The following is a 132896-nucleotide window of genomic DNA, read 5'->3' as shown; positions in this document are numbered from 1 at the left end:
TCAAAGAAAATATTTATAAAATTCTATATCCCTTGCACCTCAACCCGGTGAGACTGAAACAAATTTACCTTCTGACATCGGACCTATATTGGAAAGGTTGCGGACAAGAAGGGGATATGGCCCACATTTGGTAGACTTGCCCAGAGATCGCAAAGTACTGGATTATGATCCAATCCCTTGTCAAATATACCACCGATTTTACAATCCCCATTGACCCGCTCACCTACATCTTAGCTAAGCCCATCCCAGATATTGACCAACCAACAAAGAGGCTAATCTCATTTATATTTACAGCAGCCAGGTGCGCCATAGCAGCCTCCTGGAAAAAAATCTCCCCACCTTCTAAAGACAGTCAAGAGAAGGATAAATGAGGTCATGTTAATGGAAAGGTTGACCGCCTTTCTAAAACAATCGACAGCTAAATTCTATAAAACATAGGAACTATGGTCAGAACATTGATTAAACCCTCACTGCTTGGATAAAGGATCAAATGGAAGCACATAGCCCTCAGCGCCCGCACTTCCCACACCCTCCCCTTTCAGGGTGGTAAAACCGGAGATAACAACGAAGTTAATGCCCAAGAGAAGGGAAGACCCTCCTCACAAATAACATCAATACGGTTTGGAATCCGGGGCTGGGACCGTTTGGGCCCGGTGGCCGGTTGAGGGGAGAGATCCTCGCTTTTCTCCTCCCTTCCCTCCTTCCCCCCCTTTCTTCCTTCCCTGCTCTCTCCCTCCCCTCCTCAATCCCCCCCCTCTCTGATCACTTCCCAGTTCATCCTTCTCTCTTTTCTCAACTCTGTTTCACCTTCTACTATCGGCTGGACACTATCATCCCTGTGGATGGGGGCTGGCCGTTGTTGTTGCTCTTTTTGACGCTCAGCTTAGCCAATGAGGCCTTTCTTCCTTCCCCCCCCCCACTCAGATTACAGAGGTTGGGACTACCCTCCTCAGCCAGCCATTTTCTCCAACCTATCTTTCCTCTATGTTGTTAAAAACATGTTACTGTAATATTAGGTATTGAAGACCACCTGTTTTATTGCCTGTTTCTATTTGTAATTCCTACCTAATAAAAAATGTTTGAAATTTTTTTTTATAATGGCTAACATACATCACATTTCATTTTTCAATTGACAACATTGATACAGTTATATTAGACAGTAATAATTAGGATAAAGTTATTTTCATATATAGACACTTTGTATCTATATCCTATTCATTAAAGGATTAAAAGTTTATTTCAGAGTTTATTTGGCCAAATGCCTAGTATTTTAGATGTTACTTGAACTAATTATCTTTAGGCTGATAAACATATATTTAACCACTTAGGTACCAATATATATTATATAAAGTCTCATATTTATCACTAAAATATTGTGTATAATTTTGTCACTTGAATAACACGTCACTATTTGTATGTGTAGAAGCGCCTAGTATTTTCAATGTTTTGCTTATACTGTACATGCACCAATTTGTCACTACTGTACTTGAATTGGAGAACATGTTATTCTTAGTAACCTTATCTTTACATAACAGGGAGCTCCTGTCCATATCTTTAACTTTGAGTAAAGCCTCATTCAAATTGTCAGCATTATACCGTCTTTCCAGAAATGTATTAAAGAGATCACGAGACTGTTTTTCAAAATCTATTTGAGAGCTGCAATTTCTTCTTATGAGCATGAATTGACCAAGCAGAATGTTGTTGATCCAGGCCTTTTTGTGATTACTCGTAGCGAGTAACAGATTATTAGTACCCACTTGTTTAAAGAAAGTCCTAGTTTGCACGAAATCCCCCGGATGTGCTTCGAGATGCAAATCAATAAAAGCAATAGATGTATGTTGCAGGGTACATGCAACCACCCACGCGGGTTCTCTTGATAAGGCTTCTTTATTGAGCCTTAAAAATATACAGCACACAAAAACAAAATAGCTTCTCTTCAGCAGACAAAATAGCTTCTCTTCAGCATAGAAAACAAGTCAGCTTCTCCTCAGCATGCAGGACACAGACACTTCATCACACATGTACTTTGAAAAACAGACCCTATAGCAGTAATCTCTTCAGTATTTCAGTCCTGTCTCCTGACCAGCTAGCCTGCATGTGTGTACAGCCTGGGGGTTTTAAAACACCTTCATTATGCAGCTGGGGTCAGACTAATTAAGCAGCCCTTCTCAACTGAAATTTAACCTCGTCACTGCTGCACTGCAAGCCTAAACATAGGTTTGCCAGGTATATGGCTGGTGACGTTCATTCACCCTGTCACATTCCTCCCCTGTTAGTGTGTGGCTGGGGCCACGCACGGCTGAAGCCCGACCATCCACCCCTTCTTTAGAAAAGAAGACAACATTTGCATTTTCTTTTCCAGGCCTGTGCTGAATCTCAAATCAAAAGGGTTGGAGGGCCATATACCACCTGGTCAATCTAGCATTGGAGTCCTTCCTACTATTTAACCACTTCAATGGAGCATGGTCCATCACCAGAGTAAAATGGACTCCTGCCAGGTAATGCCTCAAAGCCTCGATTGCCCACTTTACTGCGAGGCACTCCTTCTCAATCACTGAGTGTTTTTCTTTCCTCGGGAACAATTTCCTACTCAAAAAAAGGATCAGATGTTTCACTCCCTCGAACTGTTGTGACAACACTGCCCCTAGCCCTATCTCTGATGCATCGGTTTGCACTACAAAAGGCCTGTTGAAGTCTGGGCTTCTAAGGACGGGACCCTCTGATAGACACCTTTTTATGTCCTCAAAGGCTCTCTGACACTCCCTTGACCATAATGGGGCTGCAACTTCCGAGTAGTTGGGGATGAACCGCCGATAGTACCCTGCTAAACCCAGCAGAGAGCGTACCTGCATTTTTGTTTGGGGGGTCGGAACTTCTTTCAGGGCAACTACCTTGTTGGCTAGTGGCCTTACTTTTCCACCACCCACTGCATACCCTAAGTATTTGGTTTCCGCCTTACCTAAGGCACATTTCTTAGGGTTGGCTGTGAGCCCTGCCTCTCTTAGAGATTTGAGGACCGCTTTCAGCCTATTTAGATGGGCCCGCCAGTGTTTACTATAAATGACAATGTCATCTAGGTAGACTACGGCATAAGCCCTATGGGGTCTCAGCACTTTATCCATGAGTCTCTGAAATGTGGCTGGGGCTCCATGCAATCCAAATGGCATTGTCACAAACTGGTATAAACCCATGGAAGTGGCAAAGGCTGTTTTGCACTTGGACTTTTCCTCTAAAGGTATTTGCCAGTATTCTTTTGTTAAGTCCAGCGTGGATATATATTCCGCGTTACCAAGGGCGTCAATTAACTCGTCCACCCTTGGCATCGGATATGCGTCAAACTTGGATACCGCATTGACCTTTCGGAGGTCCACACAAAATCTTACCTTCCCATCGGGTTTAGGGACCATAACTAGTGGACTACACCACTCACTGCATGATTCCTCAATCACTCCTAAGTGTAACATTTCTTGTACCTCCTTCTCTACCAGGGCCCTAAGACTTTCAGGCAACCTATAAGGACGGGAACGTACTTTTACCCCAGGTGCTGTCTCGATCATATGTGAAATTAAATTAGTTTGCCCTGGGAAATCAGAAAAAACATCATGGAATTGTGTAATTATTTCTAACAAGTCCCCTTTTTGTTCAGAGGACAACTGTCTACCCATTGGGATTTTATCGTCACCCATGATGTTCTCCCGGGGGGGCTGAGGACCCAAGTCCGTTTCCTCCTCCACCAGGTGGATGAATAGAGTTCGCTGCATCTTCCAGGGTTTCAGCAAGTTCACATGGTAAATTTGTTTACCCTTCCTGGACCCTAGTTGAGCGATCTCGTAATCCACATCACCCGTGCGGCGGAGTACTTCGAATGGGCCCTGCCATTTGGCTAGGAGTTTGCTCTCACAACTGGGTAACAACAACATCACCTGATCTCCTGGGTGAAACACTCTCATGCGAGCATTTTTATTGTAATGTCTCTCCTGACTGTCCTGGGTTGATCTAAGATTCTCCCTAGCAAAATGCCCGACCACATCTAGGCGCTTCCTAAGGTCCAATACATATTGCAGGGTGTTCTTAGAAGGGGACCGCTGTTCCTCCCAGGACTCGTTTAGGAGGTCTAGGATACCCCGGTGTTGGCGGCCATACAGCAGTTCAAATGGAGAGAATCCCGTGGAGGCCTGGGGGACTTCCCGCACTGCAAACAGCAGACAAGGGAGAAGTTCATCCCAGGCGCTCTTCTCTGAATCTACAAATTTCCTCAGCAACACTTTTAGAGTTCGGTTAAATCTTTCCACTAATCCGTCAGTCTGTGGATGGTAGACCGATGTCCGAACAGACTTGACCTCTAGTAATTTTAAGACATCCTGCATCAGTTTAGCCATAAAATTTGTACCTTGGTCTGTCAACATAACCTGGGGAAGTCCAACACATGAGAACAGCTCCAACAACTTGTTGGCTACTTGCTTCGCCGTTGCTGTTCTCAGGGGGAACGCCTCAGGATATCTTGTTGCATAGTCAACTATTACAAGAATAAACCTGTGTCCTTTCGCAGAAGATTCTAGAAACCAAGTCTACCCCAATCCTCTCAAAGGGAACAGACACCAAGGGTAGAGGAACCAAAGGGGCTGGTTTTTGTCCCTTCGGACTAGTTAGCTGGCACTTCGGACATGCCGCACATAGCTTAGCAATATCACTATGCATCCCTGGCCAATAGAATCGGGACGAAATACGGTCCAATGTTTTATCCCTGCCAAGGTGACCACCCCAAGGGTCAGTATGGGCTAGAGTGAACACAGATTTAACAAACGCCTTGGGAACCAATATCTGTCTGGTGACCTCCCCTGTTTGTGTCTGCCTATTCACCCTATACAGGATATCATTTGATAATTCAAAATGGAGGAATGCTATCACCCCCAGTGCATTCAATATCTGCTCATAAATTTTTACCACCTTATCATACTGTCTAGCAAGGACTGGATCTTCCCTTTGCCTCTGGCAAAAATCAGGGAGGTATAGGTCTGGTAAATCCCCAGGGCCCATATCCCCCTCCCTCTGGCCATCCCCAGCCATCACTTGTGACTTCTGGCTACTAGAATGGTCACCTTGAGACCCAGATTTCTGAAACCAGTCCTGTTTGTCAGAGCGTCTTTGCTTCCGAGTCTTTGGAACCCGGTGTCTACTGGGAAAAAGGTCTGCCGAGAAGGGGAACAGTTTGCCAGGGTTCTCCTGAGCCATAGAATAAGGCTCCTCGTGAGAGACTGGAGCCATTAGGTCCGAAAAGAAAGGCCAGTCCCGGCCGAGCACAACAGGGGCAGGGAGTCAAGGAGCGACTCCTACTTCGAGGTAGGCCTCCTGACCTTTTACCTGTAGCCGGATTTTGGCCGTCGGATACCGTTTTACATCACCATGTATACATTCTATACTCTATGGAGAGTCAAAAGAACACACATTAGGTGGTAACAGTTCCTGGAAGACCAGAGTTTTCCCAGAGCCCGAATCTACAAAGGCCTGGACGTTTTTTCCCCCAACCTGGGCTGGAAGTAGCCAGGGCTTGTAATTTTCTCCTGTGAAGGCCGAGGCGACGGTCCTGCTGAAGGAACAATCCATGTGTGGACAGTCCACATGCCGGTGGCCTTGTTCTCCGCAGGCGGAACATGGAGAGGTTTCCCTCGCAGGAGGGGGCCATGGATAGCGCTCTGTTGTACCGGATAGTGGAGACCAGGCATCTGGTGGGTCCTGTGGGCGACGTCCTCGGAAGTTCCTCTCATTAGGCGACAAACCGATATCAGGAAGGGGATGAGGGTCTCGGCGACCCGGTGTTTTGACTTCTTCCTTGTTGGAAGGACTGCTCCTTTCGTGGCACTTGGCGGTTGCGCATGGAGGGGCCGTAGTTTCCCCGTTGTTCCAATCTCCCTCTTTGGGTCTCCGCAAGTGCTGGTGAAGTTGGATCCGTCGGCCCCAAGGAAGTTCTCAACGAGTCGGACCGCCAGAGCGAGGGTTTCAGCAGCATGGCGTTTTACCCACGAGCGTGCGGAAGGGGGTATTATCTGTAGGAATTGTTCCAACACCACTTGCTCAAGAATTGCCTCCTTAGTGCACTTCTCGGGTTGTATCCAGCGAGTACACAAGTCCAATAACCGCTGAGCGAGGACCCGGGGTCTCATCTTAGCGGTGTACTTCAGGTTCCGGAACTGCTGCCGGTAGGTCTCTGGGGTCAGACCTAAGCGATCCAGTATGGCGGCTTTTACTTAAGTAATAATCCCCAAAGAACAGGGCATTACTGGCCAATAATGCCCTGGCTGGAAGAGTTGAAGGCCCGAGGCGAAGCCGAGGGACTTTAACCCAGCCAGGGCATTATTGGCCAGTAATGCCCTGTTCTGAGGGGATTATTACTATTATAGGCTAAATGTAGGCTTATTTCATGAATAATAGACACTTTTGTATAGTTAAATAGATTTTTTTATTAAAATAAAATGGTAAATACATGAAACCACCTCTATATACGCTTACACTGCAGATATCTATATCACACACTACCGTCCCTCTGTGTACACACACACACACACACACACAACAGCAGCTCACACAACACAGTGCCTCTACACACACAGCACCTCTACACACACAAGCACACCACACACACGAGCTCTAGACACACAACACAGCACCTCCTCTACACTCACAATACAGCAGCTCTACACACACAACACAGCAGCTCTACACACACAGCAGCTCTACACACACAGCAGCTCTACACACACACACAAACTCCGCTGCTACACACACATGCTACACCAATAAACACTGCTACTGACACACACACACACACACACACGAGATCTATACACACACACACACACACACACACACACACACACACACACACACACACACACACACACACACACACACACACACACACACAGTAGCTCTATACACACAAACACACACACACACACACACACACACACACACACACACACACACACACACACACACACACACACACACACACACACACACACATCAGCTCTACACTCACACAAGCTGCTGCTACACATACAACAGCACAACACACACACACTGCAGCCACAATAAAAAATGCAGCCACTTACTAAACTTTGCACTCCCCCCCCACCTCTACACACAACACAGCACCTCTACACACAACACAGCACCTCTACACCCCCCACACACAGCACCTCTACACCCCCCCACACACAACACACTTACTTATTTGCAGTCTCCCCCCCCCCCCCAATTCAACTGAATCTGCTCAGAAAATCTCAGTCAGCTCGGGAGGGGGAGGAGTCAAACTGTGACTGTTTTGACCAATCCCCTGCCATCTCTCAGAGCTGCTACTTAATTCAAACCAATCCCCTCCCCTGTCTCAGCTGTTCTGAAAGCTGATTGGCTAGAAATAAACAGATTGAAAACTGCACTTTGCAAACTGTTTTTTTCAGGGCATTACTGTGGATAAAGCCCGGAATTTTAACCAATCAGAGAGCAGGGTTTTCAATAATGCCCTGAATTTTACTGCTTTAGCCTATAATTGTTGGTAGTCCATTGTCTGATCTGTTGGGAGGCCCTGATATGAGGCCTGGGCTTCTCCTATAAGGAGCGGGGCCCAAGCAGTTGCCTAGCGATCTGCAGCCCAGCCCTAAGCTTTGGCAACCCTTTCAAATGTCAGTAGAAAAGCCTCTGGATCCTCGTTCGGAGCCATTTTCCTCAGGAGGACCAGGGGTTTGTTCGCAAGTTCTGGACTGGCAGACCCCTGGAATTGGGTCAGCAGCTTGGCCATCCGCTCATCCTGTGCTGCCTGCTGCTGGGTTAGGAGCTGGGTTTGCTGCTGCAATAGTAATTGGGCCTGCTTCTGCATTAACAGTCCCTGCTGTCTGGTCTGCTCGAACAGAAACTCTTTTAAAAATTCTTCAATTTTTCTCATTTTTGTGTGTGTGTGGCCCTTCAACTGCAGGGGCCTCTCAAAATCCCGGCACTTCTGACACCATATGTTGCAGGGTACATGCAACCACACACGCGGGTTCTCTTGATAAGGCTTCTTTATTGAGCCTTAAAAATATACAGCACACAAAAACAAAATAGCTTCTCTTCAGCATAGAAAAACAAAATAGCTTCTCTTCAGCAGACAAAAACAAAATAGCTTCTCTTCAGCATAGAAAACAAGGCAGCTTTTCCTCAGCATGCAGGACACAGAAAGTTCATCATACATGTACTTTGTAAAACAGACCTTATAGCAGTAATCTCTTCAGTATTTCAGTCCTGTCTCCTGACCAGCTAGTCTGCATGTGTGTACAGCCTGGGGGTTTTAAAAAACTTTCATTATGCAGCTGGGGTCAGACTAATTAAGCAGCCCTTCTCAACTGAAACTTAACCTCGTCACTGCTGCACTGCAAGCCTAAACATAGGTTTGCCAGGTATATGGCTGGTGACGTTCTTTCACCCTGTCACAATGTACTATTGCTAGTGGAAGTAAACTTCAAATTCATACTGTTGTCGTTTAAATAAATCAAGAAATTGTCTAAAGAGTTGGTGTCACTCTCCCACATAAATATTACATCATCTATGTAGCGTCGTCACAATTTGATGTTGTTGGCAAATGGATCATTAGACCAGATATGATGATATGTTTTTCCCAGGTACCCAAATACAGGTTTGCGTAGCTAGAGGCAACCCCATAGCTGTACTGCAGACATGCAGGTAAAACTGTGAGATTAAAAGAAAATAATTGTGGGTGAGGTTGAATTCTATGGCACTGATTATAAATTGACATTTCAATACATGTAGTTTAGGGTCTCCAGATAAAAATCCCTTTACCGACTCTATTCCCTGGTCGTGGAGAATGTGAGTGTACAAGGCCTGCATGTTTCAGGTCACCCACCTATAACTGTCCTTCCACTGAAAGTTGTTAAAAGACTCTACGGCTGTCCTAAACCTGTTTAAGTACGAGGGTAGAGTACTGACAATTCTCTGAAGGAAAAAATCCACGTATTGGGAGAGATTAGATGCTAGCGATTGTATCCCCGATATAATGTGTCTCCAGGGGGGGGGGGGGGGTGAGGGAGGGGCAGGAATGGATTTATGTACCTTGGGGAGAGGATAAAATATCGGGATCCTTGGATTTTTAACAAGGAGGAAGGCAAATTTCATTTTCGGAAGTATGGATACAGATAATGCATTATTAGGAAGCTATAGACCAATTGTGAAATACTGGTGAACAACAGACTCGAGAAGGGCCAGTAGACCAGTAAGGTCTCCTGTATAACAGCACTCAATCCCACTATATGGTATGATAGTACTGTATAACCAAAACAAGAATGGCAGGGCTCAGGACATCCAAACAGTGTGATAATGTGATGTAAGTAATATAAAAACAATTTTTAATGATATAGATAAAATGAAGGGTATTAAAAAAAACTGAGTTAGGGTGAGGTAAGGTGCTCAAAAGTGTCCTATACACAGGAAAGAGGGGAGTACAATCTGGATATTGATTATTATCAATTCATGCATTTGAGTATTCAAAAGTTGGGGCACCAGATACCCTGAAGGTGGGGGTAGGTAGTCCAGAGACAGCCTCCTCCACCTCATTTGGTTGGCCCTGAGTACTCACTGTACCACTGCTTTCACCAGAGTCTCCCCTCCATCGCGTGCTGCTGTAGAGAGTGTAGTCCAGCAAAGTAGAGAGTAATGCAGCGCACCGCGATCCAAAGGAAGAACAGGTCTGGCCAAAAATATCTGATCTTTATTGAAGTGTCATAAAATCAAGGGATGCAACCCTTCTACGCGTTTCGTGCATAGCACTTTATCAAGTGATATGCACGAAACGCGTAGAAGGGTTGCATCCCTTGATTTTATGACACTTCAATAAAGATCAGATATTTTTGGCCAGACCTGTTCTTCCTTTGGATCGCGGTGCGCTGCATTACTCTATTAAAAAAAACTCCCTGGCGCAAACATGGGGCTTCAAAAATGGAAGCTCAAATACAGTACTAATGTAACTGTCCCCTCCAATACAGTAGGGTAGTGACAAGGCTCGCCAGTTTGGCAAAAATAGAAGGTTGAGCCTACTAAGAGTAAGCAAACTCCCCCTCCCACAACCACTCTACAAGTGGTACTATAGTAAAGGATATTTATACAAAGAACAAACATGCTATACATATTGTTTCTATTGATGACTGTAAATAGATTGCAGATAGGCAACTCCTAATGGTACAGTATGCCTGTAGTTAGTTGAATACTGGGGTAGCACAGTCGTAGATAACTAAACAGATAGAACCAACTTAGAGGAAAAAAACAACAGAAGGAGCTAAAAGGTAAAACTCCCCCTCCCCCTTTGCCACATGTAAAACCAGAGGTATCATATCAGATATTATACCCTGTATTGGAACATATGAAAGGGTGCAGTCTCTGTGGCTACATGAGTGTGTAAAAAAAGTGACACTCGAAGGGTCAGCTGTACTGATTCAGATAATGCATTATTAGGACGCTACCTAAGTTCCTCAATAAATTGATTTGTAGGATCAGACTTAAATTTCATATAGAAGGTGAGATCAAGAATCAGCCTGTGAGCTGATTGTCCATCCTGTTTTGGAGGACTACTCCACCTCCTTTATTGGCTTGCCTTATTATAAAGTCTTTATTATCTCGTAATACTTTTAAAGCCAAAGTCTCATTTCTACTTATATTTTGTTTCATTGTACCCAATTTCTGATGTTCAATTAAGTCATTGAATTCATTATTTACTAAGTTGAAAAAAGTGTCAATATAGTTCCCTTTTGAATGTGCCTGATAGAATTTCGATTGAGGCTTAAAAGTTGTGTGTTGGCAAAGTTGTGTGTTGGCCTATAGTGTAGAAGAAACATTTATATTGACTGCATTCCCATTTATTCTCTAATAATTAGTATCTGTTTTTATAAAATGACGTTTTAGAGTTAGGTTACGTGTGAATTTGTTTAGATCTGTAAAGAGTTGAAATCCATTTGGACCACATAATTTAGAGAACACACCCTTCCCCAAGATGAATTTCTGACGCTCTATAAATTTTACTGTTGATAAATTAAAAATCCCTTTAACAGAGGAGTTACTTAATCCAAACATTTTTCTTTGCGTTTTGGTAGTGCCCCCCCCCCCCCTCTCGCACCTCTTCTAGTGGGAACAGTCTTTTTAACCCTTGCAGGGTCTCTGGGGTGGCTTCCCCTGTATCCCAGTCTGAATCTTTTTCCTGGGGATTTTTGTATCTCACTTTTAGTGTTTCTAAAAAATGTGAGGGATCTGATGAATTTTGATCTGACATATGTCTTTGAGGAAGAGAGGGTTTGTTTGAATATTTGGAATCAAACCCTCGAGTTTTGGTTAGGTTTTCTCTTTCTTTGTCATGTCTCCATTGTGGGTAGTCTTTCTTATAATTTTCATATTTATTAGAGTTCTTGAAGGAGTGGCTCAGTGAGTTAAGACACTGACTGGCACAGAGTTTGAAGCAGGGGAACCTTGTGACCTTGGGCAAGTCACTTTATCTCCCTGTGTCTCAGGCACCAAAAAATAGATTGTATGCTCTATGGGGCAGGGACCTGTGCCTGCAAAATGTCTCTGTAAAGCGCTATGTAAAACTAGCAGCGCTATACAAGTACATGCTATTATTATATCCTTTATATGTAGTTTCTTGTTTATTATGTCTATCATCCCCTCCTGAGTCAGTCATAAAGCCTTGATTTAATATAGGTAAATCTATGTGTACTTAATGTTCTTAATGAACTATTATCTGTAACATACCTTGTCCAATAACCATAAAGTATCTGGATTGGTCTACACACAAATACTGTTTTACTCTGACCAATTGAGTTTGATTAAGGTGTGTAAATACCGACATAAGCTCAGAACATTTTATTCCCTGATGAAATAGATGCATTTCTACGAAACGTGTTCGATGTGGGCTAGAACTGGAAGTTCTCGATTCAACAATAGCAATCCAGCTATTAAAAAACTCCTTTGCTGTAACATTCGGGGCTCTGTCTACAAATCCACCGTCTTGTTGCTTTTGCAATGCAGCGGTGACGTCACAAGCCACCGCTTACTGCTAAACAGGACAGCTGTTTTTTTTCTTGTCGGAGTGCAGCAGACACGCTGGTGCTTGCTCCGGTGCTCCAGACACCTTGGACGCCTTTATGGCGTTGGTACCTGTAGAGCAGGGGTGCGCAAAGTGCGGGTGCGGCTGTTACATAGGCCCCGCGCTTCCCCAAAGGCATTTTAAATAAATGCCGGGGATCGCGCTAGGCCTGTAACTTTTAACATATCTTGAGTTCTAGTGATGCGTTTCCATGGCAAACTGCGTCATTTGACGCCCGAGCCATGTAAGAAGAAACAGGTGGGGCTCATGCGGGAAACTTTGCACACCCCTTCTGTAGAGGAAAGAATATCTACCGAGGTTACCTTCTGCATACCTACCGGGATAGGAGGCCGCTCCTAAGAAGTTCCGTGGCTATCGGATCCAGCAGCCGATGATGCTCCTTCCTCATGATAGAAGTGGATCAGCCGTGGTAAACCCATGCCGATTGTTGCATGACATGCTTTAAAGAACAGAATTTCTGTACGTGTAATACTCACCCTTTGATACCTTCACCCAATATAAATTTATACTACCGTATGAGTCCTGCGCGTATCCCCTTTTTTCCTTTCCTATACATACAGCTTAGTAGGACTCATGGCACCTTTTTAATGGTTTGTTTATGTATATATATAAAATGTTGGATCTTTTTCATTTGTGTATTTTTGATACCTTGATAACTTGATACTGTGACACCTACATGAGGACTTCAATCTGGGGTGCTTTCTTTGAATCGAACCCAATATCAACAATTAATCTATGTAGCGCACTTTCCCCCACCCCCTGGGAGATAGGGTGGCTTCGGTGTGTATGGTGCTTTACCTGTGGCTCACAGGAGGCCTGAACCTCCGCCGCTTGGAGCCTGGGGTGTACCTGATTCGATGGTGACAGCGCCTCCACCTGCGCGGGATCCTAACTATGTGGGATAGCCCCGTGCAGGACCATATATGAACAACACACACTGATGTAATAAAACAATAGCACTTTACTGTAGATATATGAACAATCATAAACAATGACACTACTACTGTAACACTAGGCCTCGCAGGGCCGCAACCCCTCACAGTGCCTTCCCAACACTGTGTCAACACCCCTGCGGTGTTACCCCAATGTACTCAGGTGCTCCGGGCACCATACCATCCCAGTGTCAACAGAACCAACCACCCACCCAAGTGTGTGACAGCGCAGCCGTGTATAGTTGGTGCACTTTGGTGAGATGAGGTACCTGCCGGGTGCTCCAGCACCCGGGCGCGCCGACAGCAAGGAAGACAGGATCCACTGATCCAGCGATGGCGTCGTCCGCGATGAGCAAACATGTAAATCAGCAAACAAAATCCGCTCCACTCTGGAGTATATATACACTTGTGATCCAGTTCTCTTTAACTGAGTAGTTAGCCCAGCGATTCACCAGCCCAAATCAGAGACATTTATATACATAGATAGACATAGAAAATAGTCATAAGAAAAGTCTCATCTGTTAGCTGGGTTGCTGTAGGGGAAGCTTCTCTGCTCTCTTGGATCCGCACCCTTGTGTACTCAGGCAATGTCAGGCTCCAAGTTTAGAATCTTGTCCCCTTTGTCTTGTTGTCAGCTTGCCGCTCAAGACATCTGTCCTTCCTTGGTTCAGCCCAGTTGTGGACTAAGGAATCTCTCTTCCTGTCTCAGAGGCAGGCTTTTTCTAAGACCTGTAATCAGCCAGGTGGTGTTAGTTTATTGCCTAACAGCAGTTAACCACCACACTGCTGGATTAGAGGCACATTTGTGAACAGGGATAAGTCCCCTGTTACAAGGGGGTGTCTGGCCTAGTGCAGGTGCCACAAACACCTGCACATACAACCTACCCCTTCCTTGTCCCAGCTCCGACTGCCTGTGACCTAGCGTTTGTTGAGCAAGTTGCTGCCACCTCACTCAAAGACTGCTACCATCTGCAGTCCTGTCACTTCCGCCTCCTTCCTTCCCCCTTACTTGGAACCAGGGACATCTGGTTTGTGTTCCCCGGGGGAGGAATTTGAGAAACCACTGGTGCCGAGGGTTACTGCTGGACAGAGACTCACGAGGACCACACTGGTCTGCGGAGCAGCTGAGCAGAGGAGAAGCTTCTTGCTGACAAATCGGAGCATGAGTATTTTTCTCATAGATGCTTTTTTATCTTCATTGTTTGTGAGTTTAACCATTGAGTTTTTTGGAACATTAAATCCATTTTTTTATACAGTAATGCACTAGGATTGGGCGCTTTTTTTCTTTTCTTTTTCTATACAGGTTGAGTGGGGGGGTCGTTGGGCCCTATCAGAAGGCTGCCTGTTTCCTGTTTCAGTGTTTTTGATTTGCTGTATTGGACTTCATTTTTTGGACTCACAAGGATATTGTTTTAAGTATTGTCATTTTTTTGTTTATATATATTTTTCATTAGTATTTAATACATTTTTTTGGGTTAAATAGGCATCCACAGCACTATTTTTAATTAGTTTATATTATTTAATTTGGCTACTCATGCTGGGACATACACGTGTGATATTTAGTGGAATATATATGGTTCATTAACACATTGGTGTAGATCCACTTAGATTTTATTGTTCATTACTGACTGGGTGTTGCCAGCAGCAGTCACCCAAGCGCAGTCTTTTTTGTATATCTATATATATACATATATATATATACAGTGGTTGACAAATCACCAAAAAATCTACTCGCCACACAAAAAAATCTACTCGCCACCTAGTACCAAACGTGTGCTGCTTGGGCCAATATTTACTCGCCCGGGGGTTAAATCCACTCGCCCGGGGCGAGCAAATGTATAGGTTTGTCGAACACTGTGAATATATATATATATATATATATATTTATTTCTGAGAAATTTTATAATATCACACTAGAAGTCAATTTTTAAAAGGTGCCAAAAAAGCTAATTAGTGTCACCAGAAGCATAATGCTGTTGGCAGCATTGAAAGTGACTTTATTAAAGCAGTGCTTGATTTAAAAATAAATACATACATTAAATATTGTGACAAAGCGCCTTAGATTGTATAGAAAGATGTAAGCAATCTGTGCTGTAAAATAGTGAGGGGGCGTTTTAAAATGCATCTTTTTAAAAACAAAGTGTCACTTACATTTAGTACTTAGAAAAAGTAGTAGACGCTGGGTGTGAAAATAAAGTAGTTGTATTCTGTAACCTCTAGTACAGTAATTGTGAACATGGGGCAGAAGTGCTGATGTCGGTACTCAGTGGCCACTAAGTTGGTACACCAGCTGTTTGATCTCCTCTTCCTTCCTCCCTTTATATGGATTCTCACATGGTCCCACCTGCCTCCCAGAGCTCAGCGAGGTGTGTGGAGTGCGGAGATCACTGTGCACCATAGATTGACAGCAAAATGGTGAGACGTGTAAACAATTCTTAGCAGGGACTTGTGGGAAGGTATTTGAAATAAGCAGAGGTTCCCAATTTCAATCCTCAAGGACCACTAATAATGCAGGTTTTAAGGCTATCCTCATTAGCACAGGTGGCCCAATATTTTGACAGAACCCCCTGTGCTCAAGACCGGGTATCCTTAAACCCGGCACCGTTAGTTGAGTTGGGAATCTCTGAAATGGAGGGTAAGGGGAGGGAGGAGAAGGACGGAGCTTAGAGGGCGAGTTTGAGGCAAAAAAAAAAAACCTATGAGGTGATGAGGGACAGAGGGTGCTGAGAGGAGGAATGAGGGCTAACAGGGAGACACATGAGGAGCTTAGTGTCCCAGGGAGTGTAGGGGAGATTAGAGTGCTGCAATTACCTCAATGAGAAAACTAGGTTCAGCACATGTTCTTCATTAAACTACATACAGTATGTACCCAGGACCAAGAAAGTATAGTAGCATAAAATGCCAAGAGGGCCAACACGACTTCTTAGTGCAGAAGTAGAACGTGAGATTAACGTTGGACATACATCATTCAAAAGACTCCCCGTCACTCTTCAGCCACTGGCTATAGGGAAAATAAGTATTTGCCCAGATAATAGAATACATTTATTTAATTTTAATAGCACTACCAAAAAAATATTTCCAACATTAAACCAGCAGGTTAAAACATAACAACATAACAACAATAGTACTTCCCGGGTCCAAACATTGTGTCCTGTTTTATACTATTTGCTGTTTGTTCCATCTTGATAAGTCACTTTATATACAGAAATGTTTGATATGCTGAAAAAGTTGCGATGTGCATCCGCAAATAAGTGCATCAGATTTGTGTGTTAAAAGAAAAGCAATAATGATGAAATATTTCTCACATAGAGCTTACTGCTATATTGCGGTTTATGCTGTACATTTGGACAAGCCCAACATATCACTGTCTTGTATATTGTAAGCTCAAGATTGTGAAGCACAAGGGCCTATTTTGTTGAACTACGCATTTGTAGGTGACAATTGAAGGGGGCATTGGCAACACTCAGGGCTAGGGAGGGAAAGGTGCAGGCTTATCAAAATGATCTAATGCATGACAGCAATATGCCAAAAGGGTAAACACAACATCATTGATTAATAATAAAAACACACATTATACATATTTATAAAGAGTGGGAAATGTTTGTTATTTAGATTTTATTACAGCCTAACCTGTTAATATTTGTAAAAATGATAACTTCAACTTTATGATTAGTAAAGCCATTTTCATTTGAAAAATATTCCAATATACATTCTTTTAAATCAGCCATTAAGCTAGCGTTAACCTATTACACACATCGCTGACATTTGTTTAATGTGTTTAGATTTAACGACACCTTTAACACCTTCTGTGTAATATTCTGAATTAGGTTTGCAGAATATAGGCAAACTATCAGACTCACCAGCCTGACGTAGGTGAGAAACATTTCCTCTCTGGCACTTTTTTAAATTGCTTAAGAATTAATTTGGGAAGATGTGCTCATTTTCATACCGAATGTGCATATTGTGTGCAACTGAAAAGCCAAAATGATATCACTACAAAAAGGGCATTCGCCTCTACCACACAATAGCATTTTAGATCAGTAATCCTGATTGATGTAGAAATTACTGACAAGGACTTCCCTTCTGATTTATACTGTGCACCTAGAGTAGATATATCAGCCTGATCAATTTACCAGGATTTCTTTTGGTTTCCATATTTGGTTTTCTAGAAGCTTTAATGAGAGTGAAAAGCAGGGAGGAGGACGGATGGATGTACTATTGATCCTTTCACCATTTTATGCATTATTTGTTCAGGTTTTTGCCCTATAAATATTTGTTCAGGTTTTTGCCCTATAAATAACCCATAACGTATTGGAAACTTCCAACAGATATTATAAACCAAATGGCCTCGCATACTGAAGAGTATTTCTTGTGTTAAGTTTCTCTCTGGTCTAGGATCACTTACCACAGCCAACTTTTCGCCACGGAGGGCAGCTCGCCGTCTCACTGCGGAGGTAGCCCCTTAACCTTATTCCCTACCCCAAAAGCCTCCCAATGTTAACCAGTTACCCTAAAAATCTGAACTATAACCGCATAATCGGAGCCCTTACCCTATAATCCCTAAAATTAACCCTTAATTTACCTTAGCGGCGGTGAGTTGGCTGCGGAGAGACGGCTGGCGGTGTGTTGGCTGCGGCAAACTGCCCCATTTGGGTCTCTCTTGAGAGAAAGGGTAGTGCAGTACTACTAGGCACACCAATGCAGTTTGGCGAGTAACCATATGTCACATTAACATCCTGCACAGGGATATCACAATCATCCCTAAAATATATTGTGGATTTAAATAAAATCACGTTTGAACTAGATCAAGGTCTTTTTAGACAGGGGTTAAAAAGGCCAATGTAATTGTTGTACATTAACAAGTGATCATTATTCCACACATCGTATACGTTTCTTCACTTTCCTAATCTTGATCATAAGCATGTCCTTAAGCTCAATACATAAACTAGTCTAGTTCAACGTAGCCAAAAATGATAGCAACACATTTGTTAGGTGCCGAGTACAACAATTTTGTGAGAATGTGAGTAACATAAATCTTAACTTGTTTAACTACCAGATCAATCTGTGCTAAAAGCTATTATCAAACCATGTTATTTAATACAGCTGTTGAAAGATAATCTGACGTTGTCACCTATCGACAGACAATTCAAAACATTTTTAATTAGACTGATACTGCTCATATTTTTATGTTCTTGTTGATAATAACAATCCTTCAGTACTGTGATCAAATATAGCATTAAGCCATCTTTGAGAACAGCCCACTTGGTCTACTAATCTTGGTCTTCAGCATCATGGTTGCATTGTGGACAAGGAAGCATATTTTCTTTATCTTCTCTGGCGATATATATGTGCCCTGCAGAGCATTTGTGCCAGTGATCTTGTCTCAGCATTGCTGTATCGACAATACTTTTCTTATCGTTTATCAAAGTGATGAGCTTCATTGATTCTGGAAACTTTCTTAATTTAGCATGCACTTCCTCCAGAGTTATTGTTTTTTTCCCGAAGTTCATTTGCTTGATCAGATCTCTAGCATCTTGAACAAACTGATCAGATAGATGTTTTTCGAGATACGCGATCTCTACTTCAAGAGACAACACGAACAATTTGTAGTGCTCTTCTAAAATGTCTATTTTACGTTTAGCCTCTACAATCTTGTCAGAAAGAATAGTAATATATTCAACTGCATAGTGTTGCAGTTGAGGCACCTCTTCTACCTTGTTTTTTATTGCTCCAAGTTTCAGCCAGAATTGTAATTTCTCACTAACTAGCATCAGCGTACGAAGGGTGATTTTTCTGTCTTGTTGCATTGCCTGACTAGCCGCAGGAAAGTGCCTTAGTACAGCTTCATTTTCATTGAGGAACACTTCTAACTGATTCAGCCAGTTGCACACTATCCTCTCCTTCACAGTTTCGATATCAGAGAGGGTTTGTTTGATTAAATCGCCATATCTCAAACTTTGCCTGATGGCTTTTGAACATTTGGGACAGGATTTTAATTTGATCACTTGGTCTTCTTCCTTTTGATTCATCCACTTGGAGAATTCGGTCACCTCAAAGATATGAGGACAGTTCATCAGCTGGACAAAGCGGGCCTCTGGGTCAGCTTCTTTGCCAAAGAACAATTCGGTCACCTCATCGGCATTGCATTGTCTGCATTTCGTGGGGCAGGGCTCCCCACACAGGCCAATGCATGGGTGACCACACTTCAATGTTTTCTTGCAGGGTTTGTCGCAGGGTTTTCTGTTGCAAGACTCCCAGCAAAGTTTGGTGCACTTCTCATGCATGCATCGCCACCCACATAGCTTTGTGCAAGGGGCACATGGATCATTGCACTTATGAGAACATTTGCCATGGAAACATTTTCTCTCACAGACGCGTAAACAGCAAATGCAATCTTTTGAACATTTTTCTTCACAGCGATGAGAGCACAAGAGTACAATGTCGCACTGTTTTGCACAGTCCATATGAGGTCCATCTTTCAAGCAGATGCTGCAGTTTCCAGGGCAAGGGTGACCACATGACAGGCCTTCTTGGCATGACACATTACAGATCAACTTACAACCATTCATCTCTGCTTCAGACTTTAAATGGCATAATGTTTTAATTGTGTGACCACATTCCAGTTCCACTGTTACCTTTTCAGGGCATTTTCGGGTGCAGATCTCACCACACGATCTGAAACACTGGTGACCACATTCTAAGGTTTTAGTACATGGCTCTTTGCATATGAATTTGTCTGGCGACCTTGAACACTGAACATCCTGAATGTGTCCACATGTGGGGATCTTCTTTGGCACCAGCACTTCACACTTCCCACATGGCTCGCTGCACTTCTTCTTGCACTTGTGCCCATTTTCACAAATGACTTTAGGACACGGCTTATTGCAAATGAACTTTTTATGCTCTGGGTCATAGGGGTGACAAAGCAATGTACAAACGTGACCACAGTTCAGCCGATATTCACAAGGAATTGTGCACCCACCTTCTGGGACGTTCTTGAAGTCTTCTGATGTGGACACATAGGATAACGTGTTGGGATGATTTTCACATTGCAGTTTCAGCTCTCTCCCTATTTGTCCATTTGCTTTTAGCACATCATTGATTTTGCTCCACAGGGGAACATTGGAGAGCATCTGCATGTTGCCAATACAAAATAATCCTTTCTTGGCCCTCGATAAGGCAACACAGACTCGGTTTGGTATTTTAAGAAAGCCCACTTGGCCCTCTAAATTGCTTCTCACTAATGAGAGGATTATTATTTCATTTTCCTCCCCTTGATATTTATCAACCACACAAAGTCGGACACCCTCAAACTTGGACTTGGGCATCATTTTCTGTAAACAGTGGAGTTGCCCAGTGTAAGTTGTTAAGACGGTGATCTGGGATGGATCGTAGCCCTGATGTATAAAGTAGAGACAGAGGCATCTCACAAAAGCAGCTTCATGAATGTTCTGACGGCTTTTGCCTTCATGGATCTGTTCTTCAAGGTGATTATGGTCCACAAAAAAGAGGTTACCACCAACTCCCTGATAAACATAAATAAATAGGTGTGTGAACATATATATGCATATTTATATTTTGCAACATCATGCACTCTAGAGGAGCCGCAACACAGATCCATTATGAACAGGGAGAGCAATACCCATCATTTTCCACACTGATTGTTTTTCTAATGCTTGTTATATAGATTAGAAAGCACTTTGGGCAGCTTTTATGGGTAAGTATCTAAATTTACAGAAAAATATTGAAAATCACAGCCACTTGCATCTTTACCAGCGACTGCATGGAACATTAAAATCCTTACAACTGCATCAGAGTGGTCCATATGTTGTATAAATACAAAACATTATAATAATGAAGTTCGTATTAACTTAGATGCATATCATGTATCTAAGCACACATGGCCCTTCAGTGAAGATTTGTAATCTTATTGTACTTTACCTTAATGCTGTCATATTCATACACTGAACTGTCGTTCTCCAGTTTGTCATAGATATGCGGTGTTAATAACTGAGCAATTTCTGGTCTCATCCGATGCTATAAGAGAAAAGTTGATGGATTTAATTGGATACAAAGCTATAAATGGCAAGAGTGGTGTGCTGATTTTAATATACTTAATATCACAGAAGCAGTTACACATTTGAAAAAGAAATAACCTTTAGTGGTACACACATAAGGACATACTTGCCAAGAGGTGCCAAGTCACTCATTTGAATAGGCCGTAAGGTGCCTGACAAAAAATAGCAACACTTCGTAACTATGGCCCAGTGATTGGTACAGTACTGGCTTTGGAGTAGAGGAACCCTACCTTCTAGTTATTTAAAAGAATAGGTTTAAATCTGTGTTAAAATTTAGCATACAGTTTAGTAAATATTGTCTTCTAGCATCCTGTGCATCGACATTATATTGTAAGGTTCTGCTAAATTGTGGCATTAGGTTTGTTTTGTAAATCATGGAGTATGTTGCCTATGCTATATAAAGAACCTTCTGTTCTATGATACTCATGTTACATCTGCTCAAATAGTTAGACGCAATAACTTTTTTTTTTGAAACTTGAATTTTTATTATTTTTCAAGCAGAGATATACAGAGATAAAACGTTTAAGGGGGGTGGATACAAAATATTAAAAAGGGGGGGTTAGTGGGGAAGGGGAAGCAACAATGTGGAGGAATAACATTTCTTGCCGGGAAGTACAAAGATAATTTTTTTTAGGGAAAATGATGCAGGGGGGGTTGGGGGGGGGAAGGAAGGGACGGAAAGGTAGGAGGGAGAAAAAGAGATGGAGGGAACCACACTTTATCGAATCCACAGATATTTTGCTAAACTCTGCTTCGATTTAAATATGGGGTCAACATAAAACCTTCTAAATCTGCTGTAGAGACCATCTCTGGAGAATTTGGTTAATACCAAAAATCTGTTTTTAATCTGCCTCCCTGACAACCACTGCCCTCGCTTTCTATTGGCTAACCTGGGTTAAAGAACCGGGGGAAAAAAACAAAAGCGGGGGGAGGGTGCTGAAAATGTAAAAAACAAAACAAAAAAAGAGTGAGTATGGATACGTCTTCGGAGACACAATACTGATACTCACCTGCCCTTGGGAGAAAAAATCCAGGGTGTGGGAAAAAAAACAAAAAAACAAGGGCAACTGTGTCTATAGTGACACAGAAATAGTTGGGGGTTGGCGGCCAGGACTCCAGGAAACCGACAATCCAGGCAACTTTGAACAAATTGTTTAAATATAACTAGGCTATGGTCCTACAAAAATCAACGACTACACTGGTGAACCATAAGTGAACCAACATAGGGTTGAACCTAAGAAGATATACAATACAATAATTACTCAGGTCCGGAATATAGATCTGGAACTCGGCTTAAGTTTTGGTCCCAGCTGCGGATGACTGTTTCACCGGAATGTTCGGGTGGGAGAATCTTCTCGTGGGAATCATAGGCCAAGATGGCTCCAGGATAAGAGGGTTCTCACTACAGCTCGGCTTAGGGTTTGGACCCAGCTTCAGGTAGCTGTTTCGTCGAAGAGCTCGTTTGAGGGGATCTTCTCACAGGAATCGTGGACCAGGATGGATCTAGAGTCTGGGGCTCTGCCCCCCGGTGCACGTCTGGAAAGGGGGGAGCCCAAGCCCAAATATCCAAGGAAAGCTTCACCTTCGTCCGGGTTCCTGAGAGTCAGAGGTATCCCATTTTTTACTACTTGAAGACCAAAGGGAAATGTCCATCTATACTTGGTATTGTGGTCTCTTAGCTTCGCCGTCACCTCTCTGAGATCTCTTCTTTTGGCAAGTGTAGAGGATGCAAGATCTGCATATACCTGTAAGGGAACATTTTGAAACTTGAGGTCTCTGGAGCCTTTCATCACCATGTTGAAAGCTTTCCTTGTTTTGAAGTAGTGGAATCTCAGCACCACATCCCTTGGTCTATCTCCTGGTTGAGGCCTCGATCTTAAAGCTCTGTGGCATCTGTCCAGGGTAAAAGACTCTTTTGTAGAATTCGGAAGGGCTGATGTAAGCCAATTGCTCATGAATCCCTCAATGTCTGTTATAGACACTGGGATCCCCCGGATCCGAAGATTATTACGGCGGTCTCTATTCTCCGCATCCTCCTGATTATCCTTGATGACTAGAAGTTGGGCCTTCATTTCCTTGAGCTCAACATCCATCAGAGATTGCCGGGTGATTGTGGCGCCGACCTTGGATTCCAAGGAGCTAGTGCGTTCCCCCAAGGAAGATATCTCCTCTTTAAGGTCTTTCACTGCTGCTTGCATTAGAGATTCGATTTTATTATAGAAAAAAAGTAAATCATTCTTTGTGGACAGGTTTTCAATGTCCACCCCTGGTTCAGGTTCTGGGTGTTCCACAGAGGGGGCCGCTTCCAACTCCCCCTGTTGCAGTACTGGCCGGCCCTGGCTTCTAAAGTATTCACGGACCTCATTCTGGATCTTCTTCTTCTTGATGGTTCTAACTGCTTTCGACGCCATGGTAAATAAAACTTGGACAAGATCAGATTTATAATTGCGCTTTCTCCCCCCCAAGATAGTTAGATGGAGCCAATCCATTTTCCTAAGCTTAAATTGAAGTTCGGAGTAATTATGGAGCTTGGGTCTCAGGGCGTCTTCTTAACCAGCTATGTTTACTCTTCTGCCCTCTTTTGTTCTTGTATCCACAGAAACGGGGGAGTGTAGTTGATCCCCAGTGGGAGATTGATATTGGGCTGTTGGCTAAACCTTATAGACTTTGTTTGGGTTTGAATAAACGTGGGCGAGGACGAGCCTTTTGGGGGGGGGGGGGTCGGGGGGGCACTTACTTAAGTTTTCTGATGCTTTTTAGAGGGCCTCAGTTCTGTCTTGGGTCTGGGTTGTTCTGGGCCCTGCACTTTTTAGTAGGGTGTTGGTTGTTTACCCTGACGGCCGCGTTAAGGGTTGCTGGAACAAGGTGGCTGCTCCTCCACTCCCCTGGAGCCTCCCAGCTACCGCAATGCCTGCAGCTGACAGCCAGGAGCCCACCGCAGTGTTGGAGCGGAGAGTCCGATTAGGTAGCCCCCCTCTGCTTCACGCTCTGTCTCCAGTGCGCTCTGTCCCTTCCGATTCTTCTGGCTTGCCGCCAGCCGCTGCTCCGGTTCACGGCTCTCCTCCTCCCGCTCGCCCTCCTCGATCAGTTGTGACGGCACCGGAGCTGTGGCCGCAACAGAGCACGTCCGCTCCCAGTCGGTGATCTCCCCCTGCTTGGCGGTTATGCGGCGCTTACTTCATGCTGACCTCGCGCAGCCAGTGGCCATCTTGGGGGCCTCAGAGGATCTCGGCAAAGGCAGTTTCTTCTGTGCCTTGCCGATCAGGGATCTGGGTGCCGGGGAGCTCAAGATTCGAGCTGCAGGTCTGGGGTTGAGTCCTCTCCCTGGGTCTCTGCGATCGTGGTTCTTAGGGGGTATATTTTCTAGTCATTTATGCCCAAATTAATCTGAGGAGCTGAGTTTAGAGTCCTGGCCACGCCCCTTTTTTTTTACACTTTTAATTCGTGCACAAGGTTAGTAGTAAAAAAAGGGCAGCGCACTGCCAGAGAAAAACAGGAGGAGGCTCACAAGTAAAATGAATGATTTATTCCTTAAATGGATCCAAAATAACCCCTGGACAGCTCAAAAAACACCACACCTACGCGTTTCGGGCCGTGTGTCCTTTATCAAGGTGTATCTTTAAAAAAAAGGCAATTCACACATATATTCGGGTAGCAGGATTAAACTACAGCACAGTCGCTCTCACCACCTCTTCACAGCCTGGTGTCTGTATCACTCGGTTAGTTCTCGGTGGAGGTTGCTTCCCTGCTCTGTCGCATCCGTCCGGATCGTGACGTCACGTCCGCTCTGCTTCCCGCGGCTCGAGGACTGTTCAGCGTGAGTTCCTGCGTTGCTCGCTGAAAAGTCTTTGAGCCGCGGGAAGCAGAGCGGACGTGACGTCACGATCCGGACGCGATGGAACAGGGAAGCAACCTCCACCGAGAACTAACCCAGTGATACAGACACCAGACTGTGAAGAGGCGGTGAGAGCGACTGTGCTGTGGTTTAATCCGGCTACCCGAATATGTGTGAATTGCCTTGTTTTTAAAGCACTATTGTAAGTGCGTCCTTTATATTTTACATAAAGATTTTCATCTAATTTAATTGATCTGTGCTATGTAGTTTCTCCTCATCTCTCTTTTTAATGGTAACATCTCTCGGGAGTTACTGGATGGGAACACAGATTGCCATATCTCCCCAGAGTTACCTGCCGCTGATCCATTTTCAAAGTGCCTTTTATCTACTTGTATCCTGTGAGTAGGCTGCGCATAGAGCCAAGTTACAATCAATACCCTCTATAGTTTACAGTACTATACACCTGCGCTTAGATTGTTTTGTCTTCTCTTTCCACATGCTCCCCCTGGACTGTATGAACAAATTATAATGTAGCAAGCCTTTTTTACTTCTATAGCAACCATTGACAAAGTCACAGATACTTAGTCAATACTCCTCTGCATCCATTTAGTGAAACCCCGAACCGAAGCTTCACCGATTGATCAAGGGAGAACGGATCGATCAGCATCTTAGCCAATTACTTTTCATTGTGTGGATTGTATTGATGCACATATTACAGGAAAAATAAATAATAATAAAAACGCAGCCTGGACTGCTGCTTTTAGAGTTACGTAAACGCTACCTCTCCTTTAACTGATAAGATATCAATGAGGGCTGATCTAGGGTGTTACTGTAATTTCAAGGATATAGTGCAGGGTTTGGCAACTTGCGGCTCCCAAACCACATGCAGCTCATTCAGCCACTACTGGCGGCTCAGCTCAGCCTGCTGGCACTTCCCTACTCTGCTATGCCTCTCTGCATGCACAGAGCTTCTAGGTGCCTCATTTAAAGGCCAGCCTCCAGTCATCAAGTGACTAGGGAGGCTGAGTGTGGACCTGTGGTCATCATGGTGACCAGCCTAGCGGCAGAGTCTGTGCTGCCTCAAGCTGATACTCGCAAACTGTGAGGGAGAAGCAGAGCCCCTCAGTGGTATATATACTTAAAATGAAACAGTATGTTTGAGGGGAGACGAGACAGAATTGAGTTTGTGGGGGGAGTGGAGACAGAGAGAGGAATGCGGGGACAGAGAGGCATGGGGGGACAGAGAGAGAAGCATCGGGGGACTGAGAGAGGCATGGGGGGGAGGGACTGAGAGGCGTGGGGGGGACTGAGTGAGAGGGATGGGGGGGACTGAGTGAGAGGGATGGGGGGGACTGAGTGAGAGGGATGGGGGGGACTGAGTGAGAGGGATGGGGGGACTGAGTGAGAGGGATGGGGGGGATTGAGTGAGAGGGATGGGGGGGGACTGAGTGAGAGGGATGGGGGGACTGAGTGAGAGGGATGGGGGGGATTGAGTGAGAGGGATAGGGGGAGGACTGAGTGAGAGGGATGGGAGGACTGAGTGAGGGGGGTGGAGGGGGGAGGATTGAGTGAGAGGGATGGGGGAGAACTGAGTGAGAGAGATTGGGGGGGGGGTTGAGTGAGAGGGATGGGGGAGGACTGAGTGAGAGGGATGGGGGGATTGAGTGAGAGGGATGCGGGCGAGGACTGAGTGAGAGGGATGGGGGGAGGACTGAGTGAGAGGGATGGGGGGATTGAGTGAGAGGGATGGGGGGAGGACTGAGTGAGAGGGATGGGGGGGATTGAGTGAGAGGGATGGAGGGAGGACTGAGTGAGGGGGATGGGGGAGACTGAGTGACAGGGATTGGTGGGCTGAGTGACAGGGATGGGTGGGACTGAGTGACATGGATGGAGGGCAGGACTGAGTGAGAGGGATGGGGGGGACTGAGTGAGAGGGATGGGGGGGCTGAGTGAGAGGGATGGGGGGGACTGAGTAAGAGGGGTTGGGGGTGTGAGGATTGAGTGAGAGGGATGGGGGGGACTGAGTGAGAGGGATTGGGGGGGACAGAGAGATGGTTAGAGGGGTGAGAGGAAAAATGGGCGGGCGTGGGGTGGAGCGAAGGGGAAGTTAATACACAGGACCAAGCATATTTTGATGTATTTTACGTTTTTCACCCTAGGGTGGAGTGTACAGTATATGTATGTATCATGTATATGTTTGTGGGGGTATAATCATCATGCATGTGCTGCGGCTCTCAACATATTTTGGTCACATTTTGTTTAAAATAAAGGCTCTTCTTTCTTGAAAGATTGCAGGCCCCTGCTATGGTGTACAGTATATTCATTTTTCATGTAAGGACTTACTTGATAGTCCAGGCGGACATATGGGATGTTCATCCTGATCAGTCTCTCAAACATTGACACCTCCAAGTTGAAATTCCTTGCCAGTTCATAAACGGCTGCGCTTGGGCGGAGCTGCAACAGAGAACCACAGAGATACAGCACCACTGTGTTTTGCAATTCAGGTTGTGCAGAGGGAGCAGGATTCAGGAGGATTAGTACTGAAACCCAATGCATTGCAGCCTCTCTGTGGTCAAACAGCACAAATTAAAGCTACATACTTAAATCTACATACTATAGCTGCCCCATACGCCTTTGTTATAAAGAATTAAAGGCTGGTGACTCCCTACAGTGCCAGGGTTCATGATTACTGGGGAACATAAACCTGACAATTGATTTTGGACAGGAACAGAAACAATAACAGGTTTTTTAAAGTAAACTATTTATTTATTTACGGTGCTGCTACCTCCTATAGACATTCAGAGGGTTATCCATTAAGCTGCGACAATGCCAACTGATATACAGGCATACCCCGGTTTAAGTACACTCACTTTAAGTACACTCGCGAGTAAGTACATCTCGCTCAATAGGCAAACGGCAGCTCACGCATGCGCCAGTCAGCATGTACTGAACAGCAATACCGGCTCCCTACCTGTACCGAAGCTGTGCGCAAGTGGGGAGACTATAGAGCTGTTACAAATGCCTTATTTACATCAGTTCTGCACGTATATGACGATTGCAGTACAGTACATGCATCGATAAGTGGAAAAAAGGTAGTGCTTCACTTTAAGTACATTTTCGCTTTACATACATGCTCCGGTCCCATTGCATACATTAATGTGGGGTATGCCTGTACTGCATTGTATCCACTATCTTCACCTAAACTCTTCATAAGAGCTTTATTAAATGGACAGCATGGTTTTGGCTTATACAGACTATTTTCCTTTAAAAATATACCTGCTGATGATCTCCAATCAAAATGAGATGCTGGCAACCTGAACTCAATGTTGTAATGATGTGGGCCTCCAATACTTCAGCTGCTTCTTCTACCACAACAATTTTGGGCCGAATGTCCTGGAGTATCTTTCTGTACTTGGCTGCACCTGTAGTGATAACGAGTGTAGCAATAATACACATTTGATAGATTTAAGCAGTGAAATCCCCTACGGTTAAACATTACATCTTAGTTACAGTACATTTCTAATATGTCACCAGACTATTTCTGTAACTAAACTGGATCTTTAGTTACAGATCCCTTTTGGCGTTCTCTGAATGTTTTAAGGGTCGGCCCACCACTGAATTTATGTTCAGGGAACATCATGGCATTTTAACTTGTTTTCTAGGGGAAATCGCATTCCCCATTTGCCAGGAGAGGTAAACTTGAACTGATGGAAGGAAGAGGACCCTCCTGTTCCCCGATGCATCTTGACCACATGATTATTACTGATTACAGTAGATTTTGAATATCACAATTGTATAATAGTGAATCTGTAGGATTACCTGTTGTTGTCATGCCAATAATATCTGCCCCTTGTAATATTAAAACATCCTCCTGGTTTCTCAGTTCAATCAGCCTCTTTACTACGACCTGGTATAGGTTCTCTAAATCAAAGATTTGGAGGCGAATATCAGTGAGATATTTGGATCTCCACGACCTAAAATAAAAATATAGTTAGATTCTTTACATTTAGATCTTACAGATTAGCATTGTAATGGACGTGTGGGGTACATCCACTGGATATAGTTCACGTGTAAGTAAAGATTGTTTGTTTTGAATGCCGAATAACATAGGAGGAATTGACTAGGTATTTGCTGGGGGAGCGGGAACTGAAATAGTAGATTGTGGTTGGGGACTGTTGTATGCTTCAGAAATGTAGCGACTGTCATGGATGGAGCTGCCACCACATCTGTACTCTTAGATGTCCAGCACCAGCTTATTCATCGGGCAAGCCTAAACACTGGAAAAAAACAAAGGAGCAGACAAATGCCACTTTCTTGGTGCGGTACCTTTCAACTCAAAACATGAAAAAACACATACTAACAGCTGACATCCCCGGTGGAAGTGAGCGAATACGCAAAGAAACGCATAGGGTATATTACGATTTCAGTGTGTCAGTGTGACACCAACGTGAAGAGAAGTGGAAGAAATGGCTCAGGAGAGGGTTTGATTGCAGCAGGGACCCACTTGCATGTTCCACTTGATGTGGAAACTTACAGCACCTTATGTGTAAGAACTTGAATTGTGAGTGCATAGATTTTTTTTATTTTTATGTTTTGAGTTGATTAAAGATATTGCACCAATGAAGTGGTGTTTGTCTATACCTCTTCCTTTTTTTAGTTTCTATGACACTACAAGCAGTTGGGAATATTTCTTGGAAAGAGAGCACCCACCTCAAACAGTTTACCTATTGACTTTTCCATACTGATGGCTTAAAATAATGGATATAAGCAATTGACCTGAGTGCATTAGTGACATACACATCCTTAATGCTGGACCGAAAGATTTATCCAAGGGAGGCTAGAAGGGTGAGCTCTCCCATGGCTGGCCATCTGCTGACCTTGCAATTACTGATTCCACAAACTTCCAAGGACTTATTACTAGTTACACCCCAGGTTTATTCCATGCTGTTCCAGAGTCCTGCTCGAGTTGCCATTGTATTGGCTGATGTTAGCAGCCCAGTCTATGCAAACTGTTTTTGTGTCCTGAGTTAATGAAAAGCTCATATTTTTATATAAAAAGTGGTCCTTGTGTGTCCCTGGAAGTACTAGCAGAAGATTTAGAGAAAAGGGTGAATGTATTGAATCTGTTGCATTAAGATGACAGCAATGACAAAGAACACAAATAAGAACATCCGCGTCTCAAGACAGGTCCCCAAACCGCTTTACACACTAATCACGAATCATACAGTACTTTCACTGCAGCCGGGGATTCTGGGTAATGTAGCTAATGAACCGCATTAATTTCAGCTCCGGGGGACCACCCCCTGCTTCTCGAGATACATACCTCCGTAGGTGGTGCCGGTAGCAGCTCTGGCTGGACTAGCTAGGGTGCGCTTAATGACGGCCGTCAAATGTCGTGTCTTGCAGGCCAATAGGAACCTGTGACGTCATTCAGTGCGGCTTTCTATTGGTCCACGTGACGAGGGACCTTTAAACAGCACTGACAAACTAGCACCCCCTATGGAGCCAAGTATCTCAGGAAGCAGGGGGTCCCTGAGGCTGAAATTAATGTGGTTCAGCACTGGAGACCACAGTTGATATTAAGAACGTGGATACATAATAATATCAGTCCTTCAACAGTAGATCATAAGCTTTGATGTGGAGCCTGACCCCCTGCTTCAATCCTCCTTTAAGAGCTTGATAAAAGGTCCCATTATACGCTATTGGAACTAACATACAGTAGTGTTATTACACACACAAATGTATTGAACCTGTATAAATCCCAACGCTTCAGCATTGGAAGTTGCCAAAGGTCATGAATCTGCTCGACTTCTTCAGTCATGTGACATGTCATCTGCAGCTCATGCTTTATCTGTTTCTTCAGCTTTTTTTTCATGTCTTTAGTGATCTGTAAAAGTAATAGTTGTTTTTACCTTTTTATTACAAATATGGAGACTCCTGGGGAACATTAAAATAGATTGAGCATTACAGTAGCTCTAAGTAAACATTACTTTCTAGCAGTGGTTCTCAACCTCTGTTTCAGGGAACCCTGGGGTTTAGCGAGAGGTTACTAGGAGTTTAGACCACATTTATTAATGGCTGACATTTTAGTCTTCAATACACAACAAGTGTTTTTTAATGTAATTATTCCAAACGGTAGCTAAAAGTTATATTATACTATAAATTAAATATAACATAGAAAGCTGTTTATTTAGAAAATACTGTATAATAGTATGCAGTATAAAGTAGTCAGGGTTCCGCTCAATACATTAACGGATTCCACGAAGTCACCATACATTTGTTAAATGTTCAACAGATCTTAAAATGTTAAAAATTAAAGTTACAAAAACCTCTATAAATTTCACAAGGTGGCTTGATCCTTACATTTTACCAAAATTAGTATTTCTAGGAACCTAGCAAATGTTAATTGGCTACGGAAATTACAATATGTAAACCTCTGGGACAACACAGATTAGTTTGGAAATCTAGTAACATGTGTGCTAGGTGCTACGATAAATAGACCACTGCACTCAGAACAATAGCTATTAAAAGAAGCAGTCCAAACAAGATAGTGGGTCAAAAAATATTTACTTAAATGTTTCATCAGTGTATTTGCAATTCAATCACCCTTGGGGTAAAATGTTTTACCTAAATGTATGTTTTGCATTTCTCAGTGAACACTGATTTCACGCGTGCATATGTTTATCTGTTTGACTAATGATGATGTTACCACTACTTTGCAAATGAAGAACAGAACTATTTACAGTACCTGTGTCTTTTAGGACTGGAAAACCTATTACTAGGAGATGTTACGTAAAGAATGTAAAAAACAAACAAAGCTTTTGTTTATCATGGAAATGCTAAAAGTTTGAAAGAATATGAAAAAACAAACAAAAAAACCCCACATACATATACTTGTTCCATTCCCCCCCCCCCCCCCATTACAAATGTGTCAATCTGTTACATTTAAAACGATTAAATATGCCACTGTCCTTAGTTTAATCCTAGGAAGGACTGCCACTTTAATGGAAGCGAAAACATTGTCTACCAATAAACACGCGCAGAGAATAATGGTCATGAAAAGAATTAGAATGAACCTGTGTCGTTAAAACAACCCTGAGGAAGGCCTGGGGTCAGACTGAAAAGTTGATGTAGTGTATGTATTATTTAGCAATGTGCTTATGCTTTTCTTCTCCTAGTACTCACTGCTACCATGGTATTCTGCATGTGCATGGTCATTAAACTGGCCGAACATCTTGAGAGGCATGCCTTATTATATTATCTAGTGCTTATTAACAAAAACAGATAGATCCAATGAAATTATTTTTGCGAGCAGACAATTTTATCAGTGTTTATATTGTAGTGCTTTTTACGTATTTTTAAAGTTCTTTTCAAACATTTCCAACAAGATATACAGGTGCGCCGCCGAGTATTCTAAAACTTACCTTGGAAAATCTGGGGCAATCACCAACAAGACCCAGGTACATGCTGCAACATTTCAGTGACATTTCTGCAGACAGACTAATGGCCCATCAGATTAACACAGTGGGGGGTCCCTGGCAGTCCCACTCAAACTGAATGGGACTGCCAGGGACCCCTGCTCTGTTAATTCGATGGGCCATTAGTCTTTCTGCAGAAATGTCACTGAAATGTTGCAGCATGTACCCAGGTCTTGTTGGTGATAGCCCAGATTTTCCAAGCTAAGTTTTAGAATACTCGTCGGCGCACCTGTAGGCCGCCTTAAGGGCTTCAAATGCATTGCAATAAGCAATCAAAAACCTGTAAAAGTTGAACAGATATCTTCAGCCGCAAGACGCGAATTAGCGGCAGTATGGAAACAAACAATTATTCCCTCAATTTCCAAAGTTAAAAATAAAGTCTGGCAGATTTGCAACATGGAAAAAATGGTTAGTCTTAATAACGACACCTACACAGATTTTCAGAAGGTGTGGTTACGTTGGATTCTGAGTGAAAATCAACCAGAAATTAATACCCACTTAATTTTGTTGTAACAAAAAAAAAGGGGGGGGGAAAAAAAGAAAAAAGGATATTTATATTAACTGTGTGATAGAATATTTTAAGATATCTTGTTAGGTAAAATTGTAAATGAATGTGAACTTTCTCCCATCTCTATTTTCTGTACCCTCCCCCCCATTTTTTATTTTCTTCATTCCACCCCTCTCCCTAAATTTTTTTTAATAAAAATTAAGTTTAAATTAAAAAAAAAAAAAAAGTTGAACAGAAGTGGTCTGCAGAATTGATTCATGGTGGGTTTATGGAAATCGGGTTCATAGCTACCGAATAACATGATCAGTATAGAAGATGTATTTTCCTTCCTGTTACTGTGTTAATACAGAAGAATTCTCCTAGGACAAGATGTACAACATGACACAATGAAAATGAAGTCTATTAGACGCTCCTATTCATACCAGACTATTTAGTCATTACCTATGTATTAATAATAGATTCTCCAGGTGTTTACCTGCCAGCCACCCTCATCTGTATCATTGTCCTGATCATCATCGTCTTGTTCGTCAGGTAAAAAGGCTAGAATCCCTCTCCCTCTTCTAGCTGCCCGTTCCCGTGCTATCCTGATCTGCTTTTTGATATCGTCTTCTTCTTCAAACTTCCGCTCAGCTTCAGCTTGCTCGGCTTCTTCACTAACTTTAATAAAATCTTCATCTGCTTCTTCCTCCTGAGCTGTGAACTCATCTAAGCTATCTGAAAAAATAATACAAGTGCTACAATCAGCTATTAAAGCTATTCAGAACATCCCAATCACATTTACAATAGCCATGTGAAATATACTTTGTTTATCGGACCAGTAAAAGAAGTATAGGTAGGACAGTGTTGCAGGGTACATGCAACCACACGCGGGTTCTCTTGATAAGGCTTATTTATTGAGTCTTTAAAAATACAGCACACAAAAACAAAACAGCTTCTCTTCAGCATACAAAAACAAAACAGTTTCTTTTCAGCATGCAAGAAAACAGACAGTTCAACAAACATGTACTTAGAAGACAGACCTTTGAGTAGTAATCTTACAGTACTTCAGCATTTCAGTACTCCCTCTTGATCAGACAGCCTCATGTGTGTGGTGCAAGGAAAGTAAGCGCAAGCCTTACATTTACATATATATATAAATAGAAACAAATAAATATCACCAAGAGGAGATGCAGCTGGTGTGAGAGATTTCGCAATCTCTCAAAGTAACTTCTGGGGGGAGGACACAAAGCGCAAAAACTTCCTCTCCAAGGTGGAAATAACACAAGGAATCTCAAATGGGCAGCATACAGTATGTAAAAAAAAAAAAAAAAAATAGTGCAACACAATTTAATTATAACATATAAGCGAGCAAGGAGGCTCCAACACACTCACATGCTCCAAGGTAAATAAAAGCAATTCAACCACTCTGGGTTCAGACGCTGTGTACAAGACTCCAAACAGCTGTTCCTCGCTCTCCACTTCCGCATTCGATCGGCGTCTGACGTCACGAACCGGCTCCCTCAATCTCCAACAGCAAGGGGAGGACCATCTGGCTCCGTGAAGATCAGCACAGCGGAAGATATCCAAGCAGGAGAGCGCTGAGGTAAGGTAGCTGGTATCACAGCAAAGAGTCCGTCAGAGGCACTGACTGCTAACACAAGGTCCAAGCGCATATAGAAAACCCTACGCGTTTCATCCAAGGTATGGACTTCTTCAGGGGTGTATGCGCTTGGACCTTGTGTTAGCAGTCAGTGCATGTGAGTGTGTTGGAGCCTCCTTGCTCGCTTATATGTTATAATTAAATTGTGTTGCACTATTTCTTTTTTTTTTTTTTTTTTACATATGCTGCCCATTTGAGATTCGTTGTGTTATTTCCACCTTGGAGAGGAAGTTTTTGCGCTTTGTGTCCTCCCCCCAGAAGCCTCCTGTGTGTACAGCCTGGGGTTTTAAAACACCTTGATTATGCAGCTGGGACCACTCTAATTGTCAGGAGCTTCCCAGCTGAAAGTTAACCTTGTCACTGCTGCACTGCATACCTACACATACATCTGCCAGGCATAGAGCTGGTGACGTTCATTCACCCTGTCACAGAGAGCCTTACCAATTCACAATTGCAAATGAATTGCTAGCAGTAATAGTTTCTCTTATGCAAGAGATTAATTAAGGGCCCAACCTAGCTCAGTCATCTGAGCAGGGGTGAGTACACTTTCCCTGCTGCGCCCCCGACTCCTCTCCCTCCCTGCACGCGCCCTCCTCCTTAACATGCATGGCGACGCATCGACGAAGACAAGGTAAGGCCGTGCCTATAGTGCCGTCGATGGCGATAGCGACGGGTGATATCTCCTTAACATGCATGGCGTCGGCGTCGCGTGTTTCCGTCAATTTGATTGGTTCAAGGGCCGTCACGTGACGCGACAGCCCTTGAAAAATCAAATTTTGCCGGCTACCAGTTTTCGGGACGGCAACCCGTCGCGCGCACTATAAGCGCATGCAGCGGCGGCTGCAATGCACTCGTTTTCGGGCGACGTCGCGTCGCCGGCACTATAAGCACGGCCTAAGGGAAGTGGCAGAGGCTTCACACGGCCCCCCGGCATTTAATTTAAATGCCTTGAGGAAGAGGCTTAGTCAAAGACAGAGCCTCTCATTTAGCCAACTGTACTGAAGCTGAGATAGCCTGAAAACCTGACCTGTTGGGGGGCCTAGAGGACTGGAGTTGAGCTCCCCTGATCTAGAGCCGCCAGCAGGCCAGGGGGTTATTTATCAAAGTCTTACGGCTGCAAAACTGGAGCAAACAAAATGGCACCAGATTTAGAGAGGTAAAATATTCCCATTTAAACCTATTGGATATTGCCCTTTAATAAATCTGTTGCAGTATTCTCACCAATTTTGATATAGATGTATCAGTATTAGATATAATTGCATATGCACCCGGTTTTAATCAAGAAGACTGCAGGATTTCTCGACCAATGCAGGTTAATTAGATATAGACTTAATATACAGTTCCAATGCACAGCTTTTAAAAGTGTAATTCAATTTTGTCATATATATCAGCATTGTGCAAACTGGGGGGCGCGAGATTGTCTGTGGGGGACGTGGGGTTCACAGAGGCCCCGAGCGCTTCCTGAAGGCACTTAAATTAAGTGCCGGGGAAGCGGCGAAGGCCTCTGTAAACCACACTTACCTTGGCTCCTGCGACTTCTGAAGACGCGTCGCCATGGCAACGTGACGTCAAATGACGCTGCGAGGTCATGTGACATCACATTGCCCTGACAACATGACGTAATGACAGGGGCGCCAACAAGCGTGCGCAGTGCTGACAAATTCGACCTTCCAGTCGCCCCTGGCAACCAGGTTGTACCCGCTGACGATCCCTACAATTCCCTGCCGGAAACATCCCCCAACCTGATTGGCTGGCGCTTTGCCAGGATTTGTTTTTTTGGCTCGCAGCCAGACTCTGAGCTGTGAAGCCGCCATTTCTTCTATCCAGCACAGAGCAGTAAGCAATGTCCCATGTCCTCCCATGCCTCTCCCCTGGTCTCCTCTGGCCCCCTCACTGGTCTCCTCTGGTCCCCCCACGGCCTCCCTTGGTCCCCCCCCACAGCCTCCAGGTAGTCCCCCCCACGGCCTCCCCTGGTCCCCCCATGGCCTCCAGAGGTCCCCCTCACGGCCTCCAGAGGTCCCCCTCACGGCCTCCCCATGTCCCCCTACGGCCTCCCCTGGTCCCCCCACGACCTCCCGATCCCCCCGCAACCTCCCCTGGACCTCTTCCCATGTCTCCCCCGTCTCCAGTCAGTCACCAACCCACCCACCCTGTCTCCCTCTCTCTGTCACGCTGTCTCCCTCTCTCTGTCAGCCTGTCTCCCTCTCTATGTCACCCTGTCTCCCTGTCACCGTCACCCTGTCTCCCTGTCACCGTCACCCTCTCTCTGTCACCCTGTCTCCTTCTCTCTGTCACCCTGTCTCCCTCTCTCTGTCACCCTATCTCCCTCTCTCCGTCACCCTGTATCCCTCTCTCCGTCTCCCTCTCTCCGTCACCCTGTCTCCCTGTCACGTCTCCCTCTCTCCGTCACCCTGTCTCCCTCTCTCCGTCACCCTGTCTCCCTCTCTCCGTCACCCTGTCTCCCTCTCTCCATCACCCTATCTCCCTCTCTCTGTCACCCTGCCTCCCTCTCTCTGTCTCACACTCTGGATCTGGATATCTTATTTACCCTATATATCTTAACTGTCCTATACCTACACCGAAATAACCTATACTGCTTTCTTCCAGATCTGACTCTCAAGCTTCACACGGGTGACAGCGGAATCCCCCCTAACCCAGAAGACAGGTAGGGAACACCTCCCCTCCAGTATATATCATGAGGGTACCTGGACATTGAGGGACTGCGGATCAGGAAAGATCCCAGGCGGGATTGCTGCCTTTGAAAAATGTGCATCGGGGGCATCTAGACACTGGTTAAGAGGTTCAGGAAATTACACACACACAGTCAAGCACTGCCCATGCGCATGAGCAGAGGTCTCGGCGCGTTTGCGCAGGGTGTCCGACCTGCAGGTGTGAGATGAGTGGCGTCCAACGTGTTACGGAGAAGAAGCGACGTGGTGAGCACGCGCCCGCCATCCCAGCTCCCAATGCGCCAGCCTCCTGCCCCGGCCTCAGTCGTTAAGGTAAACTGTTATCTTCTTGTAGTGAAGGGTTTGACAAATGTTATTCATTATCTTATTGATGTGTGGGGTTGAGGGTCTATTTTTATATGTATTGTGGGGGTGTAATAAACAGATTGCATTGTAATGTTTTTTTATCCGTATTACAATAAGAAGAAAACAGTTAAGTAAAAGTTGCACGCTAAAAATTTTTTATTTCATGGTAGGTGCGCTATGGGTTGTGGGGGGGGGGGAGGGGGCCCTGCTCCTTTCATTTGTCCTGGGCCCCATGATTTCTGTTGGTGGCCCTGCGTAATGATGCCGACAGAGGAGCAGAGGCAAAAGAGGGGGGTGGCGCGGAGAGAGGGGAACAGCCGGCCGGTGCACTAATTACATTAGTGATAATTATAACAAGGTTACTTGTTGGTGAGAAAAATTGCAACAATGGATGGTTATTAATTAAATAGTAACTTTACAAATAACTAAAATTGGAAAATATGAAAATAAATATTTACAGGTTCTTACCATTTTCATCCATGACACTTTCAACTTCCCAAAGTTGTAACTCTATTTGAAGAAAAACAAAATAAAATATATACATTATGGATCGGTGTTCAGTTTACAAAAACATACTGTATAAACATTCACATAATTTATATTGATAAATCAATCTAGGGTTTTAAATTAAGACTATATAAAACATTTTAAAGCTGCAGTCCAAGCAATATCATACATGTTTTTTTTTTAAATAAATCAGTTCTATACTATAAGAAAATACTTTTTAATGTATTATAATGTAACATTGTTTTTGTTTCTATAGCAACCATTTACAAGGTCACATCCCCTTCCTCTTCTGAAACATGCTCTGGCACACCACTTTTTGAGCCCTGCCCTCTCTCTAGCAGTGCACTAGTTGTATCCAGTGACTGCCTGGTCACATGATCTTCCCCACAGAACTTTGCATCTTTGGTCCTCTTCTGCTGTACTTAATTTAGTGAACCCGAGCCACATCCTCGCCGATCGATCACAGGAGAATGAATCGATCTGCAATTTAGCTAATTACTTATCATTGTGTGGATTGGATTGATGCACAAATTAAAGGGGGGAGGGTTGGCAGCTTTTATGGTAGAATAAAAATGACTGCAGAACTCTCGATCAACGACCCACACCCTTGAGAGTGGTGTGTGTAAAGCCGAAACCGGTCGGGTTTTAGGGTACTATGCGGCTTTTATTCTTTTGTTTTTGTCTTCCTTTTTAATCTTCAGAGCAGTCTATGGGTCATTGACCGAGAATTCTGCAGTCCTTTTCATTCTATACAACACAAGACAGGGGAGCGCAATGCTACATCCAATTGACAAAACATACATGGTAATAAGTATAAAGTTAAATACTTCAATAATAATATTTTCTTGGTCATTTAGTTAAACCCTTTGGCCAAAGCGTCATAAGCATGCATGCCAACGCCAAGGTATAACCAAATTTGCAGGTCCTAACACTACACTAAAATTTAATAAATGTAGATTTGTTTCTGGTAAATCTGGCACATTAGTACAACATTTGAAGCCACTTTACCCTTGTGGTCCATTCTATATTCAAACCAAAATAAGTTTAATATTGTAGATCAGTGTTTTTCAACCAGGGTTCCATGGGTATCCGTAAAGGGTTCCCTGCCATTCTCAGGTAATTTAAAAATTGTACCAAATACAGAAGAATTTACAATGCATCAAATCTCAGAGACACTATTAGAAAGGGTTGAGGTTCCTTACAATGCATCTGATCTCAGACGCGCTATTAGAGAGGGTTGGGATTCCTTACAATGAATCTGATCTCAGACACGCTATTATAGAGGGTTGGGGTTCCTTACAATACATCTGATCTCAGACGCACTATTAGAGAGGGTTGGGGTTCCTTACAATGAATCTGATCTCAGACAAGCTATTAGAGGGGGTTGGGGTTCTGCAGAATTTCCCAATATAGTGATAGGGTTCCTTAAACAAAGAAAGGTTGAACCCACTGTTCTAAATAAAAAGTGAACAGAAAGCATTCATGTTTGCTACAGCTGCCAGACTTAATTTGGTCAACATGGGGCAGGAAATAAGCTTCATTCCAACAACCTGAATTGAGTGTGTAACATGACTCATCAGGCAGTATGGTAATTAATTCATGTAGAGTCCCACTGAGGATTACAAGTGCTTCTTATAATTGAGAAGGCTAGTTCATGGAATGGAATCCAATCGTGTCACCTCTATATATTCTGATACTATATCTATTTACATTGGAATAAGCAATTTAACCTTTAAAACAGGAGATTATATTACCTCTCTGTGTATGATAGCAGTTTCGTCTTTCTTGTGCAGATTGATAGACTACTGAAACTCCCAGCCACTCTACAATGAAACTTGAAATCCTTGAGGATGAACCTGGGTTCTCCATATATTCCTACAAGATTGGACAAGGTTAATAAAAAGCACTGTAAAGTAAAACTAAAGTGTAAAGGGCAACATACAGATGTACCCAGACTCGACCCCAAGGTTGGTTTTCCCTGGCAATTCATGGCAGTGGGGAACAGAAGAATGGTTACATCTATATGTATATCCATCAAAAAACAAATAGGCTTTCTGCACTTTATGCTGAGAAAATCCTTGTTTTGACCCCACCTACAGCAGTTTTGTGATTGAAATAAATTGGATAGAATTAAGTATTAAGAGTCATGTTTACCAAGTATTGCATTTTTATAAGATACCTTTCTGGAGCTGAAAGGTGTCTAACAGAGTAGCACTTAGTAAATATTGCCCTAAAAAAAAGTCTCTGCTTTAAATAAAATGTCTGATTGACTGTTTCCTCTGACAAATCTCTCATCAGGTCACTGGGTCAGATTACAGTATTTCTATTTAGCTGGACTAGGCTAGGTGTAAACGTATTCTTTACAAGCTATATGCAAAATATTTATAAACAAGACAATGAAGAAAAAAAGTTAATAAATGTCTCAATTTTGTGCAAAACATGTTTTATTGAACTAGTGATGTGAAATATAGTTATGGTAAATATTATATTACAATATTAAAAGTTAAGTTTTTATAGAAAAAATAAATACATTGTGTATATATATATATATAAATATATATAAATATATATAAATATATATCAATGATTTATTAAGCACTTGATTTTTATAATTTAATTAATGTTAACACGTGTGATAAAACTGGTATATTCAGCTATCTTCAAATCAAGAATATATATATATATATATATATATATATAATATAATACTGTACATTACCTTTTGTGAGATAAGACATGTGAAATGACGAGGAAGAATATACTTTTCCAAGGTATTCTCATGAAGAATTCCTCTAACGGCATTTTGCAGACCACTTGCCTTCTCGTTTAACATTTCCTCCACATTTTTCTTTTCGCCATACAGCTGGAAAAGATGAACTAAAAGTGAAGTTTCAATGTTTTCAGTTTATTTTCATTCTGGGTCTAGTTATTTGCCATAGGGTTGAGTGGAGTGGCTTTGTGTCTTGGGCACTGTTCTCTGTAGACAAAATCTGAGCCCATATTTACTAAGCAGACTCCTTCAAGTATTGCAAGACACATTACAGCACATTGACTTGAGTAGGCGGTGAAGTGTCTTCCCGCGCCAGGACTTATGGCAGAAAACTGTGTAAATATGGCCCGTTTTCATCCCTGTATCTCAGCAACCACAACTTTGATTACAAGCTCTTGATGGCATAATGTTTGTATCTCTTCTATGGAGAGAGCACCAATCCCAAAGTACAGTAAATGTATTTATTTATTTATAAAATGTTTTACCAGAAAGTAATACATTGAGTTACCTCTCGTTTTCAAGCTGCCCATCCTATTCCAGCTAGACCAGTGGGTGGCCCTTCAGCCCCTATGTGCTGAACTCTCTCTACCTGTGTGTGCCGATTGCTCTCCCCTCCCCCTCTCATGCTGATCTCTCCCCCCCTCACGCTCATCTCTCCCCGTCACTGCCCTCTCACTGTCCCCCTCCCCCACCTCACCACTCTGCCAGTAGCTTCGCCCGTGTGCTCCCGCAACAGGTTGGAAGGGAGGAAGGAACCGGGGAGAGAAGAGGTTGGGGGGCTGCAAGGGAAGTCACCGCGAGCCACATTATCCCATTGGCCCATTATCTCTCAGTACCTCTTGCAAACAACTAGTAGATTGTAAGCATTTGGGACACACAGTAATTGAGCCTGTATTATTCTATTGTGTTACTGCTGTGGCCCCTTTTAACCTCCAACATCCCCGAGTTGTTCTCCAATGTTTCTCCGTATGCCATGCACTTTCACATGTTCATCCGCATTCAGCGCTGAACGGCTAGACGTGCTAATAGCGCTAAACAATGACAAAACAATGAAAAACGCCTGCGGCGCCTAAAACGGCCGGAACACGGCCCGGAACATGCCACATCTGCCCGCAAGTTTGAATTTCGCGCCGAAACTGCCGCAGGAGGCTAAAGGCGGCCGCCACTGTATGTTATCTTTCTCGAACATGGAAGAATACAAATCGGGAGACAAGAAGATGAAAGGAAACTGCTGTACAAGGCTTGTTTAGAAGACGTATCAGTGACAAAATGTCAAAACCCTGTTCTGGTCTCTAAAATATCCCATGGCAATTACACGTCAGATATTCATATTGTAACACGAACATGCAACACAATGCCTCAAGCGTTACACTGCTTGTACAGCCAAGGAGAGTGGCTGGCTGCTGAAACGATGAATTCAGTTGTGATTACTTACCTCAGCATTCATAGCTCGCATGTAACCCGGCAGATTAACATGGCTTCTGTTGCTCCGAATCTTGGTCAGGGAAAACTCCTGCAGAATTTCACTGCTGCTCCTTGATCCCACTCTCACCATGCTACACGTTGAATATTTAAGTATTCCTGAAGTGTAACACAGAGATAAGGGAAAGATGGTAATATTGTAGTTTTTCAACCTTTTTGTTATGCAGAACTTCATGCTTGGCATACTCTGAAAATTAATGTGTTACCACATAAAGCAAGAAACTGATGAAGGGCTTGATTCAGAGTTTTCGTCCTCTCCGCATTGCTCGTAATACTGTAAGTGGATTGGAGATAATTGAAATGACTGTGCTGTGTTGATACAGCCAAAATTGTAGAAATGAAGCCTGCACATTCAACACAGTGAAATTGTTGCTGTTTTTACTGGTTGTACGTACTGTATGAGTGCTTATACAGTAAGCTCCTTGGGAAATGGATTATTTTTCCTATCATGAGTTTCTATTTTTTTTTTTTTTTATAACTCAAATTGTATTGTTTTTTTATTTCTTTTTTGAATACTTATCATGTTCGAACAACACATTTTCTGGTATACATCAAATTAAACCCTTCCAATCCATATCAACATTGTGAATGACAATACACGGAACTAATAGACAAACTGACATACAGTATACATATACACACACAATACAAGGGAAAAAACAAAAGGGGGTGGGGAGGAAAGGCATGGAGGGGGTGTATGCGAGTTATCCCTAAGTGTTCCTTTGGCCGAACTTTCTGTAGTCTAGATCAGGGGTGAGCAAACTTTTTATGCCGAGCCCCCCCATTTCATCCATAAAATTTCTTGCCTCCACCTGCCTGATGTAATCAAAATCACATGAAAAAAAAAACCTCTATTAAACGGTATACAATGTAAATACAAATATGTCTAAATACTTACATATTTCAACAGCTCGCGCTTGCAAAATTAGGCTGCGTCCAAGCTGCTGCTGAGAGTGGTGACATCACCAACTCTCCAAGCATGAGCACAGGGTGTCCTGCATAATTTAGCGAGCACGAGCGGGGGCGTGGATCGCGGCTATTTTTGTGTGTGTGTGTGTGTGCGCTTTGACTGCTGCTGAGAGAGCTTCAAAGTCAATTTTGTTTGTCTCCCCAAGCGCCAAGCTTGGGAGAGCGCATATGCACAAAGGTGTTAGGAATGTGAGCACACAGCGCCACAGGAGGAGCTCACGGCTCTCTCATTACACTGCTCAGACCCTTCCGCTACAACCACGCAAGCCCCCTTCAGCTGTACCACTTACCCCTCGGCATGGTAGGACACTCCACGAGGTACTTCCTCCACGCCGCAGCCGTCGGCGTGGAATCGCTGCTCCGCGCGCAGCCCACGTTGCTTCCTCTCATGCGCACGTTGGACTTACAACTCCCACACACAACAGCCCCTGAACTTATCCCCGCTCAGGCTCCGCCCCCAAACACCGCACGGTTACAATCTGGCTCTTGCTGAGTGTCACCTGAGCTCTAAGAACAGCAGCCAATGTGCTGAAGCTCCCTGGGCTCCTCCAGGCACGCCCCCTCTCCTGGTTGGCTGTTCCAGCTTTATATACCCTCTCTGTCCTGTGCTTCCTCGCTCGTCATAGTTTTTGTATGGGTGATTCACAGTGCTTGTTCTTTGATTCTCTCGGTTTTGACGCGGCTTGGCAGGCTTCCCCCTTTGGCTTTGGACTTCGGATTGTTCCCGTTTACGTACCTTTTGGCTCCTTTCGACCACGGCTCTCACCTCGATCCTTCCATACACTCCTACCCCTGATCTCGGCAACGACCATTCTTCTGGAAAAACCGGTACCGGCAAGTATTCAAGCAATACTCCCATCTGGCCTGGCACCATCTAATACCACAACCCGGACACGTCCCTCGCTCTGTCGGTGTGTGTATTCATACACTACCGGCACACTTTATTAAAGTGTGGCCGGTACCGCAAGCCGGGATATTTCCCGGCTTGCTTGTGGCTGCCCCTCGGCGTGCCGCGCGTCATAGACGCGTGGTCACGCGTCTTCGGGAGCCTGCGCCCCCTGCACGCGCGTCCAGGGCTCCCCGAGGGAGCCCTGGTGTCCCGCGATTTTCGGGACGGCGGCAGGGGGTTCCGGGGGACCCGGCGGACCCGGTAGCGGTAGGGAGAGCGCCCCGATCGGAGGGCGCTCTTCCGCTGCTTCGGCGCGCGCCCGTCACACTCGGGTGCGCGCCAGGCTACTGCTGCGGCCAAGAACGGGCAAATGCTCGAATAAACTTGGCCGCAGCAGTACCTGCCACGTAAGTTCTAGGGACAGGTCTGGTCTGCAGGCTACTCCGGCGTAACATTATGACGAACCCACAAGACGCAGACCAGGCCGAACGGAGGCAAGCAATCTCTACGCTGATACAGCAAAACCAGGCCATGGCCGATCAGATTGTGGCTCTAACACGCCAAATGGCCAAACTTTCGGTTCAGGTACCGGAAGCACCTGTACCTCTTTCTCCTCCACAGGCTGCGGAACCAGTCAGACCCAGCACTCTGGACGTGAAGATACCGCGTCCCAAGCCGTACGCTGGCAACCCGCAGGAGTGCAGAGGTTTCCTTAACCAGTGCGAGGTTCAATTTGAAATGGTACCCCTTCAGTACGACTCCGGCCGGAAGAAGGTAGCCTACGTGTACAACCTACTGACAGGCAGCGTGCTGCTGGCATGGGCCTCGCCAGTCTGGGAGTTGCGCCCGGACCTGACACAAGATTACCTAGCCTTCAAGGGTGAGTTCCAACAAGTCTTTGATTCCCCTGTGCGCCGGGAGATGGCGTCTGTTTCCCTCCTCCAGATAACTCTGGGGCAAAGATCGGTGACACAGTATGCGGTGGAATTTCGCACGCTCGCCGCCGAGATGAACTGGGGCCAAGAGCCGCTCGTCTCCATCTTCTGGCAAGGTCTCTCGGAGTCCATCAAGGACGAGCTTGCTCGGCAACCCAGGCCAGACCAATTGGAGGCGCTCATCGACTTGGCCGTACGCATTGATCAACGCATCCAGATACGATGCTCGTAGCGTCAGCATTCTCGGCCACTAACCTTCCAAGCATTTTCACTTGCAGAGGATCACAGCGAAGCAGGTTGCCAGTGGAGGAGAGCAGGAACACAGCGCTATTGCAGGGCAGACACCGGAGGTGGGGCGTTTAACATCACAGCGCTGGGGCATGCTCCTCCCGTAACCTCCGAAGCCCCCGCACGTGCGCACACACACCCTCATGTGGCCGCCACCTGCACTATCCTGTTCGGCCGGCCACACACATCTTCTTGGTCGCCCATGCACATCTTCTTGGCAGCCCATGCACAGCTATTTCGCCCTCCCGCACACAGTGTGTGCCGGCCCGCGCACACCAGATTTTGCTGCACGCCGCATGCGCCCCGCTAAATAATCTTGCGCCCTCCAGTTTGTGCACCGCTGCATTCAATCACAAAACACACACTCAATCACAACAAAGACACAGCACACATACTCAATCACAACACACATTCATATCTCCAGGGCTCGACAAATCCGGTCGCCGGGGCAACTGGATTTGCCTCCATGGCGACAACGGCCACGTAGCGCATGCGGTTCTGTGAATTGTAAAAAAAAAAAAAAAATTACATCTAGCAACCTGATTGGCTTGACGGGACTTGGCGGGCTGCCAAATTTTTTTCCAGCCAGGCTCTATATAAGGCCATGCAGGCGAATCAGCCTTCCTTTCCTTCCAGCTTCAACTGGTAAGTACTCCATTGCCTAATTGCAACCCCTGCGCTCCCGCTGCCCCCATGCGGACCCCTGTATAAATGAATGGGTGAAGGGTGGGTATCGGGCCAGGGTGGCTTAACCCCTTAATTACCTTTGCGGTTATTATCCGATAAGGTGATTAAGGGGTTAATTGATCTCAGAATGTAATTGCAATGTATTGGCTATGTATTGGCTATGTATTTTGTTGGCAACGGAGGACAAGGATATTGCTGCCGATGGGGGCTTCTTATTGATGAGGTCAGTAGAACTTTAGTTATTTTATTATGTACTTAATGTGTTTAATAATGGGCAGATAATCTATTACCCCTATCTGGATAATAGTTATTTTGCACATTATTGTACTGTATGTGTTGTGGGTGGGGGGGGGATTGGTGTACCTGCGGGTAAGAACCGGTGGCCCCACATCTGTGGGGGCACCGCAAACCCGTAGGGACCACCCGTGGGTCCCCAGACCCCTGTGGGAACCACCCGAGGCCCCTCAGACACCTGTGGGTCTGACCCGGGGCCCCCAGACAAACGCGGGCCTACCGTGGGGACCCAATTGTGGCCCACGGTGACCCGCGGAGACCACCTGGCGGGCCATGGCGCCTGGCGGGACCCACCAACAGGCCTCCAGACCTTGTGTGAAACCTGATGCTGGTAACCTGTAGGTCTGTGAGGTGACCCGTCAGGCCCACCGGGGACTCACGTGGGCTTGGGGTATGAACCCTGTATGTAAAAGAATAAATCATGTATTTATGGGGGGGGCACAGGGGGTGGGTTATGTATTTAATAAATATAATGATGATTATTGTGGGGCAGTGTATTGTTTTTATTGTGGGTACTGGGGGTAGGGGGAGGGGTATTGGCCCCAAGGGTATGTGGGTAGGCCTCCCGACTGGGTATTGGGTGAGGGTGGTTAGGCCTCACAGGGTGGGGGGGTAGTGGGGGAGGGTATGTAGGCCTCCCGAGTGGTGGGTGAGGGTGGGTTAACCCCTTAATGACTGTAGCGGTTAATAACTGCTATGGTGATTAAGGGGTTTGGGGATATTACATTGGCTGTTTTCATTCTTGTTCATGTTTTGCAGCATCGGTAGGGGCATGGACGGTGATGAAGATCAGGATGGCCTTCATCGTGTCAGCCGGACATGGGTGAGTGCTATATGTATTTATTGTTCTTTATGTATTTTAAATGGGCAAATTCACTATTATCCATATGTGGATAATAGTAATTTTGCACATTACTATACTGTATCTGTTAAGGGTGGTGTATTTATGTGTTGTAATTTTTTTGGGGTGCACTGAATTGGTACTGCAGGCCTGCGGGGAACACCCGAGGGCCCCCGCCGGCCTATAGTATCATTGATGTGCATATACGTGTATGTTAGGGGGGTATAGGGGTTGTTGTTGTAATACATGTATAAATGGTTAAAAGCACACTCCATAGCATCTCCCACTCTCAGGGGAACTTGCTTGTTTGCAGTGTGGATGTGCACTGAGCTCTGTCTGTGTTTTATGTTATGTCTCTGGTTTTAAATATATATATTGCCATGCTCAGTAGCACTCTGTGAAACTTATATGCTTATATACAGTGTTCGACAAACCTATACATTTGCTCGCCCTGGGCGAGTGGATTTAACCCCCGGGCGAGTAAATATTGGCCCAAGCAGCACACGTTTGGTACTAGGTGGCGAGTAGATTTTTTGGTGATTTGTCAACCACTGCTTACATATATGTTGTGGTTATTTTGGGGGTTCAATATGAGCTTGTAGGTGTCCTGTATGTTTTACAATTCTTGTTCAGCTCACTCCCTCCCACATTTAAATGGTTAAAAGCTCACTCTATAGCATCTCCCACTCTCAGGGGAACTTGCTTGCTTGCAGTGTGATTGTGACAAATCTAATACAGAGTGCTTTTCCTGGTAATGCACAGGTTAATAAAAGCTTCAATCAGACCTAGAACTTTGCATCTAATTTTGACAGATTTATTATAAATCATTCTTCCTGGTAATGCACAGGTTATTAAGAATTTATATTAGTGTTAGGGACCCTTGAGATGTGGTCTGCCGTGCAGTGGCTCAGGGGCTTACAACAATTTTGGCCAAAATGTTAAACTAAAAGACCATTTTATTTAATAATTATCTATACATGTATATTTAGGCACTGTACCGTGTATAAGTTTTACTGGATGTGCACTGAGCGCTGTCTGTGTTTTATGTTATGTCTCCGGTTTTAAATATGTGTATATATATATACCGTATATATATATATATAAATATATATATATATACGGTATATATATATATATATATTTATTTATTTATATATTTATTTAGTGTGGGGCTGTTTTGTGTGTATTTTTTTTATTGTGGGTAGCGGGGGTGGGTGAAGGGGGTATTAGCCCCAACGGTGGTTGTTTAGGGCTTGCGGGGGGGGGGTGGTAGCGGGAGGGCTTAACCCCTTCATGACCTAAGGTAATTAAGGGGTTAAGTCCACCCGCAACCCCCCCGCAAGCCCTAAACAAGCAACAAGGGCCAAATACCCCCTTCACCCACCCCCGCTACCCCCAATAAACCTGGCACGGCTGGTTAACCCCTTCATTACCTTAGCGGTTAGCCGCTAAGGTAATGAAGTGGCCTTTAAATGCATTTTTCCTGCCTCGGATGCATGCCGAGGGGGCTCCGGTGCTGGTATTAATGGTATCAGCTCAAAAGAATTCCGGCATCAATCCGAGGCTGGAAAAAGGCCTGATTTTTTCTAAGTGCCTTTCCGCCGCTTACCACATGAATCCCCGTAATATTGAATATACTGTATGCGGTATGAACGCGGCATGAACGGGGTGAAGTGTGGTGAAGTGCGTGGCATTCGGAAAAAATCACCGAAAAAAATCGGAGATGTTGGAGAATAAAAGGGGCCGCGGCTGTAACTTAACTCAAATCATTAACGTTTTGTTATTAACTAATGGATGTTATTTTCCTTGAGGTTAACACAAATCCACAAAGCTAATTTTATGCAAAAACAATGTCCATGGGATCTCTAATTAGCATAGGACATGTTAAATTAGCACTACCTCGCGTTAGCTTGAATAAGTCGTCATTTAAATATACTTTGTACATGCAAATTAGAATATACCCCAGGTATGCTGTCCTCATCACACATAGCACTGTGAGACTATATAGATAGGTAAACTCCTCTTCAACGTCTTGGATAAAGAAAGGGTGTTCTGAATGCCAAAACATTTATTAGAGCAGCGTTTCCCAAATGGGGTTCCGTGGAACCCTGGGGTTCCATGGAGCAGTCCCAAGGGTTCAACCATGGCTCTCCTCCAAACCCCCACTCTCCCCACAGCAGCTTTGGAGAGGGCGAGCAGCCACAGAGAGACAGACTGTTCCCTTCACCGAGGTTCGTGTTTTTAAACTCAGTGCTTGAGTAATAAAAACGGCTGTGTGCTAACTTCTGCTAGGAAGCTCCCAGCGCGCTGAAACTTGCTGTGCGCATAGTTCAGGGAGAACCATGAAAAGTTTGTATAAAAATTGATGAATGAAAGTCCCCCTCAAATAGTGTATCAATCATGTTAGGCATATTTGGTCTTTCATTCAAACCACCGGGGACTGGGAATTACTAATTTATTGTAGCCCCCACTTAGTATGCGTCTAGTGACTCACTAAAGCAGATAAGAATGTGCAGCTCGGGACTTCTAAGACATCCCGCTGGCTTGGTGCCCTGATGTCTGTAAAAGCCTAGAGTTGAAAGAACTCAGTGTCCCCAAGGTGTTAGTTGGGGAGGGGATCCTCAAGTACCCCCATCCTAGTGTAAAGTCTGGGCAGTTTGGCAAAAGGTGGCCAGCCCAGATTTAGTGTCGCCACGGAGAGGGGCTGGGTCTCATATGCTAAGAAACAAACGTGCTAAGTTAACGCATGCTCTTAGCAGAATAAGAAGTCCCCTCTGCCAGGTTTCCAAAGTATTGGCAACTCCAGGATAGGTGGGAAAACTTATTCCCATGGAGGGATTGGTTAGAGATAGGGATTTAAATTCTATAAGAATTCATGCAGCCCATCGGGAATCAGATTCTAAAGGTTCATCCAAGATTAACAAGATTCATTCATGCAAGAACCCTCTAAGATTTTGTAAGGGTTAAAGACTCCAAGTGCCATTACAGCGGAGACCGAACAAAAGAAGCACACAGCAGTTGCCGGTAGCGCTGCTAACCACGGACCATTTCAAACCATTTTGCAAGCAACTCCCGCTCCTGGGAAATTGCTCCTAGAGACTCTGGTTTTCCAGATTTTGTTCTGGGAACATTTTATTTTGTTTGGCCCCATTCCAGTAAGTGTATTTAGAGTGTAATTGTGTAACATTGTATTTATGTCCATTCGTGAAATAAATTACAATTTATTTTATCTCCTTGCTTTGCTCAATCATATGATCCCGGGTATAAATGTGTTACAAGTACTGGTCTCCCGTGACAGCGACCCCCTCCTCCTCTGTGCATTACCTCCTTTTCCCCTGGGGACTTATTTTTGAACTGTTATTCTGGAGCTGTTTGTGTCGGCGTTTTGCCCAGACATTTATTCTATAATCTCAGAAGAACATCTCATATATATTTGTATGTGGATCCATTAACTATTTTCCACCCGTGACCCTACGTCAGGACTTTTTTTAAAATCCAACACTGCATACATTATGAAAACACTTGGCGAGGTTCACTCTCTTGATTCTGGTTTCTACTTTGTTGCACTAGTGTGGAACGTTTGCGTTTCAATCTATCTATAAGAAACTTGGGTCTGTAAATAAGAGACTAGTTAAAAACAAAATGTACTGTATGTCACAGTGATGCAGTACTTTCACCTCTGTATTAGACAAAGAACATGATACATAAAAAATAAATGTTACCTTCCAGAAACTGATCCAGAGCGTGGTTTGTGTAGCAAACAATCAATATTGGGCTGTGTCCTTGCTTCCAGATCTGTGAGTTAGCCAGAAGAGAATGAACAATTTTCAGCCCAACATACGTTTTACCTGTAGTGAGAAATAGGTAGACTTGATAATGAAATACTAGTAATGCAACTCCCTCTTATTGATCTAGTGAAAGTCAACTTAACCCATTTGCTGTCAGTGTGGAGGGGGGGGTTATATTTTATTTAGCTTTGGAACATTTCTAAAATGTTAGATGTTGTACTCAGGTTGTAAATGCATGGCTGTGAGTCTTCACTAAAGTAGAGCTTTACAGAGATGTTGCAGGTAAAAGATACTGGGACAAGAATATTAAGGGCCATCTTTACTCAGCAGTACTACACCTTCCAACATGGCTTAGTAAATATGGCCCATGGAAGGTGTTTTATGGAGTGACACGGTTTTGTAAATATGGCCCTCAAATGGGATTGTATGGTGACTTTCAGCATGTATGATGTATTAGGGAGTAGCACTTCGTAAGTGTGACCCTAAATATTTACAGGAATATTAAATAAGCCGTAGAAGTAAGAATTAAATGGCCATGCTCTTGCATGGTACTAATAACTGTCAAAGAAAATAATGATTGTGACGGCGCTTACTTATTAGTGCATAGTGTCCAAAATAATGATAAAAAAACTTCTATAAAAATATAATAAAGTGACTTAAAATATATTTGCGTGAACTGTGATCAATTAGTGAATATATGGTGACTTTTGAGCCTACAATAAATCCTTTACACCACCCAGTGTATAGTGCTAATTGAAAAGCTGCTCAGAACCCTCTAAAAGACTGTTCTTTAGTCTGTTGGATCCCAATTTTCTTCATAAATTCAGGGGAGCGCCAGTGTTCACATCAACGTCATGAAAGAAACAATAGAAACAACATAGTAGTGTAGTACAATTTCAACCAGGTTGATTGCTGTTTAAGTGAATAGTAATTCCACTCACACTTTTCTCCTTTTCAATAAAGCAGTACAGAGATACTTCTCTCTCTGACTAGAGCAATGGATCAGGAACTTCACATGTAAACAGCCCTTTTGTTAGTGACTTCTTCCCATCCGTAGCTGGTGTACCAAGGAAAAAAATTAAAGATACTAATTGCGCAGTATATCTCAGATTGTATTAAAATAGAACAATAAAAGCATATAGATGTGCACTCACATTTAGTAGATAATGGCAATTCGTGGTACGAAATCCCGACTGTTGTGTAACAAATTCACCGGTACACACGCTATGAAGCTCACTTCCGCATCTCGGCTCTCATCTACGTCACTTCCGGCTGAATGAAGTTGAGGGCGGAAGGGCTGTGTAGAGGGAACTCCGGTTGCCAGGACTTCGCGTCACGGACATGCACTGAATGAACACTGATTCAACGCGTTTCATCGGTACGACTTCTTCAGGAATCCTTCAGAGATTCCTGAAGAAGTCGTACCGACGAAACACGTTGAATCAGTGAATCAGTGTTCATTCAGTACATGTCCGTGACGCGAAGTCCTGGCAACCGGAGATCCCTCTACACAGCCCTTCCACTTTATTGAAAAGGAGAAAAGTGTGAGTGGAATTACTGTTCACTTAAACAACATTCAACCTGGTTGAAATTGTATTACACTATGTTGTTTCTATTGTTTCTTTCATGACGTTGATGTGAACACTGGCGCTCCCCTGAACCTATGAAGAACAATGATACTAACAACCTCTGATGTATGTTTGAATCACAGTATCAGCTCCTTGTGACCTTTGGACCAGGGACCAAAGTTTTGCCTGAAATTGTCTATGTACACTACACAGAATAATCTACATAAGAAATTAATTATGGTAATTTGCTATTCTACGGCCATGTCCAGGGTGGCGCTGAGTGGGCAGGCTCACTTTGGCCGCGGTTAAACACATTGCGTGAGCGAGCGTCTGAGCATGCGCGGCGCTTAGCTGCTTGCCAAGCAAGCAAGCAAATTTGAATTTGCCGCTTGCTTGCGCCGCCGCACATGAGTGCCTGCACGCTCAGCGTCACCCTGGCCGAGGCGTAATGGGTAATGTGTAGTTGCCATTATTGTAAAGCAGTGCTGCTGTACTTAACCAGCACACCAAATATGCTCAATGTGTTGGTCTATTCTGACTTCAGCTAAGATAAAACCTTAAATCCATATTTGTTTTTTGTAGTAAAAGTCTACGTCTTCCACCAAATTGAGTGAAAAATAGAACCATGTTACAAAGGAGTTCTGCTTATGCATATGTTTTTTTTATTGTGATGCCTAAATCATGAGCAACAACAGTACAATATGCAGGAAAGTGCTAAAATAGCACAATAAAGCACAACAAAGTGCTTAAAATAAGTATTGAATCACAAAACAATTAGGAAATAACTGAAACATTTTAAAATAATACTAAAAGATTTGTCGAGAAACACCCCAAATTTGAAACTTTACTGTAGAGATGGGCATTTGACCTACTTTAAAATAATTTGGGGGTTTCGTTTATAATGTATGGTGCTGGTGGGTTCTGATTTTACTCACCCAGATATGCCCATCTCTAAAAAAGCACCATTGCGAAAAAGTAGGAATATTAAGAGGAAAAACAAAGGATGTTTGTTATTAATATATTATATTAGCCTCGTTCTAGTATCCTGCATCATGTTTACTTTACATTGTGGTATTAGACCGATTTAACTACCGTCACTTTTTATGTGTCCTTTTGGTAAATAAATGATACTGTACGTACAAAGTGTTTACCTGTTCCTGGAGGACCTTGTACAATAGAAAGCTCACTTGTTAAAGCCATCTGAAATGCTTCAAACTGGGACCTATCCAATTCCAGTTCTTCTTTAGTTGGCCAAGTCATAAAATCAAGCACATCAAATTGAGCTACTTGTTTGTTGCTGTAACGATTTCTCAGTAAAGTCAACATTGTTTCAGAAGACGTTTTGATGCCACGACTGCAGATCTTCTCCCGTGTAGGACTCTTTTTAATGAGTTTTTCCAGGCTATAACCTGATCGATCTTGTCCCAAATAAACAGGTGCAGACATTGTTGTATCACAATGAACAATGTAATTCTGAAATGGAATCTCACTGTCCACCATCTCTTTCAGCCCCTCCAGAACATGGCGATATGCTTCAAAATATGCCATTGTTTCGACCATAAGAAAAGTGTCATCTATGGTATGCTCCGCTAGCTTCTGTCGGCTTTCTTCAGTAAACATCAAAGTTATGATTCCCTTTTGAAGATCAGTAACACTTCTGTCGGCCACTGTAGCAAACAACATGTTCTCAAAGTTGTCCTTGGAAAGGCAGACAAGAGCTCCATACAGCAGACGTCGTGAGATCTCCCAGGTGACTTGTTTTAAGTTTCTCATGCTAAATTGCACCTGGTGAACTATTCCAGCCCGGGTGCAGACTGGAGACAAAATCTGTGTGTTAAAGTAGATTCGGATATCATCAAGTTTTGCCTTAGCTAGTTCTTTGCTTTGCAAGGTCAGAAGCTGAGAAATACCATCTCTCAGTGGACGAATGAAGTCTTCTCTCAGTAGACGGAAGTGGGTATCCAGGTATGATTTAGCATCAGGATAAGATCCATTAATTATATTGGGGCGCATGCAAGGGTTTTGGTCCAAATAAATGTCTTTGCGTGTTGGAAAGATTGATATACTCTGAAAATCATCATCTTCTATATTTGCCTGGTTTCCGATCTTATAAACATAGTTATCAGACCTCAGTGTGCCTTCCTGCTTTTTTTCTTGCAAGTGCTGGAGAAAAGTATGGAGAGTCATCAGCTTTTTTTGAATTTCTTCTGGAACAATCTTCCCACTTGTTTGCATCTCATGAATTGCCTTTTGCAGAAGGGTTTCACCTATGGTTACTTCTGTAAAAGAACTAAATGGGAAAATGCTTACTACCTCAGTGAGTAGGACAAGGATATGGTCAATAAATTCTATATTTTGATGAGTGGCAGTTCTCTCAGAAGCTAAAATGTGGAGGGGCAGAACTTGTTTCAGGAAAACGGAACCTTGGACATGACTAAGGAGGTGAATAAGATTCTGACGGTTTGTTTTGCATCCAATTGCTTTATTTAAGACTTTCAGGAGACTTTCTAATAATTGAAAGTCAATACTGCTTTCATTCAGAAGTTCCTTCAGACCATTTCCTGGAGCAGCAAGCTTCATTACAATCTCTGAGGGCTCCAACATGGACAGATTGGTGATCATAAGGTTATTCAATTTCTTCACAATGTGAGACCCTTTTCCTTTGTTGCTTGCAGTGGTTCCTCTAAAACCATGGCTGTTGCTCCTCTCCGATCCATTGTAATCGGTGGATACATCAAGAAGATTCTGCAAACTTTGTGTTCTATTTCCAAAGGTATTCTTTTTTTGTTGGAAAACACTTAAATGATCCATCCCTGTGCAGGGGGAAAAATGTAATCTTTTGTTCTACAACTTTGAAAAGGCTTACTTTATTAGAAAACCATATATTAAAAAAACAAAACAACAAGTAATAGCACTATTAAAAGGTATAATTGCTCCCATTAAGTAAAAAAAAGACGACAATACAATACGTTCAAGAGTACAGTTACCTCCAATTGAGAAAATAGCAGTTTTCCTTTGTCCAAAAATTAAAAACTTTTAAACAGATGAGTTTAACCTAGGAGTGCTACAATACACACACACACACACACACACACACACACACACACACACACACACACACACACACACACACACACACACACACACACACACACACACACACACCACTTTCCTCTTGAGGCACAATATGGAAGCGTCCCTTGATTGTTTTGTTTCTTCAAAAAGCACTCCATCCCATCTTCATACTTCTACTGATTTAATTCTAAATGTTCCCTTCCATTAATATCTGCTGGCAAGGTAGGCATACAGTACCTTTTTACTTCTAGTTCTATTACATTTCTTTGATCTTTGTTGAGTTGACATTTGTTAATCACCCTAGTCTTGCCGAGAGTCAAATTGAGGCCCACCTTTTAATTGGCTTCGGCGAGTTAGTCGATTTGTTGCTGGTGATCTTCTGATCTTGGGGCAAAAAGTAATAATGTCTGGAAATCATAAGTAGCTCAAGTTCTCACCATTGATTTTGATTAATTTTTCTTCCCATTTCAATGTCTTGGACAATTATTCTAATGTTGCTATGAAAAGCTCTGGTGACATGGTGTCACCTTGTTGCACACCCTTGACAATCCTTATTTTACATGTGTGTCTTCATGTCATCTAATGGTTGATGTGGCACTTACATGCGCGTTATAAGATCAATGTACACTTCAGCATTTTGTCTTCTAAATGCATTTAGTAACGGCTTAGGTGTACACAGAATCAAATGACTTTACCCAACTTATGTATCCTAAGCGGAGTAGTAGATCATATTCATTACTTCGGGAAATAATTTTTTGCACAACTTAATTGTGGTCTATCAAACATTAGGGTTTGGAGATTAAGAAAAAGCATTTCATGGTTTACACCTCAGCCATTTTAAATGCATTAAGAAGTAATGGAAAAAAAGTCGTGTGTGCTGAGCACACACATTTTAAGTGAAACTTCTTTGTCTTTGGTCACTGTTTTGTCACAGATATTGTATTTGTGTTGGTGATATTTTTAATTAAAATTCAAAACAATGTCAGTGGCAAAACCCAAAGACGTTTGACTTAGAACGCGCGTGCTCGGCACACACCTCTATTTTAGCTATTTGCACTTATATAATTATACTAACTGTCTCTGTGTGTGTGTGCGTACGTTTATGTGCGCGTGTGTGTCTCTGTGTATGTCGGTCTCTGGTGCCTCTGGGTGTGCCTGCCTCTGTGTGTGTGTGCCTGCCTCTGTGTGTGTGTGCCTGCCTGTGTGTGCCTCTGTCTCCCAAGTGCCGGGCTTGCCCGCCACTGCGCATGTGCAGCGAGACCCGGCATAGTGGGTTTTCTTGCGCATACGTGACGGCGACGCACACGAATGCGGCAACGCGCGACGGTGCGTGTCTATTAGTACTGTGACGTCACTCGCTTTATGGTTTTTCGTTACAAAGCAAGAATTTTTCCTCATGAAAAGCCTGTAGGCGCCAGCAAAGAAGTTTTGCTTCAAAAGTGTACTGTAGCAGGGTAGATACTCTGACACTCCTGAGAAACATGTATGTAGCTGCGGAGTCCAGCAGAGCACTAATTAACATAGCAAGCCAAGTTAATTAGAGCAGGTCACAGCTGTATCATTAGGGCTTTAAAAAGAACAGCCTAGCTCACTATGTGCTGTCTGCCCTGCGACTGAAGGTTCTGTCTGAACAAGGGAGACATGCTGGAGCTCTGTAGGAAGAGAAACCTGAAATCAAGGTTGGTTTAAATTGTAACTCTTGTGCATACTAGACTTGAACTGCCCTTGCTGGGAAAAGGGCAAAGTCCTTATCAAGGGCTAATGTTTTGTTAACCGTTTATATGCTAAAGATAAGCTCTGTTTTGTTCTACGTTTTTTGAGGCCAAATAAAAAGCCTATATTCAAACCAACCCACGTGTCGTTGTGTTGTTCCTGCAACATGTACATTGATACTATAAATAATATTTAAAAAAAACACCACATCAACCATTATATTAAATAAAGATATAAGCAGGATAAATTGTGCGACAAGGTATCTACCATGTCACCAAAACTTTTCACAGCAACACTTGAAGTTTAAAACATGGAATTGGGAAGAAAAAGGAATCAAAATCAACAGTCATTACTTGAGTCACCTACAATTTGTAGACAACATTGTTATTTTTGCTACAAGTTCAGAAGACCTCTAGTAACAAACCAAATTAATTGCCACAGCAAGTAAGAAGGTGGGCATCCATAATAATCTCAGCAAGGCCAAAGTGATGTTCAAATAATATGGAATAGAACTAGAAAAAGTCTAAGTCTACAATATTTGGTGAGCAAATAATGGATTGGAAAATTTCAAATAAAATAACTAGGAGAATGACTTGGAAGAATACAATATTTGCACTTCACTGGGGAATTTACTGAAAACGGCCTGATCGGCTGCTTTGGCATAAATATAATCAGTCCCTAATACTCACAAGCATGTCTTCATTAGATCCTCCTCTCGTCTCCTTTGTTCGCTATATAAGGGCTGGGACCCGCTGCGCCCGATGGCGCAGGCCGCGGCGTGAGCGCAACTCACCATTGCGGTTTAACCTCACGATCCGGTCCCAGTCCCTCCTCACTGCCAACTGACGACGTACGGTGACGCGTCAGCCAGCACGGGATACAAGAGAATGGCGTTCCCGTGCGGCAACGCGTCACATGGTACGCGAAGGGGCCAATCATAGACTGGCTCCCATCAACCAATGGCAAGCCAGCTAGTGCTGTGAGCCCTGCTTTGTTTTGGCCCCGCCCCCCACATCATGGCCGCGCCCCCCTGACCCGTGTGGCCACGCCCCCCCGCTCCGAAAAGTTTCCTGCAGACCGCGGTAGTGAGTTGCACGCGCCGCCGGCAAGCAAGACAGCCGTGCGGACGCGTGCAACGGGGCCTTAGCCTAAGAGTCCTCAGTCAAGCTTTCTGCTGCGAGAACAACAAGGTTTTCTGAAATGTTCCTACTACCAGTTATTTCCCACCCTTCTGCTGAATTTGGACAACTGCTTGTTAGACTATACTTACTCTTTGGTACTTTGCTTGGCCATGTCTGCTGACTACTCTGACCTCAGCTCAACTGACTTCTCCTCTGCTACATCCCTCTGATACTACTCTGTTGGTCTCATACCGGTTTTGCTCTGTCTAGGAGTCTATCTTCACACCCGGACTTCCCCCACACCTTGGTATACTTGGGTAGAAGCCTGCATGCTCCCCCTGCTCTGGAAAAGATTAGAGATAAAAAATTATCTCATGGAATTTACTTAGGGCCTTACATGTATATTTTTCCTATGATGTTTTGAGACTACTGCCGTCTCTAAATAAATTAGCATTCCGTTGCTATTTGAGTGTTGCCAGGTGCAGTGTTTTTTTTTACTCCCAAACATATACAGTCTAATACAGGGTGGACAAACTTTAATGTCCCGACCTGTTGAAACAAAGAAAATTTAGTTTTTTCTTTTTTATTCCATCACATGGCCCATTAAAGTCAGTCCACCCTGGTGTAACAGTGCACGGCACGTGTGTGTGTGTGTGCGTGGAAGTGGAGCGGACATTACGTCATCATGCAGGAGTCTGTTGCTGGTCGGAGCAGATTCGGAGCACTTGTGAAGACCAAAGGATTTCCTTTACAGCAGTTGTATACAGCACTAAGGCCAGGGCCATGGTCAAAAAGACCGTGGTGAGGCGCGCTGAGGGGAAACATTATCCCTACCAGCACGGCTTTAGTTGGCGCATCCGCACGCTTCCGCAGGCTTGCGGAGGCGTGTGGAATTGCAGGCCGACAGGGAAATTTAAGTTTTCCCGCTGCCAAAAGCCAATGGCAGTCCGTGACGTCGGCGCCGTGGCGCGCTAGCCCCGCCTCTCATCCCGCCACAGCCCCGCCTCCCATCCCGCCACCGCCCCGCCTCCCGCACGGCTCGCACCCGGTACAAAAGCACGCACGCTGACGCTCATGCAGGGACAGAAAAAAACTCCTGCTTGAGCAGGAGAGCATGAACGTCAGCGCTGCTGAGCGCTGTCAATGCTACCATGTCCGAGGCCCTAGATGCATCGCGCCAACACCAGAGTGTACATCATATAGACTGGATTCTCCTGCTCAAGCTGTGAGCTTGTCATCTGAGGCAGTCTGATCCCGGAGCAGTCACACTGGTGGTGATACTTTATTCACACATGCTGTTTTTATTGCTTACTTTTGTAAGTGTGTCTGTTTCCCCCCCCCCCCCTTGTCTATCCCCCTTGTTTTAATTAAATACACATTTATGCGCTATGGAGCGTGTGCATTTTGTTTTCTTTTCTTTTTAGGTCCTTGTGACTGGATGTGGTTCATCGCAAAAAGCAGCCTGAACTTCTTTGATTTGAATCTACCTTGATTTGCATATTGGACATTCATTTGGAAGAGGGGTTTCTATAAATGTTTTATGTGTTATTCGTTTGGTTTTGTTTAGTCTATTATCATATTGTTTGATATTCACTTCACTATTAGTGTTAACCATTAGAAAGGTTTAATTATCAATCACCAGTTACCACTTGTTATTAGATATTTTCCAGTTACCATTTTCACTATCTAGTATCACCAATTAGCGCTACTATATCTTCCATTTTGATTGATATATAGATAGATAGATATTAATATATAGCACTACTATATCTTCTATTTTGCTTGATATATATATATATAGATAGAAATATATATATATATATATATTAATATATATTAATATATATATAAAAAATACAATACATTAAGGAAAAATACGATATCCTTAAATTAAGAAACATACAACAGGTGAAACTTATGAATTTTGGAGATGAACACAATTTTAATAACTTCTTTAACAATTAAAAACAAAATACATTTAAATAATTAAATTACAATAAAATGTAAGTTATTCCCCATTTTTGTTTTGTGAGCGTTTTCGGCAATGAACTTTGTTAAAAAAAATACGTACAGATCTGTATTGACAGACGCTCATGTAGCTAGTCTGCGTCTGTTACCAACCTCAAAAATCAATCCCAATATTGACAACTGTTAACTGAAATGCAAGTTAAGAAATCACAGACATTTTAAATTCAGATTTTTATTATAAAAAAAAAAGTGCTTTTTTTCTCTTCTCAATAAAACATGTTTATAATATTTTAATGTTTTTATGATCCTAGGTCACTGTTGGTGTTATTTTATTTTAGCTTTTAATTTAAAACGGATGCAGAGGGCAGTAGAAACATTTGTGACCATTTATTGGCATGCCTGATAAAAAAAAAACGGTTGCCCCCCATCCACTACCCCTGCTCTAATAGATATCACATTTTTTATTTTAATATCAGGTGTATGTTTTTGAAACTCCAGCTGCACTTTAATTTTTTTTAGGGTAAGCCCATTCATTTTAATTTGGATTAAAAAAAAGATACACGAGTAAGGCATGGTTATGCATGCAATTACTTACCTCTTGTTTTATTGCCAGAAGCTGCAATCATGTTTTGACTCGCATATCTCCCAGGACTTTTGTGACGCTGTGATAGTCCCCTTGAGCCACTAGATTGGTCACGCGAGGCTCTTGCCTGAGATTGTGTATAACTGCCTCTTTTACCACGAGAGTCATCCCTTTCTCTTGTCTTTGCTCTGGCATCTCCATGACCTCTATCTGCAAAGCAAGAGCTACAGATGTACACCTATGCATTTGGGCACAACGATACCACAACATTTCACAGATACGTTTCTCAAGTGAAATCTACTGAAATTTGTTTGACATCTTTCTGGAAGACTTTTCATGCTTATGTATTTAAATATTTTTTTCCATTCATGTTATATAGTGCTGAAAACACAAACTACATTTGTTAGACAACAAGGCAATGTCAAGTGTAGAAATGTGAAATATTGTCCCAGTTCGATTTTCAAATCTTCATGTGAAAGTTCTAAGAAAGTTTCTCAAAAGGTTTATGCAATTTAAAAAAAAATATATTTGTGCTTCCAAAAATGCGTTTTCCATATTTTTTTTAACATAAACCAACATTCCCTGCATTAGCACATCTTACTTTAGACTAAAATATTGCAAAGTTTGTCCAATTCAGCAGTCTCCAAACTATCCTCGGGTGATGGCGAGATTTGAGTCCTCATTAAGATACTGTATTGGTGTTTGGCATTGTACAAAAACAGTTTTTGAATGGTAACTGTCCAAAATATTGCTTCTCTCCAAGCATTGTTGCTTCGAACGGTTAACTACGCAAATATTTTCCACTTTAATTAAAGTGCTTTCACAATACTGTCATTGCAGTATAGTCAGTAGCAGGGATCGAATTTGATTCATGTTTGGAACAACCCAACACCCCACTGCTGCAATTGCACAGCTGACATTTTTATGCCCCAAATAACTTATAATATAATATTTGATGCTTCAGGCACAGAAAGATAAAGAGCATATTACCAAAGTGCTGCAAAGCATAAAAGGCATTTTACAACCCATTCAAGTGGATTAAGTGCCTCACAGTTTAGCACACCTTAGTCAATATGGACGGAGGTAATTTGCACAGGGTCAAAAGGAGCAAACATTTGAATTGAACCTTCTGCACCTGCTTCAATGACTCCATCACCCATATTCCGTCAGTGACATACATTTACTCTTTGTTAATATGTTGCTATTGTTAACTCCGTGTTAGTAGTAAACATGGTTTCTTGCTTTCTTTTTTAACTAAGAAAGAAATAGAAGGAACGGCTCTTTGAAACGCGTCAGAGTGACCTTTTTGCTGTTTTTAATGTGCCTACAATAAATTTTTGCACCTAGATCTTTGCAGTTTGCAGTTTTGGTTTACAATTTATCTTCAGCAGCAGCAGATGCACCGCCGTTCCTTCAATTTCTTTCTGCAGATACTCCTGAGTAGGAGCACACCGACAGGACCAGGAAATCCCACAAGGTCAGCAGTGAGTAACTTACCTTTGTTACTTCATTCATGTGATCAGTCCTGCACTTAATACCCAGATTACCACACACGGTATACCTATCACAGGCTAGTGGTATGTGTATGGGTTGTGTTTTTATTATATTGGACATTTGGAATCCTGGGTCTTACAAACTGTCTTTTGCAATGAAGATGATGATGAATTATATCAAGGCATAGTCTGCTCCCGGCAAGCATCACAAGGGGGGGCCCCCTCCTCTTTTTCCTTTTTTAACTAAGAGTATAGGGGTGGTTCCTGTTGACTACATAACGGTACCAGCCGCCAGCAGTCTAATTTCTTTCAAAACTAAAGCGGTCTCACATTTTAATCTGGTCTGCAATTGTTACATACGCCTATAACATATATTATCTCTTACTGTGCATGCAATGTCTTGTATATAATGTATAACCCTGCTCAGGGCAGCCATCAGAAACATGGCCCAGGACAAATGAAAGGAGCAGCCCCCCACCCAATCCATTGCGCACCTACTACAGAAAAAAAATTTTTTAGCGCGCAACTTTTACTTAACTGTTTTCTTGCTATTGTTGATACAGGAAAAAACATTACAATGTAATCTGTTTATTTTAATATTTTGAACAAAAGACAAAGATACCAAATGCTACATCCAATGTGACAAAAGGTGTGGGGGGATTCCGAATGGGCCTGGGGGAGGGGGGGTTAAATATGGGCTGGGGTTAAATATGGGCCGGGTGGGTTAAATATAGGCCTGGGGGCTACATATATGTATAAGTATATGTGTATATATATATATATCATATAAAATACATATATATATATATATATAAAACAATACATATTTTTAAAAAGCAATACATATAAAACCCGCCCAAATACATTTAAAAAATACCCCAATGCATTTAAAAAAGACCCCAAATGCATCTAAAAGACCCCTATGCATTTAAAAAAGACCCTACATCTACAAAAGAGAATACATATAAAAAAACAACCCTCCCCAATACATATAAAAAATACCCCAAAACATATACAAATTCCCCCAAGCCACCAATACAAAAAAGGTTGGACATCTTTTTAGAAAGGAAAGGTATACAGGGATATACCAAATAAGTATACATGAGAAGGATGTTGATCCAGGGAGTAATCCGATTGCCAATTCTTGGAGTCAGGAAGGAAATTATTTTTCCCCTTAATGGGTTTTTTTGTTTGCCTTCCTCTGGATCAATAAGTAAGTATAGTATAGGATAAAGTATCTGTTGTCTAAATTTAGCATAGGTTGAACTTGATGGATGTACGTCTTTTTTTCAACCTCATCTACTATGCAACTATGTAATACATATAAAAATACCCCCAAGCCCCCCAATACAAATAAGAATGAGACTTGCCTTGTGGATGGTCTCAGGTCAGGCCCGGTGGCTGCGGTGGGACTGGTGGCTGCGGGATGGGCCGGTGGCTGCGGGATGGGCCGGTGGCTGCGGGGGAGCAGCGGCTGTGGGATGGGCGGTGCGCCAGTGGCTGCAAAGGGGGGGTATTGCTACGGAGGGGACCGCTGCTGCGGGGGGGCTGGTGGCTGCGAAGGGGGAGCGTTGTTGCGGGGGGGGGGTTAGGCGGTCTGCGGGATGGCTGGGAGGGAGGAGGGCGGGTAGCAGGTCACAGCGGTTGCCGCCGGCCCCAGTTCTCCCTCACTGTCTGTCCCACGAGGTGTCTGATGCTGACGCGTGCCGAAAGCTTAGCCCAGCTGACTTCCGGAGCTGACGTCAGAGAATCCTGCCACCGGGTGCCCGCAGCCACACTGGCAACACTACCTGAGGCAGCTGAGAGCCGGGGCCCGGCTGCGACCGGCAGCAGGGTCTGGTCAGAGGTCGGTGGAAATTTGCAGTGCCGGCCGGGCCCCCCCAAGCCAGCGGGCCCAGGACAGCAGCCCCGGCAGACCCCCCTTGTTGGCGTCCCTGTCCCTGCTCACTTAATGTAACCATGTATTTGTCATCATAACTCTGTGTCCAGGACATACTTGAAAATGAGAGGTAACTCTCAATGTATTGGTTAAAACATTTTATAAATACATTATGAAGTTCAGCTTCTGAGACCAATAGGTCTCTCCCAAATCCAAAATCACAGTATCTTGTATAGTAAGCTTGGGAGAGGACACACTGCCCATATTAGTTCGCTCTGCTTACACTCCTGGTTTAAGCCTTTTACCCATGAGGCTAAGTTTTTCTACATGTAATGTGGGTTCGGCACTATTGCTTAGTAGAATTAAACTTATTAAACTAATGAGTCACTCCAAACATTCCTTTGTGTTTGGCTTCATCTACTTAATAAAGTCTGTTTCTTGTTTGCTCAGTAGTCCTTATTGTAAAACCCACCATCTAGACAAAAAGTTAGTTCCATTTATTTAAGATGGACTATTTTTAAGTTGCTAGATTCTATATAATACTGGTGTGATGTAAAAAGGCAAATGTGGAGCAAAACTGATGCAAATTGTATCATTTTCATCATGTATCAATGTATCAAGGTCTTTGCTCCAAGTTTTCTACTGTTTGTGTCACATTGCGATTTGGGGCATGAGAATAGGAGGATTTAGGGAGTTTCACAGCACACAGATTAGAATGATGATTTAACCCCTCTTATGTCTAGACCCCTGACTGAAACCTGTTCTTGAGGTGGGGGCCCGAGTCCTTTATTTCTGAATGATATGCCACAAGTGGCGTGAGCTCAGACAACGGGAAACTACAATGGCGTTTGTGATATAACCAATTTTATATAGCAAATATAGATACTTGGCAAAATTGTGATCCTTAAGAAAGGATCACTACATTCATATTACAGCACATCAATAAAACATTACCCATAAATAAAACATTACACATAAATGCTGTGCAAGTGTATGTCAGTGTCATGAAGGATGTGGACACCCAATCCTAAGTATCTAGGACTATATGATGTGCCGGCACACTGTTGGAGCTCTTTAATGCAGGGTAGCAGGCTGGTACTTTGCAAAATACTTCAGTACCATTTTTAGCTGCGACTGTTGAGGATCCCCTCCGACGGTGCTCACTCCTCCGTATGTCTTCCCAGTGGAGATCTGCTGGGCCTCCCTGCACAAAGTGAGGTTCTCCCTTCAGTCAACATCTACTCTCACTGAGGGGCATAGACTGGCCCCGGGTCAGAATCAAGCAAGCCTGGAGTCATCCAGGCTTGTGCAGATCTTCCTCACATGTGCCCTGCCAACCTCTCTTAAAGGCTCCTCTCTCCTTAGTCCCATCTCTTCCACTTGCTTATTGGCTTATTCTATGTCCATCATAAGTCACATGTCCATAGCACACTGGAGAGGTACCTGGCACGGGGCAGTGAGAGTGTGTTGCTTGCATCACACAGGGGGTTACAATTATATGTAGCAAACCCTGCGTCTGTGTGTCACTTTTGTATCTAGTATTTGCATCACAAAAATCTGCCTGCTCTGCGGTGGCGTAAACTTTTCTGGCCAACAATTGGCATCAGATGTAAGAAACACTTTCTTACATTTGATGCACACACAAGCAGAAAATTGAGTAATGCATCAAAACCAACTTCTACTGTATGTTCACTTTTAGTTTGATGCATCTCCCTCTGTGTCCAAGACATAATTAAAGTGGTGTTGTTGAAATAATAATGTTGGAATGGACATATTATTGAAATGGACTGGGGGGGTCTATGGAGAGGAAATTGTTAGCAGTGTTCGGAATTCATTTTATCTTTATATGTGTTACTGTATATGTCAGTATGCGTGTTGTTGCAAGAATTAACTTTGCTCCAGAGGGGGGGATATGCACTGAGCCTTGTTGCTCAAACACTCAAATGTTGTGGTCAGCTAAAAGAACCAGTTTAGGTTAGATGAATTGATCTTTGGAGCCAGTCTGGGATAGATAAGATGACTGTAACTTGATTGGTTTAGAAGAGGATTATCCCCTCGTGTACAGGGAATGCATTATGTGATGTCATTATATTCTGCCTAGTAACCTATGTTAAACAAAGGAATCTAAAATGTATATAAAGCCTGCTTGGGCCCTCCCCTGGCAGAGCGTCTCATGGACTATTGTGTGTATGATCATACTCTGTGCTGTACAGGCAATAAACTACTCATTATCCAAGAACCCGAGTTTGCTCTTATATATTTGAGTTTGTAAATGACGATAGTTTTGGCGACGAGGATGGGATTCCAAAATCTCAGACACATGGACCATAGGAGACAGACATCTCTCACTGGAACACTCAACTCTATGATCATTTGATTGATAATTTGATTGATTTACAAATTACCTTTTGAAATGCCTTTAGTGAAAAATGTTGAGTGTTTCATGAGGCCATGATGTCTCTTTGAAGTCTAGTCTGGGTGACGGAAGTCCGATAATGAGTAGGTTATTGTAAGAATCAATTGATATAATCTGTGTGGTTTTAGTGGGTCTTGGTGAGGCAACGTTAATCTATAGTTGTTATAATCTGTGTGGTTCTGTGTGAGGTAACATACAATTTGCAGTATTTATAATCTGTGTGGTGGTAAAAATGGGTCCAAGGAATTCTGTTGAGGAACAAGAGGGTACCGAAAAAGGAACTCCAAATTATATTATAGTCCTCGTTTTCCCCCTAAAAGGTGTTAAAACTGCTGCATTTACTTTAATAATTGACGGACAAAAATAAAAACAAAATAAAATAAGGAAGAAACAGCAAGTGAACTTGACGATTATTGAAAATGATCAAGGTATATGGAGGTATTGAGGAAGTAGACTAACACAAGACCACTTATAGTGGCGGTTTTTGTGAAAGGTTTTCATGCAGAAATTGGGACGCAAAAACAGACTGTGTGTATTGACTGGGAGCATAAAAGATTGTCAGAAATTGCTACTGTGGCAGAATATATGCAACACAGTAAGGAAGACAAGGTGGGGAAAAAAAGTGTTAAATTGGTGCAAGTGCAGTCAGAGTTTTATTTACAAGATAAAGATGAGGAGCCTGTATTTGATTCTCAGAATAGATCACAGGATAGGGATCAAGGAAGGTACAGAATGTGTTATAATTGTAGAAAGTAAGGACATTTTGTCAGAAATTGTAGAGCTCCTAAAAGAGATACATTAGCTGAAAAAGTGTATAAAGTAAATAAGCAGAAAAAACAATGTTGCCAATATAAAGTTAAGACATGCAACCCAAATGACTAATGCCAGATTCAAAAAGTATGAGTGCATACTGAGTGGCACTGACAATGTCACAGTCTATCGGTGCCCCTCATTATTCTCAACAGATTGTTTTTGCCTAAAAAGAATCCGGGATAGTCTGAAATCTGAATTCCCAAGAGGGGTCTTCCCCACCTGGATTGAGAATCTCAGGTTTTCTCAAGTATTATGAATTTAAGTGGGGAACACGCCCTAAGTATAGGTTGAAGGTAAGGAAAATATATTTTTTTCCCCAAATCGTTTTGTTAAGATTGTCAAGTATAACTATGTTACAAGGATTGTTTTCTCGAGTAATCCCTGTGTCTGTGATAGTAAAATCTTGCAAGTTCTTACAAAAATAATATAATTAATTGCACGCTATAAAATTAAATTTTTTAAAAGGTGTACACCCACTACAACATGAACTAATCAACACTGGACAAAAGGAGAGTTTGAGTGTCTGTGGAGAGAGAGGAGGACAAGGAAAAGGGCATAAGTGGAAAGATAATTTGATCTTTGCCATTTTTTGTAATTAGCCCGGTCACTATAAATAAGTGTCCCTTTCATTCTGGCCAGACGAAGGGCTTCTTAAACCAGAAATGCATTATTTTCCCTCTGCTCTATTTCCCCCTCCAGAGAGGAGAGAGACAGTATTAATTTAGCCCAGCTGACGTGATCCCCTCTCCCTCTAACTGAACAAAGATCAGAGATAGCATTCTAGGCACGAAAGTTAATTCAATGCTCCATAGCTTCAAATTAGTTTTAAAAGAAGGTCAGTTATGATAATAAGAAAAAAGAAGGACATTTTTGGTGAATCTTCTTTAGCGGCGTGAATGCAGTTGATTGGAGACAGAAGCCAGTGGTGACGGAAGTGAAATCACTCCTGGGGGCATCTGAATCATCATGCGTGCAGCACAGCCAGTACCTCCCACATGTTCACTGGGAATATGCTCTGTGTCCCGTGCTCTGGCCTCCTCTCCACATACTGCTGCTGCCCGGTCCGCCCCCCCACCAATTAATGTGCCGCCCACCACCTCCCCCCCTTCAACTGGGACCTCCGCCGGGGAGTGGTGGGCCAGGGGGGCATCTGAATCATCACTATGACCTGTGTTTCCAGTGTCCCGTGCTATAGCCTTCTCTGTCCCCGCTCTGCACACTGCTGCTGCCCGGGCCCTCCCCCCGTGATGTGCCGACCACCACCTCCCCCCCTTCGTCTGGGACCTCCGCTGGGGAGAGGGGGGCATCTGAATCATCATGCGTTCAGGTAGAATGGGAGCTGCTCCGGGCCAGGGGACCTTAGACCCCCCGTGTCTCTGCAGGTGGAGGGGAGGAAGACTACGGGCTGCACAGGGCCGGGGGACTTAGACCCCCCTTGTCTTCATTGGGGAGGGAGAGTGAGGGCTGCACACAGAGAGACACACACACACTGACTGACACACACACACTGACTTGACACACACACACCGACTCACACACACACACACACTGACTGACAAACAAACACACTTACTGACACACACACACAAGGAATTCACAGTTACTATAAATATAGAAGTGCAAATAACTAAAACACGCGTTCAAAACAGGGACAAAAGACAAAGAAGTTTCACTTAAAATGCACGTGCTCGGCACACAAACACTTTTTTTTAAATTAATTTCGTTTGCAGGATTAAACTTTTGTTTAGTTATTGTAAGGGAGGTGAGGAATACGTGCTTTGTTTTTTTATTAAATTACTTGGCTGGGTATAAAAGAAGTGGAAATTATGTGTTTGTGTCTGTAGGCTGTGGTTTCAAACGTTTTAAGGAAAATCTCCTTGTGTGTTTTCTGTTTGTGTGTAACCAGAAAATACATTTCAATTTTATTTGTTCTGGTGAGGATATGTTTTGGAATTTTTTAAGATGCTGCTAAAAGCTAACAAGCACATTATTTAAAATTATATGTTAAGGGTGTCTTGCCCCTTGACAATGTCCTGGGGTTTTTATTTTTTTAGGTTGCCATTGAAAATTTAGCCTGCATTGGGCTGTGGGAAAAGCTCCATTTTAATCTCTGAGCTGCTCAGTGTTTCAAGTGTTTTTCTGTTCTGAGCAAAGAATCAAATTGAAATGTTAAAGATAGAGGCATTGTATATTGTGGAGTGAAATGTATGACATGTCACTCAAAGGTATAAAATGCTTATTGGTATATAATGTTTAGGATTGCAATGTAGTATAAGAGCCTAACGCACAAATGTCAGGAGATATCATATTAAATCAATTATTTTACTTTGCTGCTATAAACCAGCAATTATTATTTGGAATACTGAAAAGTGTTTATCTGTCTTGCCCAAGGACATTTGGCAGAACGCCCAGACAAATGACTATGTCCAGAACTGTGCCACAGGTTCTGATACTATTTTAGTAATTAAAAATAAAAGTTTGTTAGTGTAATGTTTTAAAAGACATTTTTAAATATGGCAGTTGTAAAAAGATTTTATTGCATACTGACTCCCAGTATTGATTTGTATTTATATATAGTAATTCCATCGCTCATTAAAGATTGAGCCAGTAGTGGAAGGAAGTTTTACAGATTTTTTACCCAGGCTCACTTGAATCACAGAATTGAGATTTTTTTTTTTAATTTTTCTTAATTTTGTTAATTTTTCCAGGGAATTTATAAAAACTTTTCCAGAAAAACTAGACCTATCTCTATTCTTATAAAGTGAAAAAGAATCTAAGTACAAACAAGGTAGAATTAAATGCTGTTAACTGGGGTATACAGAATGTTAATGTAAGGTATGAGAATAGTGACGAGTTGTAGGCAGAGAAAGGTTGTGAAAAAGAGAAGGAATTAGAAATAAATAGTGATTAAAACAATAAGAGTTTTTTTGTTTTAAACGAAAGATTTCAGAGATGGTTTTGTTTTTTTAGATATCAAGGTTTCTCTGTTCAAACTTATAATAGGAAACTCACTGTTTGTTTTCTTAAATGAACTGGTCCTGTCTGATTTTTTGAACAGCAGTACAGCAGGGCCCCGCTCATACGGCGGGTTCCGTTCCAGGCCACCGCCGTAAAGCGGAAATCTCCGTAAAGCGTACTGTATTGTACCTTTGAAAACACTAAAACTGTTGTTTAGTGACAGCTGGATACTTTGCTGCTGTGCACGTCTTGCCGAAAATTGGCGGAAAAACGGAACAAGCTCCGAACCTAATGAATATGGGTATGCATTGGGAAACGCTGTAAGAGCGGAACGCTGTAAAGCGGGACCCTACTGTAATTGAAAAGAGTGAAGGTTAAAAGCAGCTCATACAAATAATAAACACCCAATTTCTATTGGCAATTCTAAAGTAGATCAAGCTGTGAAACACCCTGCAGCCCAATGTCTGTCTGTAACAGCTCTCTATGTTGCTCACCCTGTCGCAAATAGCACAAACATCATTACTTTACCTATGGTCCTGCAGCATTTTTTATGATAATTTGCTTCACCATGAAAGTGACTGTGTCTTGCGAGGCCACATAGCTGGAAGGCAATAAGTGGATTGGCTCCAGTGGCCTCCTGGCTTTGCCTTCTTCGCTATTATTTTATATTGTTCGCATGGCACATGGGATGTTCCATGCGAGATAAAAAAGAGGGGATTATACAATTTATCAGCAGAGATTGGTGGACGCCTGGCTTGTCAAAAAGAGCGGCATATTTTTGCCAGCTACTGTGTGTGCTATTGCAGTCAACATAACGTAGGAAAGGCTATAAAACCTACACGGCGCAATCATCCGTCTTGTCCATGGGACCCTTTTGTAAATTTGCAGATAGATTTTATTGAACTCTCTAGAAGTTTGCATTATCAGTATGTGTTGGTAATGATTTGTACTTTCTCAGGTTGGGTGGAAGCCTACCCGTGTATACTGTTGCGGCCCCTTTTATCCTCCTACATCCCCGGATGTTTTCCGTTTGTCACGGACTTTGCCGCGCGTCAGCCGCATTGACCAGACAGCGCTAATGGCGCTTAACATTGAAAGCGCCCGCGGCGCCAAAAACGGCCGAAAACATGCCGCATCTGCCCGCGATTTGAAAAATCGTAGGGAAACGGCCGCAAGAGGTTAAAGGCGGCCGCCACTGTACATGCAGATGCTAAAACAGTAGAAAAAAAGAGCTACTGCAAGGTATGGATCAACTTACACATTCCTCGAGTGGAGACTTCTAATTTGACAGAGGATTGATCTGAGGGCTTTCCTATTTTTGTATTATAGCAGGATAAGCTCTAGTTACTGGGATAGACAGGATATTACATATTACATAGATTTCGGCTGATAATATTATTTCTCATTACCTTTTTCAGTTGAGTTGGTTTGATCTTGTCTTGAATAGCTCCCGGAACTACGGTGCGGTTCTGAAGAAGTATAATGCACATCTGGCCTAAGCACTGTTCTTGCCCTGTTTTCAGACCGTGCTCTGATGTCATGATTTCCATGCACTGTAGATCTGGGGTTTCTTGAGAAAGTACCGCCACCTCTCCCTCCAAGAAAAGAATGTAGATCATCTATAAAAATGAATGAAAGAAGCAAGGAGTTTGTCAGTGTAGTGGTTGTTGGAGAAGTAATATTTTATATAGGAAGAGTTGATGAAGAGTCACATTTGACTCTTTTGACCCTGTCCAAATTTGATGCAATAGGTGACTGGCTGAACCTTTGCACAAAAAAATGTAGAGCTACATGGCAGACCCAAAGACTTTATTAAGTTTCTAAATGGCTATTGAAGACACCGTCCTAAACTCCACCTTTTTTGTTTCTTCATTATAAATACAGTATTATGCATTTCAATAACATCTAACTGCATCATAATATTGGTGTGAAAGTCCATGAAGGATGCATGTCTGAGGCATTTGAGAGACACTTGATAACACTCCTGATTGGTTAGTACATGGTGTTCTATACTTACAAGCATGATCGTATACGCTTTATGAACCGCTTTGTTAAATGGGTTCTTCACTGCTGCAGATTCGTGATTTGGGGACTTTTTATATTATTATACGAACCAACGTGCCTTTGTTGTTAAGTTACGGAAGATTTGAACAACACTCAAGTTTAAATTCACTGATGGAGACCTGTAAAGTATTTCTGAGCGATTTGTTGAGGTTCCTTCAGTACCAAAGTTATGAATGTACAAAGAGTGTATTCTCCACTTACTGTTCAGTTCACCGGAAGGCTGTTGGGAATTATTCATATCTCTGTTGCCTCTTGTAGGATTGTACATACTACATTCTTCAGATCGTCCTCTGTCTCGGCTGCTGTGGTTTCCTACAATGGAATAGAATTCTGAAGTTGTGATTTAACAAGTGGCAGAGCCATAAAGATGGCTGCATGAGCCTTGACTCACTTAGGTACCATTAGACCCAACAAAATCAAGAGTACATCTTCTCCTGTACCTCCTGTGAGGAGTATGATAAAGTACTTCTCTACTTGGAAAGATTCTTTGGGGGATTTCAATTAACTTGTCAATCTATTATATTCAACAGTGCAATAAAGGAAGTAAAATATATATAATATTTTTGTGTTTATTTACCTCCTTTATTGCAATTAACTTTATTGAATTACACTAATAACCTTTGGTGCAGGTTAAAACTATACTGGAGCATAAATCTACTGCAATGAAAAGATTACAATCTCCCATCTCATCTCGCGTAGCCTTTTCAGAAGCAATGTTTAAAATGTAACATTATTGTAGGTAATATTTAGTTTCCAGACAATATTTCTTACTTGTAGTTCCGAAGTTACCACTCTGTTTAGCATGACTCTTTTGGAAATTATGCATATTTCTGCTGTCTCTTGTGGGATTGTACTTATATTCTTCAGATCTTCCTCAGTCTTCACTGCTATGGTTTCCTACAAATAAATGAAATCACAAATTACATTGTGTATAGAACAGCATCGGCAATAACCCACTTAGTTACCCTTTACACCATGTCCCCAAACAATAAAGGCCACATCTACCCCTGAATCTCCTGTAAGGCGTATGCAGAGTGTGTACATAGACCTTCACTCAATGTAATGGCAGCCCAAGTGAAGGGTGGATTGTAGCGGGTTGTATTAAGAACGTAACTTGCTACCTGCATGAAGCACGTATTGGGTGCTGCACCACTAGATCCAAGAACACTTAAAAGACTATAAGTAAAAGAAAATAGAAAGAGGCACATAGGGCTCGTGTTGTCCTTGACTGTGACTTGACCCTTAAACATCAGGTGTCACTCGTGATCACATCACTTTACCTGGGTCTTTAAGAAACAGAGCTGCGCCTCCTGCGGCTGGTGCAGAATGCTGCGACCAGATTGCCACACCAGTTCTTCAACAACACCTGTTCTCTGCACTGGTTCCCTGTAAAATGGCGAATTTATTTTAAGATTGGCTTGTTGACATTCAAAGCACTACATCAGGGGTGCACAAACTGGGGGACGCGGCGCTTATCTTATCATTTTGATATGACTTAAACGCACCCAATAGCAGAAAACATTTGAACTCAGAAAGATAAGGCTCTTTGACACCAGAACAAGAGGACTTAATGCGGATATGGAGTTTCTCACACACTATCAGAATTGTTTGTAATTATCCTGCCTGCCTCTCTGCCGATGTTCTTATCCACACCTTCCCCCCAAACAGCATCCACTTCCCCCTCCATGCTGTTCCTTGTCAGTTTTATCCCTTCCAATGTCTTAAAACACCACTTTCTCACCCCACCTTATCTACAGTACACCTGTTTTTTTTTTCCTGCTCTCCCAACCCCTGCTTTAGGCTAAGGCCCCGCTCCCTCAGTCAGCGCGCCCGCACTGCAGACAGGCGGCGCGCTGACAGGCAATTGACCGTTACCTGTGGTCTGCAGGGAGCGGGAGCGGCGGCCGGGGGGGCGTTGTTTGAGCGGAGGGACCTGCTACTCTCCCCCTCCCTCCACATGCCCTCTGCTGCTCCCGTAAATCCCCCCCCCCCTCTGCGGATGGCTGCAGCGGAGCTCAGATTCAGGGAGCGGGAGATACAAATTTTCTGCCTCTAGCTGGGCGCACCTCCCTCCTCCCGAGCCGGCCGAAAGTTAACCACAAAAAACCCAAGACACACATAGCTTCTCTCACTGCTCCACTCACACACACACAGGCACTCACACACAGGCAAATACACACACCAGGGGGGGGGGTGAATTGGAACGGGGATCGGAGCAGAGGGGGAACACGGATTGGCTCCCTTGCGTGTCACGTGACGTGTCACTCTCCGAAACTACAAGCTCCTTGTAGCTCCGGCTGGCTGACGCGTCACAGCATGCAGTCAGCCACGCCGGAAGGAGCCAGTGGGGACCTCCAAAACGGAGGCAAGCAGCTGGTGGCCCACGGCCGCGCGCACCGCCGGCTGCAGCGGGACCAAGGCCTTAGCCAGATTCCTTTGTTAATCAGCTTTAGCCTTTATCCTTTGTTAATCAGTATTATTGACCTGAGGAAGAGAGGAGAACTCTCGAAAGCTTGTCCTTTGACATAAATTGTTAGTCCAAATAAAAAAGGTATCACCTAATACTGAAGAACTCATTTATTCTGCAGTATCGCAACTGGTCTAACTTTTCCGATATAGTGAAAAGAAAAAAGAGAACCAGCGCTCAATTGAATATATAGAAATAATAAAAACGTGATAAAGTGTCCAATCAAATAAGTAAAAACAAAAATATGTAGTGATCAAGGGGGGAGGGGGGCATGGCATGTACTAAATAGGGATGCTGCTCTGATGAGATTAAACCTAATCCATATGTGAACAAAAAATAAAAAAAGAGCGCAAACCTCTTATAGTAAATGTCAATATGGGCAAGTTTAATAAAAAACATGGAAAGCAAAGTCCCTATAACATTGAAATGACAAATATGACATAAGAGGCAATGAACATATAATAAAATACAATGTATAAAAATGCATATAAAGAAAATATGACATGTTTGATCAATTGCTGAAACAATGCTAGCTGTATCCTGGCTGAGAGTATTGATAGAAAAGTGTCAGTATGTAACCAGTCCCATGGTAGTGAACGAAATCATTTGTAGGGAGAAATGGATATAGGAACAATCTCACCAATCTCACAGCAAAGGTAGATGATCCTGGATGGTGTACACATTAACCTGTCAGCTAAACCCCTCAGATGCACAGCAGGGAGGCCAGAAGGAGCTGATTCTGGAAAAGCAGTGTATTCTTTGTCTTCGTTCACCAACCGGAAGGTAAAGGAGCCCAACGATATTAGTAGGGGCTACTAACCCATAAGCATATAACCAGACCTCACAGTTATTCTCCCCGCAATACAACTCTCAATTTTACCGCCAGTAGAAATGAAACAGCATGCTTCTTTCTGCCTCCAAACAGCCCCAGCCAAAGGAATCCTCTCACAGCTGATCGGTGATCACGTGATGACGCAAGCCCAACTTTGTCAGTTGATGCGCTGACTTCATCATGATGAAGTTATGATGCCATTCCTACAATTCCTCCGTCGCTGCTGGTGGGGGTTATTCCCGTTGATGCCGATGTTAAACGGGGTCTTCCGAGTGACACTCCTGCTCCGGTGAGTGTTTCCGTAATACAAACTCTGGTGTTGCCGTGCTGGGAGCAGGACCAATTACTGGTTAAGGCCAGTACTGCGGCTTTGGTCCCTGAGCCTCGGGGCCTGAAAGGCCCAGATCAGGACTCTACGATGTCCAAAGCAGCTTGGGGGCGTGGACAATTGAATGCCCTTCTCTGTGCCCGCTACTCAGGGGTTGATCCTGAAGAGACTTTATTGGAACTGTGGATCCCTGGTGGGAGAATGGCAGGTACACTCCAGAGCAGGAGGTGGAGATAATGAGGGAGCGTAGAAAGCACATGGATTCAGGGTTATTTGCATCCCCAGACCAGGAGGAGGATTTCTATACTTCCCCCTGGAATGGACCACTATTCTGGGTGTTGCCAGGCAGGGCAGGTGGGCAGAACCTGAGGAAAAGTAGCTGCGCAGAGAGAATACTAGTCCAGAGGTATAGGCGCTCTCATCGGTATGTCTACCCTTATCTCCCTGATGCACACGAGAACAGCAGAGGCTCATAAGGATGAGTGGGTAAGGGCGGCAGTAGTGGAATTTATGGCCCCTAAATATAATACTGTGGCTGCATTTAGGGAAGGTCGTGCAGATTACCTGGTTAAGGTCTGGCAGGTGGGAAGAAATATTAACCTGGATAGGGTGGAATATGTTAGTGAGTATGGCAAGATGAGGTGCTACTCAGTAACAGTGCCTGATAAGGAGGGTAAGCTTGTATAGAAGCCAGACCCTAACACTATTATTGATTCCTAATAAGCACTAATAACAATATTCGTTTTTGATCATTAGAAATGTAATACAATAAATAATCTATATTAAGTGTATACTTCATGATTCTTTACTGACAACCCGATTATGCTTGAGACCTGTAATAGATATCAGATCCTGCCAAAACGGAGTTGTTGCATTTGTACCACTAATTGGGGTTACTAACTGATCCCTGGTTTAAGCAAACGATTCAGCCTGTGCTAATTTAAATACCATGATGCTTTTGAAGGACCAAAAGACTACAATATCTACACAGATACCATTTATATTAGGGAAAAAGCCTCAATACTGAACACTGGATGAGGCTGCCTTCATTATTAGGAAAAAAATATATAGATAATATAGATAAAAGTGAGCAGTTAACAAGCCTTTGACAGCAACCATATTTGGTATGGGAATGTCCCCTATAACTTAACAAAAGGGGGGTGGGGTCGAACGGGACTCAAGCTACTATCTATTCTTCCATGAAAAATGTCCCTTTAACATCCCCCGCCCCTTAACGCAATGCCACTGTTGGGAAGATTATTTCCTACAGATCATTCTACAGCACAAAAGAGCACCTGGTACCTAAGGTATTGTGTATTGTGGAATCTAAAGTAGATTCCTGATAAAGTGTAAAAATAGTGATAACTGTAATTCAGATCCCTAAACCCAAAATCAATAAATTAAGTGTGAAAATAACACCCTTAGGCTGCACTTATAGTGCCCGCGACGGCGATGCGACGTCGCTCCAAAACAAAATGTGTGGTTATGACCAAAAATTTGGAAGCCGGGTATATTTGATTTTTCAGAGACTGTCGCCACATGCAAATGTCTCTGAACCAATCAATGAACCCGTCGCTGAAAGTTAAATTATAACTTTCGTGGGTGGTGACGGCGACGTCATCGGTCGCATCACCGTCGCCAGCACTATAAGTGCGGTCTTAACAATATAGTAGTGACAAATACATAACCTTAGGCTGCGCTTATAGTGCCAGCTACGGCTACGGATGATGTCACCCGTCTCCGTAGCCCTTGCGAAAGTTGTTATTTGAGTTTTGGAGACTGTCTCTTGCTACAAGGGGAGTGACGTCAGGCCAGGGGGAAGGCAGAGGGGCGGAGACAAGAGCAAGGGGGAAGGCTGAAATGGAGAAGAGTTGTCATTTCTGTTTGTATGCTGAATGTACTTTACATTTACTTTAAATTCCGGTAGAATTTACTATTTTAAAGTTGTTAATATAGTGTGTTTCACTTGACAGACACACAATCACACACAGGGCCGCCAACAGAAATCATGGGGCACAGGACAAATTAAACAAGCAGCCCCCCCGAACTCATAGCGCACCTACCACGAAAAAATATTTTTTAACGCACAACTTTTACTTAACTGTTTTCTTCTTATTGTAATACGGAAAAAAAAACATTACAATGCAATGTGTTTATTTTTATATTTTCAACAGAACAAAATTCTTATTTACCTGTATAATTACAGGAAGAATGATCAGTTCATTCCAAGTTGGCAGGTAAGTTTCATTTTGCTGGGTTACAACAGATCCAATTCTGATAATTCTTTTTGTAATTATACAGGTAAATAAGAATTTTAACTCAGGTAGTGTTAGGACCTGCTAACGGTCATGCCTTGAAGTGGCAGCAGGCTTAAGACTTTTTGGCCAAAGGGTTAAACTAAATGACCCCTTTTCAAGAGAATATATAGGTATTGCACTGTGTATTTTTGTCACATTGGAAGTAGTTTTGGGCATCTGTGTTTGTTTTTTCTTGTATGTATATACAGGCATACCCCGGTTTAAGGACACACACTTTAAGTACACTCGCGAGTAAGGACATACCGTCGAAGAGGCAAACGGCAGCTCGTGCATGCGCCTGTCAGCTCGCCCTGAACAGCAATACCGGCTCCCTACCTGTACCGAAGCTGTGCGCAAGCGGGGAGACTATAGAGCCTGTTACAAATGCATTATTTACATCAGTTATGCACGCATATGACGATTGCAGTACAGTACATGCATCAATATGTGGGGAAAAGGTAGTGCTTCACTTTAACTACATTTTCGCTTTACATACATGCTCTGGACCCATTGCGTACGTTAATGCGGGTATGCCTGTATATTATATATATATATATATATATACACACACACAAAAGCTGATGCTGGGTGCACACAAACAGAGAACTATACTCATAAAAAAGTAATACAGTATATACTTATCAGAAATCCAGGTGCCAGCAGATAGACAGGGAACACCAACCGGTCTGTTAGATATACAAAAAGATAGAATCCGCAGCACACTCAAAATGAAAAGTTATTTAATCTTTAGAAATACATCAGGCAATCACAGGAACTCCACAGCAACGTACGTTTCTCAAGCTCTGAGAAAAGACCTTGTGGTCAGAAACGTACGTTGCTCTGGCGTTCCTGTGATTGCCTGATGTATTTCTAAAGATTAAATAACTTTTCATTTTGAGTGTGCTGCGGATTCTATCTTTTTGTATATATGTATATGTATATATATATATATATATATGTATATATATATGTATATGTATATATATATATATATATATATATATATATATATATATGTATATATATATATATATATATATATATATATATATATATATATATATATATATATATATATATACATACACACGATGTGACCTCCTGAGAAAGTGTGGATAACAATAGAGGCAAGCAGGATAATTACAAACAATTGTGTGTGAGAGAACCCATGTCCGCATTAAGTCCTTTGGTTTTGATGTCAAAGAGTGTTATCATTCTGAGTTCAAATGTTTTCCGTTCTTGGGTGCGTTTAAACATTCCATTGAGGATTTTGATTTTTAAATCATTAATGGAATGATCTGGTTGTGAGAAGTGATGTCCCACAGGTGAGCAGAATCGTCCTTCTTCGTGATGTGTGTCTGTGCATATTCATTCTTCCTTGTAGTTTTTGGCTGGTTTCCCCAATGTAGCAACCTTGGTCACATTTGTTGCACTGAATCATATACACTATATTCCTGGATGTGCAGCTGTGTATGTATGTATGTATGTATGTATGTATGTATGTGTATGTATATATACATACATACACACACACACATACCTACATACATATACAAGCACACGCACACACACTCCAGGCCTGTATGTTTATAGCTATCTAAATCGATAGATGGATATCTCTATCGATCTAGATAGCTATATACACACAGGCCTGGAGTGTGTGTGTGTATGTGTATGGATGTGTATGTATATATATACACACACACAAATAATAATCATTAGTATTATTAAAATGTACAGATTTTTTAAAGCAGTTTTTTAAAGAATCATAACGATAACATAAATACTACATAATATTTTTACATGGAGGGAGGGCGGGAGACAACCATCGATTAACGTTAATACTAAATAAAAAAATACATGTATAAACTGCAACACTATACTGCCCAATGCAATCAATCAGGAGTTTCTTCCCTATGCCCGGATATTACCCTATCATCAACACAGGCAATACCTGACATAACCAAGCAAATCCCTCTACCCAAGTACCATGCTAGAAAGGGAAGTGATGGGGGCGTCCCCATGGCAACCTCCCCCGCCCCCCTCACTTCTGGCAGTCCTGCCTTGTGGTTGTGATGAGGAGGGCCTGACTAGACCGGGGGGTTAAGGGCGTTGTGGGTGGGAAAGAAATAATGATATCAACAATAGCACTGATCCTTTTCCAGTATACTGTAGCTTTACATTTCCCTCCCTCTCTTGTTCTGCTCTACAAAGCTTCTCTGATCCTCCTCAGCTAGTTAGTTCCCTTTTATCTGTCCTCACCCCGCATGTCCCCTCCCAGTGACTGCTGCGCTGCTTCCTCTTGCTGACACGTACCAGCTGGCTCTCCCGGCTGTGCCCGCTGCTCCCGGCTGCGCCCGCTGCTCCCGGCAGTGCCCGCTGCTCCCGCCTATGCCCGCTGCTCCCGGCTGTGCCCGCTTCTCCCGGCTGTGCCCGCTGCTCCCGGCTGTGCCCGCTGCTCCCGGCTGTGCCCGCTGCTCCCGGCTGTGCCCGCTGCTCCCGGCTGTGCCCGCTTCTCCCGGCTGTGCCCGCTGCTCCCGGCAGTGCCCGCTGCTCCCGTCTGTGCCCGCTGCTCCCGGCTGTGCCCGCTGCTCCCGGCTGTGCCCGCTGCTCCCGGCTGTGCCCGCTGCTCCCGGCTGCGCCCGCCTATGCCCGCTGCTCCCGGCAGTGCCCGCTGCTCCCGTCTGTGCCCGCTGCTCCCGGCTGTGCCCGCTGCTCCCGGCTGTGCCCGCTGCTCCCGGCTGTGCCCGCTGCTCCCGGCTGTGCCCGCTGCTGCCGGCTGTGCCCGCTGCTCCCGGCTGTGCCCGCTGCTCCCGGCTGCGCCCGCTGCTCCCGGCTGCGCCCGCCTATGCCCGCTGCTCCCGGCTGTGCCCGCTGCTCCCGGCTGTGCCCGCTGCTCCCGGCTGCGCCCGCTGCTCCCGGCTGCGCCCGCCTATGCCCGCTGCTGCCGGCTGTGCCCGCTGCTCCCGGCTGTGCCCGCTGCTCCCGGCTGTGCCCGCTGCTCCCGGCTGTGCCCGCTGCTCCCGGCTGCGCCCGCCTATGCCCGCTGCTCCCGGCTGTGCCCGCTGCTCCCGGCTGCGCCCGCCTATGCCCGCTGCTCCCGGCTGTGCCCGCTGCTCCCGGCTGCGCCCGCCTATGCCCGCTGCTCCCGGCTATGCCCGCTGCTCCCGGCTGTGCCCGCTGCTCCCGGCTGCGCCCGCCTATGCCCGCTGCTCCCGGCTGTGCCCGCTGCTCCCGGCTGTGCCCGCTTCTCCCGGCTGTGCCCGCTTCTCCCGGCTGTGCCCGCTGCTGCCGGCTGTGCCCGCTTCTCCCGGCTGTGCCCGCCTCTGTGTGTGTGTGTGTGTGTGTGTGCCACTGCTCCTCTCACGCAGCACTGAGGCTCCCAGCCTCTGAGGCTCGCTCTGTCATGCCTGCCCTACAGTTTCGTTTCTCTTCCTTTACAGCTCAGGCTCCTCCTTGCCAGTTTCATTTACTGCAAAGAGACTGAAGTATAAATAGGTGTGGCTGTCAAGGAATAGATACAATGTGCTTACATGATGGTTACAGGAGTCTCCCTCCCCTGAAACGAACATGCTGCAATGTAAAGCAATATTGAGTACTAGGACTTACATCCAGTCATTATTTGACGATTAGCTTTGAAATGGTACATCCCCTTTCTTCTTTTTTTTCCAACACAAATAGGAAAGCAACATTTTTAAATGGTTCCAAAGAGCTTTGTCATTGTGTTTAACAGGTTTAGGATATTCCGGGATAGTGTTTCCTGAAATTAGACACACAACTATTTGTTTTTGTTTCTCTATTCTTTTTTTTTTTTTACATAGTTTTTATTAGTTTTCCACATAGTACAAGTAATAAACTTAATATATCCAACAATATGACCGTATGAACATTATCATACTGTATGCTGGACAGTAATATTATTAAGTAGACATTCAAAACATTCATAGATAATCACTTCTACTCTGGTTATACTTAAGTTGCAGATAATTTAGACCTTAGATCCATCTTATTTCAGTCCATGTTGAGGGATCAGCTCTTACTGGGTAATATATATATACACTATGATGGGGGGGTGAAAGAAACAGAGAAAGAGAATGTCGACAAATAGTGACGAGAGGACGACAAATAGGTACTGTACAGATACTGCATAGGTACAATAGGGGGAAGAAGAGGGAGGGAGAGGTGGAGGACTATTTAATCTGGTAGTTCTGATTGGGGGAACGGGGGGGGGGAGTCCCCCTCCCCCCACGACCGTATTCTTTAAAAAAAAAAAAACATTTCTAGGGACATTACCTCCTAGATTTTAATACCGCTTCTCAAGTCAGAAGAAGGGTGTAGATTCTCAAGTCAAAATGTCCTAAAACTTCTCTTTAAAGAACAGAGCCCAAACAAACGGTCAAAAAAAAGGATAAATGAGGTCAGGTTGATATCCAAGGAACCATTATACAAAGGTACTAACGTCTAAGCATTCGTTTAGTCCCCCAGGATTGAGAGTGCCCAATTGGTGAATCCAAAAGGTTTCCCGCCTGCAAGGGGTCTTGAACCGATCGCCTCCTAAAACACACGGAGAAATGGTCTCTATTCCCATAATTTGCATAGTCTTGGGGTTTTGCTGATGAAATAATTTAAAGTGTCGAGAGACACTATGATTATTGGGACCCTTAATTACATTTCTCCTGTGTTCTAGGAAGCGCGTTCCCAGTGTTCTTGTGGTGCGTCCAACATATTTTATTTGCAGGCGGGAAACCTTTTGGATTCACCAATTGGGCACTCTCAATCCTGGGGGACTAAACGAATGCTTAGACGTTAGTACCTTTGTATAATGGTTCCTTGGACGCCTCTCCCTGTCCTCTTCCTCTGCTTTTCAGTGCCATCCTTTGTCTGGATCTCCTCCTGAGGTCTCTCTCCCACCTCCCCTTTCCCCCTCCCCCCCCCCTCCTCTCTCCTTGTTCCCGTCTGGGATTTGGGGTATATCACCTATTCACATAAAATATTTATTAAAATATTTATTCACATAATTATAATTATCATATCACATAATATATATTAATTTGGGTAAATGGGTAGCCACACGGTATTAGTTTGAAATCACTTCACAAATTATAAATCACATCATTAAGTACACCTTCAGTCACTAATAAAAACAATAATAATAAGTTTATACCACATAATAAGGCATTCACTATTAATATGGTCATTTGAAGGCTGTGTTAGCTTAGAGAATTATTTATAATTGAAATTATGGACATGAGCTATTCAGCTCTCATCACATATATACATATTTTTAACACCAAATTTATTAATAAATTGCACTTGTCCACTACACTACCATATCAGGTCCTTCCGGGCCCTTGCTCTGTTCGTGGCATGGAGACTCCAGATATTAATATTCTCCTCAATGTTCTCCTGATTTGAGAAATCCCAATATATAGGATAATATGATCCACTGTTTATTTTATTTTATTTTAATCATCCGAAAGGGTACATTATTCACATCCTAATTGTTTATGATTATTGTATATGTGTGTATATGTATACTGCATCTATATTAATCCTTAGACATTGTTTCATGTATTTTTGTTTATTTAGAGCAATGATGTATTTGTAATGTTAACTCTGTATGAGCCTCTATGGGAATTGCGCCACCATGTATATGGGTGGCATCTGAGAAATATATAACTTCTTGCATCCATATGGATGTATAACAATATATCTCATGTAAATATATATATATATTCCTTATTTTAAAATCTTATGCTTTAAGTGAATCCGGTAGCCCATGTGGTGTGCAATTCACATACGGGTTCAGTATTGACAATGTCTGGTTTATCCTTTTAATCCATCTGCTTTGCGGTCATGGACATTGAAGGGTGTTATATTGACTCATTGATATATCAATTAGCTGCCATTATATGAACAGAATTATTAATATATATATATATTACCATGTGTAAATGACCCAAGTACAGCTGGGACTATGTTTAGTTTTATGGACATGATTCTTACATATTCTCTCACAAACGATCTCCTCCAATTCTTTCAAGTTACTATATATAATTATATGTACTATATATATATATAGGTTAATTATGTGTATTAGCACAAAGCACTTTTCAGCTGAGTGGGGGCGTTCCAAATACTTAACATCATTAGGTTGTGTATATATAATACCGGACCTCCCCCTCTCAAGACATCCCTTTGAAAAAGTTGGCCGTGACTGACGAAACGCGTCAGGGAGCGTCATTACGTCAGACGCACTGACATTGAAGTCAATACCAAGCGCTGGAGCGGACCTATCCATGCGCAGTGCTACAGAGACCGACACCATACGGAACTACTTTCTTGGACTTTCAAACAGCACACCAGCCCTGGAAATCTGCGGGGACGTCGATCCTTTACCAACGGAGCCTGGGATTGCCCCAAGAGCTTGTAGTCTCAACCGGATGCTTGATTTTATTGTACTTTTGTAAGTGCGTTTTTTACCCCCCCCTCCCCCTCATTAAATCTACAATTTTACGCTATGGGCGTGCGCTCTCTCCTCTTTTTTTCCTCTTAGATACCTTGTGGACGCGGTTTGTCCACATTGAGAGCTGCCGGAGACCCTGCATACCAGCACCCATATATTTTTACTGGAACCATTTGAGGACTGGTTTTTCTTTTTCTTTGCTTTTTTCTATATATGTTGTTTTATAATTGGTATGGGCCCACTATATGATCTTTAGGTTTTTGTATAAATTGCTCATGTCATCTAGGGATACACCCACAATAGTTCACATTTTATTTAGATTTATTTGAGCAATTACATCCACACTGGTTCACTTCAATCAGAGGCGCAGCTTTTTTCTTTTTCATTTTGGTCATATATATATATATATATATATATATACATACACATCCTATATACGGCCATCGCAAAATTAGTGAAGATACAAATGATTAACTTAATGCATGTATATTAAATTCTAAACAGTAACTTAATGCACTTAAGTTACTAAATGACATCAATACTATTTATATAACATATTCAGACAGTTTAATTTCATATTTACTTACTTCCACAGGACATTATTTCTCCAATCTCGCTCCACAATTTCTTGGTCAGGAAACGGTCATGATATGTGTTGGCCTTCTGGTTCCAAAGAGGATCGCGTTTGTATATCTCAGATATGAGCTGCTCTATGCTGGAGCTATCCATGTTCATAATTAAATAAATATAAATAAATAAAAAATAACGATATTGAAGAGATATAATAAATAAATATAATAAATTATAATAAATAGCTATAATAAATAACTATACAGATTACAAATAAATAATAAATAAACAACTGTAATATAATATCTAACTATAATAAATATTAAATTAAATAAATAAAGCTAGCAGAAAACTACAAGCAACCTACAAGGTGAATGGCTTGAAAGCAATGTTTTCAAACACAAGTTTTCCCTCTTCCGTGTTTGAAATACTTTGCTCCCATTGGCTAGCAATAGCTGGCTTGCCATTGGTTGAAGGGAGCCAGTCTATGATTGGCCCCTTCGCGTACCATGTGACGCGTTGCCGCAAGAGAACACCATTCTCTCGTGTCTCCTGCTGGCTGCCGCGTCACAGTATGTCGCAAGTTGCAAGTGAGGAGGGACTGGAACCCGATCGTGAGTTCAAACCGCAAAGGTAAGTTGCGCTCACGCCGCCGCCCGCGCCAACGGGCGCAGCGGGTCCCAGCCCTAATGACGACATGCAAATGAGATCTCAAAGTGAGTCACTCTTTGCTTCTTATCACGGACTCATCTAAGCTTATGCCTGCCATATTACACAGCTTTTTTTAGCACAGCCTAGGTTAAAGAAGTGTATAGCCAATGTGACCCGGTCCCCCCTGGGTCCCCCTTCATCCGCTTACCTTCATCCGGCAGCGGAGGATGGGGAGAGTGCGGGGAGGGCTGCGGGCAGTTGGAGCAGTGATTGGATCGCCGGAGGCTCCCGGTGGCTTCCTTAGCAGGGCGCCGCCATCTTGTGCGTGGTCACGCATTTGCAACGCTTCGCGCATGCACAGAAAGGTAGTGGAGTTGCGGTGGCCATATTGGTGCTCTTTGCGCATGCGCAGTGCGAATGCAGGCGGCCGACCATTAGTGGAAAAACTCAGCAAGGGAACTACAGCCCCTAGAGGGCCATGGGGCTGCAGGATCAGCTGGCACTCATCAGCCAATCGTGCGGCCGGATTCTCCTGCTTCCCAACATTGGTACATTGCGCGCGCTGCGAGTCACGCCAGTCGGAGCTAGGACATCAGAGGGTAAGGGTGTAGGTGCAGGGTGTCAGTAGGCCCCTGCACTATGCCAGAGACCCCCATTAGGCCGCAGCAAGGCCCCAACTCACAGTAGCTTGTGGTTGCTTCAAGAAAAGCCCCTTAGATAGGGACGCTTCCCCAATTACTGTCTAGTGTTAGGGACACAGTGAAGACGCTGCACGGTGATTGCGGCCAGACTACCTCCCTGTGAGAGACTGACAGGTGATATTACCCATGCCGGAATTCACCCAACGCGGAGGCGGATGCCATCGTGGATGACAATGTCAGATCAGACGGATCATCTATGTTAATCTGCATCACCCGGGTGCTGGAGCTCCCTGGCAGGTACCCAACTAAGTGCACCAACACTTCACAGGATAGCGCTACCTTCTACACTTTGGGTGGGCCTTGACATTGGGAAAAGGGACATCAGGGTATTGGTACCTGGCACCCAATGTAGTTTGGGGACACTCACTGGTGGTATCAGGTTGTGTGGTACAGGGTACCGATATTATTGTGTTCAGTAAAGGTTGTTAGTATATACTTGAGTGTGTGTATTATTTGTATTGTTCCTGTAAGGGGCTTATCCCACCCCGTTGGGATCCCTTGCAGGTGTGGACGCTGTCACCAGATGAATAAGTACACCTCAGGCTCCCAGCGGCGGAGGTTCAGGCCTCCTATGAGCCACAGGTAACGCACCACACACACACCGTAGCCGCCATATCTCCCGTAGGGTGGGGTAAAGGCGCACATTTGGAGGCGCTGCTGAGATCTCAGACCTGGGGTGCCCTACTCAGCAGTAAAAAATTAGTCAAGACCAGAGCAACATGTTTGTACCATCCAAACGAGAGGTCCGTGACTGGGCTTGGGGCTTCACGAGTGTCCCTGCCACTTGCTCGCCGTGGGAGAAATTCCCGCAAATACGCCCCCGGACAAGATTTGACAGCATCTCAACCCCGGGATAGCCAATGCACGGATCGTAGGTAACAAGTATGACGCTACACACCGGTGGAGTATAGTCCTAGTGGCCGCCAGTCATGACCTATGTGAAGAAGGCGGCCCGAGGGCACTGTATTTACCGGAGGCCCTGGCCACGGGCTGTCCAGTGATCTACCCCACCCTACCCGAGACATTTACCCCAGGACTCCCTATGGGCGCACCCTACCGGGCTGATCTATTACGTACCCCTTGCCCCCTCTGGAGGAGCAGCACTTCGGTTGTAATTTCACCCATACCACGGGTGGCCTTTACTTCCAGTACACCCTGTAGGGCCGAAACTCTCTGGCTGCCAGCTACCCCCAGTCGGGGTGAGAGAAGTCTTGCGCAGGCCCTTAGCCCGAGACCCGAATATCCCAGTAGCCTGTCAACTGATGGCTCCACCGGGAGTGTAAATCTACCTCAACTAGTAGAAGCCATCACACAATCCGCTCACAGTCACCAGTACCGCCGACTAAAAATCTTCTCCGGGGTGCGACCCACACCACTGGGCGAAGAAACGTTCGACGAATGGCGTGACAACGCAGAACAAGTATTCCCTGGGTGGATGTGCTCTGACGCAATAAAAAGGCGACGGATTGTCGAGTGCCTGCGGTCCCTGGCTGCCAACATTGTGCGATTGTATCGCGAATGCTACGCAGACACAGAGGCCCAAGATCTGATTCGGGCCTTGACCGGGACCTATGGCAAGAAGGACAACCCAATAGCTCTATTGGCCCATATCCATGCCCTCAAACAGAGAGAATGAGGAATTGTCGGAGTACCTCCAGCGGTTACATCTAGCCCTGTGAACCCTGCTCCACAAAGGGGTCATCCGAATGCCTAATATGGACGACTACAGGACCAAACAATTCCAGCTGGGAGCTTCCCTCAATTATCCCCTAGTGGCCTGCATCTGCTGTAACCTCTCTACGGAGAATCCTCCACCCAGTTATGAGGACCTCATGGCCCGAATGAAACCTCCCCATCGGACGCTTACCGTCGCGTAGGACCGGCCGCCCTCGTACATGTTGTCGGCCTTGCTGGACACTGGATCTCAAGTAACCATTGTGTACCGGCCGTTCTATGACCAGCATCTTAAACATCTGCTCTTGCAGTCGGCTGACAAGATGAAGCTGTGGGGTCTCAGCAATGAGGATTACCCCATTGACGGCGTGGTGTAGGTTCTCCTGGAAATACTCCAGTTGAACACCAGCAAGTTCCACACCATGGAGGTGGAGGCTCTAATATGCCCCGAGCCACGGGAATACAAAAAAGTTTCTGGGAACACCCAGTTACTTAATACAAAATGTCGAACCTGGAGGTATTTAAACAGTTTGGATTTCTCCAGGGAATATTTATCACAGAATCCCTCAAATGTCAATAACTTATCTCTAAATAACCTGTTTCAGGTGTGTAACCAAATAATACCTTCTGATATCTGGGACTGCCAGACCCCCTCTTTCTCTAGGGGTTAGTAAGAGTGATCTCTCTATTCAAGGTTTTTTGTTATTCCAGATAAATTGCATTATCCTATTTTGTATTCTTTCATATATTTTAGTGGTATAGCAATCAGGAGTGTTTGGAAGTGGTATAGCCATCTCGGGAGGATATTGATTTTCATTAATCTTATACAGCTCAACCATAAGATATATTGCAAACAATTCAAACTGGAGGCGGGTTAAAAAAGCAAAAAAACTTTATTTAGGCATAACACCTAAGAAAAAACACTATCAGCACAATCCTCTGACGTGTTTTGTTCCTCTGTCAGAGGCATTTTTAGGCATATAGGTGTTTATCACTGCACCACTATTTATTGACTGCACATACAGCGTGTATGTTGTTATACACCACACTCTTTTATACTTACTCTATTATACTTACCTCTGCTGCGGCTGCAGCTTACGATATACCACATGTGTATTCAGTTTGTAGGGTATATACCTCAGCAGGGTTATATTAGTAATTACCGCACCACCTTATATATGGAATGATTTGTAGTGAGGCTCAGATTAATACAATACAGCTACTAAGCCGATTGATTTCACTACTAACTTCCCACCTGATACACCTCCCCTCAGGGGATCATTTTTATTCCTTTTTTAACTCACCTGCACATACTTACACTTGTTTCGGCGTGACTATTTGTCAACATTAAAGTTTTGTTATTTTCTGTTTTTGTACAGACCGTCTGTCTGTTATTGTTGATATACCCTCATTGGGGTAGTGGGAAATTTGGTTGAAATTAATGGATATGTATCCTTGTTAATTATACTTGTGCATCATGTGTGTGTGCCAATAGGGACCTGAGTGATTCTGTTCGCCATTTGTGTTTTTGCTTTATCTCCTCCCTACGCACCTGGAGCCGTATACTTGATTGTTTGTTCTTGGTACTGAGCGATAACTGTATTTTTGTGTGTTCTATTTGCCTTCTATCAAGATCAGTTGAGTACATTCCATTTTATGATTGCTGACATGTGGCTAGTGCTTCTCAGGACATTGTGCGGTTTAGAGGATCTATAGGAGGAGGGTAAGGGATTGTGAAGTGCTAGGGGAGTGCATTATACCAGCATTGTTACTGTACCCCTTATTGGTTCCCCCCTCCTCCATCCCCCATGTATACTGCCACCTGACTGAATTAGCATCATTCTGGGGCCACTATACAGCTTTATATGGAATATTATCTATCCGTTTAATTTTCGTCTGAATTCATTATACCCACGCTGATTACACCACACGGAGGAGTTTTGGTAACACCCCAGGGGATTTTATCCCCATTATCTCCATAAGATATATTGGCTGTTCCAAATTTGTAGATCCTTTTTTATTTTGTGAATATCTCTGAACAGTTATATGTAACCCTGTTTCCCCCACCCAATCTCATCTCGGGCCTATCTTGGGGAAAGCTGCTCTGGTTACTCATTATGGTGTGGTGCAGGAGAGTTATATTTAGGGCCTAGGACTTGGCATTGTTGATTTTGTATCCTGATAGGGATCCAAACTCAACTAGTAGGGCCTCCAAGTTTGGGATGTCATTGGGTTGGCAATGGTTAAAATAATGTCAGCCGTGAAGAGAGAAAGTTTATATATTTCCTCCCCAATCTGTATGCCCAGTATATCTCGCATCTACTGATAGCAGCCAGTAATGGTTCTATCGTGAAAGCAAAATGCAAGGGAGAGAGAGAGTAACCATGTCCGGTACCATTCCAAATTATAATTTGGTTCATATTGCCTCTTGATATTTTTAATGATGCTGTTGGGGTCTTATATAAAGCCTGAACTCCTTTCAGATAAGGGCCCATGAATCCAAATACTTTCAAAGACCTATTTAGGAAGTCCCATTTCATCCTTTCAAATGCCTTTTCTGCATCCAGGCTCAGTAAAACAGCTTTGGGTCAGGAGTCCTTGATATAATCACTTACATTTATAATTTTGAGTGTTATCCGAAGTATGGCGTTCAATAATAAATCGAACCTGGTCATTATGGATTAAAAGTGGAAGAGCTCAGATTTTATCTGTTTGCCGAATTTTGCTATAGATCTTTAAATCAGAGTTCAATAGGGATATTGGCCTATAGCTTGTACAGCTCAATACGTCCTTATCAGGCCTGCCACCTTCTATTGAAGGCTAACCTAGAGACTTTTTTCAATGAAACTGAATTTTTTAAATTTAATTATATATTTACTTCTCTTACCTTTTCCGGTGGCGGAATGTCACGGCATCTCCTCCTGCAAAGTCCTGTAAAATGGCGCTACATTGCTATGACAACATGACGTCGCGGAGCTATGCGGTGTCAAGTTGCCATGACAACAGGACGGCCTGTGGTGTTGCATTGCCATGATAATGAGACAGCCTGCGGTGTTGCGTTGCCATAACAACCTGACACCACATGGCTCCATGATTTCCCATTGTCATGACAACATGACGCGGCAAAACGTCCCTTTGTCATGGTAATGCAACGCCATATGACGTCGTGAAGCCATGTTGACAGGACTCTGCGGGGGGAGATGCATAATAAAGTGATAAAGTGCAACGTACACGAAATGCGTAGGAGGTTTGCTACACCTCCGTTTTTTAAGCTGGACTCATTAAAGGTATACCTTTTATTACTTTTTGACCCATTCTTTGGCTGTGCGCCATTTTTCCCATTTTTGCTCATTTTAACTTCATTATTGGCAGCACGCCTAAGTAGAGGTACAGGACAGAGGTACATTAAATGTGAGTATATTTATCTATATAATTAATTCCAGAGGATCGTGTGTTTTAATAGCATGTTCTGGGACTATCCCAATGAGGTTTTGAGGTGTGGGTTCAAACCCACTGACTCATCCTTCAGGATTACTTTGTCTCTTTTAAGAACTTCATAACCCCTGAGAATCACACTGGTAATTTTCAAATTGTATATACCACTAGCTTCAATACCTGCGCCTCTGCCTATGCGTAATATTCAATATATGTATACGTTATGGATCCAGCGCTAGAGCGCCTATACTTCCAAACCCCCTTTTTGCAGGGGGAGATGCAGCTTGATGATGCCGCCTCTGCCGGAGAAAGTAAGAGCCAAGGCCCCGCCCAAAAATTTCACAGATAAACCCGTAGATAAACCCGTAGCCTGGAGATACGTGGCCGAAAACCGTAGTCATTTAGAGATAATGGCATAATTACACTCTGCTCTCATGATATGTATGGGTTAAGGTTGGCACGCCCACTAAGCATGCATATACTATCTACATGCTCATCAGGGAACGCGTCACCACCAATCAGGACACTGTTTACCTTATATATATTGGTAGCACTACCAGTGCCTACCCCAGCCTTGACAAAGCAGTACTAGCGAAATGTACGTCGGCGATTGATGACGTCATCGCGTCAGAAGGGCGGGACATGCGCTTGCGGTCGGAGCGCTTCCTATCCCCAGCAGGCTCCGAAATGGAGCTCTGCCACTAAAATATTCTGTTAATAGCTAACTAAACCATGAGCGCACCCCTGGCTGTTACATTTGGGCACCCGGTCTCCAGCTGACGGTGCACGGCCATGTTATTAGAGGTATGCTCGTGTACACAGGATGAATGAATCCCGTGATTCCTCCATGGTTCATGTTAACAGGCACTACTTGTGTACTGTAGTAGCACTATCAACCTTGCTCTCTACACTGTATTGATGCACACATGACTATACGATTCATGTTTACAGGCACGACTAGTGCACTGTAGTAGCAGCTACTGATTCTACACCTCATGCAAACACACATGACTATACGATTCATGTTAACAGGCACGACTTGTGCACTGTTCAGCAGCTACTGATTCTGCATTCCATACTGCCTCCATACAGGCAGGGCAATTTACGGTCCCTATGCATGTGAACTGGCACTGTATGTGCAATCATGGAGTCATTATTGATACATCTATGACCTATTGATCACTGGGCCGTACAGATACTCACCTTGATACTTACCTGTGTGGATATCTGCATATGTCCCTGCTGTAGATCACCATCACACCATTTACTGTGGTGGCAATAACTAGGACCTAGGAGCCTGGACCCTATATTACCACCTACACACGGTACCCCATTATTGGGAATCAAACATGTTAACAGACACTACTAGTGTACTGTTTAGATAACTACTAATACGCACTGCTTATTCGCTACTAGGCTTATAGCTATTCACTGTGACTATCTACCTCAGCACGTATTTGGCCTTATCCTTACTATAGGACATCAGTGTCATCCCCTACCACATACTATGGTGGGACCTACACTGACATAGGCAGTTGTCTACATCAGTAGTGGTTAATATAGGAGTTTAGATAGCACATGGACTGTTACGCTGGTCCATTCGTCCAATTTTAATTCGCTGTATACTGGCTCATAATAGTATCTCACTTGACCCACAGCGTTTTCCCTATTTTATCGCTCTGAGTTACGACTCAAATAAAGATTTATATTTTTACAGTTCACTCACTCCTCCCCATCACCACATGGTCTTTGGTACACCTGATTATATACACTAGTGTGTGAGTGCTCTCCTTGGGGTTCTTGCTCTTTTGTTGTTACCCTATCTGTTTATCCCCTGATAGTAGCACCTCCACTCCACATACATCCAGCCAGCAGTAGCGAGGGTTCCCTCCCCCCCCCTCTCCCTCTAGTTCGGTTATCATATAGAGTGTCTCTTGCTCTTACTGACCCTCAGCACGCTAACATACTATGGCAGGCTTTCTATCTAGAAAGCCTAACCTGGATGACTGGCAGACTGAAGCGCAAGCTTTCTTCTCCAATACAAGCCAAACAGGTGTATCAGAACCACCCCCAATAGCTAAGATTCAAGATTTCTTTAAAGATCTTGAAGGTAACTATAAGAAGTACATTAAGCTATGGTGGGAGGTGTTTAGTATTGAAACCTACCAAAAAGACAAACTGATTCCACGAGGTCTAAGGAGTAATCTGGCCCCAGCCCACAATATAACTGACGAAGGGTTTATCACAGCTTGGGTAAATATCATTAGCCAGTGCTCTAAAGACCTTATGCAACTACTGGTTGACCACCAAGGTACTCTTTTGAAAACACAGGGTACCAAAGTAGACCAACTTCTCCTTGAGGTTGAGAAGTGGAATAAGGAAACTGAATTCAAAGACCTTGAGAACCGCATGCAAATAAATATTGATAAGTTCACCAAAGAACTTAAAGAGCGGAAACATCGCAAATACCAAAGGGACAAGACTGATTTCGAGGAAGGGAAGATATACAAATTCCAATTCAAGAAATCAGTAGCCCCAGTAGAGGTCACAGAATCCTCTACCGATTGGTCGAATTCAGATGTAGAGGAGGAGAACACTTCCACGCACAAAAGACATCATATGCAAACTAGACACCAGGGACCCTCTCCTTTTTTAGAGGATCCAAGGGCAGTGACCAACCCAACAGGCAGAGAAAAACGAGAAGGGGGAAGAGGGGGCAGGGGAAGGGGAAGAGGTACTGGAGATTACAGGAGACAGAGAGGGAACAGATACCGCTAGTTCACAACCAAATATCAGAATTGTCAGACACCAATGCCGACACAGATCAGGGTCTCATAATCAATCTATCTGACCGCCAACTCACTACACATCATCTAAGTGTACTGCAAAAAGGTTTGTCCTTCTCACCAACTTCTAGAATGGACACCTTCGAGTGGGTAAAAGATCTGAACCTGTTCGCAAGGAAGCTACTACTACACAAACTGTTTAAAAGGAGGGACCTTGCTATAACTATGAACTTAGGGATAGATCCCCTCAATGAAGCAGATACTGAAAACCTAAGACTGCTCACAGACTTGGCGGCAGAATCAGAGAGAACAGAGGGCGAGGGACCATTTACCCAACTTAGATCTAAATCTAAGTTTATGCCACCGCTAGATATTAACTCAAACATAGCGGTGTTTGTGGACCTCGTTACACAAGATATTGAGGACCGTAGGCATACTCCAGACAATTCTAAACATAACCTCACTCCATTGGAAGTCACAGCCCTAGCAGAGCTAGAACAGGACAAAGATATCGTTATCAAACCCTCTGATAAAGGGGGAAACCTCGTTATCCTAAATAGCAAGGACTACGCAGGTGAGAATGTCAGGCTACTTGCCGATAGAAAGTGCTATGAAGTACTCTCTAACGACCCGACACTTGAATATCAGAAGGAGCTTTTTAACATCCTATCGGAAGGCCTCCAAGCGAATCTCATCTCACAGAGTGAATTAGACTTTATCTTTGTCAAGCAACCTAGGGTTGCGACTTTCTATTCCCTTCCCAAAAGAAATAAGAAAAGAACTCCCCCCCGCGGACGACCAATAGTGTCTGGTATAGACAACCTCACCGAACATGCCAGTCACTATGTAGACCTCATGCTTAGGCCATTCGTTACAGCCCTCCCGTCCTACTTGAGGGACACGAAGGACATCCTAAACAAATTAGACAATATCACAGTCTCAGAGGAGACAGTCCTAGTCTCACTTGATGTGGAGGGATTGTACACCTCTATACCCCATCAAAAGGGAATAGATGCCGTGTCATATTTCCTTAAAACCAGGGGATCATCACATAAGGCACTCAATACCTTTGTGCTGCAGCTATTATCCTTTGTACTCACCAAAAACTACTTCCTTTTTGATAAGAAACTCTACCATCAGACCCAGGGTACAGCTATGGGGACCAAATGCGCCCCGTCGTATGCCAACCTGTACCTGGGCTGGTGGGAGGCTGAAGTAGTTTTTGGTGACGAGAATGAGATGTTTCTGGACCACATAGAACTTTGGTATAGATTCATCGATGATGTGCTCCTGCTTTGGAGGGGACCACTTGACCTCCTCAGAACATTAATTGGTGGATTAAATACAAATACCAATAATCTTAAACTCACATATGAGATAGGCCCAAACATCATCACTTTCCTGGATTTGACCATAGAAATAGAACCATCAGGTGCTATCAGCACCAACATCTTCCGTAAGAGCACGGCAACAAACAGCATCTTACGGGCCAATAGCCACCATCCGCCGAATTTGATCAGAGGCATCCCAGTAGGACAGTTCCTGAGACTTAAAAGGAACTGTTCCAATGATAGGGACTTTGAGGATCAGGCTATCAAAATGAAAAAGAGGTTCTTAGCAAGAGGATATAGCAACAACATGATACGGAGGGCATACAAAAGAGCCAGAAATACACCTAGGAATGACCTACTGAAAGACAAAATAGACACTGAGCAGGGCCGTACCATCAGATTCATTGGTACCTACAATCAGGACTGGGATCGTGCCAAGAAAGCTTTTCAAAAGCATTGGCACATGCTTTGGCTGATGCTGATCTGGAAGAAATCCTCAAACCGTAACCCGAAATGACATGCCGGAGGTCTAGGAACCTCCGTGACAGTCTGGTGCAAAGCCACTATGTGGCGAGTGTTAGCCAAACATGGCTCCCCACTAAACCTCCTGGCAGCTTCAGCTGCTATAACTGTAAAGCATGCCAGGTTATTAAGAACACTAAAACATTCAAGAATTGGGACGACACACGCACCTTCACCATCAGAAAATTTATTAATTGCAGAACACCTGGGGTTATATACATGGCTGAATGTATATGCGGAAAAAAGTATATTGGTAAAACCAAGCGCCCATTCAGGATTAGAGTGCTGAAACATCTGGGCAGCATCAGAAATGGGTTGGATACCCCCGTGGCAAGACATGTTAACGAACACCATCAAGGGGATATGTTGGCACTTACCTTTAAGGGGATTGATCAGCTCAGTATGGGCATCAGGAAGGGCAACTGGGACCAGGCACTATTAAAAATGGAATCACGCTGGATATACACTCTCAGCACCCTGGCACCACGGGGGTTAAATGAGGGGTTTGTATTCAGCCCCTTCATTTGATTTAGTGGCCCTTACCAAGCTTGCATTCACAATTGCCCCACTGACTCTATCAGCATACCATGTATATACATCTAATGGCATAATTACACTCTGCTCTCATAATGTGTATGGGTTAAGGTTGGCACGCCCACTAAGCATGCATATACTATCTACATGCTCATCAGGGAACGCGTCACCACCAATCAGGACACTGTTTACCTTATATATATTGGTAGCACTACCAGTGCCTACCCCCAGCCTTGACAAAGCAGTACTAGCGAAATGTACGTCGGCGATTGATGACGTCATCGCGTCAGAGGGGCGGGCCATGTTATTAGAGGTATGCTCGTGTACACAGGACGCATGAATCCCGTGATTCCTCCATGGTTCATGTTAACAGGCACTACTTGTGTACTGTAGTAGCACTATCAACCTTGCTCTCTACACTGTATGGATGCACACATGACTATACGATTCATGTTTACAGGCACGACTAGTGCACTGTTCAGCAGCTACTGATTCTGCATTCTATACTGCCTCTATACAGGCAGGGCAATTTACGGTCCCTATGCATGTGAACTGGCACTGTATGTGCAATCATGGAGTCATTATTGATACATCTATGACCTATTGATCACTGGGCCGTACAGATACTCACCTTGATACTTACCTGTGTGGATATCTGCATATGTCCCTGCTGTAGATCACCATCACACCATTTACTGTGGTGGCAATAACTAGGACCTAGGAGCCTGGACCCTATATTACCACCTACACACGGTACCCCATTATTGGGAATCAAACATGTTAACAGACACTACTAGTGTACTGTTTAGATAACTACTAATACGCACTGCTTATTCGCTACTAGGCTTATAGCTATTCACTGTGACTATCTACCTCAGCACGTATTTGGCCTTATCCTTACTATAGGACATCAGTGTCATCCCCTACCACATACTATGGTGGGACCTACACTGACATAGGCAGTTGTCTACATCAGTAGTGGTTAATATAGGAGTTTAGATAGCACATGGACTGTTACTCTGGTCCATTCGTCCCATTTTAAATCGCTGTATACTGGCTCATAATAGTATCTCACTTGACCCACAGCGTTTTCCCTATTTTATCGCTCTGAGTTACGACTCAAATAAAGATTTATATTTTTACAGTTCACTCACTCCTCCCCATCACCACATGGTCTTTGGTACACCTGATTATATACACTAGTGTGTGAGTGCTCTCCTTGGGGTTCTTGCTCTTTTGTTGTTACCCTATCTGTTTATCCCCTGATAGTAGCACCTCCACTCCACATACATCCAGCCAGCAGTAGCGAGGGTTCCCTCCCCCCCCCTCTCCCTCTAGTTCGTATATTTATCTATATAATTAATTCCAGTGGATCGTGTGTTTTAATAGCATGTTCTGGGACTATCCCAATGAGGTTTGAGTTGTGGGTTCAAACCCACTGGCTCATCCTTCAGGATTACTTTGTCTCTTTAAAGAACTTCATAACCCCTGGGAATCACACTGTTAATTTTCAAATTGTATATACCACTAGCCTCAATACCTGTGCCTCTGCCTATGCGTAATATTCAATATATGTATACGTTATGGATCCAGCGCTAGAGCGCCTATACTTCCAAACCCCCTTTTTGTAGGGGGTGATGCAGCTTGATGATGCCGCCTCTGCCGGAGAAAGTTAGAGCCAAGGCCCTGCCCAAAAATTTCACAGATAAACCCGTAGCCTGGAGATACTGTACGTGGCTGAAAACCGTAGTCATTTAGAGATATTAGTTTTATTGGTCAAACCTGGAGTGGTGGCAACCATGGTCCTTACATTTGTCGTTGTCATCTGCATTGGAATCTGCTTGGCTCTCAAAGAACTGTTAAATAGAGTCTTAATAACCTCCCATAGTTCCTTAGCAGTTATTTTTATATTTACTGTAAGTTCTTCAAATCATCAGTTGTTACTTTTGGGATGTTACATTTCTTCCAATATTCATCTATTTGGTTTAGACTACCCCTTTTTGGGGAGGGATCTGACACTAGACTATATAATTTAGTGTAACCTACCTTCCGGCCGTTATCTATTTCCCTGGGCCCTACCAGTGTAAGTCCTGTTAGGTACAGGCAGTGGATGGGTTAATTCCTCCAGAAGGCATGCCTAGTGTGCTATTTCAGCCGGGGATACCCTTAATGTGTATCCAAGGGCAGGCCTAGCAACAACTAGATAGTGTCAGCCTGGGGAGGTACTGGCTGGGTGACATGTGCAGATTTGACACCTGTCAGTATCAGACCTGACCTGTTAAGGGGCAGGGTTACAAGCCCAACCCCAGGGTATATAAACTGCCTCTCTCCCAAAAGTGGGTGTGTCTCTTTCCTCCCCCTGTGGAGTGAGCAACAGTTACCCTATGTTCCATAAGGGGATACAGGAGGAGCAACAGAAGGAAACTTTAATGGGCCTCAAGCCTTAAAGTAACCTTCCAGGAGAAGGCAAGAAAGGAATGCACTGCTGTAAGAACTAACCAATGCTATAAATAAGATGGAACCATATGCAAGTGTGATTCACTGTCTTGGGATATGGAAAGGTGTCAGCATGGACCATCCTACTACCATAAGATCCTCGCTGACAGGGGGCGCTGCCCATGAATAAGGTACCCTGTAAACCTGTCCTGATAATCCCCACATCATCGCTGAAGTACTCAGCCCTCCTGTTACCTCACAGGTATGCACCACATCACACGAAAGACATTAGTAGCAGACCAGATCTCACTTAGGCTGGGGGTAAAGTGGCTACAAATGGGGGCGCTGCTGAGATTCATTCTCACAGGACTGGTTTACCAGCAGAAGAAACCATAGAAAGAAAGTGCATTTTCAGTTCCAGTGCTAAAGGTCGAGAGGGGGACAGGTGTGGTGTCAAGGGGATTTTCATCTAGCAAGAACTGCAGCCTTCACTGCCCTAAAGGATGTTGTGGTTGGAAGAATAAGCTACACGGTCCTGTTCTAAGTCACTCTGTGGGCTGGCACATACTGTAGGGCGTCTGGAGGGGTGTCCATTTGCCGCGGGCCAGGAGCCCCTGAAGGAGACTAAGGTGTCAGGGTTCAGACGGGGTGGCGTAAGAGTATTGATAGGTATCGTCTGAGGGAGGGGGGACCTTGATTGTAGTTTGAAGAGTTACCACCTACTAGTAGCAAGTTTCAAGTACAAAATATCGCAGAGAACTGGACTGTTTGTCAGCAAGTGTAATGTGCTAAACTGAGGTTTTGCCTGCCAGGGGAATGCTTCCTTACAGAGAAAATACCTACAGCAGTGTGTGATTTTAAAATGGCGGTTCCAGAGAACTGGGAGCCGCATGGCAATGGACTGTACTACACAAAATGGCGGTTCCCGCAGAGACCAGGGAAGCCGCATGGTTATTTGCAAAAGGTTGCATGCAGTTGCAGAATCGGCGGAAACTGCCGAAACCGCACCCTCTTTTTGCTCCAGGATTGGACGATCGCATTCACCAGGGGGAGTAGCTTGGTGTGCCCAAACAGAGCAAACAGGATGTGAGGAGCCAGACACACGTGTACTTCAACAGCTACAGACGTGTGTGACAAGCTGCTCTTACTACCTAATCATGGAAGAAATTGACCAAGTTTATGAGCTTACTGGAGGAGTCCTAGTGATCAAGGACAAAGACGGAAACTCTCCTGATGGGAGTTTGCCCTCTATGCAGAGCTCGAGGAGATGGGTAGTTGCCTAATCTGCCGTGTGCCTGCCTGCAGCCCAAACCCGAAGAGATTTATAGGCCTAATCCCAATATCAGCACTGAGAAGCTGCGTATGTTGTACACCTTGGTGCGTAAGCTGTCAGTACTGGCTCAGGGATCTGCTGGTGATGCCACCAACCATTATCTATCAATGGTTTATGAACTGTTTTATCCTGAACTACAAATGGTATAGGATTACCCAGAGACAACTTTACCATAGAGCTACACTCGGTGCGCCATGTGGGGTGGAAAGAAGGTTCCCTTCTGGGCTCTACAGCCTTGGTGAGTGCCTTCCGGAACATGTCCGCTGTCACCCTGCCACCGAAGCTGTGCTCTACCATGTCCGCCGTGACACCAGTACCAAGCAGTCAACCGTCAGAGCTCTGCAGAGAAGCACCACCTGGGTACTGCAAAGTGCGTTCTGCTGCCACTCTGGTAAGCTCCTCTGAGAGGGAGAATCTTGTGGAGGTGACTGCCATTGGTGAATTGGAGTACGAGACTGATGACATCTATGAGGTACCTGCTGAGACTTTCTCCGTGCATGCTGAGACTTCCCACATACCCAAGTCGAATGTCGATCTGCTGGTTACGGTGGTCGTTACGAATGACCTGCGGGAGATCCAGGATGGCTATCCGCACTGGGACCAAGCGCAGGAAGCTGCCGACCTGTACCTACGCTGCTGGAAGGAGATGCGTGAGGCCCGCGCTAGAGCTGCCACCTTGTGGAAGTCTCTGAGAGGCATTACAACGCGCTGTGGCTGCTGGAGAAATTCCCCAGGGAAGTGTCTGCCGACACCACCCCAGAACGCCACACTGATGACAGCTCCACTACCGGGAGAAGAGAAGACCGTAAAGCCGTCCTGCCGTTCGGGCTTACCAGCTGCTGCTACCTCTCCGGTGAGTGACTGGCCCGCTGTGGACCCCTTCTTCCTTCATTGCAGGGAGCGGAAGGAAGCGAAGGACTCTCTCGATGCTGCAGCCATGACAGAGGTAAGATTTCTAAAGGCTAGAGGAAGTGGTGAACTATGCCTAGCCGGGAGACTCCCAAAAGTTTGCTCTTCAGAGACGTTAGAATGGCCGCTTTGCCCGCTGTGCCCCAATCTGCCCCAATCTGCCCCGACCGCCCATACAGACCCCAGTCGTAGCCATAAACCCTTGACCCCTTAGCCCTTGTCCCTGGTGAGTCCTGTGGCCCCAAGTAGTAATGTGAAATGTAATAACATGCCTGTACTATCTGTGGGGAAGGCCTTGCCTTGGGGGATCAAGTGAAACAGTGTGATGTGTCTCTGTTAGATCCAGTATCTGTAGGGACAGATAAGAATAGCAGTCAGGGTCAGTGCTCTGTACATCTCTAGTTAAGGAAGAGAGTATACAAACACCTTTATGGGAAGGGTCGCTATTTTGGGTGTTACCCAGCACAGCCAGAGAGAAGGATCTCATGAAATTCAGCAGGGCTGAGAGAGTTCTAGTACAAAGGTTACACAAGATGGGGTATGAGTATCCATATCTCCCAGAGAACCTCATGAGGAGTGCAGAAGAACACAGGATGGAGTGGGTGAAGGAAGCTATACTAGAGCACTTAGTTAACACTACCAGAGGCTCAAGTCTTGTGAATTTGATAGGGCAAAACACCTACTCAAGCTGTGGGCCGTGGGCCCCAACATCCACCCAGACAGTAGAATATATCTATGAGTCTGGGAGAAAGTGGTGTTATTCCGAAAGAGTACCTGATAGTCAGGGCAATATGGTCAAGAAGCCCGATCCGGCCCACTACTACTGAGGTAGCACAAGTACCACTCATATTAGATCCAGGTTCCAACTGGGGATGGATATGGTGCCCTGGTTATGTGCGCGGTTCAGCCAATGAGGGTGAACCGCTCACGTGACATCACGGGCACGCCCCCTGCAAGCCCTCGCCATGCTCCCCCATCGCACAACCCTGCAGGCCACGGATCTCTACAAGTACAGGCGCACATGACATTGCGACCGTGCGCACCCCTACTTTGGACTTAGCCTTATTGCCCGCTGTGCTCTGTCATGGCTCCTTGGAGACCTTGCGGCTACTCTGTCCTGAAAAATGTGGTCGTACTGGGAAAGGGGTGGGGAATTTTTAACAACGGATCTTTAGCTTAACAAGACTGTTGGGCATAGGGCCCTACTGAGGGGGCACGGGACCCATGGAACTCTGTGTCTTCCGTACTCCTGGACTCTGCCTTGACTTATTCATCAAAACATTTTTTTTCCCAGTTATTCAACGCTGATGGACTTTGGTATATATGCCCAACTGTTAAAAAATATTTACACTATCTAATACACAGTTTTACTCCTATATTTTGCATCCATAATTAAACAATATCAATCACTTCTCAGGCAGGTTTCGCTTGGCTCCTCTAATAGATTATAGGGCCTTAACCTAAAATGAAAGGTATAAACCCATGCTTAGTATTAAGGTGGGAAGGCTAACCTCTTGTGGTCTCTTCTAGTGTACTATCAGAGAGTCCCCCTTGGCACCCTGTGAAGTGCTCACGTTTCCCTGCATACTATACCGCCTCCACAGGTGCATAGGCTGAAATCTGATGGGATCTCTCGGCCTTCCCAGATGATACTCAAAGTTCGTTCATGTTCGTTCGTTCGCTGGGACATCTCTTTTCAGGCAGATTTGGTCTCTGGCACTTTTACCTGATGCAGGGGTTAATCGGATCTCCTTCTTGGGTGGGATCAGTGGGGGACCCCCAATGGTACCAGAGAAAACTAGAAATCCCTAAAGGGAAGAAATAACAAAAAACAAACTCTGCCTTTTTCTTTGCTGGGAGTGGGCAAATAGCCCTTCTGCTGGGCTTATGTTCCTGCTCATCCTGCCCATTCGCGATTAATGGAACTTGCAGAATAACTTGTGTGTCCAGGTGGGTCGTAGGCCGTGACTAGATTGAGGGTCGGGAAAAGTCCTTTTCCGGCCTCCTCAATCTCCTGCTGGGTAAAAGATATGCAAACTTGCCTTCGTGAGTTCGTCAGGTCTCTGGGGAGTCAATGGTCTCGTGGTCTCAGTCTCTCTGCACTGACTCTCCCAGTTGCTGTCATCTTGAGGGGACATCTGGAGACCTTGCACTCTTTCGGATCATCTGTGGCTTCAGCGTTTCCCCTGATCTTTTTGGTGGGCCTAAACTTATTGCCTCAAGAAAGGCTTCGGCCTCCTCAGGGAATCTCAGTGAGAATTGTTTTCCTTCTTTGCTAGTATACGTTACACTAACGATAAGGTGGAATGGAAATGCCCATCTATAGCCCATTTCATGTTCTCTGAGAATCATGGTCACTGGGCATAGGCCTCTACGTCTCGAGATAGTGAGCCTTGAAAGATACTGCTGCGACACACTTTATTCGAGCAAATACCCAGTATGTACCTGGCAGATACCTGGAATGCGCCGCTCCTCACCTCTGACAAGCCCCGTTGCATTTGCCTTCCCAGCCTGGGTTCATGCCTGGCTGACGGGCGGCTGATCTGTTAAATGATAATGATTAGGATTTAATAGGCTGCAATGCTTCGCGTGTCTACCAGATGGCATAAATTCATGAATTGTAATGCAGTATATATATATATACTGTGCAGTATTGCAGCCAGCGGGAATAAAATGCTTCAATCCCTGCATGGAAAATACCTCAATGCACTCAGGCAGAAAACAGTCACAAACCTCAATACACCCGGGTATACCCGAATTCGTGGGACTAGCCGAGCTCGAATAAAGTGTGTCGCCAGTGTATGTATGGAGGCGTTCTCAAACTCTATTGATCTTTCGCTTCTGCATCCACTTATTAAACTATCTTTGGTAGTGTAGTGATGTAATGTCACTACTATATCCCTGCTTCTTTTGAATTGCCAAATCTTGGGCCTAGCACACAGTGTGCTTGGTCCATCTGCATGGTATTCTTGTGCAGCGAGCGATCAATATGTTGGAACAGTCTTTTTAGATATGGCTGAAGTTCCTTCGGGGTGATTGCTTCTTGCACATTCCTCACTTATGTTTTGTCTCCTCTCCAAATTATTTTTCTTGGCTCTGACGACATCATTGTCTAAAGAACTCATTGTCTGTATTACCTTGACTCTGACGTGATTCCTCCATCTTGTTTTCCAGCTGCGTTGTCCTTTCAAGCAGCGTTGATATCTTAGTATTAAGTTCAGCCACTGCCTTGTCCAAGGCTACCTGAAAACATCCTGCATTTCTCTAAATAGCTCTTACAGGCCCTTTTTTGATACTTTGCGAGCTCTCCTCTCTCTTTAGATCTGAATCTGAACGCGGTGAGTGAAACCTCCAAAGAGCAAGATGCGCCCTATCCAATAGCAAGGAGAAACCGAAACAGGAAGTGACGTTCGGACAAACTTGGAGGATGCCAGTGAGACACAAGAAGCCAGTGAGAGCAGATGGGCTGCTTCCGGTGGAGGCGGTGAGACCGTGGTTCGTTTGTGGCGTTCGGTGCTAAGCTCCATATATGTTTTTAAATGCTTGTAAAGAATGTGCACAGGAGTACATCTCTTGAAGTTTTTATTAGATAAAGTACCATTTTAGACTGATCTGCACAATGGTATCCGGTATCCTTTTTGTTGAGGTTACCTGTGGACAAGACAGCTACATCCCCAAAGAAAAAGCCACAGTTTGGATATGCAAGTTTTTATTATCACATTGTGAGTAGATAATCTATAAGAGCCAAGATTCTTTTCACAACAAAGCCATCAGTTTTAAATGGTATTGCAATATTATGTGTTTTCTTTTTCCATGGGGACTTCCCTTGCTCCCCCTGGATTTTGTAAAAACTAATACAACAAGGAACTACTGGAGACGGTACTCCAGTCCAGTATTTTTGTGTCTTTTTTAACTTTCATTATAAACTTTTTGTCACATAAATTAGTCACTGTATAACATTATTTTTTTTTATCACTATCTCTGCGATTGGCATATATATTACATTTGTTTTTACACTTAAATGCATTTATATCACTAATTTACTATCACTCACCACTTTGAGATGCTGAACGTGGAATCTGTGGGAGCGCCGATCCTCTTTTTGGGGAGATACTAAAATGGTTTGAATCCCTGTAGCTCTCACACCACCACACGAAAGGGAGATCTTTCGCAAACACCCTCAATATCACTCCCCTAATGTGTAATTGTTGCCGGATTCCCATGGTCATACCATGATTCTTATATTCTGCGCCAGTCTTCAGTCTTTGCTGATTTATAAGAGGATACTGTTACAGGTGGATGACTTGTAGGTAAGCCTAGTTAATATCCTTTTACATTCACAGGGACAAGCAACACATTTAGTAACAAATATTTGCTGACCCTTGTTGAAAATAAATAGTGTATAACAAGAACTATTATAATTTGTAATTAATTGCAGATTTTGTTATTGCTATATTAGGTGATGCTGGATATGGACTAGGGACTCCTCATGTGTTAGAAGGCCATTGGTGATGTTTCTTCTGCGGTCCATTAGACCATGCTAAGCGCGCGCAATGGAGCGTGCGATGTCACTCGGGCCTGCCGCAGAGGTGATTTGTGGCTCAGGGGGAGACGCGACGGGGAAGGTGGTGGAGGCATGCCTGTGACGTCACGTGAGCGGTTCATCCTTTTGCCTGAACCACGCATGTGACCCAACCGTCGTGCAACTAAATCAAAGTATTTTGTCTGCTCAGCGGTCGCACCTGGTCGCGCGCTCTATGGCCTCCCTCATAGAGGCACAGCCTTTTATTCGCATTGCATGCGCGGTGGCGCAAAACATGGATGCGGCCTAAATCTTATACTTATCGTTCTCATAGTCCTGCCTATGTACAGTACTGCAGTCCACATGGACGTTGGAGCATGTACACCACATAGTTGGTGTTACAGTTTATGAAACCCTTTATATTATGCTTACTACCATTAGTTTTTGATGCAACACCCTTTATATTATGCAGGCTCAAAGGACACATCTTGCAGATTCCCTTACCACATTGATAATGACCCATACAGTAGGTTTGGCAGGGAGCCAGTTCAAACTGGCATTAGTTCTATTCTGATCTATAGATTTTAATTTACTTGGAGCTAGCATATTCATTAAGTTCTTTGCTCTTCTATAAACTACTTGAGGATATATTGGAATACGTGGTTTCAGATTTGGATCACATGTAGATATTTGTCCGTGTTGATTTAATATTTTTTGGATACATCTCGCAGACTGGTTATATAGCGTGTTATAAGTAAAAGTGAGGTTTTCAACTGGGTGGCATCATTCTTTCCCTGAACATAGCGTTTCCCCACTCAAGTACGTTACATTTTCTCCCTGCCCTTTGTTTAGTTAGCACAGAATGTTCTTTTTCTCTGTCACAATAATAATTAGAATACAGGAAGAAGGAATGATGACAATGGGGTGTGTGGCAGGTTAAGTGACAATTAATTTTTTTGTTTCCTGGTGTGATTGAGGCAGACTGCAAGCTGATATAATCCCGTGTGAGCTAAACAGACAGTATTTAAAGCTGTCAAGGGAGACCAGGACTTTTGACAAATTTATACTGGGATCATTCACTAGGCAAAACAAGAATAAAATTAAGTTTATTCAGGTAAACCCACGTGCACACAATGAATATACAATGAATACACAAAATACAGACGAAACGGCTTACCCTCACCGGGATATCCCGGGCTTCCTGGTATTCATTTCGGCTAAAATCCTTAGCCGCGACAACTTTGTTCTAAAACGAGAACTTGGACTTCACGTCTGACTTAGTCTCTGCAGGGCAGGCTTTCTTAGCTCCAAAAATGAAGCCGTCTACTCTGCAATTTCTAACAGAGCAACATTGAAAAGCCCACTCGTGCGTCATCGACTCAAGCCACAGGTATCGCCTGGTTCTCTGAATGGGGCATCTCCTTACATACCTTCCGCTGAGCTATCTTCAGCATTGAAGTAGGAGGAGCGACCAATCAGAGCGTGGAAACCCTATCCCACTAGCCAAAAGAAATGGGGGCTCGTCTCTTGGCTGATGTCAGCCGATCGAAAAAGCAGGTGGGCGGGAAATATGAATTAGCCAATGGGAAATGCGCCTACGAGCTGTATCTCCCTTGGCTAACTCATTGCCACCCGCTAGGCAGGCTCCACCAAGTCTAGGAGACCCAAAAGGTGTCACAACAGGGTGCCCTTTGTTCTCCAGACCTGGACAAACGCCCTTCCTCCCCCACAAAATGTTTTTATCACCTCTGGACATCCTCTCTCTTTTGAACTCCGATGCCTATCCAGACATCCCTAATATTTGTGAGAAACTGTACATAATACCGCGCTCCTCCCTATAGAAGTTTGGTACAGGTAGAAAGATAGGCCTGACATATAGAAAAACAAAAAGAACGATACCTGCGCTCCTACCAATTAGGCTAAGATAAAATAATAATCTCATGAAAAGGGTATTTTGTTAAACCCTTTGGCCAAAGCATTTGTAAGCCTGCATGCCACGTCAAGGCATAACCGTATGCAAGTACCTACACTATACTCTATATATGTAATAGTTGTCCCATGGACTGGTGAAAAAAGTGTGAAAGCCCTGAAGGGGTTAAATAAAGCATGAGCTTATGTGAGTAGTGCAATTAAAATCTGTCTAAAGCCAGAATCATACTTACCTTACTATAGAGGCAAACTGGGTGCACAATTTCCCTGGTGTGAATATAGTAAAACTTACACATATTTCTCTGTGTCAGTTTATATATATATATATATATATATATATATATATATATATATATATATATATATATATATATATATATATATATATATATATATATATATTCATGTAGAGGTAAAAAAAAAAAAATATATATATATATAGTGTAGGTATTTTCATACGGGTGGATGCCCGGGCTGACTGTGTAGACATTTATAGTAAATGCACCAAACATTATAAAACATAGTTTAATACACAATATAACTTGGGGAGACCCATATCTGTAAGGGAAATGGATCTGGGATATCTGGGCTCGAAAGCAAGAAGTTTGGGGGACTGGGTAGCCCCGGTGTAATTCAACCCACGTACCGGCAAATCGTGCCTGCTCGCCGGGGAGAATTAGGGGACTACCAGTAACTTTGTCCCTCGAACTCCTGCAAACAAAATAATTGCATTTCTACCCAAATATCCCACGTAAAATGTACACACAAGAAGTTTCACGTTTCTGGGGTAATGGGAACATGAAAAATAAAAAAGCAGGGGCCACTTTAACTTTTGCATGTTACAATACATTGCCCCTGGATTACGGTGCTATGAAGCTGCCAGGGACACACGGTTCTCAGGGTAACCAGATGGGCTTAACCTTTATTGTATAGCCTGGCTACCCCCTCCTGTCACAAAAGCCTTCTGATATATAACCATTAGAGAGGACTTTGCTTTTTCTTATATTTTGCTGGCCAGCCAGTTTTACTCTCTCCCCCTGATTGTCCTCTCTCTTATAGGGGACTCTGTCCAGAATGGCAGAAATACATTCTTGGTAAAATACATGCTTGGCAAAAGCAGTTTTCTACACAAAAATGAAGTATAACATTATATTGTATACTTTGTATGGTGAGTTACATCTCTCTTATCTCCAGCAGCCTGTTTCGTTCCTGTGTGTTTCTGTATTTGTGTGTTTGACACCGCTAGCTGTGAGAATTCAGGAAGGGGGAGGGTTGCCTGATTAATTCCAAGTATATGTTTTTGTTTTCGGTGCACAATGTTATCTTTGTGTATGGCGGCAGATTCAGTGATTCGATTAGCCGAGCTGCTTGCATAGAAATGCAGGATTGAGACAAAGGCTGGGTAGCAACAAGGTGTCGGGACATTTGGTGAGAGGAGAAGGGCGGACAATCAGGTCCAGGGTTGGGCTCTCAGCGGGGAGAGCCTTTGTCCCCGCAGACACTGTGGTGCCTACCCAGCAGGAGGTATAAGCTGGCCAGGGGAAGCCGTTGCCGGGACAGAGCCCGTAGGCGCAGTTTCCATCGGCCAATTCGAATTTCTCGCTCGCCAGCAGCCCCATCATCACGGGGCGGTCCTGAGCATCTAAGCACACCCCCTCCTTTGACTGGGGGAGTCAGGGAAGCTGGGGATTGGCTGCACCATCTCAATCCATGCTCTGATTGGTCGGCGGCTCCTTCTCCATAAAAAAGATAGCCACCGAGGGCTATGTACGGAGCGCTGATGATCACAGTACCAGACAGAGTGTAGAGTTTGACGGTGATTCATCTGGCGGGATTTTCAAAGTTGCTATTGAGTGAATAGCACTTTGAGGAATTAGGACGAGAAGCGGACAGGGTAAGCCTACTTGAAGCAGGCCCCTATACCTAGTGGAGGCTAGAGTCTTCCCCCCCAAGTCCCCAGTTTGTGAGTGCAAGTTGTATTTGTGTATTTTTTATGTCTGCTTCATTATCAGAATAAACTCAGTTTATTCAACTTCTTTGTCCCGTCTGGTGATAGTGATTCCAGTGTTAAAAGTACTGGTCTCCCATGACAGTGATTGCTACTCACTGCTCACCATACCAGGTGTAACTTAATTATTACAACCAGCCCCAATAAGGGCGCCATTTTCATGTATTCTTATACCTCTTAGTCTCACCGAGCCTGGCAGGCCAACCACTCGCCACGCCCAAGGACATTTACTCCCTAAATTGTCCTGGCACCACCATAGTGATAGCCCGCTCTGTGACCTCCTGCATGTTCATGTTAAATATATATTGTTGCCGATATCCGACAAGTGTACCTTTCCAAAACCACCATGGTATTTCATTCTGTAACTCTGAGTGCCTTACTGCATTTCCACCCATCTTTTTCTACCTTTCCATGGCCTTGTTTATTTAAAACCAGAGACAGAACATAAAACACAGACAAAGCTCAGTTTTAGCACATCCAGTGAAACTCATACACGGTACAGTGCCCAAATATATATGTATAAATATCTATTAAGTAAAATGGTCTTTTAGTTTGACATTTTTGGACAAAATTGTTATAAGCCCCTGAGCCAACTTCACGGCAGACCACAATTCAGGGGTCCCTAACGCTAATATAAATTCTTAATAACCTGTGTAATAACAGGAAGAATGATTTATAGTAAATCTGTCAATATTAGTTGCAAAGTTCTAAGTCTGATTGAAGCCTTTATTAACCTGTACATTACCAGGAAAAGCACTCTGTATTAGAGTTGTCACAACCATCCTGCAAGCAAACAAGTTCCCCTGTGTGGCAGATGCTATGGAGTGAGCCCTTAACCATTTAAATGTGGGAGGGGGGAGCTTCAATTAATTTGGGGGTTCAATAGGAGCTTGTTAGGTGTCCAGTATACTTTACATGGCCTTGTTTATCCTCCATTTTTCCAGTGCCCCGTGGTCCTGGCATCATACCAAACCCATCATGTATGTATGCTCACCATCTGTATGACAATGTAACCATCTGTTATCTCATGCCAATGCAAGAAGCCTGACAGATAAAATGGGAGAGCTTGAATTAATAGCTGCAAGGGAGCAGTATGATATCATAGGCATTGAAACATGGTGGGATGAAACTCATGACTGGGCAGTTAATTTAGAGGGTTATTCCCTTTTTCAGAAGGATCGAACATGTAGAAGAGGAGGTGGAGTATGTTTATATGTTAAACCGGATCTAAAACCTATTATAAGGGAAGATGTTTATGAAGGGAATGATGAAAATGTAGAGACCCTGTTGTGACAGGGCTGCTTGTACTTTTGTAGAAGTTAAATGTATGTTTGCTTTCTGGCATCAAGTGCACCACTTTATCTTTCTTTCATTCTGTTTCTGTCTTTTTTTGCTGGGCCCAGCGATCTTTTTTTTGTTTCCCTTATCTGAAACTTTACTAACCTTTAATGTGGTGTCCTGAGGTCAATCAGTACAATACAGGTCTGGTTGGAGTTAAACACAGTTTGATGTTACACAGCCATGAGCAGTCTCTGTTAAAAAGTAAAAGGGTGTTTCCTTCCTGCATACCATTCAGGGTGGATTATACTATGGTATTGAGGGGGGAGGGGGAATTAAAGTAAGTGATACTGAATGTCATTTATTTTACAGAGTAAAGACATGCATGCAATGTTTGTAAAAGGTATTGTTTTTTTGGGGGCTTGCTATAGAAAATTGTATGTTGTGGGAAGTGTATTTATGTTTGCTAATTGTGTAAGTTTTGGGAGACAACTCCCCTGTGTGGTATACTTAATTTGGTTTGGTCCAAATTAACCAGTAATAAAAGGGAGGGGGTTTCTTTCCCTGGGGGCTGCTGCACTCCTTGTTGCTGCTATGTGATATGAGGTTGTCTCTTTCTGCACTCCTTATAGCTGTTATGTGATATGCGGATGTCTGTGGAACTTCAGTGAAAGGATGTAAACTTTCTAATGCAGGTATTGCTGACTATTCTGTGGCTGGAGACATCACGCTGGGAGAACTGGTTGTTGTACACCTGAATGTGGAATACCTAATAAAAAGAAGGTTCAGAGAACAGCAAAAGCCTCATCCATTCTTCCCAGGGTCTGATGCTGTGACTTCTTTAAACAAAGGCTGGGATGCAACCTTTCACACTTGTGGATAGAAATTAGCAGTGGAGAAAAAGTATAAAGAAAATGTTTGTATGGATATGCTATAGACCACCAAATATCTATTGAGGAAGCTAAAATACTTTTGCAAATTGAGAAGGCATTAGAACTAGACCATGTTTGCATAATGGGGGATTTTAATTATCCAGACATAGAATGGGGCAATGAGATTAGCATTACAACAAAAGGAAACAGGTTTTTTTGGGGTGCTTAAAGACAATTATATGACAAATTATTGATGAACCAACCAGGAGAGGGGCAATACTGGATTTGGTAATATCAAACAATGTAGAAGTATTAGCAAATATTCAAGTCCTGGAACATTTGTGTATCAATGATCATAACATGATCTCATTTGAAATAAATGATCAAAAAACAGATTACTTGGGTTACCAAAGACCTCAAACTTTAGAAAGGCAGATTTTAATAAACTGAAGAATAATCTACACGTAATACATTGGGATGATGTTTCTGCAGGGAAAAATGTAGAAGATAAATGGGCAGTCTTTAAAACATTGTTAGAAAAGCACACTTATCAGTATATACCCTTGGGTAATAAGTATAAAAGAAATAAGTCAAAACCAATGTGGCTAAATAAACAGATAGGGGAGGAAATGGAAAAGAGGCAGGTGTTTAGGTTCTTTAAGTCAGAAGGAACAGAGGCATCATATCAGAATGATAAGGAATGTAACAAAAATTGCAAAGGGCAATCAAATTAACAAAAATGGATAATGAAAAAAGGATTGCCTTAGAAAGTAAGATCAACCCTAAAAAGTTCTTTAAGTGCCTTAATAACAAAAAAATGATAATAAAAAAAATATAGGACCCTTTCAGTGTGAGATGGGCAGGCAGATTATTGGAGATAAGGAAAAAGCAGGAGTATTAAACAAATTCTTTGTCTCTGTGTTTACCAGGGAAGAATCAATTGAATCGTAGTGCCGCAGGAGGAAGCCACAACCTCCATATTAATGAACAATTGATTAACTGAGGAAGAAGTTCATAGGCAGCATGAAAATGTTTAAGTAAACAGGGCACCTCGCCCCGATGGCATACATCCAAGAGTTCTCAAGGAGTTAAATTCAGTAATAGCCAAACCATTACATTTAATATTGAAGGACACCATTACCACAGGCTCAGTACCACATTATTGATGTAAAGCAGATGTGGTGCCTATATTTAAAAAGGGAGCTAGATCCCAACTGGGGAATTACAGACCTGTAAACCTGACCTGTCAATAGTGGGGAAACTACTTGAAGTTTTAATACGGGATAATATTCAGGAATACCTAATGGAAAACAAAACTATTAGTAATAGTCAGCATGGATTTATGAAGGATAGATCATGCCAAACTAACCTCATTTGTTTCTTTGAGGAGGTATTTAGACCAGGGTAATGCAGTTGATGTGCTCTACTTAGATTTGGCAAAGGCTTTTGATACCGTTCCACACAAGAGATTGATGTACAAAATGAAGCAAATTGGACTCAGTAAAATATATGCACCTGGATTTAAAACTGGTTGAAGGACAGACAACAGACGGTTGTCATAAATTGAACTTTTTCAGGTTGGGCTAAGGTCGTGAGTGGAGTACCTCAGGGATCGGTACTGGGACCCCTGCTTTTTAACTTGTTTATTAATGACCTTGAGGTTGGCATCGAAAGCAAAGTCTACATCTTTGCTGATGATACTAAATTGTGTAAGGTAGTAGAATCAGAGCAGGATGTAATTTCTCTCCAGAAGGATTTGGAGAGACTGGAAACTTAAGCAGGTAAATGACAGATGAGGTTTAATTCAGATAAATGTAAGGTTATTCATTTGGGAAGCAAGAATAAACAGGCGATTTACAAATTAAATGGGGATACATTGGGGGAATCCTTGATGTAGAAGGATTTAGGAGAGCTTGTAGACAGCAGGCTTAGCAATAGTGCCCAAAGTAATGTAGTAGCTGCAAAAGTAAATAAGATCTTTTTTGCATTAAATGGGCAATGGATTTTACAAAGCATTAGTAAGACCACACCTTGAATATGTAGTACAATTTTGGGCACCACTCCTTAGAAAATACATTATGGAACTAGAGAGAGTGCAGAGAAGAGCCACCAAATTAATAAAGGGGATGGACAATCTAACTTATGAGGAGAGGCTAGCTAAATTAGATTTATTTACATTAGAAAAGAGGCGTGTGGCGGTGACGTCACAGCCGATGGTCTGCTAGTGGAGGAGCTCCCGGCGCCCTCACCAATATAAATAATAGAACAAGCTTATTCCCCACCCCAAACCCCCCGAAAATCAATCCCACCCCGAGAACTCACACTGGAGAGATGGCAGGGAAGCCGCAGAGGAAGAGTCAATGCCCCGTCACCAAGTTCTTCGCTCCGGCGCAACGCCTAGCTGAGATCAGCTCCGAGGAGCAAGATGGCGCCGGAGAAGAACCGGAGCACGAGGTGCGCAGCGGCCGACAGAGCCCGACTGACTCAGATCCCCCCGTCCTAAATAAAGACTTTTTTGATGCCCTAATTATTAAAATGAGGAGGGGAGTTCAGGAGGACACGGAAAAGGCCCTCCAAACCATCCGGGCAGAAGTAGAAGCACTGACGGAGCGGACGGAAGACCTGGAGGTTAAGATGGAGGTAGCCTCAAATGAACAGGCTGAGACACGCGAAGAAGTACTGAGATGTGGAGAGGCGATTCAGCATATACAGGACAAGTTAGAGGACATGGAGAACAGGGAGCGAAGGCAAAACATCCGCCTCAAAAACATCCCAGAAACTATCTCTCACAAAGAACTCCAACCATTCCTCCGCAGACTCTTTCTGCAGCTCGTCCCTGATCTATCAGATCATGACCTACACACGGACCGTGCCCACAGAGCCCTGGCCCCGAAATCATCGGACCCAAACCGACACAGAGATGTGGTGCTGAGAATGCACGCATACTCTGCTAAAGACCGCATCATGGCGGCGGCCAGAGAAATGAGGACTGTGTCCATGGACGGGGCACAAATCCAACTCTACAACGACCTTTCCCAGATAACAATGAATAAAAGAAACGCGCTGCGCCCACTTACCTCCTACCTCAGAGACCAGGGGGTAAAGTATCGCTGGGGGTTCCCCTTCAAATTAGTGGTGCTCCGTAATGGCCGCCACCACACAGTGACAACCCCTGAAGGCGCTAAAAACTTCCTGAAAGCGCTAGGGATCCCTCTCCCACCACAGAAGAGCAGCCGCCCCAATACCGAGGAGACGTCAGAGACGCCCCCACAAGAAGCCCCCCGAACATCGGAGAGACTGGCGAGCCAGCGGCAACGGTGAATCCGGATGATCCAGACAACTACGAGGCCCAAGAAAAACACAAGAGGCCCCCACAGTCATCCCACGCGGACCCAGAGGCCCTGAAGATAACAGCAAACACCCAACGCAAGAACCCTCAGTGCACAAAGCACCCCTCTGGCCCCGAGAGGCCCCCCAACTCCCACCCCACGAACTATCTCCCCCTCCCCGCCCCCCCCCAGTCCCCCCCCCCTCCAGTCCCCCCCCCTCCACTCCTCACCACTCTCCCCCTCCTCTCTTCCCTCCCCCCCTCCCCCCCCCGCCACTATCTACCCAAAGCCCTCTCCTACCCCCCTTCCCCCCCCTAGCCTCCCCCTCCCCGTCCCCCCACAAGTAAAACGTCCACTCACCTTCTCTGTCTCTCCCCGAGACCGAGGGGAAACGAGGCCCCACCCGTGGTGTCTCGGACAGCAACGGGAGGAAACGGCATCCGCGCTGCTCCTCCCCGGGCGTGGTCCTCTCGTGACACTTACGTGCTTCGGAGCTGCACCAACGAAGATCCGGGCTCCGGAGACGCAGGTCAGCTGCTGCACACCTACACAGGCACACCTGGTCGGTGCTCCTGACGAGCATGAAGTGCCCTGGATTCCTGATTCAATGTGCCCGCACGCCAAGATAACAGAGCCAGAGACTCCTGCTATGGACACTGCAACCCAGGATTCGTTCCCGGAGCCACCCTTTCCCCCCCCCCCTCTTCCACAGGGGGCAGGTTGTATAAACAGAAACTTCCCCCCCCCTCTCTCTCTCCCCTTATGATGTACCCCGATATTCCCCAAAGGTATATAAGATATCCTACCTCTCTGGTTTTCCGCGACCCCCCGAGTTACCCCCCCCCCCCTCTCCCCTCTTACCGCCAAAACGAGGATATATGTGTACAAGATCTAGACCCAATTGAACACCCCTACTGAAACTCCCCCCCCAGAATTATAAGGCTCCCAACTGAACCCGCAATTGTATGGTCCCCCCCCCTTAACCCCCTTGTCTCCCCTTGCCCCCCCCCTTCACCCCTCTCCCCCCCGTATACTTCCCCCCACCCCCCCCCTGAACAGAACCGGAGTAGCACCAGACACAACAGCTCACATCACAGCAATTGACACATCATATAAGCCTCAAGATTCAACCATACACCTCCAAACAACATCCCGGCACGAAACTAACCCCACCTCAGTGATAATTCCCAAATGCTAGAAAAGGTTATATACAATATGCCCCCCCTCCCACCTCCCCTTCCGCTCTCCCCTACCCCCCACACCCCCTCACTAATCAGACAAAATATTATGTTAGATAACCCCCCAAGTGTCCCTCCCGCCCCCCCCCCGCCACGGACAGCTTTCAGCCCTCCCCCCCCCACCTACCCCCCTCCCCCCAAGAGAAGACCTGTACTATGCTTAACCATCTGTACTATGTTTATCCAGTCTGTATAGTTATATGCCAATGTATGACCAACTACTGACTGACTAGATGAAAAAGACATAATGCAAGGGACTCCTAGACCTAGGAATGAGATTCCCCCCGAGAGCAATGTTTAAATAAAATGTCAAGGTCACGAATAATGTATGCTCCCTCCCCCCCCTCCCCCCCACCTGCCCCCCTCCCTCCCCCCCCCCCCCCCTAGAGGAGAAATGTCTTATGTCAAACCAACCGGTAATGCTACATATCAATGTATAAATGCATAGCCAAACAGCAATGTATAAGAGTGACCTCGGCCTGGGAATGGAACTCCCCCCGAGAGTAATGTTTAAACCAGCTGCCAACTATGTGTATCCTATATGCTCCCACCTCCCCGCCCCCCCCCCCCTCCCTCCTCCCCCTCTCACCACACCTCCCCTCCCTACCCCCCCCCTCTCCCCCCCCCTCTTTCTCCCCTCCCCCCCCCTCTCCCCCCCCCCCTCAAAACCGAAATATTGCATATATATCCACCTTTGCTTACTGCATATCAATGTACAATCACAAGGTTAATGTGGGAATCAACCTGAGAACATACCCCCACTAAAGAGTAACGCTGCCCTACCAGTGCAAACTATAAACACCAGACCCCCCCCCTTCCCCCCCCTCTCCTCCTCCCCCCCCTCCCTCCCCCCCTCCCCCCCTCCCTCCCCCCCCTCCCCCTCCCCCCCCCTCCCTCCCCCCCTCCCCCTCCCCCTCCCCCCCCCTTCCCCCCCCTCCCCCCTCCCCCTCCCTCCTCCTCCCACCCCTCCCCTCCTCCCCCTCCCCCCCTCCCTCCTCCTCCCCCCCCCTCCTCCCCCCCCCTCATCCCCCCCCCTCCCCCTCCTCTTCCCCCCCTCCCCCCCCCTCCCCCCCCTCCCCCCCCCCGGGGAAACAAGAACGTAACACAAAAAAAGGAAACAATGTTCGCAAAGGATGTAAAAGATCAGTTATAGTACTAACCGTAGGAGAGTAAGGCCTCCGTAAACCAGAGTTCTCCCTCCTTACTTAGGACCCTTCCCCCCCCCCCCCTACTAGCAATAGGATGGGGGCGCCGGACCCTTCTTACTGGCTACGGTCCGTGAGTGACGCCCCGAAAGTTCTCCTAGGGGTCTTTTTGCACCCCAGCCCCTTGACACTAGAATGTCAAGAGGAACCTTTTTCGGGCTCCAGGATAGCCCACTCTCTTTCTTGTCCTCTTGTGTCTTCCCCCCCCTCCCTCTCTTCCCCCCCACCCCATCCTCCCCCCGTCGGCCCTCCCCCAGCACCCCCCGCGGGAAAACCAGAAACTTCCCCCCGCACATGCACCCCGACGCTCAAATCAACCCTGACATGGGAATAACTCAGGGACAGGGGCTTATCCCCGAGACCCCCCTCCCCCACTAATGGCGTCGATCAAAATTATTTCCCTGAATGTCAAAGGCCTTAACTCGGTCCGCAAACGCAAATTAGCCCTCCAAGAATTTAAAAAGACTAAAGGTGATATAATTTGCATTCAAGAAACCCATTATAACAACACAGACCCACCAAACACATTTAACCACACGTACCCCCAAGCGTTTTTTGCTTCCTCCCCCAGCAAGAAAAGAGGGGTGGCCATCCTGATTAAAAACAATATACCATTTGCCCCGACGCTGATAACCAAAGATCCCGAGGGACGATATATATTACTCCAAGGCACGCTCTCAGGCTCCCCCATAGCTATCCTTAATATTTATGCCCCAAACGCCAACCAAACTCAATTCCTACAGAACCTCCTCAGCACTCTCGACCAATCGACGCTCTCCTCCCTTCTCCTTGTCGGAGACGTAAATATGGTACTAAGTCCAGACCATGACAGATCAGGCCAAACTACTGCCCCATACTCCACCCAACTACAGACAAAAGCCCAAAAATTCCAAGATATCCTCAGAGAGTACTCTCTGACAGACATTTGGCGGGCCCAGCACGCGGGTCAGCGGGACTACTCCTTCTACTCAACCCCCCATCAGTCTTACTCGAGGATCGACTATTTTCTAGGCACCAATAATGTTCTCCAGGCATCCTCCCACTCCGAAATAGGCCCAATAACGTGGTCCGACCATGCCCCTATCGCACTCACCCTCTCTCTGCCTTTCGTCAAGTCATTAACATATAATTGGAAACTTAACGACTCGCTCCTCAACGACCCACAAGTAGTCAAAACAATTAAGCAAAAACTGCTCACCTTTTTCCAAATAAACAAAGGCTCAGTACCTTCGGCAGCAACTCTATGGGAGGCCCACAAAGCCACCATCAGAGGGGAACTCATATCAATAGCCTCCTACAAGAAAAAACTTAAACAGAAAGCCCAGAATGAACTTACTGATAAAATTCTTGCGTTAGAGCGATCACACAAGCTATCCCTATCGAAAAAGGTGCTCAGAGCACTCGAGAAAGCGAGATCCGACCTAAAATTGCTTCAACTTGACGAGGTAGAGAGAGCCCTGAAATGGACCAAACAGCGGTTTTACGATAGGGGCAACAAAGCGGACAAACTTCTGGCCTCCAAATTAAGAGGCATGAAAGCAAAGACCCAGATCACAAAGATCAGGACTAAAAGCGGTCTAATCTCTTATAATGAGAAAGATATCGCAAGTGAGTTTGCAGAGTTCTACACGGATCTCTACAACCTTCCCCCCACTGGCCACCCAAAGGATAACGCCAAAAATACCTCCGACTACCTAACCAAATGCAACCTCCCATCCCACACACAAGAAGAACTCGAGTTCTTAAATAAGAAAATAACTCAAGAGGAACTAAAAAAAGCAATATCCTCACTTAAAATAGCTAAAACACCTGGACCGGATGGATTTACCAACGGTTATTATAAAAAATTTGTAGGCCCCCTGTCCCCTCATCTCCTAGAAATGTACAATTCCTTCATGCAGGATCAACAGATCCCAGACACTATGTCAGCAGCCAATCTGGCTATTATACATAAAGAGGGCAGAGACCCACTTCAATGCGGCAGCTACCGCCCAATATCCCTGCTAAACTCCGACCTCAAGCTTTTCAGCAAAATTCTCGCAAACAGGCTGAATCCTATTCTCCCAAGACTAATTCATATAGACCAGGTGGCATTTGTGTCAGGAAGACAGGCCTCTGACAACACCCGCAAAATTATTGATATAATAGACCACGTGCACCTCAAACAATCCCAGGCCCTGATACTAAGCCTCGACGCGGAGAAGGCCTTTGACCGCATCAGATGGTCCTACCTCGACCAAACGATGAGCCAATTCGGCTTCTCCGGACCATTTCTTGCTGGCGTCCGGGCCCTCTATACTAACCCAACAGCCCTACTAAAACTCCCGGGAGGCCGCTCCAACCCAATAAAAATACAAAACGGCACTAGACAAGGCTGCCCCCTCTCCCCTTTACTTTTCGCCCTATCCATAGAGCCCCTGGCCGCCCGAATTAGAACTGAACCCACTATTAAAGGTATCCCAATCGGAGACAGGGAATACAAAATATCCCTGTTCGCCGATGACATAATCCTCACCATGTTAGACCCCCTCACCTCCCTCCCTAACCTAGAAAAACTCCTCAACGAATTTGGCCAACTGTCAGACTATAAAGTCAATACTGACAAGTCGGAGGCGCTCAGCATCTCCCTACCGAACCCCGTTTGGTCAGCCCTACAAAAGAAATTTAAATACAAATGGAATAGTTCCCATATCAAGTACCTTGGAATTAAAATAGCGAGCTCATATAACTCATTATACCAAATTAACTACCCCCCCCTCTTCCGCCAAATCTTAAAAGATCTAGAGTCCTGGCTAACCCACCAGATCTCCTGGTTCGGAAGAATAGTATCCACCAAAATGAATATCCTACCCCGTTTACTCTACTTCTTTCAGACCCTCCCCGTCCCTGTACCATTAGCAGAACTGAGGAATATCCAGGCCCATATCCTAAGGTTTATTTGGCAACAACGGAGAGCCAGGGTCCCACGGTCAGTACTCTTGGCCTCGAGGACGAGAGGGGGCCTGGGGGCACCGGACATACTCCGATACTACCAATCAGCCCAATTGAGGCAGGCGGTAGTATGGAACAGCCCCCCCACCTCCAATTGCTGGCTGGAGATAGAGACACACCACGCGTCCCCGAACACCCTCCCAACTCTATTGTGGTCCCCATCCCACAAAAACAAGAAATCGTTGAGACTTAGCCTCGGGGCTATGAGATGCACGTGGTCGACATGGTTAAAAACCAAAGGGAAATACGGCCTAGCTTCAACCCCCTCTCAATTGACCCCCTTATTCGGGAACCCGGACTTCCCACCCGGGTGTGCCCGAACCCAATTCAGCCAATTTCAAGGCTTAAACATCAGAGTGGTTGCGGATTTGCTGGAAAAAGACGAGGCCATGCCCCTCCTGGAACTAAGAGCTAAATTTTCGTCCCCCGATTTACCCACATTCCAATACCTACAGTTTCGACACTTCCTTAGAACCCAGTCCCCTACCCTAAGGTTCCCGCCGCGCTCCAGATTCGAGACCCTCTGCCTCAAAGGCGAATACCAAAAGGGCCTCATATCGGAGATATATAAAACGCTCGAGGCATCCCACCCCCCCCCCAATCACCTGTATATGCAGAAATGGAACGAAGCTCTAAATACCAACTTGGACCTTGAGGACTGGGAGGATATCTGGGAGGCAGCCACCAAAACATCAATTTGTTCCGTCACAAAAGAAAACATCTATAAAATATTATTTCACTGGTACCTGACCCCGAGTAGACTGAGCCAAATCTACCCAGGCACTTCAGACGAATGCTGGAGAGGTTGTGGTCAAAGGGGGGACATGTCCCATATTTGGTGGACATGCCCGGAGATCCAAAGATTCTGGTCCCGGATCCAGGGCCTCCTGACCGAGACCCTGGATATAGAAATACCCTTGGACCCGCTGACCTACGTGCTGGGAAAACCAATCGACAACCTCCCTGCCCCTGCTGCCAGACTCACAGCGGCAATATTGACGGCTGCGAGATGCTGTGTTGCGGCGGCGTGGAAGAAAATTAAAGCCCCCTCCAGAAGGACAGTGATCTCTAGGATAGACGGAATTATGACTATGGAAAAACTGACGGCAATGCTGAAACAAAAACCCCCCCCCCCGACCAACGAACCTCAAAATCCTTCCCCCCCCCATAACCCTCCCGTCCTCCCCCTCTCTCTTCCCAAAGTCGTTCCCAACTATCCACCCTTCCTTCGTCTCCCCCCCTTCTTTTCATCACTGAAAAAAGGAAAAGGGATTATTGTGTGTCGCTTACCTCTCCCATGTAATGTACATGTACTGCGCCGTATATACAAGTTGGCTTGTTAACCAGTTTCTGTAACATGTACCTACCCGCTGTGACACCAATAAAGGAAAAATATTTAAAAAAAAAAAAAAAGAAAAGAGGCGTGTGCCAGAGGGGATATGATAACTATATACAAATATATTCGGGGACAGGACAAGGAGCTTTCAAATTAACTATTCATCCCACAGGCAGTACAAAGGACTCGGGGGCATCCCTTAAGGTTGGAGGAAAGGAGATTTCACCAGCAACAAAGGAAAGGGTTCTTTACAGTAAGGACAGTTAAAATGTGGAATTCATTACCCATGGAGACTGTGATGACAGATACAATAGATTTGTGGAAAAAAAAGGTTGGACAAGTATACAAGGGAAGGGTGTTGATCCATGGATTAATCCGATTGCCAATTCTTGGAGTCAGGAAGTAATTTATTTTTCCCTTTATGAGATAAATTGGATGATATGTCACTGGGGTTTTTTGTTTGCCTTCCTCTGGATCAATAAGGAAGTATAGATATAGGATCAATAAGGAAGTATATATATAGGATCAAGTATCTGTTGTCTAAATTTAGCAAAGGTTGAACTTGATGTCTTTTTTCAACCTCTTGTAACTGTAACTATGTAACAGATTACAGATTATAGAGCTGAAACGAATATACCCTGTCATGATAATATCTTGAGATATTAGGTATTTTAATCCCTCTGGTGCTTCAGTGATTAATGAGCTACAGTTTGAAGTTGAAAATACAATATTTTTTGTCTGGCTTGTCATGAATCTGTGGGAGCTTCAAAGGGGCTTGATTGAAGTTGGGTGCGAAAAGTACAAAGAGAGGGTTTATGGTATGTTAACACCTTTTGCAGGCCTAGTGGTAAAAACTGATATTTTTTACAAGGACATATGTTCTGCCAGACAGGGTCTCTGACATAAATAAAAGGTTTTTCAAAGCATTTATGGATTGCCAATGGGGTGGGTCTATCCTATGCCACCCCAAGATATTAAACATGGAATCAGGGACTTAACAGCGATGCTGACGTATACAATTTTGATATTTGCATTTGTGACAGGGTGATGAGCACAAGGGGTACAGATATGGGAGGTCTGGCAGGTACTGGGGAACAGATAATAAGTTGTCACTTAAATGTAGGATTAAGACATTCATGTTCGGTCTCTTTGCATCCGCCATGAACACCTGAATGTATTGATGTGACTCACGTGTGTGTAAGTAAAAGTTAAGGAAAGTTATAAGTACATTTAGATATTGCAGGGTTTAGTTAAACGCCATTTTGTAGGAGGGTTTTTACTCTGCCGTAAAACTGTCAGTCTCACCGCTGATTTATAACGGAGGTGGGCTTATATTGTTACAATGGGGAAAATTGTCCTTAAAGTCTGGGCAAAGATTAACTGCGCAGCCTATTCAGTCAAAGGCTCATAATTCTGTGCCGCCATGACCTATACAAAATATATTCCTCAACTTCTCAACATGTGTGTGGTACAAAGCTGGTTTATTCCACCATTGCTGTATGCAATGTTGCAATTCCGTAATGGGCAAAATATACAACTAGATCAAGCAGGGGCCCCTTATTAGTCATAAAACTAATTTAGGGCAGCTGTTAGAGTGCCCAATTTTTTATTTTTTGTTTGTCTGTGATTGAACCAGCCTTTACCTCCACTTGTCTTGTTCAACACTGCCAACAAGCTCTATGAAATACATCATCCCAGCAGTGGTCAGCCACTTATTGCCTCTCTGTACCCCAATAAACATGTAACTGACCGTGTTAACCCCGCTCTGTCACAAACCTAATTAATGCTGCCTTTTTTTTTTTGACTATGACGCCTATCATTTCTTAAATACCCTGGGGTTCCTTTACTCCCATCCGGAATTTTTTTTACAAATTGGCTGGAAGTAACAGCCTTGACGAACTTCGCTGGGCTTAACTGATATGCTTAGTACCTCTTTGCAAAAGGCAGAGGTGGGCTTCAAACCCACACCTCTGGAGCGACTTGAGCCTAAATCCGGTGCCTTATACTGCTTAGCTATGTTTGTTACCTGCAGCTTCACATTTATTATCCCTCTTTATTCTAAGCCATAACATAAATGTAGAGAACAGGTGAAAAGAAAAACAGCTCAAAGTCTGATAGTATAGTATGTTATAAAATATATTGTTTCCAAATAGCAGATAAGTAATGCACGTACATCAAGGTAATAGTAAAAGAGCAAGACATGTTAGGGACATGTTACCACACACTGCAACTCCCACACTGATCGTCCGGTCATGCGTTCACAGCCAGCTGGAACATCCAGGATCCCTTAATCCTTGGGGGACACCGACTCCTGTAGGTAATCTCCTCAGTCCTTGTCTCTGACGGGGAGGAAAGGGTTAATCCCTGATTTGCCATGCATTACTGTTGTTGCCCTGTCCCCGCCATTTTTATTCCCCATTTGCAGGCCAGTCCCTGTCTGCGAGGGTAAAAGACAAGATGCATTGCTTGCCATACCCTCTAACTGACACATTATGGCAGAACTTAAATGTAAGGCAGGAGGTATTTTTTTGTAAGTCCAAGCAGGAATTACTTTTACATCCAGCTGTGATATGGGTGAATGAGCTTCAGTATTTTTATGACCAAGCCTCAAAGGGCTGTAATTATTTTTATGACGGAGCCTCAAAAGGCTCCCACAGATTTAGAGTCCCCCTGTCTAAAATAGTGTCAATTATGAAAAGACCCAGAGACCCATAATGTATACAATACTGGCATACTGATGCATAGCAGATGTCAGGCTAGAGACACCTTTGAGACAGAGACCAGACACAGTGGCCCCAAGTTATGGGTGTAGCCCAGGTATGCTAAGTGGCCTGGGCGTCAACCTGACCCATGCGCCCTGCCCACCGGACAGCCCTTTTGACCGGTCTTATGAATTGTGGGTCACTTGGCTATTCGTGGTTTTTTTTGTTCCCACAAGGGGATTGGATCCACATGTTAAAGATAGCTTTGGACAGTCTATAACTGTGGCTTCCCAATTATTCCCAGGGTGATTCCTCAATTTTAATCCATGATGTAAAGATGCAAGACTTTGTTCCAGTACAGCAGCAACCAGTCCAGGAGTGAAGGGGTTAATAACCACATAACCACAGGACTTTTAAAACCAAGGCTGCATTTCTTGCGCTTGCAAGCAGAGGACAATTTCTTTTGTTTCAAAGGACAATTTCTTTCATTCCCTGATTCCCGTAAGTGTTGTTTTCAAGTGTATTCTGCAGATGTCGTGTGTTTGTCTGTTAAGGAAATAAATCACAATTTATTTTGCAACTTGTTCTGTTCAATCAAGTACCCAGAAATATAAATGTGTTGATAAAAGTTGGTGTCATCGTGACATTGTCCACCTGATTTCTCGCGCCGAGTATATCACCTTGTGGCACCTCTGTGCTTCCAGAGAACGCGGACTGCACGAGGCAGAGCTCCGGTGAGTACTGATGATGTCAGTGGGCAACCGTCGCTTGATTAGCAGATGTACAGCAACGGAGATCGTAGCGGTATTAAACCTTGAGGCGCAGCATGTAGTATCGTCCCAAATGAGTAAGAGGAACTTACAAATAAAGTGCACAGAATTGTAGCCCCAAGTCCAACGCGTTTCGTTAGCGTTAGCTAACTTCATCAGGGATATATTAATAAAATACTGAGAGACACTCTATATAACCCACAAACCCCTGTGATTGGACCAGGGGGAGAAAAAACACTGGCCAGTCACAACGGTGCTATCACAGCTGATCAAAATAAAACATTTAGGATATAACACAGAGCATTATATAATAGGCTAAAATCAACATATTTAATACAATGTATATTTAATAAAAAACGGGGTAAGGGGAAAACAAAGAGCAAACATAATACATATTAAATTATTAATTAAATTAAATCTAAAAATAAAAGAGAATAGAGTTAATAGCAGACTCAACAAGGGTAAATTCCTCAAAAAGACAAACTATATATGGGAGTCAATAAATGAGATATATAGTGAAAATCAAACAGACAAAATGAATTGTATAAGTGACGAACTAATGAGTGACATTAATAAAAAGGGAATACAAAATGGGAAAATAATAAATGATTAACGGGGAGAGTAAACAAAACCACTTGAGAGAGAGATAAAGCACACAATCAAATAAATATATTAATAGAATATTAAAATATTTAAATATAATTAACCGTATAATGTTCCTTAGTAGTATTAGAACAAAAAGTTTTCGTCTCCGGATTAAGCATAACGCAGGCCATACACTTTCCACAGCCAAACTTACCTGGTGGTTGTACAGGCATCCAGGGAACCCCAGTCGTTAAATTTAAAGTAGGTCCTATATCACTAGGAGCCAAATGGTTCTTTACATTTTTGTTACGATAAATGAAGCTCGTTTTTTTTTCTAGAAATGGGCCCAAGATAGGGTCGTTACATAAAATTTTCAAATTCTTATTCACTATATCCTGTATAATTTTGCTCACAGAATTCAAGTTGGTAACAAATGGAACTTGGATAGTTTCATCTGTACCTTCCTTAATATTGGTTATCTTCTTATTATTTCCTTTCTGCAATAAAAGTGAATCTCATTCCGTGTTATTAACTCTCTTTAAAGATTCAATAAGTTGGGCCGCATTATAACCCCTCTGAATAAATTTAGCAAATAAGGTGACTGACTGGGCCTCAAAATCGACTTGAAGACTGCAGTTTATTTTCAAACGCATAAATTGCCCTAAAGGTATGTTGTTGATCCATGATCTTTTATGTTTACTCATTGATAACAACAAACTGTTAGTATTTACCTTCTTAAAGAATGTCTTGGTAGTAACAGGTGATCCTATTTTAGCCTCTAAATGTAAATCTAAAAAGTCAATTGAGGTATTATTACTCACCGAAGTGAACAAAAGGTAAAAATGATTGCGATTCAAATAAATCTTGAATTCATTCAGGGAGTCCTCATCACCAACCCAGATACAGAGCACATCATCGATGTATCTGCACCACATAATTATCCTATTAGCGAATGGATTATTATTACAGATGCATCGTTGTTCCCATGCCCCCATGTAGATGTTTGCAAAGCTGGGGGCAAAACGGGTCCCCATTGCTGTCCCTCAGAACTGAATGTAAAATTGTGTCATAAATAAAAAATAGTTAGGCGACAGAATAATTTGAAGAGCATTGAGAATAAATTCACTATTTAATTTATGCAGATCAAGATCATTACTTAGGGCTTCTTTTACTGCCTCTAGACCTTTTGAATGTGGTATACAAGTATAAAGGCACTGTACATCGAATGTAACCCATCTATAGTTTGTTTTCCACTCAATAGTATGTACTAAATTTAAAACAGCGGTTGTGTTATGGATTACAGGTAGCACAGGGTCATACATAGCATACATATGTTTTAAGTACAGCTTTGAGCGGGTAGCACAGGTTCATACATAGCATACATATGTGTTAAGTACAGCTTTGGGCATACTGTCACATATTCACTAGTTTGTTGCTTTGGGATAAGTACATAAGATATCTGAAGTTTGCAAACAGAATTTTGCTGATGAGATAAGAAATCTTAGCAGAGCAGGTGTTCACGCCTTCTCAATGCATGAGCTTACGATAAACGGCACGGATATGAGACCACAACCATCTTGTGGTTATTTTGCTACGCAGATAGAAATGAGTTAGGAAACTTTGCTAGTTTTTGGGTTATTTCCCTTGTTTTCCACGAAGACAATCATGACGTATGACAAGGGCAATAAAGGTTTGTGTGAGGCTAAACCAGACTTCAGAACCGGGTGGCAGGCCACAGCAGACGAGACCTACCGAGACTGGCATGACATATCGTAATACCTAGTTGGCTTGTGAGTATGACAGCATACCCAGTAAATAATCTCTGCATAGAAAGATTAATAGAAGTATTGGATTATTAACAATTTTGCTTATTGTTTCTTATTATCATGTTGTATCTCAATAAACATGAGTCTTATCTTATACAACTCTGAGTGACCTCTCTTAATAATATCCTCACGATACCCCCAACACAAAGGGTGTGAGGCCGTTTTCTCTGCAGGATAAGAAATTGTGATACAGTACTTCTGCTTAGAGCAGAACATAACGTGTCACAAGACGTTGCCTGGGAGAAGGAGGTATGGCATAACTGACCCCATGATAGTTGTGTCTTTAATTTGTGCCGGCAATACGCAGACATATCTTTGTAAAAAATAGTCCACATATTGCGACAAATTCGCTGTGAGTGAAAAGATCATGGAGACTATAGGCCTCCCGGGTGGGTTGATAATTAACCAACCTGGGAGGCCTATAGTCTCCGGGATCTGTTCACTCACAGCGAATTTGTCGCAATATGTGGACTATTTTTATGTCTGCTTATTGCCGGCACATATTAAAGACACAACCGCTCTTTTAAATTTAATACATACTATTGAGTCTCCTTGGGGACTTCAACTGCCACATTGATAACCCCTCTCTACCTTGGGCTACCCGCTTTCTCTCTCTAACCTCTTCTTTTGGCCTTCAATAGTGGACTGCAGCCAGCACCCACAAGAATGGCCACTACCTAGACCTTGGTTTTCACTAAAAACTTTTCTCTCTCTGATTTCTCCATTTCCCCCTTTCCTCTCTCTGACCATCACCTCCTCTTATTCTCTCTATCTCGCTTCTCCCCTTCTCCAACTCCATCTACCCCTCGTTTCTGCAGAAAGCTGCACTCTATTAACCTACCAGACTTTGATTCCACTTTACGCTCCTCCCTCTCCTCTCTCAGCTCTCTACACACCCTGACAACCTGGTCAGGAACTACAACTCTGCCTTATCCTCCTCTCTTGATCTACATGCCCCGTTTTCTCTCTGTCGTCCTCACCCTTCTAACCCCAGACCCTGGCTAAATTCCCACACATGCATGCTGCATTCCTCCACTCGTTCCTCTGAACGCCTCTGGAGGAAATCTCACACTCTCGCAGACTTCCTTCACTACAAATTTAGGCTATCCTGTTTCAACTGCCCTCTCTCAAGCAAAACAAACCTACTTTTCTTCACTAATCTACCCGCACAAATCTAACCCACGCCAACTCTACTCAAATAACCCTCAGCTGCCTCTTCTTCTTCCTCCATCTCTCCTCAGGACTTTGCTGATTATTTCAAGGAAAAAGGTGAAATCCATACGTCAGAACATCCCCTCTGTTTCCTCCTCCCATCCTACACCGCTTCCTAACTCTCCTCATACCTTCCTTGACTCTTTTTCTGCTGAGGAGGATGTGTCGCTGTTGATCGCCTCTTCTTAATCTACCACTTGCCCTCTTGACCCTATTCCCTCCATCTCTTAAAACCTCTTGCTCCTACTATAATCCCTACACTCACACACATTTTTAACTCCTCTTTTTACTCTGGTACCTTTCCCTCCTCCTTCAAACATGCAACAGTTATAACTGTAAGGACTCATGGGCCCACACGCGTCCCCGCGCAGGTCCCGCGTGCACGCACTTACCTGCGGCCCGCTCTGACACTCGCCGTCGGTCCTCTGCATTTCCGGTCTCCCTCACGCGCCTCTTCCCACATGCGCAGGCGCAGACCCCGCATTTTGGGATTAGAGGCTGGACGTATGGCGCGTCACCAACACGCGATGCGCGCGCGACGCACCCAAGCGACGGGTCAAGAAGAGCTCATTACACTGGCGACACACTTTATTCGAGCTCGGCTAGTCCCACGAATTCGGGTATACCCGGGTGTATTGAGGTTTGTGACTGTTTTCTGCCCGAGTGCATTGGGTTATTTTTCAGGCAGGGATTGAAGCATTTTATTCCCGCTGGCTGCAATACTGCACAGTATATATATATACTGCATTACAATTCATGAATTTATGCCATCTGGTAGACACGCGAAGCATTGCAGCCTATTAAATCCTAATCATTATCATTTAACAGATCAGCCGCCCGTCAGCCAGGCATGAACCCAGGCTGGGAAGGCAAACGCAACGGGGCTTGTCAGAGGTGAGGAGCGGCGCATTCCAGGTATCTGCCAGGTACATACTGGGTATTTGCTCGAATAAAGTGTGTCGGTGCAGTAGCTCCATCTCTTGCAGCTGCCTTATTCCATCCAGCCTATCACTGGACTCTGCAGAGGTCACGCCTCTGCTCCACCCCCTGGGGGATTGGTCAGTGCCTGCTACTTATGCTCAGCTGTGCCACTGGCACTTTGGCTGATCATAGACTCACGTTAACCTGTGTTTGCCTCTGCTTAACCTGCCTCGTCCCTGTTCTGTTACCTTGTTCCTAGTTCTGATCTCCCATGTACCGACCCAGCCTGCCCTTGGGCCCTTCGCTCTCTGGAATACTGATCTCGGCTTTACCTTGCTCTCCACACCTCTCCTACCTTGACCTTGGCAATAGTACTTCCCATGCTCCGGACCACACCTGCATGGGACCCGGCAAGTATACGTTTATTCTGATCTCTCCTGTCGCTGATGCCCCAGAGCCCATGCAACTAATTGGCAACAGGCTGTCCTCTTCAGAGAAACAGCGTCGCTGATCTTCCGGACTCTGCTTGTACTGTGGTAATCCTGGTCATTTCGTTCCACACTGCCCACTCAAGGCCAGATCCAAGTCAGGAAACGCCAACTCCCATTGAAGCCCAGAGGAGTCTCTGTGGGAACGCTCTCTAAATCCTCTACCACCAAGGAAACTTTACCTAGCAGAATTTTGATTTCAGTATCGCTTTTGGCTCCAGGGATCTCGGTTGCTGCCCCAGCATTTATCAACTCCAGTTCCGGAGGGAACTTTATAGATCAAGGGGTCTATGCACTAAGCAGAGGAAAATTGCATTCGCCAGGGTTTGAATTCGCCATGTTTTTGGCGTGTTAACCTCGCTGTATGCAGGAAGGACCGAATCCCTGGCGAATGAATGCTCCACCACCATTTGAAATAATGGCTAGTAACCGGTGGCGAGACAGCTGCCTGGCGAGAAGCTGCCGAGAAGCCGTCCCCTGCCGAGATGTGTCTGCAGCAGAGAGAGATCCGCCGCTCTCTCTGCGCAAACATCGGCACATTAAAAATTATTTTAAATCCAATTTTATTCATAGTGTACATGTGCAGGGGGTCTCCGGAGCTGAACAGCATTGGTAGCTCATAAAGGGGCCTGTATCTCGGGAAGCAGGGGGTCCCCGGACCTAAAACCAAAGCGGTTCAGCTCTGGAGACCCTCTGCACATCTACACTATGAGTAAAACACACATATAAATAAACAATCATTCCTTACCTTTGCGGCTATGTGCTATGGTAGCGAAGCAGCATGAATGTATTTTTAATAATAGTGTACTGTGAGCAGGGTTCCCCTGAGCTAAAACGCATTGCTGTGTGGACCAGGGACCCCCTGCTTCCCGAGTTACAGGCCCCGGTATGTGTCATCGGGTGGCAGTGTATCCGGCATCTTTATAGCGTGCCATACGCGACGTGCCCGCTATAAAGATGGCGGCGACACTGTCACCGATGCCCCAAACCGGGGCCTGTAACTCGGGAAGCAGGGGGTCCTTGAGCCACAAATCAATGCAGTTCAGCTCAGGGGACCCCCTGCTCCCGCACAATATTATTAAAATACATTAATGCTGCTTCATTACCATAGCGGATAGCCGCTAAGGCAATGAAGGGGTTAAGGCATAATAGCATGTTTATTGGGGACAATTGCCCCCAATAAACATTGCAATAAACAACATACACCCCCTGTGTATTTAAAATACATAAAGAACAATCAATACAATAAATACATATAGTACTCACCCATGTCCGGCTGACAAGATGAAGGCCATCCTCATCTTCATCACCGTCCATGCCCCTACCGATGCTGCAAAACATGAACAAGAATGAAAACAGCCAATGTAATATCCCCAAACCCCTTAATCACCAAAGCGGTTATTAACTGCTACAGTCATTAAGGGGTAACCCACCCTCACCCACCACTCGGGAGGCCTACATACCCTCCCCTACTAACCCCCCACCCCGTGAGGCCTAACCACCCTCACCCACTACCCAGCAGGGAGGCCTACCCACATACCCTTGGGGCCAATACCCCCTTCCCCCACCCCCAGTACCCACAATAAAAACAATACACAGGCCCACAATAAACATCATTCTATTTATTAAATACATACCTCACCCCCTGTGCCCCCCCATAAATACAT

General features: G+C 44.2%; 1 protein-coding gene across 1 annotated transcript; it reads right to left on the bottom strand.

Moving 5' to 3' along the window:
* Positions 1-15064: 15064 nt before the first annotated feature.
* Positions 15065-74129, bottom strand: LOC142487212 (NFX1-type zinc finger-containing protein 1-like). The gene is made up of 18 exons (XM_075586053.1): positions 74026-74129; positions 73517-73642; positions 72947-73057; positions 72091-72300; positions 61135-61332; positions 53814-55475; positions 51029-51154; positions 42357-42502; positions 40871-41014; positions 39906-40026; positions 38113-38154; positions 33446-33684; positions 30735-30871; positions 28804-28958; positions 28261-28406; positions 27328-27438; positions 21013-21108; positions 15065-20597 (listed from the first exon to the last, which is right to left on the bottom strand). The coding sequence occupies exons 2-18, from the start codon at positions 73569-73571 to the stop codon at positions 18342-18344; spliced, it is 5955 nt and encodes a 1984-aa protein (XP_075442168.1). The 5' UTR covers positions 73572-73642; positions 74026-74129; the 3' UTR covers positions 15065-18341.
* Positions 74130-132896: the final 58767 nt, after the last annotated feature.

Source organism: Ascaphus truei, chromosome 2, assembly GCF_040206685.1.
Source record: "Ascaphus truei isolate aAscTru1 chromosome 2, aAscTru1.hap1, whole genome shotgun sequence".
NCBI classification, from domain to species: Eukaryota; Metazoa; Chordata; class Amphibia; order Anura; family Ascaphidae; genus Ascaphus; species Ascaphus truei.
Note: the sequence above shows the minus strand (reverse complement) of the source record. Positions and strands in the feature narration are given on the sequence as shown.

Coding starts and splice junctions, on each gene's coding strand:
- LOC142487212 (XM_075586053.1), bottom strand. CDS start 73,571: ATGCATAATTTCCAAAAGAGTCATGCTAAACAGAGTGGTAACTTCGGA. Junction 73,058..73,516: donor TGGTAACTTCGGAACTACAA/GTAAGAAATATT, acceptor ATTCCATTGTAG/GAAACCACAGCAGCCGAGAC. Junction 33,685..38,112: donor AAGTGTCATGGATGAAAATG/GTAAGAACCTGT, acceptor TTATTTTTTCAG/ATAGCTTAGATGAGTTCACA.